The 105386-nt window shown below is 37.4% G+C and overlaps 6 protein-coding genes across 6 annotated transcripts; 4 read left to right on the top strand and 2 right to left on the bottom strand.

The window, feature by feature from the left end:
• The first annotated feature begins 1850 nt into the window (after positions 1 to 1850).
• LOC134796798 (uncharacterized) lies at positions 1851 to 14103 on the top strand. The gene is made up of 9 exons (XM_063769021.1): positions 1851 to 2062; positions 3848 to 3955; positions 4096 to 4198; positions 5685 to 6041; positions 6444 to 6629; positions 6839 to 6957; positions 7652 to 7816; positions 11940 to 12107; positions 13506 to 14103. Exons 1-9 carry the CDS (start codon positions 1862 to 1864, stop codon positions 13794 to 13796), a joined length of 1698 nt encoding a protein of 565 aa, XP_063625091.1. The 5' UTR covers positions 1851 to 1861; the 3' UTR covers positions 13797 to 14103.
• A 6165-nt stretch (positions 14104 to 20268) lies between these two features.
• On the bottom strand, positions 20269 to 25506 carry LOC134797006 (uncharacterized). Its single transcript, XM_063769202.1, has 2 exons — positions 24796 to 25506; positions 20269 to 24417 (listed from the first exon to the last, which is right to left on the bottom strand). Exons 1-2 carry the CDS (start codon positions 25504 to 25506, stop codon positions 20269 to 20271), a joined length of 4860 nt encoding a protein of 1619 aa, XP_063625272.1.
• Positions 25507 to 29076: 3570 nt separating this feature from the next.
• Positions 29077 to 56516, top strand: LOC134796709 (uncharacterized). The gene is made up of 8 exons (XM_063768886.1): positions 29077 to 29324; positions 48030 to 48240; positions 50380 to 50745; positions 51735 to 51920; positions 52401 to 52522; positions 53229 to 53396; positions 54252 to 54422; positions 55583 to 56516. Exons 1-8 carry the CDS (start codon positions 29124 to 29126, stop codon positions 55871 to 55873), a joined length of 1716 nt encoding a protein of 571 aa, XP_063624956.1. The 5' UTR covers positions 29077 to 29123; the 3' UTR covers positions 55874 to 56516.
• A 2282-nt stretch (positions 56517 to 58798) lies between these two features.
• LOC134796708 (uncharacterized) lies at positions 58799 to 65726 on the bottom strand. Its single transcript, XM_063768885.1, has 9 exons — positions 65607 to 65726; positions 64438 to 64661; positions 62984 to 63194; positions 61815 to 62177; positions 61120 to 61305; positions 60735 to 60856; positions 60156 to 60317; positions 59770 to 59940; positions 58799 to 59266 (listed from the first exon to the last, which is right to left on the bottom strand). The coding sequence occupies exons 2-9, from the start codon at positions 64648 to 64650 to the stop codon at positions 58976 to 58978; spliced, it is 1719 nt and encodes a 572-aa protein (XP_063624955.1). The 5' UTR covers positions 64651 to 64661; positions 65607 to 65726; the 3' UTR covers positions 58799 to 58975.
• Positions 65727 to 69268: 3542 nt separating this feature from the next.
• Positions 69269 to 77554, top strand: LOC134796710 (uncharacterized). The gene is made up of 8 exons (XM_063768887.1): positions 69269 to 69485; positions 71577 to 71787; positions 71878 to 72240; positions 72444 to 72629; positions 72872 to 72993; positions 73610 to 73771; positions 76670 to 76840; positions 77256 to 77554. The coding sequence occupies exons 1-8, from the start codon at positions 69276 to 69278 to the stop codon at positions 77544 to 77546; spliced, it is 1716 nt and encodes a 571-aa protein (XP_063624957.1). The 5' UTR covers positions 69269 to 69275; the 3' UTR covers positions 77547 to 77554.
• Positions 77555 to 78858: 1304 nt separating this feature from the next.
• Positions 78859 to 88592, top strand: LOC134796713 (uncharacterized). Its single transcript, XM_063768899.1, has 8 exons — positions 78859 to 79072; positions 82241 to 82451; positions 83438 to 83791; positions 84147 to 84332; positions 85248 to 85369; positions 85902 to 86063; positions 87188 to 87358; positions 88290 to 88592. Exons 1-8 carry the CDS (start codon positions 78896 to 78898, stop codon positions 88584 to 88586), a joined length of 1680 nt encoding a protein of 559 aa, XP_063624969.1. The 5' UTR covers positions 78859 to 78895; the 3' UTR covers positions 88587 to 88592.
• Positions 88593 to 105386: the final 16794 nt, after the last annotated feature.

The following is a 105386-nucleotide window of genomic DNA, read 5'->3' as shown; positions in this document are numbered from 1 at the left end:
GACCTACTATCCGGCCGGATACAGGATAGTAACATTGTTTGATTTCGGAGTAAACAAAATTGGATTTAAGAAACAGTCACGGTCATAATCGTAGGTACTCGTTTATTATTATAAAACAATTTAAACATTCCACTGACTTGCATTTCTAACCTAGAAATGAGTCCGCGCGAATGTTCACTAGGAAACAGGTCAAATTAAAATTTAAAATAAATTGAATATCAAAACCTGCACAATGCGCACCTGAAATACCGAAATGTAGGTATAGTTCCGCCGGCCGAATATTCGGCGGCCGGATACCGGATATTCGGCCGATCGGCAGGCCGGATATCCGGTATCCGGCCAAACAACTATCCGTTGCATCTCTAATATAGATACGATATTTTTCTTTTGATTGACAAAATAAGATACGAGTATTTTTCTATGTGCCCAAATAACAAATAGTACATTGTGCAACATGGGCCGTAAGTTGAATATTGCAAACGAGAGTAAGTTAAATCGCGACGGCTTGCCGGAGCGATTTATAGACTCGAGTTTGCAATATTATTACGCCCCGAAGTTACACACAATGTTTTTCATCACACTTGCGATACAAAAATTAAGTATAAAAACAAAAAAACTGTTAATTATGGTACTAGAAACTTCATAACTCCCTAGGGAGAACGATTTTTCTATAACTCCCGCTATACCTGCGTGCAATTCCACATTTACTGAGCGAGTGTGATGAAAATGATATTAAATTCCGAAAAACTCATAGGTAAGTACGAGCCGGGGGTTTGAACCCGCGACCTTCGGATACTTCGGAATGAATGTCGCACGCTCTTAAACCGCCAGCTCGCGCTAGGCCATCAGCGCTCTCTATTCCAGGAAGAACATTATACATATAGATGGTCAAGAAAATCTTGTCAGTAGAAAAAGGCGCGAAATTCAAATTTTCTATGGGACGATATCCTTTCGCGCCACCATTTTTCAAATTTGCCGCCTTTTTCTACTGACAAGATCTGCTTGACCCAGTATAAATAAAAAAAAAGTAAAATACGGAACCCTAAAAGCTAAATTACTGGTCTATCGCTCCATAAAATGGATCTCGACACAATCTTCGATAACGTCATAGTCATATCTTGACATGTAAGTTAACCGATAAAGATGCTGAAGCTGATAAGCTTGAGTTGGAACTAATCGGACTTCTCGTTCCTACTCACATATACAAGCGCATCACTAGCGCCACCTTGATGTGCGAGTTTGACAGATGTCAGATGCGTTTTATTTGGTCGTCGATTTGTTTGTTGTGAAAGGATTGTCACGGTACTGTGTGTACAAAAAATCGTAAACTCGTCGACCAGTTACAAAGTCCACCCGGATTATAGTATCACACACATTGCAATCATTCCAATACCAGTTTAGTTGAAACAAGACATTAGCAAATAGTGTTTTAGTTGTGGTAGGTACGAGAAAATTAGTGTTCCAAATTTAAATTTACTCAAGTGTTTTTGGTATTTACAGAGGTGGGTGTCTTGATTTGATTCTTAATTTCCTAATTTATCACGCATCAATTTAATACAAGCTGTCTAATTGTAGTTGCTAGTTATTGTTAATTAATGTTCATTATAATTAGTTAGAATGTGAAGTCCATTCAGTATTCTAATAGGTAATAAAATTCCAACTAGATTTACAACTAGGTACTCTGGCCTTCCATGGTGTTAAAGTTTATACTTTGTAGGTAATTTTATTACCTCTTAAACAGTAAACAAAACAAAATCGTTCCTACTATGTTACAATAAATACAAAACATGCTTAGACAGTTATTTTGGTTGTAAAGTATAACTACAGGACAACTTTTTTTTTCAGTTTTTTTTTTTGAAGTATGGCCAGCACATTGAGAAGGTCAGCCTACCATGCAGCAAGGAGGTTGAGCATTCCAGCTTTAAAGCTTGCTATTCGTAACAATAGCACTCTGGAGAAGAATATTTTAAAGTCAGTTTTCAAAGACATTCCTAAAGTGAATTATACCGTCCCCGAGTTTGTTTGGCAGAACTTGGACAGATGGCCAGATAAAACTGCAACTGTGAGTATGGTCTGATTTTGTGTCTGTTTCTGACTTCATATTTTTTACAAGCTTTTACTTAACTTGCAATGTTTGTATGTTCGGGTCAAATCTTGCAAGCTAAATTAGACCCACTTGCCATTATTCAATTGAGCTGGAACTTCACATACCTATGTAATTTTTGTGATAATGAAATATTATGGTACCTACCTACCATCAAGCTGATTGGATGATGGACACAGGATGTGGCTATAGGAACTCTGTGTTAAAACAAATGCAACGTAATTGTGTTTGAGTTTGTTAGAATTCTCTCAGTTGCCTGTTGAAAGAAAAGTACAGTCAGCAATAATCTGGGGCCAAAAAATCTTTCTAATTTATTTTATTAGAAATAGACTAATTCTACGCAGACGAAGTCATGGGCAGAAGCTATCTTTTATATTTTGGGAGCCGAGTGTGTAATATATTTGTTAATGTGTATAGTGCAAAATATTATTTATTATATATGGAACCATTTCTTCTAATTTAATTGATCCTTGCCTGAATTCTATTTCCGTTTGTTTCTCTATACTTCCACGCCTTTGATCCCAATAAATCAACAAGTTGGAAATTGTAGTTCAAGTTATATAGTTACCCTAAAGTGTAGTGTAGGTCATAGTATTCACTTTAATACATAAACAATACATTCACATTCCATTGTTCATGAATAAGTAGGTACTGCATTTTTACAAAGATTGCATTCACCCTTGTCTACCAAAGGTTAAACATACAAACAACTACAACAGAATTCACTGTTTATTCGATTTTGAACCATACTCTCTTGAAACAAAGATTTATTTGCAACAATACGAGTGGTATAATCAGTTTATCTAAGTAGAAATCTGTTATTGATTAGATTTTATTCGTAATTAACTGTCACATAGCAACTGATTATAAGTATTTAAGTAGGTAGATTTAAATAAAAACTTGATTTTAAAAGTTTTACTGTGAATAACAATTATTAACATAAAATGAGAGGTGCTGAAATGTCAAATGTCAAGGTACTTTTGAGCCTACGCCCACATTCAACAAAACAACATTGACTTACATAATACCAAAGACATATGTAACTCCGTATAAGATCAATAAAGTCTAAGAAAAAAACGTGCCTCGGAATTCAAGAAAAAGTCATTCTCGGATAGATGGCGCACACACCTTTGGCCTATGGTCGGCTAGATGGCGTTGACAACAGCGTTTCATATTTAACAATTTTAACACATAGGTATCAGTGAATGAACATGGGTCAAAATGATATAAAAATAATAAAATCATTTATCCATATATATAATTTTTTTCGATAGTTTTATACGTTTTCATTTTGAGTTTTAGTCGTGTGTCGATAGATGGCAGTAAATTTACTGTGACTACAAAATTTACTATGACAGGACCCCTCTAGGTATACTATCTATTCTCTTTGATAATACCTACCTACTAACTAACTACTAACTTTAAATGGCTTATTACATTATATGTCCTTAATTTCGACCTAGGGCTGTAATGTACGTACGAATTTAGGCATTTTTCTTATCTATTTCCCCTTTTTTTCCTCACAAGTGTGATGAAAAACATTGTGTGTGCCACGGGCGGTACAGGAATTACGAACTCGTATTAATTAAGCACTCGCCTTCGACTTCGGGCTTCAATTCGCAGTGAGTGACAAAATGAAACAGAGAAAAAATGGAGACTACGTTTGTATGGAGTCCCCTTTCCTCTTAAACATACCTACTATAAAATGTGCATGACCCTTATTGATAAGTGCGTTGTTTCCAGGTGTGTGCAGTGACAGGCCATGGCTACACGTACGCGCAAACACATAGGATGTCCGTCGCATTCGCGGCCTCACTCCGAACCAAGTTAAAGTTAAAGAATGATGACAAGGTTTGTTTCATTTGTTTTCAATACTTTTAGACACAAAATTGTAGTTTTCATACAGATTTTTATACTTTTTAATCAAGGACAAATGCCATAAAAAATGTACACGGTTTTATAATATTTTGTGTTGCTTGATTGATCTAAAGGTGGCCATAATCCTGCCCAATCTCCCCGAGTATCCCTGCGCGCTGCTCGGAACGTTAGAAGCAGGCTGCATAGCAAGTCTCATGAATCCTGCCTACACTGCTTGTGAGTATTATTGAACGCAGTTATCACAGTATAATGCCCAGCCCACCCTACCCGAGTGCCCTTGCCTGCTCGGAACGTTAGAAGCAGGCTGCATAGCAAGTCTCATGAATCCTGCCTACACTGCTTGTGAGTATTATTGAACGCAGTTATCACAGTATAATGCCCAGCCCGACCTACCCGAGTAGCCTTGCCTGCTCGGAACGTTAGAAGCAGGCTGCTTACCCAGTCTCATGAATCCTGCTTATACTGCTCGTAAGTATTGTTGAACGCGGTCATCAGTACGGTTACCAACAGTTTGTCACTGACATAAACGCCGTCGAGAACGTAATTTACTTTCTATACATCTCGCTCGAACTCGCATATTAGTGCAAACGGGATGTATAGAAAGTAAATTACGTTCTCGACGGCGTTTATGTCAGTGACAAACTGATGGTAACCGTACTGGTTATCACAGCTTAATCCTGTCACAATAATTCGATTATTGTTTTTTAAGAGGCTGTCAATATCGAGTACGGCACCTTTGAAATATAATGAATTTTTTTTTGCTTCACCAAAACAAATAAGTTTTCCTAATTTCAAGGACAGTGGGTGTTGACAAGTTGACAGCCTCTCAAGTTCCATTACGCATCGCGTTACCTAATATTTTTGCGCAAATATTGTTTTGCTAAAACGCTATCTTAGCGATATTGGCCATTATCTTATCATTTACGATTATATTATAACTTTCTATTTTTATGAATTGTAGACATATGTATATGTCTATTACATAAAAACCGGGCAAGTGCGAGTCGGACTCGCGCACGAAGGGTTCCGTACCATAATGCAAAAAACGGCAAAAAAAACGGTCACCCATCCAAGTACTGACACTGACCCCTCCCGACGTTGCTTAACTTCGGTCAAAAATCACGTTTGTTGTATGGGAGCCCCACTCAAATCTTTATTTTATTCTGTTTTTAGTATTTGTTGTTATAGCGGCAACAGAAATACATCATCTGTGAAAATTTCAACTGTCCAGCTATCACGGTTCGTGAGTTTCAGCCTGGTGACAGACGGACGGACGGATGGACAGCGGAGTCTTAGTAATAGGGTCCCGTTTTTACCCTTTGGGTACGGAACCCTAAAAAATGATTAACTCTGTTCAAAGCGGTATTGGAACCTAAAACTAATAGCACAGCAAGAAAACTTATTGCACGGCAAAACAGCATTCTACAATACAAATAAATATTAGGGGACAATCTTACACAGATCGACGTAGCCCCAAACTAAGCAAAGCTTGTATTATGGGTACTAGGCGACGATATACATACGTATATAGATAAATACTTACTTATATGTATAGGTACATAGAACCGCGACTACACAATACAATAATCTTTATTGCACACCTCACATAGTATAAAATAAACACTACTACTGTGTAAATCGGAAATTTTTGAAGGACGTTGTTTGTGAGGGACCATTAATAATATTTCTTTCATTATTTCAGACGAGCTGCAACACCAGCTAGCGAAAATCGACTGCCAAGCGATAATCGCCTCTAAACTCTCCTACGCCAGCATAAAAGAGGCCCTAAATACCCTAAAGAAAGACATTCCTGTAATCTTAGTGGACAACGATAACCTACCAGAAGGCACGATAAAATTCGCCGAATTCGCTGAAGATTTTAACCTGTGTACGGACTGTTTGAAGTCGGTGAAGAGGGGGGCAGATGATGTGGCGATTCTACCGTTTTCTAGCGGGACTACCGGGTTCCCCAAGGGTGTGGTGTTGAACCATAGGAGTGTGGTGGCCATGAACCAGCAGATAGCTGATCCAGAGATTGTTGTTATTGAGGAGACTTCTGGTAAGTAAGTTATATGGCTTGTAAGAAAAATATTTGTTGGGAAAAGACTGCTTTCTGAGCTTCCAACCCCGAGGGGAAATGCTTTATTAGGATTAGGCCGGATTCCTCACACTCTACTTATATGTATTTATACATTAAGGATAACTGATGAAAACCGGCTACATTGATGCGATTGACACTTGCTCGACCAATCAAATAGGTAATAATAGACGTGAAAAATTGAGTCTGTAAACTGAGTTCCTAAGTAAATTTTGCAGTTTTGAATTTGAACCCTTTTTTTATTCCATTATAGTTTGAAATTCGATTTGAATTTGTTCTTTTAAAAGGACATCGGGACTTCAGGTTCAAATTGAAGTACGCTTGCCCCAATTTATCCAACTGATCTTAAATTTCTGCTTTCAGAAACCCACCAGGCCGTGCTGCCAGCAATCCTGCCCTTCTTCCACATATTCGGCTTCAACGCGCTCATGGTGAACCAGATGTACCTCGGCGTGAAGCTGGTCACCATGCCGTACTTCAAGCCGGAGCTGTTCCTGCAGACCCTCGTCAAGTACCAGGCTAATGTGCTGTTCCTAGTGCCGCCCATGGGTAATTTGCATAATTGGGTACAGATAGCAGTGAACAATTTCTGAAACATTGATGTCTTCTTTTGTGTTTATGGTTCTTTATTGCTAAGAATCTTGACGATTTGATTTTGCAGCTCGGGTGATATGATACGACAATCGGGTACCCCTTTATCCGGGACATAAAACGCTAAGTCAGAATTCCCATGAGCAAAGCACGTTGTCGTATTGCAGTGGTGTTCCTGGGCAAGCACCCGGCGGTGCAGGCGGCGCACCTGCGCAGCGTGTACGGCGTCATCAGCGGCGCCGCGCCCGTGTCGGAGGCCGACGCCGCCGCCGTGCTCAAGAAAAACGTGAGATTCAGCTTCACGCCAATCAAACTTCACCATTAGTTTTCCTCATTTTGCAGTTGCTTTCTTAAAAAGCTTGAGTCCCGCTTTCGCAATCTAATCCTAAGAAGTAGAAGAAATCTAAAATATTATATACCGACGTAAAAAAGTGAATGTGTATTAGGTAGATTGATCGCGATTGATTAATGCGAAAGGCAAGATTTAACCTAAAATTCTAATCAATTGAACAAGTATCGTGAGTTCATAAAAAGTGTGCAATTTGTAAAATGTTAATTTACAGCTTTTTACTAACTTGAAAGCGTTAATTATATTCATTTTGTCATTTACGCCACCCAGGCTAATTCGAACGGACACTGACATCAGAATTATATTTAAATCATGTTATTTAGTTATCGTCCGGCTCACCCGCGCCGATAAATTTACGGATAAGTTGAAACGAAATGCACGATAATAGAACGACGTCAGTTAGATTTCATTCTAATATTAGTGTACGTTCGAATTGGCCTGACCAATTGACCATCTCACTAATTATATAGTAGGTATGTCGTTCGACACCCCCTTTTAAGGGGGTGTGAGTGGACTCTTCCGCTTCCCAGCTGCGGAGGCTGTGTGTAGTCGCGCCCCACCTTGTGGGGCGGTCTTTCGCGCGTCGTTTTGGGGACGGCTGTGTGTCAACTAATTACATACCTTGTTTCAGCCAAATATAAACTTCCGCCAAGGCTACGGTCTCACAGAGACCAACGGCGGCATCGCGATCGGCTTCAACACCGACGCCAACCACGCGTCGGTCGGCCACGTGTTCCCCAGCTCGCAAGTCAAGATCGCGGACATTCAGACACAAGAGGCGCTGCCTGCTGGAAAGGTAAAAAAATGGTCTTGATACTCGCTTCAGAAGAAGGTCTTACAGCGACAAGATGACTATAAAACCGCTAGATTATTGGTTGATAATAAATTTCCGCCAAAGCCAGGTCTAGTAAATAGTGAAGCCCTAAAATCTCCATATGGTGTGACACCGCTTTCGAGCAAATTGGTCTGCTCTTGTGTTGGAGCCCAAGACTCATTTTGAGTCATCGAGCCAGCCACTTAAGTAAGTAAAATCTCCATATAAGACCCCGTGTTCCGCTCCTCAACATTGTTGTAGTGGTGCATTTTAGCTTTGTGTAACTAAAATGTACAAATAATATTTAGCGCCAATACCACCTACATCAGTATCAAATCTCGCGGCGTTGAGTAGGGGTTGTCAGTCTTCTCGTGGTCTTCTCTATTCATTAAAATCTGGTCAAAGTGAGACAGACCAATAACATCACGTTTGGCTTCAACACCGACGCCAACCATGCGTCGGTCGGCCACGTGTTCCCCAGCTCGCAAATCAAGATCGCGGACATTCAGACACAAGAGGCGCTGCCTGCTGGAAAGGTACAAAAATGGTCTTGATACTCGCTTTAGAAAAAGGTCTTACAGCGACAAGATGACTATAAAACCGCTAGATTATTGGTTGATAATAAATTTCCGCCAAAGCCAGGTCTAGTAAATAGTGAAGCCCTAAAATCTCCATATGGCGTGACACCGCTTTCGAGCAAATTGGTGTGCTCTTGTGTTGGAGCCCAAGACTCATTTTGAGTCATCGAGCCAGCCATTTAAGTAAGTAAAATCTCCATATAAGACCCTGTGTTCCGCTCCTCAACATTGTTGTAGTGGTGCATTTTAGCTTTGTGTAACTAAAATGTACAAATAATATTTAGCGCCAATACCACCTACATCAGTATCAAATCTCGCGGCGTTGAGTAGGGGTTGTCAGTCTTCTCGTGGTCTTCTCTATTCATTAAACTCTGGTCAAAGTGAGACAGACCAATAACATCACGTTTGGCTTCAACACCGACGCCAACCATGCGTCGGTCGGCCACGTGTTCCCCAGCTCGCAAATCAAGATCGCGGACATTCAGACACAAGAGGCGCTGCCTGCTGGAAAGGTACAAAAATGGTCTTGATACTCGCTTTAGAGAAAGGTCTTACAACGACAAGACTACTATAAAACCGCTAGATTATTGGTTGATAATAAATTTCCGCCAAAGCCAGGTCTAGTAAATAGTGAAGCCCTAATAACATCTCCATATGGCGTGACACCGCTTTGGATCGAGCAAAGTGGCGTGCTCTTGTGTTGGAGCCCAAGACTCATTTAAGTAAAATCTCCATATAAGATCCCATGTTCCGCTTGTCAACATTGTTGTAGTGGTGCAGTTTAGCTTTGTGTAACTACCTAAAATATACAAATTATGTATATTTCCATCAGTATCAAATGTCGCTGCGTTGAGTAGGGGTTGTCAGTCTTCTCGTGGTCTTCTCTATTTATTAAACTCTGCTCAAAGTGAGACAGACCAACAATAACATCACGTTTGGTTTTAACACCGACATTTTGCATTTCAGTTTTAGCTAAAGATGGTTTATTATTCAAGTAGGTAGGCATACATATTATAATGCGCTTATGAACGTCAAATAAAAGTACACCGGCTCCAACCTCTGCCTCGAGAAGATTTAAGTCCCCCCTCAGTTGGAGGAGGGTATCCCAATATGGGACCTCTTTTCACACATCTGTTCAAAACAATACATCTTATAATTAACATGCATTACGAGTAAATAAGAAAAAATACAACTTAAATTACTATAGAATTCATGCAGTTACATACAGTGGGTATTTTTTTTTATGAAATTTGATTTGAAAATATGTAATACACATATTTTCAAATCATACAAATACGTAGCTCGTTTCAAAAATCAAAATCAAAATATACTTTATTCATGTAGGCCTAGCAACAAGCTCTTATGAATCGTAATTAATCTTAATCTAATTATCAGAGCAATTTATTTATGTTAATATTATTCCATAATAAAATTGGATTATTATACATATCAAATTTAACACTAAGAATTTCACAAAAGGATCGTCAAATATTAAAAAGATTGTATAAAAAAATACTAGTCTAGAATTTCTAGAATAAAATCTAAATGTCAAAAAAAAGCATAAGTAACAAAAGAAGTAGATAGTATTACATCGGAATATCCATTTCCTCATCAATAATCAAACATACCTACTAATTAATAATCATTTCGAATAACAATTAATCCCACGTTGTAATATCATTCATGTAGTCTTGTGTGGTATAATAAGCTTTAGAAATAAGTTTACGCTTTACATAATTCTTAAATTTATTAATAGATAATTCAGTAATATGGTTTGGAAGTTTATTATAAAATCTTACACAATTACCCATGAATGATTTTTTAATTTTATGGAGCCGAGTGAAGGGCACTGCGAGCTTATGTTTATTTCTAGTATTAATATTATGAATTTCACAATTTTTCCTAAAATTTACAATATTTTTATGTACATACAGAATATTCTCATAAATGTATTGACAGTGATGCACTGTCATTATGTCAATTTCCTTAAATTTATCTCTAAGTGAGTCTCTATGGTTCATTTTGTATATTGCTCGAATAGCCCTCTTCTGCAGAACAAAAATGGTATTTATCTCTGAAGCACCGCCCCACAGTAAAATACCATATTTCATAATGCTATGGAAGTAACTAAAATATACTAATCGAGCTGTTTTCACATCAGTTAACTGACGGATTTTGCTCACTGCAAAAGCTGCAGAGCTCAGTCTATTCGAAAGAGTAGCAATATGGGGACCCCACTGGAGTTTAGAATCTAAAGTTATACCAAGAAAAACTGTACTATCAACTAATTCCAATTCCTCATCCTTCACAATGACACTTGTTGGCACATGCCTTACGTTACTACTAGTGACAAACTTAATACATTTAGTCTTTTTCTCATTTAACAATAAATTATTAACATTGAACCAATTTACTACTTTTGAAATGGCATTGTTTACATCATTGTAAGCTTGTTGCTGTCGTTTGACTTTGAAAATAAGTGAGGTGTCGTCTGCAAACAATACTATATCATGGTGGGTCTTAACAAGGAATGGCAAGTCATTTATGTAGATAAGGAACAGGAAAGGCCCCAATATTGACCCCTGTGGTACACCCATAGAGACCAATGACCCAGGTGATCGCTGTCCATTCACATCGACCCTTTGTATTCTACCATTTAAGTAGGAACTAAGTAAATTCAGTGCCGATCCTCTAACTCCGTAATAATGAAGTTTCCTGATTAATGTTTCATGACAAACACAGTCGAAGGCCTTAGATAAATCACAGAAGACACCTAAAGCATCTTGTGACTCCTCCCAGGCATCGAAAATATGCTTAATTAGCTCAACACCAGCATCGGTTGTTGAGCGACCCCGTGTAAAACCAAACTGCTTATTATGCATCAAATTATTCACGTTAAAATGTCGTACTAATTGAGAAAGAACTAATTTTTCAAAAATCTTGCTAAATGTTGGTAGCACAGATATCGGTCTAAAGTTAGTGGGGTCAGAGCTGCTACCAGATTTAAATAAAGGAATTACTTTACTATGTTTCATTAGATCAGGAAACTCGCCGCAATCAACACTGTTGTTAAATATAACTACCAAGTCAGGCGCTACAATTTCTACTAAGGATTTGACAGCATGGACAGAGACTCCCCAGAGGTCATTAGTTTTTTTGACATTAATTGATTTAAACGCCTTTATTACATCTGAGGTACAAACATGTTCAAAATGAAGGTCTCCACAACACTCTGGAGCGTTACCTATGTTTTAATAATGTAACAGCCGATGACAGACAGAGCCTATGGCAACGCAAATCCAAAGATGTTACATGCGCGTTGTCGATCCTTTAAAAACCTGTACAAACTTTTTTTGTGTAACTAAAATTTACATAATAATATTTAGCGTTATTATGCCATCTACGACAGTAGTAATTCTCGCGACGTGGCTTAGGTGACAATCTCGCCTGGCTGGCGGGACAGAATAACAACAAAAAAAGTTGATCCACCCTTTAAAAATTACTAAATTACCATATACCTATTCCAGGAAGGTGAAATTTGGTACCGCGGGCCCAACCTGATGCAGGGCTACTACCGAGACGAGGAGGCTACCAACGAGGTGTTCCAAGACGGCTGGTACAAGACCGGCGACATCGGCAAGTACGACGACAAGAAATACCTGTATGTCACCGATAGGATGAAGGAGCTTATTAAGGTGAGTGAAAATAAATAATAAGATTTATATAAGCAAATTGAGTAAATTGCGACCCATTGGAAAAAGTCGATCCTACTCATTAAAATTTGCAAATTAATAGGTTCTCTCAAGAAGATCAGACCAAATACCAGTTCTTATTTTTTTATACTAAGTAAACAAACAACAAACAAGCAGACGGTCCGCCTGATGGTAAGCAGTAACCGTTGCCTATGGCAACGCAAATCCAGAGATGTTACATGCGCGTTGTCGATCCTTTAAAAACCTGTACAAACTTTTTTGAAGAACTCTTTACTGTAGCCCCTTGAGAAAACCTCAGCAGGGACAGCCTAGTTCTGATAGCAGCTAGCAACGCATATAGATGGAGGCGTGTAGAACTCGATATCCGCCTGCTTGCCTAATTTTAAATAATTAAAAACCTTATTCTCCAAGATAAAGTGGGCTTAATAAAATTCAGGTTTGCTTGTCCTATCCACCCTTTGCCTACGTCCAAAAATGGACAAACCCACATGAAAATACTTAGTAATACTTAGTAGTTTTTAAATTCTTTTCTTTGTAACTTTATTTCAAAATAATACTCAAACTCTAAATTTAATTGTAACATTTATATTTGGGAAATAAAAGGCTTTTATTATCCACCCTTTGAGCAGCACCGGCTTCCGACACATCGGAAGGGAGGGGCCCAAGCGATATCTTACCGTACAAATCTTTCTGCCATTTTTTGCGGGGGGAAAGGTGCACACAGTCGCACTTCTCACACACTTACATACAAAATCCAATTTGTAATGACGACACAAATACATAGAAAATGACACCCTACACAGACAAATCTTGCACACCTCGATCTGTTTTTGTGTACTGACGTGTCAGAAGTGTCACAACACGCACACTAACACATTTTCGTCGAAGAATTTTATTGTTTTCTGAGAGATGAGAAGTCGGATTTGTCGCTCGACCGATCCGCAATTTGTATTGGGCGAGCAAAATCGATAAATCCAACAATTACATGAGACTAAAATATAATAATTGAGTTTAAATGTAATTAAACGTATGATATGTAAAAAAAATATTACATGTGAAATGTAACACTTTTTTTTTGTAAATTTGATGTCTCTTTTTACAACAAAATCCGAGCAATTAGGCATTTTTTCTGCTGCTGTGTTCACTCGCGCGACTGGACTCAGTCTAGTTACCATTAATTACCCGCGCTAGATCAGTTGATCTTGTACCTAGGCAGAGGGGAAATAGTGCGAATGCCGCCTCCCTTCCATGTTGCTCGAAGTATCCACCTAATGATATTATACACACGTTAAACTTAAAACACTCCTTAGACCTTTGAGGTTCCAGCCATAAATACAGAAGACGTAGAGAAACATTTAACATAACTATTTTTCATTCCAGGTAAAAGGCTTCCAAGTAGCTCCCGCCGAACTGGAAGCCATCATCCGAACTAATCCCAAAATCGCGGACTGCGCCGTCCTAGGCATCCCCGATCCCGTCACAGGCGAAGTGCCAAAAGCTTTCATAGTGACCCAACCGAATCAGACCATCTCACCTGAGGAACTAAAGGAATACGTGAATAGTAAGCTAGTATCGTTCAAACATATTAAGGAGGTTCAGAGCATTGATGCTATACCTAAGAATGCGGCTGGTAAGATCTTGAGAAAAGATTTGAAGGCTAAGTACTGTTAAAGTATGAAACGTTGGTGTGAGATGTTGTGTGGAGTCTAAGACAATTTCGTAAATCGAATTTGATAGTTTAATATCACAAAGAAGCGTCACAATTTTAGATTCTAGTTATGCTTTTAGATATTTACAAATGAGATTGTCACCTCGAGAGTGATGTGTTTACACTTAAGCAAGGAAATGATGCAATTTATATATAATTTTTACAACGTGTTACATATCCGCTTTCCTTTTCTTAACACATTCACTTACGCGCTTTTCGCTACATAGCGGAAAATACGTGTTATCTGTTTCGCTCGCAGCGCGTAGTTCGCGCTGGCAGTGAAAGTGTTAAATGTACCAGTACCATAGAGCATAAAGACAAAAATGTACAGATATTTTATACATTCGATTTAAAATTGTTTAATAATGCTAAAATGTTATTACATTCGTATTATTTTAAAGTATTGACATAAGTATGGGTGTTGGGAAAAGTATAGTATTAAGAATCCTAGTATTTTAAGACTGATACGTATTTACACGAATATTTCTATTTATAATAAATGACATAAATTGTTAAATTTTTTTTTTACTGAATTGTTAGTTGCAAACCGAATTTGACTGTAAAAAGTATTTTGACCAAGTTTTGTATGACGTTTTTATTTATTTGTGTAGTATTTATAAAGTTGATGCTATTATCTCGTTCTCATTCTTAATTCAAATTAATTAATTTATACTGTATTATTATCTACTAAGCCAATAAGGTCAAGGGTCCAATCCAATGGTGTGACCCAGGGGTTCCCAAAACTATGCGCCGCGGCGCCCTGCAGGCGTATTATGGATGGCTTTATCCACGTGATAAAATAACTGTCACTTTTTAACACCACTAGATAGAAAGTGACGGATACCGTTTTATCACGCTGTCACGTAGACAAAAACGACCATCATATCCGTGCTGGGGCTCGTTTCTCAAAAGCTTGTAACTTATAATACAAGCGCATGCCAATTTTTGACAGCTTTTGTTAGAAAGGGACTTCAACTTGTATTACAAGTTACAAGGTTTTGAGAAACGGGCCTCTGGGGCGCCGTGGACAGCATAGAGGGGCGGCGCGAGGCAGTCCTCGTCATGTTACCTACAAGTCCTACAACTACATATCTATCTCGAATAGCCTAGCTAGGTTAGGGCGCCGATAAAAACTTTAGACAACGATATAAAAAAAATTAAAGCGCCGCGGATTTTAAAAGATTTAGAACCCCTGGTGTAACCAAAATTGTTATGAAGTATTATTTTTGATAAATATTCATTGGAAAGTGTTCACAGTTTTATAAATTGTTATGTATTGACTTAAGATGTAAATAATATCATATGAAAACGAGGCCAATTTTAATCTATTTTATATTTTATCAATGTCATCAAAATGTTTATGTTGTAATTATGATTTTTTTGACTTTTGCAATTATTTTTATTTATCTATTAATATGTTTGATATTAAATAGTTTCATATATTATGTGATTATGAATTGTAAAATTAGCATTTTCCTTTTTTTGTAGGAACATTTTTAGCAAACTTGTGCAACATTTTTTTAATTCGCATTGAACTCTCCATATTTTGTATTATTAGAGAAACTGCTTGTTAGTCATATAAACAATAAAATAAGCTAGTCTACTACTGTTATTTACTATTTTATAAACTTTTTATGTAAATGTACTTTAAGACGATTCAAATATCTATTAAAATATTTTGAAATATGTTATACTTACTTATTATTTTTAATTTCGTGTAAATGACACCTTTGAATTAAGTCTGCCAATAACTGGTTTGTTAAATTATAAAATAAATTGGTATCACATGTACGGTTGAGTACACAATAGTACATTACGATACAAGTGCGAAAAGTAGGAAATTCGCAACGAGTGGCGATAAATTGAAACACGACCGAAGTTGCGAAACCCTTTTCGCACGTGTACAGTCCGACCGTACAACGTTTTGCAGTACATATCGATACCTTTGGGTTCAATTGGCGTAAAGGACAAAATGCTACTTCTCAGGAGACGCGAAAAACTGCGAAACGGCGGGGCGCCACAAGCCTTCAGTAGGAAGTGCATATACTTGGAAAAATTTGACTAATGTCGCTGTGGCCCGGTGGCCGAGTGGTTCAGGCACCTGCCGCGATAGCAGAGGACGCTGGTTCGATTCCAGCCTGGGGCACTGGAGGCCTTGGTCACTTTTTCTTAGTATATGACATTTATTTCAGTTTACAATATTTTTAATCAATTATTTAATAAAAAATAATTAAATGCTCAAAAATTAGCTAATATTCGGGAATGAAGGTAAAGTAAATGTCCCAGTGCTTAACACTAGCCGCCTTATATTATAGAAATCATAACATAACAGCTTTTAATCATAACAAGGGAAGTATAAGATCGGCTAACTATGATTAGAATTAGCATATCAAGCATTTGGACGTTTACTTAGTAAATAAACGTCCAAAGACAATAAGTTATAATAGGTACTGTTTCAATATTTCAAGATCTCTTATTTCAAAATACGATACATCAAAATATTTAATCGAAAAACACTATTAATTCCTATTCATGTTACTCAAGTAGTGATTTCTGTGTTATTTAGTCCCCGTTACCTATAGCTGCATTAATTTATGATTTCAAACACTTAAAAATATATTTTGTTAGAACGATTATGAAATAATTAAGTAAACGAATTGATTAAAACCGATTCGGTTATTAAGTATTAATTACTACTTTCTTCAGATACGCTTCAAACTTTCTAAAGTGCTTGAAACGATTTTTTTTTTCAACGAGTTATTGTAGCCGAGCTCAAGCAATGACACAAATAATTAAATTACGCACAAACAACCACTTCCACCGCTCAGGGACGGATAATAAACAGTCATAACATAACCCTGCGCTGGTCAAGCTGCATGCCCAATGAGAATCGGGATAGCGAGGCGATGGGCAGTCGCTGATACACCTGTTTCGTTCTCCTAATCGACAAGAAATGCGAGTCGGAAAGGTACAGAGTGTATTATGCACAGGCTAGTACGTTGTTGCAGGACTATAATAGATTTCACTGCGAGTAAAACAATGATAGTTGCGGAAAAAATACTGAGCTGAGGTTTCTAATTTGAAGGGCAAACATTACATTTTAGTAGTAAAGGACCCATAAAACGATTTATATATTTGGCATTATAGACCTTTACGCCCATGAACAAAGATAACAGCGGAAAAATCTCTTAGCGTAAATGCTTTCAAATTTAAGGGCAAATATTACATTATAGTAATAAAGGTCCCATAAAACGATTTATTGGTATTATTCACCGCTACGTCCATGTTATTTGTTTTAAATTTAGAGTTTAGAAACTAATTTGACGTAGTAAAAGACACAAGTATTAGATAAGTCCTTTACAACCTTGTTCGCTTCTTATACTTATAAAAAATATTTTTAGAGCGGGTCGTAAAGGGCAAGTACAATAATACCAATAGTAAAATATGTCCTTTACGACCATCTTGACCATACGATATGAAAAATCGTTAAGACAAATGAAGGGCTTTATATTTAGCGGTAACCTTTACGATAATATCATTGAACATCTAATTTGTAACTGGTCATTTACGCCCCTTGAGCTAAGCTGTTTTTGCAAGTTCATGGTGTAAAAATTGGGTCGTAAAGGACACTTTTTAAGAGATATCGAATACAGAACGATAGCGCTTGGAATTCTGAACAAAACTGTATATATAACTCATTTGCGCCAAAATGAACTTTACGCCAATTGAACCCAAAGGTATCGATATGGCCCTTTAAATTTTGGACATAGGCACGTATTGTCCTTTATCCCGCCCTAGGGCGGTGAAGTAGCACCATATATAATGTAGGTACTGTAAACATCTTTACCTATACAAAGTGTCCATTGAATTAGATTTTGATTTCTAATTACCTTCAAAATGTTCACATTTTTCCCGGATCGTCCAATCGTCGCAATGAGTTCCTCGACCACGCACTTCGCACAAAGTATCAAATACAAAATGTATGTAAGTACAACAGTAATTACACTAATTACAGAAACATTTTGGTATTATTGGAATTTACGTAAGGTAATTATTTGTAGAGAATACTATAAAGTAGGTAGGTATACCTACATGTTTTTACTTATACACATTATTAATACAAAACAATTGTACCGAAACCGAAACATGAATAGTTTACTTACATTATCATAAGAAGATAAAAAACCGGACAAGTGCGAGTCGGACTCGCCCACCGAGGGTTCCGTACTTTTTAGTATTTGTTGTTATAGCGGCAACAGAAATACATCATCTGTGAAAATTCCAACTGTCTAGCTATCATGGTTCGTGAGATACAGCCTGGTGACAGACGGACGGACGGACAGCGGAGTCTTAGTAATAGGGTCCCGTTTTTCCCTTTGGGTACCTACGGAACCCTAAAAACAACGGTGGTAATAATTTTTTTATGACTTAAGTACCAACTGTTAGCACACGAAGCAAAAGATATGAAAAGGTACAATATAAACCCTTTGAACGCCACGCCTATCGTACGCGGCGCGTCATTGTAAACCTTATCGTAACGCACGAAGGTTGATATTGGGCTGTAGCCGCGCGCGTCATATGACGTCTTTAGCGGTCGAAGGATTAAAATCGAGTAAACTATATTAAGATTACTGTATTTACGATTGTCATGCTTTGCTACTTAAATATTTTAGATTTCACAAACATTTTAAAACAACATTCGGATGACGATTATACCGACAAATGCCACAGATCTACAATAAAGTCTACATCTACAATGTACAAGATTGCAACCTTACTGCTTCAATAAGGGGCATAGCTATTCAATACCTGTAGGTAGGTACCTACATCAAATTGTGTGCTAAGACATAACCCATCGAGTCCCAGCACTTTGAAGTGTCATCAAAAAAACTTACCTTTAATTATTTACAATAACATATAAGTATTGGTAGACTAAACCATTAGCACTTTTTCTTTTTATGCTTTATATAGGTAGGTACTACACCGCCAGTCTCACCACATATTTATACCTATGTATTTTAATATGACAGCATCTACCTTATATCATATGTTAGATAAAACATTTATTAGAATGCTGTAAAAACTCTCAAGATAATAATTAAAAATATGATATGACCTATTACTTACTAAAGTATGATACGGGTACTTTGACTATCTTTCACAAAAACAATGCGACCATACTGCGCGATATAAGAAAGTGTATATTTCGACATGGTTTATTGCCTTATTATCACTGTATTACGTAGGTAAGCACACAATGTAATAAAGACTGCAAAGTGGCGAATAAAAGTTACGGGTCTATTGATGGACACTATGACAGTTCTTTTTTATAGGTATGAAGTAGCTGTCACGTAACATGTTTGTAGACATTTTTTTGGAAGTTTAGCACATTAATGTAACATAAGTAGGTAAGTAATATATATAGATATGGCAAAAACATATTTCTTCAGTTATATTTTTAAATTAAGCCCATTCAAAAGAGAATTGAAGAAACTGTCGTAGGGACTGTCGTCCCTCCTCTACAATATATGTATGAAATACTAATTGCTGGGTTCACATATACATATGGACGGCATGAATATATATAATTTACACATTTATATCATTAGAATGGAAAGATGAGTCGACCAACTTTATTCCACTCTACTCAATTGTGTGAATACTGATAAAATGAGGTCTTGCCTCTCTCATGTGGCTATGCCACTCACATACATGAATCAGTTTTACCTGGTGCCCTTCCATGTCCTTTAGCTCTGTGTGGTAGCTAATCCACATTCACTGCATGAGGAATTCTCATGCTGCTAAATGGCTATGCACCTCAAGTTGGGCATCGGTCGACTTGCTCCGGTCTAGACAGGGGCAGATCCCTGGTGACTCTTATCAGATTTGCACATTAGTCACTTAGCCGGACGGGGGGGCTATGCCCCCCCGGAGACCTCCACCTTCCCCATAGTCTCGCCACGGTTGCTCCAACTTAGTCGACCGTGCCCGTGTGTTTCCGGACACACCTCAAATGCATGTCCAATTTCCTTGACTACCAAGTGTGCTGTGCACTGCAAGATTGGACTACTACTAACGGAAAGAACGATATGCTATAACCGTCTCCTCATCTTTCCATCTTATGATGCATGTTTAGGTCGACATAACAATATGGCAAAGCAAACACTCACCTGATGTGTTTCTGATGGGGCCTTGGGCCTCCTAGAAGCTCATGGCTCCTAACTTTCTTACTACCACGATCTCTGCTCACAACTTTTGCCTCGTGTTCGTGACACTACTTTCCCGCCATCTTTTACATCATACCAACAAAAGTTAGTCAAAACGAATGGTGTTACCACACAACAAAATATAGATTGACAGTACTAATGTTGATACATACCGACTTTTACATGGCGAATCGCGCAGTGCGCGACACTCCCCCAAACAAAGGGAGTCTTATTGCAGTAGTGTGAGCAGGTGACGCGTCCACTCCAGGATTTTCTCTCTGGCTCGAATAGCAGCGTCTCTCTTAGTTCTAGTTTCCGGTAGCATACTGTCAGGGTTGGAAGTAACTTCCTCAGAAGCAACTACCTCGTCACGATTCTCAGATACTGGATTGGTTTGTGGTGGCTGTATGCTCTCACTTCCACTTGGGGCAGCATCCAGGTCCAAATATTCAATCGGCGTGTCCAGAGGTGGTGCAGTTTGTTCCTCCTCTGTCGCTCCAGATTGTGGAGAGTCAGTTGCTTCAGTCTCCAGTGGGTAGAGATGACCTACAGATCGAGTCATCATGGAGTCTCCAACCTTAACCTTAGCGACCCTATGTTTGCCATCTGCACTCTTTATAAGCTCCGCTACCTTCCCGACTTTCCATAACTCTCGGTTTTTAATATCTGATTTTATTTGAACGATGTCCCCCAGTTTAGGATCGCAATTAGAGACAATTCTAGGTTGTTTAGGAGAGTTTTGGTATCTTTCCCTCAGACTCGTCAGGTACTGTACTAAGAATATCTTCTTAAATTCTTCCAGGATTATCAGACCCTTTTTCCAGCTTTCTATTAGGTTAACTTGAAGTTTGGAACTGTCCACCGTACATACACTGTTCGTTGCCGGGGTCAAAGTTAAACACTTCCCAAGACTTAGGAAATCGACTGGTCTTAATATGTGGATCACTTCGGTTCCAATTTTAGTAAGCGGTCTTGAGTTGACCACAGCTTCTACCTCTTTCAGCACGGTTAACAGCTTGCTGTCTCCAAGAAGGTGCTTTTCGAGAGTGCGCTTTAGAGAATGCTTCACTACACCTATTAGTCGTTCATAGAATCCACCATGCCACGGAGCCAGCTGAGGTATAAACCTCCATTCAATTCCTCTTTCAATGCAATATGGCTTACTAACGACTTCCGATGTTAGTTTGAAACATGTGGCATTGTCTGAATACAGTCTTTGTGGTGTGTTTCTAGTAGCAGCAAATCTTCTAAGTGCCAAGAGACATTCTTCTGCTGTCAAGTTGTTAACAATCTCAAGGTGAATGGCTCGAACAGCTAAACAAGTGAATAGGGCAACCCATCTCTTTTGTTTGCCAGTTTCTGTGTTCACATAAAGTGGTCCAAAATAATCTACGCCACAGTACGTGAATGGTGTGCTATAGTTCACTCTTTCAGTAGGTAGATCAGGCGCAGTTGGCAAGCGATAAGGACCACCGCCGTGTTTGACACACCGCTGACATCTCGAGATCACTCGTTCCACCTGACGTTTACCTTGTGGTATCCAGTACTTCTCTCTAATGAGACTAAGGGTATGTGTAGTGCCAACATGATAATTGTTTTCGTGAGTTTCCTTGATTATCTTTTTTGTAAATTCACAGTCTCTGGGAAGCAATATAGGATGTTTCATATCATAATTCCACGTGGTGTTGACCATTCGTCCCTGGCATCTCAGTACACCATCCACATCTAGAAATAGTCCAAGATTTCTAGTCAGATGTGTTACCTTTCCTGCAATCTCGTTGGCGAAATGAAGTTTTTGCAGTTTCTTTATTTCTGCTATGGTGTTATCTGCAGAGTTCAATGAAGGTGGTGTGTCCTGTACTGAGAACTGTACTGGTATGTCATTACTTAAATTATTGTTTGTCAACTGGTCGATCTGGTCTTCAATTTCCATCTGTTGGTTATCATCTGCTTCAACAGTTCTTGGTTCATTTCCTGGACCATCATTAGTTTCCGGTATGCTACTGTGTCCACTCTGGTCCAGGCCCTCCCCAACAGAAAGGACCGTCATATGGTTCATATAGTGTCTATCTGTGGGCCACATTGTCTCATCCTCTTTTAAGAATGTGGGACCATTGAACCAAAGTTCCTTGGATTGACTCCATCTGTCGGGCCTTGTGGCAACATCAGCTGGGTTCATTTTGGTGTTAATATAGTACAACTCTGCTCCCATTTGGTTTTTTCTGATCTCTTCTACCCTGTTTGAGACAAAGGGCGGTAACAATTTGTCTGACCGCATCCATCCATGTACGACCAAACTATCGGTCCACAACATTTCCTTACTTATTGGAAGAGATAGGTTCTCCCTTACATATTTCAAGAGTCTACTTGCTATGAGTAAACCCAGTAGCTCTAATTTCGGGATATGGAGTTCACTTTTGTCTTCACCTTTGGCTATCCTAGACTTTCCCATTAAGAATGAGATTGATGTGCCTTGGTCACTTCTTGTTGTTAGATAAATAACAGCAGCATATCCAACCTTTGAGGCATCAGAAAATCCATGTAACTGGTATGTTGTCGCTAGTTCTGGATTGACATTTGTTACACATCTTGGCAATTCCAGATTTACTGCTGTTTTTATTACCATCAATATTTCCTGCATGGACCGCACCAAGTCATCCGGTAGGTTGGTGTCCCATTTATGTTTTTGTTCGCAGATGCTCCGAAACAACACCTTCAATGGTAAGGTTAGTGGACAAATGAAACCACATGGGTCATAAATTCGGGCTAAAGTACGAAGTACCTTCCTCTTAGTGTTGATTGGTGCATCTTTGTCAAAGTGTTCATCAGTAATTTTCAGTTGTAAGGTGTCCTTTTTCACATTCCACGACAATCCAAGAATTTTTACTGTATCTTCATGTTTTGCTTGCTGTTCTGAAGGTACAAGATCAAGAAATTCCTTATTATTCGATAACCAATCTCTGATGTTCATAGATATTTGCCCAAAGGATCTTCTCGTCTTTTCATAAATTTCTTGCGCTTCTTTCACAGAGTTCGCTCCAGTTACTAGATTGTCTACATAGCAGTTGTTAGCTATATCCTTCAGTAAGCTTCCATCTGTCTGTGACATGTGATATCTAATGGTCGCTGTCAGGAGAAATGGACTTGAAATTATGCCGAATGGGACTCGACAAAACCGAAGATATAGCAGGTTGTCGTCCGTTAGGTCCTTTGTAATGTCTTTAGCCCACAGAAATCTTGTCACATCACGGTCCTTCTCTTGAAGTCCTACCTGCAAAAATGCCTTTTCTACATCGGCGACGATTGCTATTTTCTTCGTCCTAAACTTCAGAAGAAGGGCTGTGAGATCCTCAAGCATGGAGGGCCCACTATACAGGCATTCGTTCAGGCTTTTCTTGTCCATACTTCTCATTGAAGCATCGTAAACAATCCTCCCACGTTTTCCTTCATTTTTTACAATGTGGTGGGCAAGATAGTGCACAGGGTGTTCTGTGTCATTCCTATGTGGTTCGGCTACTTCAATTACATTTCCGTTTAGTTGCTCCTTCAGAATATCATCATATTCTTGCAGCGTTGCTGAATCCAATCTATTGACCAAGCTCTTCAGTCTTCCTAACGCCATGCCGAAATTTACAGGAAGCTGAGGTGGATATTCAATCCATGGCCACGTTACTTCATAACGTCCATTGTTGTATTGTATGGTATCATTGAAATGTTTTACAGCTTCATCTTGTCTAGTGGCTTTTGGAGAGTCATTTATGCCAATACACTCAAGAGACCATAGAAATTTAATGTCAATGTTCCTGAGGGGTAAGTCCGGTTCGGTAAAATAAGGGCAGCTTGAATTATGACAGTGGCAGTAAGTAGTCACAGTTAAAATATTTTCTGGGACGGCAGTGCGTTTACGATTTTCATCTCCAGAGTACAGCCAACCAAAGTCAGTATTGATCAAGTACAGATTTTCATTAAGTTGTATCTTCTCTTGACGTCTGAAACCTTCATAATAATTGTTCCCTATTAAGAGGTTTACATTTTCACCAATAGAGTCATCATCGGCCGCTAGATCCACCACTGAGTGATCAAATTTAGCTATTGGCAACTTCTCAGTAATATGTGGAACAATATTTACTCTTACTTGTTTTTTGGTGCCACGTTTGGTTTCTAACACAATGTCCACTGAAGGGCTCGGCATTTCCTTTGGAATAGTTTCTCCAAACGTGAACACTAAGAGTCGGTCTTCATTATCTGGTAATAGCTGTAGTTTGGCAGCAGCCCGTGCAGTTATGTAACTCCTCTGTGAGCCACAGTCTAATACAAGTCTGCACCTATGTTTGCTTATTTTGTTGTTGTTGGGGTTGCTGATTTGTGCCACTGCTGTCTGTAAAAAATTGTATTTATTTATATTTGCTATATAACACTTTACCATTGCAGGCCAACTGACAGGTAAATCTTCCTCACCCTTTGGCTTTGGACACAGAAGCTGGAGGTGTCCATCACCACATCGGTAGCATTTTATTTTTCTATAGCACTGGTCTGTATTATGGTTCCGTTTCAAACACTTGTGACATCTGCCAGATAGCTGCTTTTTCCTAGATTCAATGTCACTGTACTTCCTGCAGTCCACACTATTATGATTTTGCAGCTTACAAAAAACGCAAGGCATCCGGCTCTTCTTTTGAGGTATGTTATTTTTAGCATAATTTTCTGCCTTTCGTTTTAAGTTCCGTCGTGGTCTATATTTTGATACATTTTGTACTGAATCAGATTTAGTTTGAAGGACTTCCGTAGTTATAACATCCGGTTTTGTTTCCAACCCTTTCGGTATTGGTTGTGTCTGGGCCTTTTCCATGGCGATCACAATGTCTAGTAAAGTCTGTCTTACTGTGGAGGTTGAATTACTCTTCGATTGCTGTGGCATAAGGTGATATTGGTGTAACACTTGCTCCGGAAACTTTGCAAGCATGGTGGCCCGTAGGTGGTTGCCCGCTGTGTTTTCACCTAGCTTCTCCAAACCTCGCAAATGGCGCTCGATCTCGTCCAGAGTATGCCTACAACTGGAAGCCGAATATTCTGCTCGACCCAAGTTGGTAAGCGCAGTGTAGTGCACATCTATCAAAGCATCATTCGACCCATACCTTGACTTGAGAGCCTCTACGGCAATGGCATAATTGTGATTAGTTATACTGATGCCTGCTACAGCTTCCATTGCCTTGCCCTCCAGACTACTTAACAAATAATTAAGTTTATCAGCCTCGGCCATGGGCTGGTTGTCTATATTGGACACAAACCGGTCCCAAAATTCCGACCACCGTAGCTGATCCCCGTCAAACTTAGGTAGTTGCAGTTTTGGAAGTTTGATATTCATTTGTCGTTCCGTTGTTGTTGTTGTATCATGCGAATCAGCTACAACTGTCATGGATGTCTCTATATTCACGATTAAATCCTCGGCCTGCAGTTGCAGATCCATTGCATTTTCAACAATGGTAAAAACAGGGTTTGACGAAGTAGTCGTGTAATGACGAATTTCATTCTGCAATTTGTTAATCAGGTTTTTTAAATGACCTATTGTATTTGATGCGCTTTCGATTATGAGATTGCCGGCATCGTTCGACTGTATGTTTTCAATGTAAATTTTCAGTTTGTTCTTTCGCATTTCGACCATATTAGCTAATATGTCTTCCATCGTGAATAGGTCTAATATTATCCCTATCACCCCGAAATCGACTCGCAAAACACTAATGGATAACTCTGATTAAAAGTTTCTCTTAAAAATACTACTAGACAGCAAATTTTTTCACTTTGACACTTGACAACCGAAAAAGCGGCAAATCGAGGTAGTTCCATAGTAGTGTTGTCACGCCGAGATGACATAATACCGATTTTGACTATTCATTCAATTTGTAAAACCAAGAGTTTACTCAACAAATATTTATCGTTTACATATTTTTGCAAACTAAACCCAGATTAAAACTTGTAAATACTAACATTTGTATTAATATTACAGTGAATATTACCTAAAACATTATATTAGTTTCAAGTATCGCTCACTTCAATCGAATCGATTAAAATCGATTACTTGGGAACGCACTAGAACCATAGACATTCGGATGAAACGAATGAATGGTGAATTTTGTTAAAATAATTTCATTTAAGTGCACTTTACACGATGTTCTACTAAAATTAAACCCACCTTAAGCCTTACATACACCTGTTCTATCTTTTTTCAACCGACGAAAAAAAAAAACGGAGGAGGTTCTCAAGTCGACGCGTATATTTCTTTTTTTTTTTATTTTTTTTTATGTATGACCACGCATAACTTTTTACAGAGATGTTCGATTTTGATAATTATTTTTTTATTGGAAAGGGTATACCCCGAAGTTGGTCCCATATAAATTTGGAAAAAAAAATCCAACCTTAAGGGTAGGAAAATAGGGGATGATTGATTTTTTCACTCACCGATTGTAACATATGACCACGCATAACCTTTTACAGAGTAGTCGTAATAATAATAAAAAATTGGAAAAAAATCCTACCCTAAGGGTGGGAAAATAGGGGTAATTTATTTATATTACAGAACAAAATAATAGTTAAATAAAGTAGGATTATTAATATAACAGTTAATAGCTAAAGCAAGGTAGGTAGCTATTTTAAAAGTAATCAAAAATTAAGCATGTAATAATTTGTATAAATTATAGCCACAGAAAATTATAAAATAAAAACATTTTAACAAAAAAAATAACCGCCGAAAAAAAACTAAAAGGAAATAAAAAAACCGGCACTAACACGAAACGAGTAGACCAACAAAAACAATAGCACACTGAAAAGAAAAAAATAATTATTTTGTCTTCAATAACGCAAGTGAATACCTATGAACTATGTATATACATACTTCTGAAATCAATCACACAAATCTGCGTATTTATATATTTACAATCTGTTATTTTTGGAGTCGGTGCCAGCCTCAAACAAACTTGAGCACCTTAGTGAAGCACCTGCACCGACTCCAAAAATAACAGATTGTAAATATATAAATACGCAGATTTGTGTGATTGATTTCAGAAGTATGTATATACATAGTTCATAGGTATTCACTTGCGTTATTGAAGACAAAATAATTATTTTTTTCTTTTCAGTGTGCTATTGTTTTTGTTGGTCTACTCGTTTCGTGTTAGTGCCGGTTTTTTTATTTCCTTTTAGTTTTAATTATTTGCAGTTGGAATTTTTTTTCAAACTTTCAAGAAATTATCCTTTTACTATTGAACTGTGTGCCTTTCAGTTCTCCCCATTTAGAGACTGACAATCACTCAGTATAATCCTTTTATGATCTAAAATAGTACAATATCAAAAACACAAACTCACATATTTTCCTTAATACTAAAATAAATGGTACTCAGACTAATTTCTTTATTATTATACACTAATATATAACATAGTTGCAACAAAGAATCATGATGAATAAAATAAGTAATCACAATATCTGCTTCAATAAAGAACCAGGATGTCAATATCCAGCGGTTCAATTTTTATTCGAGTGAATTTTGATAAAAAAAATAAGCCTTGCTTAACTGGCTCATTTATTTCATATCCAAGCACGCTCCACCAAAATGTCGTCCCTCCTCTACAATATATGTATGAAATACTAATTGCTGGGTTCACATATACATATGGACGGCATGAATATATATAATTTACACATTTATATCATTAGAATGGAAAGATGAGTCGACCAACTTTATTCCACTCTACTCAATTGTGTGAATACTGATAAAATGAGGTCTTGCCTCTCTCATGTGGCTATGCCACTCACATACATGAATCAGTTTTACCTGGTGCCCTTCCATGTCCTTTAGCTCTGTGTGGTAGCTAATCCACATTCACTGCATGAGGAATTCTCATGCTGCTAAATGGCTATGCACCTCAAGTTGGGCATCGGTCGACTTGCTCCGGTCTAGACAGGGGCAGATCCCTGGTGACTCTTATCAGATTTGCACATTAGTCACTTAGCCGGACGGGGGGGCTATGCCCCCCCCGGAGACCTCCACCTTCCCCATAGTCTCGCCACGGTTGCTCCAACTTAGTCGACCGTGCCCGTGTGTTTCCGGACACACCTCAAATGCATGTCCAATTTCCTTGACTACCAAGTGTGCTGTGCACTGCAAGATTGGACTACTACTAACGGAAAGAACGATATGCTATAACCGTCTCCTCATCTTTCCATCTTATGATGCATGTTTAGGTCGACATAACAATATGGCAAAGCAAACACTCACCTGATGTGTTTCTGATGGGGCCTTGGGCCTCCTAGAAGCTCATGGCTCCTAACTTTCTTACTACCACGATCTCTGCTCACAACTTTTGCCTCGTGTTCGTGACACTACTTTCCCGCCATCTTTTACATCATACCAACAAAAGTTAGTCAAAACGAATGGTGTTACCACACAACAAAATATAGATTGACAGTACTAATGTTGATACATACCGACTTTTACATGGCGAATCGCGCAGTGCGCGACAGGGACCATCATACGATGCGAGAGGTAGAATCATTTTTGTACGTCACTTCAAAACTTTTCTCATATATTTTAGAAGGCGTTTTTACCACTGCTGAACATCATAAGATTCATAAGGATAAAATAGGCAAAAAAATGTTAGGGTACGGGCCTTATTTCTGGATGCGACTCATATCCCCAAATCAGAATCAAGTGTAGTTTTTAATTTATGCAATTGCGAGCATACGCTAACAGAGAAGACAGAAACAAAGTGAAAATGACCCATAACATGACACAAAATAGTGTACGAATGACAGTCATTATGCCAAATGTCTTTAATCTAATCAATCAAGGTCCAAATAGGTGCTCATAAAATGTCCACTGCCAAGAACACGCTAGATGTGTTCATTTTGTATTGGGGCACTTGGCACTAATAGTGTTAATACTCGTAATGTTATTTGATAGTTGTTAGAGATTGACAGTCTTTCCTATTCACAAGTAACTCACAACAACAAAGCAAAATAGAATCGATTCATTTCGAAACACGCTCATTCAGATCAGTCGTACGCGAACCTTAAAGAAACTCGCGCGCACAATGAACAGCCTAGCGCGTAAACTTATTACGAGTGAATTAAAAAAAATAAAATGGCAAAGGAAACTGTCTGTCAGTGCGTCTTCGAGGAAAGACGAGGATTTCATCATAAAGTCTTTTCTGCCGGAAAAGAAAATCCCTGATATGAAACTGTTGGACAGAGTTTGGATGGAATCCGCGGGATTTAAAAAGTTAATTGCATTGGTGAGTTTATTTGTCGCATTAAATTTTTATTAAAACAAATAAACACTCAGTGCAGTGGAAGGAAACTTGTAAACAGGTTTTAAAAAACTTTAAAAGGGTCGTCACTATTTAGTAGGGTAATCTATGCAGAGTACTATAGATGTTATGTGTATGTTATGTTCAGCGAAATTTCTAGTACGAACTCTGCTGAATTATTCAATTAGAGTTTGGGTTAGAACTAATTTGTAAATAAATTAGTTATTTACCTAAATGTTTATCGTGTACTAATAATAGACAACATGCATTCAATCCCTCACCTACAATTGAACAATTTTGAATAATTATGTTGGCATTAATGAGTAAGAAGTACTTAGTTACCATACAACATTAAGCCTTACAAGGTATAATAAATTAGTTAAATTACACCTAAATACGCATGTATCACCTATTATTAGGTACCTATCTCTGTCGTCAAGTGATGGTGGCTATTACTACAGTAAATATCATAATTTAAAATAAGGTTAAACATATTAATTCATTTTTTTTATTAATTACATCCAAAAGATACTAAACTTAAAGGAACTGTCTATCCATAGGCTACAAGTATCTTCATACAGTATCTCATTGGCCATCGTCGTTATCTTTATGTGCACATGTAATACGTTACTATATTTTCCATAGAAATGACAGGAAATACTTACTTAAACCAATCATCATATCATCATATAATCCTAGCATTAGCATTCCCAGTAGATTTCGATAACTGGCGAAAACTGGCTCACAAATACAATAAAATAGGCTCGGTCAATCATCTGGGGGCCTAGTCAAAATGAAAATCGTTCACAGAAAACGAAATGAAACGCTAACTGTCTTTATCGCACTTATATAGAAGAGTGATAGAGAGACAATAGCGTTTCGTTTTCCTGCAAACGATTGTGTAGGCAAGGCCTCTAAGCTGTTACCATGGTCTAATAAAACATGGTCTTCCATTCCCAGAGTGACACGCGATTACGTCACAATAACATTGCCACTTTATTTCAACATAACATGTTACATGGGTACATTATACCTATGGTTAATAAGTTAAAATATTTCTTTATAATTTTATAATTTTCATTTATATGTATTTTAGCTTAAATTTTACAATAACACGTCATTTTTAATTACTCGTTAGCAATATCTTCCGATTCACGAAAGAAATTTCAGACTTTCGGGTAATTCTGTTTATACTACTGGCAACACAGGATAGCGCTGTGGACATTTGACAATTCGGATCTATATAACTTCATGCCCTGACCGTCATCCTTGTCGAACGCGTGTTAATTGTTATTTCCTTCTCGCTCAGTGTCAGCAGTCGCAGTGTTTTCCAAACTTTTCACGTCGTAAGCTTGGTAATTAATGTGTAACTGTGAATTAGTTTTTTAAACGTTTGTCTTGTATAGATAAATAAAGTTTAATTTAATACATTAGATTTGTTTTATTTTACTATGTTTCTACATAAATAACTTAAAATTAATGCCGTTAAAATAATTTTCACCGTTGGTTAAAATTCTCCCACATTTCAAAGTTTGAGAACCTGTAAACAGCATGATGACGTAGGCGCGTGTCAGTTAGGTCATACGCGAATCTCGGAATGGAGTACCAGGCGGAGTATATTATTATACCATGGCTGTTACGAGAAGATTAAAATATACGATGCTATGATGGCGCCATCTATGTAAACCTTTGGCAGTTATGTATATATAGTTGGTCAAGCAGATCTTGTCAGTAAAAATGTAGGCGCGAAGGGATATTGTCTCATAGAAAATTTGAATTTCGCGCCTTTTTCTACTGACGAGATTTGCTTGACCCCATTAAGTATGAGTAGAGAATGGAACAGGTGGGTTAATGTACGATAATCCTCGTGTTAACCGTCCTTTCTTTTAAGTACCTAAATTCATAAATGCGCTACAAACCTCAATTAGCTAATAATCGTTTGTGCAATTAGCTAATAATTGTCTGTCATTTTGACTTATGTATTTGTAAGAAAGGGATAAAATATAACTTAACTAAATCAGGCCCGTAAAGTTTTATGAATAAGTACTTAATCCACCTATTGAATATAAATTACTTTAATCGTCCATTGTTTATCGTAGATTAGTAATCAATACCAACTGAAATATATTATGTTTCTAAGTATTATTGTGAAGAGAGAGGTAAGAGTTAAGTACTTAAATAATAAGAGTAACTAAAATATATATGATGTCAACTTTACTAATATGACGTTTTTTTTACACATGGACGAATACTGAACAACACACCGAAAGCATAGAGTAAATAATAGTACTACCGTACAGAAAGGAAACTTTTCCTACAAAACCGAAGTTTGACAGCGGTTCAGGATCGAAAAATGCTGTCCTTTTCTAATATATCCACCACCATCCCTTTCGGCTATTTAGGGTTGTCAAAATTCAAGCCATTATCTCAATTTATCTGTGGTGGTGCACGCAAAGGGACGTCAAGTTGTGTCAACCCTAATAATTGCTCGGAGCAATGCTGAGCTGAACGGAGCCGAAGTTTGCACGAAGGGAGGAGTTTCGTACCCCTGACTATACTCTGTATCTTAAAGGGGCCCACTGATTAACAGTCCGCCGGACGGTATCGGCCTGTCACCTAGAATAAAATTTTGACAGTTCCGAACAACTGACAGGCCGATACCGTCCGGCGGACTGTTAATCAGTGGGCCCCTTTAGGTATTTAAAGAAAAGTAACCATACAATTTGTACATTTTCGGGTAGTTATGACATTTATTGGTTAACCAACCAACCAAATACAAATCCGCTTGGATCTGTCACTGAACAACCTGACTATTAACAGCTACATTATTTGATCATGTAATGTTTTCATCTACCCTCAACTGGCTTAAGGAGCCATTTGAGGGTAGATTTGGTTTACTTTTATTTAAATACCTAAAGATACAGAGTATAAACAACACAGCGAAACAACACAACAAGACACATTTATTATTGAAAGATGGCGCCACTAATGCAGCGGGAGGCCAATTAAAACTTACATTTTGACATCAAAACGATATCTAAATGACGTCATTTTATTCCCATTTGCCAGTGTTCTTCTCATCTTAACCAAGGATCGTTTAACGTCACTTTTATCTATAGCTGCTTTAGATTTTAAGTAAACATCATTTTAACAAGGAAGTTGACATTGAGATTAGCATCCACGGGCTTGACCTCTGGCCGAATCGTGACGAATGTCAATGTTAATTACCGTCAAGTGGGGTAACAGGTGACCATTAGACAAAGGAAATTAAAAAAAAAAAAAAAACAGCCTATATTACGTCCCACTGCTGGGCACAGGCCTCCTCTCATGTGCGAGAGGGAATGGGCTATAGCCCACTATAGTGCCCACGCTAGCCCAAATGCGGATTGGGGACTTCACAAAAAATAAATAATAAATAAATAAAAAAATATTATAGGACAATTTTACACAGATCGACCTAGTCCCACAGTAAACTCAACGACGATATATATAATATACACATATATATAAATACTTATATACATAGAAAACATCCATAACTCAGGAACAAATATTTGTGGTGAACACACAAATAAATGTCCTTAGGTACCAGGATTCGAACCCAGGAGCTCCTGCTTCGTAGGCAGGGTCACTACCGACTAACGCAAGAACGCAACTCATGCTAGCAGGTCTGGAGTTGCAGGCGTCCATAGGCTATGGTGACGGCTTACCATCAGGAGGGCCGTATTATAAGCTTGTTTGCCACGATTGTGATATAAAAAAAAAGATTCTTTATGTAAAAAATCTGTAAAAAATATATAAAAACAAATCAATTTGGTAACACCTCTGTCATCAAAATCGACACAGTAGTTTCAACGTTTACGGTGCAAGATGTCCATAATAACAGAAATGTAATGGAATGGAACGAACTGTACGGTTACCATCAGTTTGTCACTGACATAAACGCCGTCGAGAACGTAATTTACTTTCTATACATCTCGCTCGCACTCGCATATTAGTGCAAACGGGATGTATAGAAAGTAAATTACGTTCTCGACGGCGTTTATGTCAGTGACAAACTGATGGTAACCGTACTGATGTCGCCTGCGGCATTTCCGTACCAAAAAGCATAGGTACCTACTCCCATCGGATCTATATCTGAATCCCTAAAGTCTTTTCTCCTATATTTGCATTATCTAATATTGTTTGTCATAATGATCTGTTGTCCTAACACTAAACCTAACCTAACCTACTTTTCTGGTAGCGGTTCGTTTTTGCGAGGGTCGCAGTTCTAACCTAACCTAACCCACTTTTCTGGCAGCAGTTCGTTTTCGCGAGGGTCGCAGTACTAATCTAAATTGATCGTTAGGGCATGTGCCCATTAGGACAAACCAGTTAGGGCAATTAAGTTAATTTAGGACAAACGTTGTTAGGGATTCAGAAGGACATGAATGGGAGTGGGGTCCATATTGGGTTGCATACAAGTTTAAGACGAAACGGGAGCTGAGCTAAAAGTCAATTTTGAGATTTCAAGCTGAATATACCCGTCGCTCTGACGGGGCGTGAGAGACTGTATTTGTGTGTGTAATGCACGCACACAGATGCGTACGCTTGCACCCACCCGCGCGCGCCTCATTGCCGACAATTTGCAATGTCATTTTCCGTGCGTTACTGCCACGAGGCGTTCACTTATTACTTACTGTGTTGCGATTGAATTTTTTGACCCGGCTTACGTTTACGGAACTCGATAATCTTTCTACTACTGTGACTTGGCTTTGTTTACTTGACTTTGCTGATCAGCTTATTGTTTTGGACTCCGTGAGTTGTGGTTACCTATTGGACCGCACGCAATTCATCTACCTTTATTCAAGTATACCTATACCTTTTATTATACCTACGTGTTGTTTACAAAACTTCTGGTTATAATATTACAATAATTATGACATTTGTGTTGTACGTAGGGTAGATATGAGCGCCGCGCCGGCGCGCCGCCGCCGCCGACAAAATTTTCGCGCCGCCGCCGCCGACGCTGCGCTATCGGCGTGGCATCGGCGTGACCTTGTTAGATACTACTACTTTCAGAATCAGATAATATAGATTTTATCTAGTTTAGATCTTTAACGGGGCCAGTCTGAATAGCTTATAGACATTCAAAAGGTATTTTAGGTCCGTATAATTCAAAAATATCGATGGTAAATTCAAACTTTTCTGTTTGGTAACCGCGCTACTAGTGTTAGGGCAACGAAATTTTGCCAGCTGGCTAGTACATTCGTCATACACCGCTAATTTAACCATTGCAAGCATGGTTGAATGCTTTTAAAAGGTGTAAAAGGGGGTTAATTTCAGATATTAAGTGCTTTCACGCCCAAAGGTGGCTGTTGGCTTTGCACGGAAGGCATCGGAAACGGAATCGGGTCTCATTTAAACTTGGCCATTGTTCAAATTTCAAGCTTTGCTCTCTCGCAGCCCAATCTTTGGCCTCGCATCGCTCGCATAGAAGTAAGCCGCTATCTGAACCTCCAAGTTTTCGGCCCTGTTTGGATCCTAACTTTCGGTCTCGCTTTTAAAATGCTTGGTCATTGGTTCTTCTCCGATCTTAGCTCCACTGCAGCACGGCCTTTGGCCTCGCACAAATGCACCTGCAGGAAAGCTCAAGGTCTTTAACACTATGGCCTCGGTCTTTATCGGCCTTCGGACTTACTGAATAGTTCAATTCCAAGCTCTGCTCTCTTGCAGCTTGGAATTCGACCTTGCATAGAAGCACGCCGTAGTCGGCGCTCCGCGCATTCGGCCGTCAGCTAAGCTCACACTTGGCGTTCGATTTTAAGCTGTAAGATTAGCTGCAGCTCAGCATTTGGCCTCGCATGCCTCGCGCTCGATATTAGTTAATGACGGAGCTTGATTTTCCTCACTTCGGCTCTTTGGACTGTCGACCACACGTTTCCCTGATACAGTCAATCCGCTACTTTTTACTTAGCACATTAAAAAAAAGGGCCACGCAAAGATCTTCCGGCGAGGGCCTCGCCAAGATTAAGACCGCCTCTGATGCTGCGCGATATCGTTTATATTATATAAAAAAATCGTACCTTTATTCAATAAATTTTGCTTGAAATTGAAAAATGCACTTATTTTATAACTTTCTTACAGCAAAAACATGTATTTTCGGTAAAATTTTGGTTGGAATTCTTTTTTCATTAATCAAAGGTGTTTCAAGGCCACGCCGCCGATTCGCCGCCGCCGCCGACCGATTTTGACCGGCGCGCCGCCGCCGGCTAATTGCCTATCGGCGCTCATATCTAACGTAGGGTACCTACTTATGATACTTACTTATAAAGAATTCATGATAACGTCAAATAATGAGTCAAAAGGGTAGGGAAAATAAATCGTGTACTTACTTATATATACTCTTACACTCAACAGCCAACTTTAACATTAGAAAAAGGCACTAAATTTAATTTATAATGGGAGGTCGATCATTGTCGATTACATTTTTTTTAAGTTTGCTGCATTTTTCTAATGCCAAAGATGACTTGCCGAAGTATAGGTAGGTACCTACATACATATAGGTAAATCGTGTTTATTAGTTACACACATAATATTTAATGAATATGGCAATAGAGTTTGGAATTCATACTTACCTACTATTCTAAACAACTTTCCTAATAGAGTTTTACTAGAAATAAGTAATAAGCCTAATAAGATTAAGTATATAATAAAAAAGAACTGAATACCATAGTACAAGAATAATTATTAGTTAAGTAAGCACATAAATATAATACATATACCTACACATAAATATACATTATGTATTTATAATGATAAGTAATAAATATATTAGAACTTAAGATTAGGGAATAAATTTAATATGTCCCCCTCATCCTAGTTACTAAAATCTTAAATATTAAAGATTATAACTAGGTTAAGAACGTGTAATAGTATTATTTTTTGTGAATTAAAAACAGATTTCATTAAACAAAATTTAATGTAAAATGCCTATGTACGTTTATATAAACCTACTTCGATTTATGAAGCACATAATTCTTATAAGCACCATATACCTACTGTATTCTCATAAGGCCCAGGTACTCAAGAAATATGACCAATATTTGCCAGTATCATATTAGTTTTATTTTATTTGAAAATTTAAGGCACTAAAACATCTCTATTCCGATTGAAAGTAATTTATTTAAGTATCTAAATTTCAACGAACTTAACCTCTAAGTATTATACTATAAAGGTACCTGAGGGTATTATTATTATACGAAACATTATTTTAAGAATACGAGTATTCATTACTTTAGAAGGTACCTACTTATAGATTTTATTGCGTGATGCACATATGCGTAATTAGCCGAAACCTTTATAAGAGTGTAATTCATAAGAAGTACATAAGATATAATTTATGTACTGGTTTGCTGTTAGCTTTTAATTGTATCACTTTACATATATGTTACTCAAATAACTAACACGGTTACACTGTTGTAAGAACATTATTTTTCAGGTAGGCCTTATTATACCTACTATAGGCCTTATTACCTCCTAGTACCTTAGTAGTAGTAGTACTACTACGGAAATTGATTCAAAGACTCAAGACTGACTTAAGTGGCAGTAGGGTGTAGGGTTTTTTCTAGGCTTAATGAGTTCGCTGTTGTTCGAGTTCGAATTTTTTATACTTAGCGCACAGAACCACTAGTTTAACAGTATCAGCTCTAACCACATGTCACCATTTTGTCCTTTACGTAACAAACTCAGGGGCCCAGAATATCCGATGTACCTATCAAATCAAGGTTCTGTACCAAATAAGGCCCGGTTATTATAGTTCGTTATTTTTTAGCATTAGAAAGAAGGTAAACAATCATGACGTGTCTTTTTATTAATAATTATTGAAAAACGCTTTCAAAAATTAGTTTATATTACTTATGAAAGCAAAAGAATATAAAAAAGTATATGATGAATACATACATACATAGATACATACAATCACGCCTATTTCCCGGAGGGGTAGGCAGAGACCACGGATTTCCACTTGATACGATCCTGACATACCACTTTCGCTTCCTTCACATTCATAAAATTCCTCATACACGCTCGCCGGTTTAGGGTGCTCTTGCTCATTAATATGATTAATATGATTTATAATTCTAACATATTTGCTATGACTTATTTTTCAATGGTAATTTTTAATAAGACATGTCAAAATCTGTTACCTTAATGCAAAAAAACGAATTCAATAGTCATATCAAACGTCGATTATGCAGTTGATGATGAGCTTGCATTTTCTACCATTGGTGCTGCAAATGCATCAACCGGTGGCGATAAACTTTGCCCTCTTGTAAAACAAATTACTATTGTGATTGTGTCCAGCAAAAGGCCAAAATTCGGTTTACTTTCCTGTTTAAAATATTACTAATTTATTCATATTTCAGATTAGGTACATAGGTAACTGTCTGAATGTTACAATGCCAGCTGGCAAATTCTATCACATTTGTTTGTTTGGTAGTCATGGTAACATTCACTTACATTGATATCCTTATTAAGATCTGTATCTTATTATCCAGACCTTAAAATATTGCCACCGTTGCCCTTTAAAAAAATACTGTTTAAATAATTGGCTACTCAAACAATGCTTCTATAGTATAAATAATGACTACACAAAAATGGGTAGTATTGTATATAATGCACGAAATAAGGCCCGATTCTTAAGCGGGTTTAAATTTTGAGGCCATGTCCGCTAATACTATAGACAAAATATCAAGTTTAATAAACACAAAAAAAAAACATTGATGGGCCTTATTTTATAATTTAGGCCTTACTTTGTAATTTAAAGTAGAGTTAGGCCAAGAAAAATCTATAGCGATTTTGATAGAACACGCAGTGCAAGTATTATTTCAAACGTCGCTTCTATGAAATTATGACATATAAATAACACTTGCACTGCGTGTGCTATCAAAATTGCTGTAGACTTTTCTTGGTCTGACTCTAAAATATTCTTTATTACACCACAAACATAAAAACAAATTAAAAAAAAAACCGGCGAAGTGCAAGTCGGACTCGCACACGAAGGGTTCCGTACCATTATTTATAAAAACGGTCACCCATCCAAGTACTGACCCCGCCCGACGTTGCTTAACTTCGGTCAAAAATCACGTTTGTTGTATGGGAGGCCCCACTAAAATTTTTATTTTATCCTGTTTTTAGTATTTGTTGTTATAGCGGCAACAGAAATAAATCATCTGTGAAAATTTCAACTGTCTAGCTATCACGGTTCGTGAGATACAGCCTGGTGACAGACGGACGGACGGACAGCGGAATCTTAGTAATAGGGTCCCGTGTTTTACCCTTTGGGTACGGAACCCTAAAACCGATTTACAATGTAGATAAAGGTAGCAACAGGCGGTCTTATCGCTGTTAGTTCTTATTCTTCGTTTGTTTAGCATTAGAGTGAAGGTGACGTGTCTTTTTTAAGCATGCAATCGTATAATTATTTAGCTTTTTTTGTAATAGTTATGTACTTAGTGGTTAATATTAGTATTTACTATTTTTTTTCAATAATGCTTAAAAACGAAGTATAGACATGACAACCAAATATTAACGCCATTGTAGGGCAGGATATACAGAACATGAATCATTTGTACTGTCACGCTCCGTGATTGTTGAGCCATTTAGGGTTCTAGCTAAATTGGACATTCCATAGAGCACGAGTAAGTATGGAACAACCAATTCAGCTAGGACCCTAAATTGCTCGACAATTACGAAGCGTGCCTGTAGGTACCTAAAAATTGTGTTAACCCATTTTAACCATGCAATAAAATATTTTTGATTTTGATTTCTAATTTGAAATATTAGAATCAAAAAGTTCATAATAGATTGTATATCATAACTACAAAAATGTGTTCCCTACTCTCAACCCAAAACCCCTTGTATCTTAGGATCTAGATATTTTCACACAAGACGGTTTATCGATAACTTCTTACATCACTAGATTATCGACATTAAATGTCGACTATTGCCCATCACTTTTCTGGCTGTGTACGTATTTAGAAACTTGACTCCGCCCCTAAAATTAGTGCGATAGGGACAACTGCAGCTGAGGCGAAAAATCCTGCGTAAAAATGACAAAAATCGAGGTTTCGTAGTCCTCTTTTTCCTCCCCCAAAACTTAACCAATCGTAACCAAATTTGGAAATCTAAATGATTATGAAATTATCTGTGTCGGACCGTTTTGCTTTTTTGGCTAATTGATATCAGTTTTGAATACCACGCCTCTCATTGCGGCATAGTCTATTAGGCCATTTTGGCCGTTTTTGAAGGGCTCTAGCGCCTTAAAAAACAAAAATATCAAAAAAAGCAAAACGGTCCGACACAGATATTGACAATATTAATCTGTGTTGAAAAAATCATTGCTCTAGCTTCAAAAACCACGGAGGAAAACGAGGACTACGTTTGTATGGAGGAATGACCACTCCTGTTGGCTCTTAAGCCATACCTTTGATGCGCATAACAACTTCTGTCATAATCATCGTTGCGCATAAAAATGAAAAGTCATATTATATTGACTCATTCATTTTTAACCGTAATATTTGATGACATACTCAGCAGTTGTGATATATTTTTGTGCATATAGGTTTTGATTATAATGAATCAAATGTCATACCAGCTAAAAGCATATTTATCGATACTTATAATGTTTTTACGTATAACGTTTTGTAGCATAATAATTTTCAACCATAATGGTTTACATAAATAATTTAAGAAACTAATTTTAGCCTCTCAACAACTCCTTGAAAAAACCTTTTCACTAATCTTCGTCCAAACACTTGATTCGACGGAGCCCCGCTAACGCGGGGCTCCTATTTCTGCGTAGTTTGCCCTTCGGGCATCTAAAGAAACCTAACGAACCTAACCTACCTACTATGATTAGTTTCTTTTATAAAACCGTTTCAGGAGAAACGGTCCTACTGGAGGGGGCTCCTCTTCTTCGATCTCCTCTTTTGTACGGTCTTTGTGTGGTTATGATTATGACTAAAGTAATAGTTGCTTCATAGGTTGTTCACAACCATATATATTTTATTATGCATGGTTTGTAACATTTATGACAAAAACATATTATGACCACTAAATATATGACTTATTTTTTTATGTCTATATTAATACTATGCACTGCAATACTTCGAACGAAAAACAATTATGGATTTCAAGCAAATGACTTAAAATTTTATGCGAATTAAATTAATGACTATAAAAATTATGACATAACTCATTTATAACAAAACCCCAGTTATGCTGAGGAATAATTCTGACTAAAGATTTTCATGACTTACAATTTTATGCAGTGTTATGACAATTAAAAATATGACAAAAGTTGTTATGCGACCAGAGGGAGTCCCATGGGACTGGGCCCATCAGGCCGGCAACGCACTTACAACCTCTCTGGTGTTACGGCCCATACAACCATTTCCAGTCGCCGTTACGACGCGGTGTTGACACATCTTGTGTCGACACCGTCTGTTTCGGTCACAATTCCAGTCGCAGAGTCGTCGCCGTGTCGACACAGTTACCAGAAATGGGGAAGGGTCGACACATGACACAAAGTGACATAAAGTGTGGTCGCCGTGTGCACACATTGTTTCGGGCCTTTGCGACTACTTTATGCCAAAATCATTCGTTCATTCGTTCATTTTGTTCCTGTCAAATGGAAACTGTCAGATGGAATAATACTTAAATAAAAATAAGTGACATTAATACGCCATCTCTAAAACGGATTACAAGACGTAATTATATATTCTTTGCATTTATATTACAATATGACTTAAATTATTATGGGGAATTAAACTGCTCGAGTGATTTGATAAACTAAGTGTAATATAATCAACGCGCCACCACATTGTTTTAGTTTAGCCGGAAATGAAATTGTTTACTTCTCAGTGCCTGTGTTCATAACTATATTATTTGAAGCATTTTTAGTACTTCGATGCGTATACTATACTTAAATAACAGAAATAACGCTTTACATACTACGAAACTTGTTAATTATGATGTATAAATATGGTTTAAGGCTGAGAAATATTGCAGTCACAAAGTAGTTGCAATGTTTCGACTTTGTGTCGACTCTGTGTTGACACATGACACGCGCTGTCAAAAGTAATAACAAAGTTACTGGTATGTTACTGGATTTGCAAAATGGCTCCTTGTGTTGATTTGTTTTCAGATATTCTCAAAGTGTAAAAATGCCGTGGTCAGAGATGGGCATTAATCGATTAACTGTTTATTCGACTAATTAATGGAATAAAAAAAGTTAATTCTCAAATTTTAATCGCGATTAGTTTAGTCGACCTAACATAGATTGAAATTGAATTAATCTGAATATTAATCGAATAAATTATCGATTAAATCTCGATTGAAAGTTGACAGGGGGCCATTTTTGTACGTAAAAATAATAGCATGCATGCAGATGGTAGCAAAACACTTTGTCATAAAAGTCGAGATGGGTGTCGATATATAGGTTTTAGGGAGTGCCGATTTCGAAAATAATGACCATTTTGGAATCCGAAATGGCGGCCATGCACTGTGTCATAAAAGTCGTCATGGGTGTCGTTTTATACGTTTTAGGGGGCCCCAATTTTGAAAATGATGACCATTTTGGAATCCAAAATGGCGGCCATGCACTATGCCATAAAAGTCGTCATGGGTGTCGTTTTATAGGTTTTAGGGGGCGCAGATTTCGAAAATGATAACCATTTTGGATTCCAAGATGGCGGCCATGCACTATGTCATAAAAGTCGTCATGGATGTCGTTTTATAGGTTTTAGGGGGCCCCGATTTAGAAAATGATGACTATTTTGAAATCCAAAATGGCGGCCATGCACTATGTCATAAAAGTCGTCATGGGTGTCGTTTTATAGGTTTTGGGGGGCGCAGATTTAGAAAATGATAACCATTTTGGATTCCAAAATGGCGGCCATGCACTATGTCATAAAAGTCGTCATGGGTGTCGTTTTATAGGTTTTAGGGGGCGCAGACTTCGAAAATGATGACCATTTTGGATTCCAAGATGGCGGCCATGCACTATGTCATAAAAGTCGTCATGTATGTCATTTTATAGGTTTTAGGGGGCCCCGTTTTCGAAAATGATGACCATTTTGGAATCCAAAATGGCGGCCATGCACTATGTCATAAAAGTCGTCATGGGTGTAGTTTTATAGGTTTTGGGGGGCGCAGATTTCGAAAATGATAACATTTTCAATTTAAAAATGGCGGCAATGCACTATGTCATAAAAGTCGTCATGGATATCGTTTTATAGGTTTTAGGGGGCGCAGATTTCGAAAATGATGACTATTTTGGATTCCAAGATGGCGGCCATGCACTATGTCATAAAAGTCGTCATGGATGTCGTTTTATAGGTTTTAGGGGGCGCAGATTTCGAAAATAATGACTATTTTGGATTCCACTTTTATGACAAAATACGTAGCCGCCATCTTGGATTATAAAATGATCATCGTTTTCGAATTCTGCACTCCCTAAAACCTATAAATCGACATCCGTGACGACGCAAGTTATCTTTATTTTCAGATCTAACAAATTGCTACAGAATACAAAGGACAAAAAAGAAGCGAGGAGGTAATGAAACAAGCAAAAATACAGATGATTCCTCGACGCAATTGGGTGATTCTTAAATTGTGTCCAGATTTTTTTTGTCATAAAAGTTTATATTTTTCACATATTACTCTCACAAGTTCCGTGACATTTCGACCTTGTAATTTTTTAAGTAAATGTTTTTGTTTATCTATGAGGATCTCACTAGAATAGTATAATCAAGGTATGTTTATATTTGATGAATGAAATAGTAACGCAAAAAAAATATATATTTGTGTCTTATATTCCTGCCGAAGACTTTTATTTTACCTTTTCCTTCTACACAAGTTTGGCCAAGTAATAAGAATTTAGGGCTCTCAATTTTATTTTGACTTCTACAACAGTAAAGCTACGAGGCCATGTTTTGGTATCGTTTTCGTATAAATTCGCAGTACCAAATTTAGTTAAGGTATCACATTGACACCATTCCGAAGTAAAAACATATAAACTTATTAAAATACTTTCTTTTAAACTCCTCTTCACGCTTAAACTGCTGAACAGTTTTAATTTAAATTTGGTACACATATATTTTGAGTCCCGAGACAGGATATAATAAGTTATCTCAAAAATCATCCTTTAAAGGTGTGAAATGAGGTGTAGGGGGGAATTCAGAATTGACTTCTTGAAGTTAATACTGTTTAAGTTTAGGTTTGAAGTCATGTTTTTTCATCATTTTTAACTAAATCAAAGATGTAGACCATCCCAAATTTCATATAAATCGGTTCAGCGGTTATTGATTTCCCGTACAAATTTCCACGCCACTTTTCACACCTTCAAAAGATGATTTTGGTTATAAGATCTATCCTATGTCCTGTTCCGGGACGCAAACTATTTCTATACCAAATTTCAACGAAATCGGTTCAGCGGTTAAGCGTCAAGAAGAGTTTCAAAAAAACCGGCCAAGTGCGAGTCGAACTCGCGTATTAAGGGTTCCGTACATTAAGTCCGACTCGCGCTTGACTGCACATTTCTAATAGGTTTTCCTGTCATCTATAGGTAAAGAACTATTTTGTGTATTCAGACGGACATACATACAGACGCACGAGTGATCCTATAAGGGTTCCGTTTTTTCCTTTTGAGGTACGGAACCCTAAAAAGATTTATTTTTATTTTGTGGAATGGTGTCAATGTGATATCTTAAATGGATTCAGCACCCCAGATTTATACGAAAACGATACCAAACACGGCCTAGCACCTTCACTGATATAGATATATCAAGATAAAATTGAGAGCCCTAAATAAACTTTCAAGAGCGGATATCTCAAAAACTATTCAACATATAGAAAAAATTGACTGAATAAACTTGTAACAAATTAAATTAACTTTCATTTTGTATAAGTGGCCATGTCGCTGAGATGCATAGTTTCCGAGATATAATCGAAAAACGGGAAAATGGGACCTTCAAAGCCCCCTCTCTCCCCCCCGCTCAAGGGCTACGGCCGGGGACTTTTGATATGTTCACCTCCTAACTTGTCAAACCGAGTTACGGAGTCAAAAATTGTGTTCCGAGCATTTCCCTCTACAACTTTTGGAGCATTCGTTGCCTGACCTAAGTAGCTTATTGAATTTCTTTAAAAACTTTTCTGTAAAAGGTTGACGGGTGTTGGGTGTTTATATGGTTTCGGTCGATTATTATCATTTGCATTGCCCATGATGACTTACTAGAATTACGAGCACACGAGACACTAATAGTAGTTTGACAAACCTTGGTTTTCAAGAGGTATTTTATATTGACATTTGCTGTCACAAATTTGCTGTCAGATTTAGTCGCAAACCGCACGCAAAGTGCACACAAATGTGTCGACACCTTGTTACGGAAAAGTGTAGACACGGCGACGACACTTTGTTTCGAAACAATTCTAGACACATTGTGTGGACTCTGTTACGACACATCTGACATTTAGTTACCACTTTGTGATTCTGCGACTGGAATGGTTATATGGGGGGAGTCCATAGGCAACGGTATTAGCTTATCATCAGGCGATTCGTCTGCTCGTTTGCCTTCTATCTGCCCGAACTTTAACCTTTTGAACGCCAAACGGCGCATCCATTTGCCGTGCCACTGACGCCACGGGGGTAAAATTTAGTTTTGTGAATAAATAATGCCAACCTAAAAGTGGGGTGTTTTTCAGTACATTTTCATCAAAAAACGATCGACGTTAAATGCCGTCTTTGGCGTCGTTGTCACGATTTTGCGTTGACGTCAATTGCCGTCTGCGGCGTTCAAAAGGTTAAGATACGTCAATTAATAGATCTAGAAACGATATGGATTAGATGTGTCAGTGTCAAAAGTGACGTTTCTTCAAACAAAAACGTCACTTTTGACACTGACACATCTAATCCATATCGTTTCTAGATCTATTAACTGACGTATCTTAAAGTTCGAATCGGGCCGTATATCATAATATATTTAGGTACTGCTAAATTCCCATAGTCAGGTCGTAAACATCCTAGGTCAGGACAAGTCAAGGAAAAACTCTGATTACGCGTGTTTAGATGTTAGATAACATAACGTTTGCTGTTAACCTTGGCAGTACCTACCTAAACAAACAAGGCAAAGGCCTGTGCAAGCAGGTTTTACTCATAAAAATGTTTTTTAAGAAAAAAAAGATAACATATTGCGACTGCGAGCTGCGTCTAGAGGTACCGGCCGCGTAGCCAACATGCCAATCGCTTCGTAGCGATCGCAACCCAACTGTCACTGTCGCACTAATATGGAAGAGTGATAGAGAGACAAAGCGTTTCGTTGTCAAAGCGATAGCGATGGTCACCTTGGCTAGGCCAGCCGTTCGGATACAGACTACACCAGCAGTAAGGCCGACCACTGACTAACAGTCCGCCGGACGACATCGGCCGGTCAGTTGTTCGGAACTGTCAAATTTTAGTTCTAACTGACAGGCCGATTTCGTCCGGCGGCCTGTTAGTCAGTGGTCAGCTTAAAGGCTCGGCCACGACATTACGCGACTGGCGACGGCGGCAGCGACAACCATAGGTGGGAACGAAAGGTCCGATCGCTGTGTGCTCCAACCTATGGTTGTCACTGCCGCCGTCGCAAGTTGCTCAAGTCGCAGTTATGCTGCGCGACCTTACTGTCGACTGCATTGCTGCCGCAAATGTCAAAAATCCGGCCAGCAGCATCGATTCTGACGGGGGGCTCCGACATGGCTAAATTTATCGGAAGCGACTTTCCGATATCGGATGTCGGAAGGCGCCTATGACAAAAACAGCTGCAGGAGAGTGCCATTGGCATTAAGTCCGCCTTTTTTGTGTTGTCTATCGTATTTTAGTACTAATGATTTATAAAATGTTTAAATAAATATAGAGAAACATATATTTTTTATATTTTACTTCCATCCGATATCGGATCGGACAATCGTGAAAACGCTCTAATGCATCCGACTGCGTCGTTATAGAAAACGTAAAAAGGTCATTTAATCAAGGCATTTTTAATAAATTTGGCGTTGGTTGACGTGAGCATTACTGCAGCAGTATTTCAGTGCAAATTTTTCAAAATTTCACACTTTTATACACCACACACACAGACACACACCACACACCACACGCCACAGTCTCCCTGGCCGTCGTGGCTGACAGATAGGACAGTGGCCTGATAAGGCACTGGTCCTCTCTGCATTTACCTATCTTTAGTACGTAAGATAGTTATTTAAGTTTATTTTAAGTTAACCTTAGTTATAAGTTTTAAATTGTTAAGATGTACCTACCTAGTAACAAAATATGGACCATGTTTGTAGATAAATGCATTTTATTTTATTTTAAATAGTACTGACAAAGAAGACCCCATGATGAAAATATAAGAATAATGCTGCCTGGAACTACCTACTTAAATTATTTAAACTCGAGGACGAACATTAGAGTAACCAATAAGTCAAAAGTTATAATTCTGTCTTATTCGAATGTCAATCTTAAGAAGATTCCATACGGTAGAAAAAAAATTGAATTCAGCCTCAATAGGAATCATTTAGCGAACGATTGTCCACTTTTCTGTTGAATGTACACGCCATTGTAATTTATGTAAATCCGAACTAAAATTGCAACATTTTTATTAGAGCTGTTTCCATCTTTGTGAGGACTTAGGCCATAGATGATAGGCTCCTGCTTCCAATCACAAAAACTGCGTAACAATCACAGACATACACTATCGGGCCAATTCGTTTTAGTTATGCGATCCGATTTGGAAGCAGATCGCACAACTAAAACTTGAATTGGCCCGTATGCCAGCCCATTACAACATTATTCCAATACATAATATTTACATTTGTAGGTACATTTATATGTATATTATCGCGAAGGTCAAGAAGAGGGTTTCAGATGTAGGTTGCAGGTATCAATACCGTCTGAACAATTAACAGTGTTTGAATCTAATTAATGTGCAAATACTAAAAATTACGTAAACATCTACCTACAACTTGCCTGATAATTGATGATACACTGCTTAAAAGGCGACATTTCATCTCCCAATGTGGTAGTGCTATGCTGACAATATTATGCCAGGCATCAATCCTTCTATTTTGGCATTAACCTTTCTTCTTCTGTCTTTTGAATAACAATCAACACAACACAATAATCAAATGTAAAAATATACAAAGGCACTTTTTGCTTCTTTGTATAAATTGAAATAAATGTCATGTACTAAGAAAAAGTGACCAAGACCTCCAGTGCCCAAGGCTGGTTGGCTGCTTGTTTGTAGTCGTATCCGACATCCAATATCGGATCTGACAGTGTGAAAACGCTCTAAGACAACAATAGCAGGTGCGGTGTCTGAATGTTATGTAATACATATTCAAGTAAAAACAGGCGTAGCTCACTCCGCGATTTTCTCGCGTTGCTACAAGTAGGTACATGCGGCCCACACCAATTTTGGTGTGTACTTATAGCAGTAGTAGTTGCCGCGCACCGCTACGGACCGGACGCCTGGTCGCGCTTGCGCCACCTTGCGGTCATATCTGTCGTAAAAGACGCGTTTTGTTAGAGAGTGAACCTTCTCTACTTAGTAAATAATATTATTTATTCTGTGGTAAAACTAAATTCATTATTGTTTACAACGTAACTTGTTTCAGGAATGCGCCGAGACCAAAAAATCGTACACATACGAGCAACTTCAGCACAACACGGGCATCTTTGCAACATCTCTTCTAAAGAAGTTCGGCCTGAAGCAAGGTGACATCGTGGCTATCATGCTACCCAACTGCCCGGAGTTTGTGGTGACCGCTTTAGGGATTGTACAGGCTGGGTGCACGATGACCACTATCAATCCTATTTATAAAGAATGTAAGGGTAATTTTTAATCATAGTGGAATATGTGTATAGGTAAGGTTTTTGAGATGTGATGTTGGCGCAAGATGTTGGGTATTCCTTGGATGGCGTGCCGCACTAATGCGTCAATCCTGACGGAATTGAAAATCCAGTGCCGTTTATCAGCCATTTGCCTCCAGCGGATCCTTAATTACTTTGGACACGTGGCCAGACGGGAGCCGGACAACTTTGAAAAGCGCATTATGGTTGGCATGGTGGATGGAAGACGGGGTAGTGGACATCCAGCAACCCGCTGGGTGGACACTGTAAAAAAGGCCTGCCAGGGATCTACACAGGCGCCTATTATTAGGAAAGCGGAAAATCGTGCAGTATGGAGAGCCTTGGTGCACAAAATAACGACCTCATGTGGTCGCGGCCCTCAGTCATGAGGAATCGAGGAAGAAGAAGAAGAAGAGAAGGTATAGGTAGTAGCTACCTAATCGAACCACTTAAGCACCTGTATCTGATCTACTTAGTTCAATTGGTACGAGTATTAAAGCGCCAAACGTATATAGACGAATGTTATGTAGTTGCGTTTGCACACGACATAATTATAGATAATATATCAAGGTTAAGTTTAGAGCCCCCAAAAAAATCAAGATAAAATGGAGAGTCTCCCTTAAAAATGTACATCAAAAATCTTGGTGGCTCCACTTCTCAAATCAATCCTTGGGTCCTAAGGACCAATCCTGCCAAGGGAAACTAACCCAGAAGGACAAATCCTGGAACTAATTCCAGTAGCAGTTTTTTTTTATCGATTTAGAACTAACTGGTCTTTCAATGAAAGTTCAGCATAAAATTGTGTAGAATATTTTGTACATAGAGCCTTACACTGGTGCTAAATGTAAATTAATGGTTGTTGTCAAAGTTTAGGAATTCAATGGTGTCGGGTTAATAATTTTGACAAGGCAAATATTAAATTAGTGGGACAGGAAAACAATATCTTGAATCTTGTGTACCTAAATTTATTATTTATATATGTAATCATATTGTAAACTCTTCAAAAGACGTAGAGAGAGTAGATTAAACAGATATACGGGTCAATAAAGTCGGGGAAACAGATATACATTTTACATATTATATAAATATCAGTGTAGTCTGAACCGATCGATTTGGATAACCCAAACAATAACATCTCAGTAAAAGACCAATCAGTGACTAGTTATAGACATTATTGTTATTTATCGGCTATAAATGAAAGCGGTGAACGAGGTTGTCAGTCAGGAAAAAAATCTAGCAATTAAGCAATTTCAATCGTGAAGCAATGAGTTTAATGATTTAGTAGTAGTAAAACACTTTATTGCATAAAACAAGTACATAACAAAGAGACTAAAGAGAGAGTAGGTACACTAAATGCAAAGGTGAACTTATCACATCAAGGGACCTCTTCCAGTTACTTTTCGCATGATTTAGACGTAGGTAAGTACCTACTTCTCATTATCATTATCTTAAATTACAAAGAAAAGAGACTAAAGAGAGAATAGGTACAATAAATGCAAAGGCGAACTTATCACTTCAAGGGATCTCTTTCAGCTACTTTTCGCATGATTTAGTAGGTACTAGGTAGGTAGTTACCTACTTCTGATTATCACAAATTACAAAGAAAAGAAAAACCGTCACAATAAAACTGTTCTAAAGACCAATAATCCTGAATGACAGGAGAAAGGAGTAGATAATCTTTATTGTTTTATATCGACGTTTTATTACCGGCTTACATTTGTTTATTAAAAGTCATCAAGTTGCCACACAAGGATGGCGTTTATTCCAATTTGAAAATCTGTAGTTACCTAATACATATTATAAATCCGAAAGTAACTCTGTCGGTATGTTTTCCTTTTCATGCTTAAACAGCTGAACCGACTTAGATGAAATTTGGTATGGAGATGGTTTGAGGACTGGGGAAGAATAAAGGGTAGTTTTTGTCAATCAATATCATCATTCATCATTCTTCCATACAGACGAAGTCGTGGCAGAAGCTAGTAATGTATAATAATTGATTTGGGTATCTAGATCACAGCTGGTATACATGGTTTTAGAAAGATTACAATTTCAATGCTGACATAATTTTAGACTGTTTTGAAATTACTAATAATTATGGTTTATTTTTTATTGCAGTAGAACTCACTCATCAATTATCCTTAACCAGACCAAAACTAATCGTGACGACATCAAAATGCTACGACACAATAAAACAAGCAATGTACAAAGCTAACCTTGATATGAAAATTATAATAAAAGATAGCACAGAAACACCAATACCAAATGGAACAGTCAGATTCACAGAAGTAGCAGAAAATGGTGAAATAGATAATGCCCTTTTGGAAAAGGTAGAAAAGAGCAAGCCTGATGATATAGCAGTTATTCCATTTTCGAGCGGGACAACTGGTATGCCGAAAGGAGTGGAGATTACTCACAGGAACGCCATTGCGGCTATTGAAATTATGTTTGAGGAAAGAAATTGCTATCCTATACTTGCGACTGGTGAGTTTGTAGATTATATTTATTTCAAAGAGATAGTATTATGGTTACGAGAAATAATTGGGTTAATAGGGATATAAAAGCTAAAGACTTTATGTTGTACCTATTTATTAAGTTGAAACTTACAATGAGCATAATAAAATTATTACAAAAACACATGTAAGTATACTATTTAATTTCAATACTTACTTCAAAATAACATTACGAGTAAGTACCTAGTTGCTATGTCATGATGGGTGACGACATATTCTGTTTTTTTACGTTGTGACTCTTTTGTCTGTTATAATTATCTCTGACTACAGCAATTCTGTTTTTAATCATTCTTAGCAACTGCCATTCTTTGTACAAATCTTCTTATTATTTATTTTATTTAAAACATCTTAATAATGATTCTCATGATACTTCTGTCTACAATCTTCGGTCTATTTAATGTGACGCTTACTCAAACTTCTGTACCTACGTGGTCCCTATTTCAGTATGTCCCTCATATCCTCTAGGTCGCTCTATATAAGTAGGTACATATTACGGGTATTAGTGCTCAAAGCTGGCCAAATCTGAAAAACCTCAAACCAGTGAACTTAAACTATTAAAATATTATAATTAAACTGAATTGCACAGTAAATTTTACAGTTACAATTCTGAGTTAGATAAAAATAATCTGTTACCTACTTTGGCGTTTACACAGTTCCATTTCCATCAGTAGAAAAGAGCGGCAAATTTAAAAAGATTTAGGCGCGAAGGGTTATCGTCCCATAGAAAACTTGAATTACGTGTTTTTTTCCTATTGACAAAGTTGTTTGACCGGCTATGCATTAGGAGCCGTAGTACCACGAGTTGACACTTGACGTTTACTTGACGCGCGGCGCAATGTATTGGTGCAATAGGGAGGGAATGCGATCGAGTTCATGCAGTCGCTAACGTAAATGTCATATGCCAACTCGTGGTAGCCGTGAAGTACATGAGTGAAACCAGTATTCTGTTCCTGCTTCCAGATTCGTTCCAAGATGTAGTGCCGTGTATTTTGCCATTCTTCCACATCTATGGGCTAGTGGTTAATCTACTTGGCCACCTGGCACACGGATGCAAACTTATAACCATGTCGACGTTCTCAACTGGATTGTTCTTAGATATTTTGAAAAATCAAAAGGCTAGCCTTCTCTACATAGTACCTCCTATTGGTAAGTAAAGAAAAAAACTTAGGTTTGTTTGAAGCTCTTACAAAAAAGTGGCTGCTGTTGAATAAGTCAGGTTTAGGAGTGTCATTTATCGCTAAGAAAGAATCCCAAGTCCTGATTTCAAAACTGTATTATTTTATTAGCCAATTAGTGTGTCCCAATGTCCCACTCTGCTGGGCAAAGGCCACCCCTCTTTTCCGCCACTTGGCTCTGTCCAATGCACACTCCCGCCACTCCACACAGAATGTATCGAGGTTGCGCCGCCACCATCTCCGTTTCGGTCTTTCTCTGCCCCGAAATTCATCCTGTGGTATCCAGTCCGTTGCTAATTTGGCCCAGCGTTCTGGGTGCATTCGGCAGATATGCCCTGCCCAGTCCCATTTCAGCTGATTTTATGTGTTTGTATTTTTAACGTTAGTCACACAGCTTCAATTAGATAAGATCACACTAAGATCTAAACTTAAATAACACTACTGTTTCCAGCTGTGTTACTAGGTAAGCATCCAGACGTGACCAAAGATCATTTGAAAAATGTAAGACGAATCTCAAGCGGCGCCGCTCCGTTATCCGCTACTGATGTTCAATTGGTGATGGAAAAAAGTAACGTAAGTCCTGTCTTAGGAATAAATTTTCACCTGTTATATACAAGATCATATAAAAAAATCAAAAGTGAAGAAAACATTACTACTTGTTTCTAACCAATTTAAATTTTTATTTGGTACCATAAAATGGGATGAGTAGGGACAAAACTGACATTCAAACCTCGATAACATTTTATTTTTACATTTTATGCAAACTTAATTGGCCGTTTGTATTTTAGTTTTTTTATGATTTTAGGTAGTTCCATTTCATAACTTTAACGATAAACACAAAATCCCTCCTCATCCCGTAGTCCCTCGTAGTTGGGGTGAGATGGGATTTCATACAAAAGGTGATTTTGAAACGTTGTTGAATCGATTTTTTTTATTATGAATATTACTATAGCTGCATTTGTAATAGGAATACATTATTTAGGTAGCAGTAGCCTTTAAAAACCATCTCACCCCCCTGTCATTCCTTCTCTCCCCATTCATAACCCGACTCTCCTCGCAATCCCTACTCACCCCATTTTACGGTATCAACTTTTTTCTCTCTTTCCCTATTAGCAGATATCCGCGTTAGATATTGGCAAGAATTTCAGGCTCAGGTTGATGGTCCAATGGTCAACGCTGCTTTTCAAGAACAATTTAAAAAATAATATTGTGGGACCTCTTTAAGTTTCTCTGCCACATAGTTTGCTTTGCTTAAACGACTTCAACTATTGGTTGACAGGGTAACCTAGCATTCGGCCAGGGATACGGCGCGACGGAGACGACATCATTGACTACAGGAACGCTGATCGGTACTACTCCGGACTTGGCTGCCAGCGGGGTGCTTATGTCCAACATAGAGCTGAAGTTTGTTGATCCCTCGACTGGGAACCCTGTGCCTTGCGGAGAAGTGAGTTTATCATTAACAATGCAGATTTGAATAGGTTTGAAGAGATTATCACTATCTTCCCTGAATAAAGTATTTATTATCGAACTGGTAGTGCATATTTGACACAAAATACCTAGTTGTATTATTTTACTCGTATCTCAATTGATGATCGGCTCAAATAACGGCTTTGTATAAGCAATGTCTGAAGATATTGTTCAAAACACACTATCTCTTGCTGCGTTTTATCCACAATATCCGTATGGACAGATGGTGATTAACTATAAAGTTCGATCAGAATTTTATAAATCATCGGATGTATTTACTACCAGCTGCCGTTGTTCGCGATTTCATTCGCAGTATTTTATTCGAGTTCTGGTAGGACTAGGTAGTACTACTTAGTAAATTATACAAATTTCTACCACTAGAGGGACTGGCTCCATAAAAAACCGGCGCCGTTGATCATGCTAGTCGTGTCAACAGGGCTATAGCCACGAAAATCGCAGTTCTCAAATTGCGGGCATCTTTCTCTGTGACTTTAATTACGCGTTAATTGGAGTAAAAGAGAAAGATCTCCGAAATTTGCAAATTTTGGCCTTCGCAGTGGGCCCTCTACATTGCTGAGTGGTGATCATTTTGGTGTCACCTCTCATCTTTTATTTTTATTTGTATTGGTGAGTTTGGAGGATTGGAAGTCTAGGGAGGCCTTTGCCAGTAGGACAGCTTATAGGCTTAAAAATAAAAAAAATGGTGTGTTGTCTGAATAAATGTAGCGTTCCGTGCATAAAGGGTCTTTATCCTCATACTCCATGTGCTAATTTAAGTTTAAGTATTCTATTCTAATTAAAAAATTGACGGTGTTTTAAATTTATTTTTTAGCAAGGAGAATTGTACGTCCGAGGACCGGTAGTCATGAAGGGTTACCACAAGAACGAACAAGCGACAGCAGATAGTTTGACAGAGGACGGCTTTTACAAAACCGGTGACTTGGGTTACTACGATAAGGATGTTGGGCTGTATGTCACAGACAGAATCAAGGAGCTTATTAAGGTAACATACTTCATTATGTTCTGGAAATGGTCTAGTGTCCAACTACGCATAAAAAGCACTAATTGGGTGCACATAAGATGAACTATCTTCGAGCTCAAGACGCTGTTATCGATGTGATAACGCAGTTATAGAGGAAATGTGTCGGATAAAGACGGCCGCTTTATGCCGTTATTATCGCTTCGATATCCGTACCATCATATTCCTAGGTAAAGGTTAGGTTAGGTTAGATTTTATGAGTGTGGCAAAATAATGTCACTGGTTGATATGCGTATCATGATGGTCAAAATGGCCTAAGTGGTTTATCGGAATATCTATCGTATCTTAATTGAACTAGACTTTGTTTTCTGCGTATCCATCGTTTAAGTGAACACCGACACGAAAGAAGAAGATGAAAAATACATTCCTTTAAATAAAATATCTATATGTATGTACCTATACAATGCTAAGTAAAACAAAGAAATATATTATATTATCAGGCGACAAAGGCCCCGAGTTATATTATACTTTAGGAGACATGCCCATAGATACATACCTACAGACTAACATACATACAATAAAAATAATTTTTGAAACCAAAAACCACCTAGGTGACAACAGATTTTTGCTGGGTCACCTATTCTGGTGTAGAATTCTCATGTTTAAAGTACCTTAGTACCCAAGTCACGTCACGCGCCGCCGTGTCTCCTAGAAAGCAATTCTACCTATACCTACTAATTAAAAACCATAATCACGCAAATCATTAACCAGTGAACCTTTGCCCAGCCATATAAATAAGTTTTCCTCCATAAAACAACGTAGACCAAACATGGTTTTCTTAGCAACAGTTTTCAAGGTCTAAGTTAGTTATTAAAAACTGGTTTGACCTAAGTTGTTATTGTATTTTGGTAATAATTTAGCAATGTGTCAACATACGAGTACCTAGGTATTTTTATTTACGAAGTAGGTACTCGGACGAAGTAGATAACATATTGGCCAAATAACAGTACCTATGGGTGGGATGTACGATTTTGTCGGTTCATCGGGATATTCAGGACGGAAGTTTTGTTGTGAACTGTAACAGTTTTATTGATGATGATGTCTTTTGTTTAAATATTTCAAATTTTTCCCACATTGAAATGCCAGGATTAACAATTTAACCAACGAAATTGGTCATACTACAGGTTAAAGGTCTCCAAGTAATGCCAGCAGAACTAGAAGGCATCCTTCGATCCCATCCAGCTGTCGCCGATGCAGCAGTCATCGGCATGCCACACGAATACCACGGAGAAGCACCCAGGGCCTTTGTCATAGCTAAAAATGGATTCAAACTCTCAGAAGAAGAACTACAGAGCTTCGTAGCAGAGAAGGTAGCGCCGTACAAGAAGATAGAAGAAGTAGTGTTTGTGAATGATATACCTAAGACGAATACCGGGAAGATTTTGAGAAGGGAGTTGAAGAAAATGTACGCGTGAGGCGTGATGAGATTTTATTACTGTATGAGATTGAGATAACATAAGTGCTAGCTAAAATTGTAACGTTTATTTAAAGATAAAAGGTTGATGCCTGTCATATAATAGGTTATTAACACATTCACTACCAAGAACCCTATATGTAAGTAGGTGTGTTAATTTTGTATTGGAAATGGGGCGATTGGCACTGAAAGTGTTAAACTTGTCGTGTGTATACTGTATAACAGCGTTTTTCACATTGTCCGATCCGATATCGGATATTGGATATGACTACAAAGAAGCAATAGCCGCGGCCGGCTCCTGATACAACCATAATGTGATTTGTAGTGTTTAGTTTGAAAATATATTTTTATAGTAATGCTAGTTTTAATCTATGGGCTATAGTTGTCTGAAATAAAGATTTTTATATTTTTGATTAATTTAAATATTGTTTTTTGTTAAAAGCAGCTATTTTTGTAATTTGCCTGTGAAGGTTCGAATCCCGGTAAGAGCATTAATTTGTGCGATGAACGCAAATATTTCTTCCCGAGTCATGGGTGTTTTCTATGTATATAAGTATGTATATCGTCGCCTAACACCCATACAAGCTTTGCTAAGTTTGGGCTAAGTTGATCTGTGTAAGATGTCCCCTAATATTTATATATTTATTTACTTCTATTTGACTTAAAAAGTAAATAGTTTGTTTGTATATTCAATGAATAAATATATGTTCCTGAGAAATAACTTCTCGTCGTTATCATTTTAAGAATTTAAGATTTTATAGGAGCAACATTATTTATTGGTTAATAAAGTTTGCTCTCATTTAAGGCCACATATTTTATCAACGGCTAAGTAGAATATTATACAAAAGATTGTATAATCTTAATTTATGTAAAAAAAAATTATTTTAATTCAATGAGTGAATGTTCACTCACTGAATTATCACTGTAATTAATGGGAATAATTTAAAATGACTTTTTAAAATATCGTCTGTGATCTAATGCCTGTTTTAGTTGAGTTTTTTTATAAGTTATCTTATTAAGTTTGGTGTTGTTTATTTAACTTTATTATACGTTTTTATGCGAATTTTATTTTATTTTCTTTTAATCTAAATAATGAATTATCTTAATTCGGCTGATGATTATATTTATTTTGTGAATGCCTTTGCTCAGCAGGAGTGGAACGTATATAGGCTCAATTATTGACTGAAAATAACCATAATGTAATTAATTTATAATTGTATATATTCGGTTAGAATGGTAAGTATTTAAGTAACTTGAGGTGCGATGAACTTTGTACTGATAACATAAGTAGGTAATATATAGTATAAGCACTTGATAACATGTTGTATACACTTCAACATGATGATAACAGTTAATCCCATTATAAAGTGGCCCCGCTTGGGGTGATAAAGATATAATAGATATATACCATTATATACCTACATAAAAATACCTAAGTGGATGAATTCAAGTATTATACCTTATATTTTATGCTATGTTTAATTTAATTAATTAAATATTTATTTATTTAAACTTTATTTCACAACATACAAATAAAATGTAGGGGAGCGGAGGGCTTGTCATAACAGTTTTAGGAAAAAGGCTTGTATTGTCTAAAATATGTATAATTTTATGATTCTGAGTATGAGGGTTTGTAAAGTATTTATCTAAGCTCTAATTCCGATAACAAAATAATTTTAAATGTTTACGCATCTTTTACACCAGACACTTTTTGAAAAACTTGGAGTTGTTACAACTTACCCCGTAATTGGGGCTTGTTGTAACAGTTTTAGGAAAAAGGCCTGTATTGTCTAAAATATGTATAATTTTATGATTCTGAGTATGAGGATTTGTAATCTAAGCACTAATTCCGATTACAAAATAATTTTAAATGTTTACGCATCTTTTACACTCCAGACACTTTAATAAACTGGGAGTTGTTACAACTTACCCCGTCATTTTTTTTCAATACCTGATCGAAACAGAGCTCGTATGCACATCCACTCGCTTCAATGTCTGGCGGGGCAATGGCGATGTTTACGTTATTTCTCGAGTTATAAGAAAGTCATTCAGCAAAAAAAAATGTTTTTAATTCCCCGTCAAAATTGATTGTTACTACTTACCCCTGTTACATTAAGCCCCCGGCTCCCCTACAAATGGCGGATTTATTTAATAAATTTATAATTAATTAAATGTAGAACAATTAGACTGCTACATAACGCGAATTTTAGAGATATATATAATCATATATATCTATATTTAGTGAAGTTATAGGGTTGGTTCATTCGCTAATACTATTGATGCAGACGGTATATATGTCGGCGGCCGATCGTAAGATCAGGCATATCGTGAAATTCCTAGGCATATCGTGAAACGTGAAAATCTTTGACTCCGTGCCTGAGTCGACGGAGCCCCGCTACGCGGGGCTCCTATTTCTGGGCAGTTTGCCCTTCGGGCATCTGAAGCAACCTAACGAACCTATCCTTACCTATCTATTGAGTTAATGTGACTATCGTCAAAACATTACACAGGAACATTACGATCTGCCTGATCTTACGATCGGCCGCCGACAGATACACCAGGATGCTTTTTAGATGACATGATGATAATGAAATCAAAATACTGTATTGTAAAACAAAAATACATTTATTATCCTTACCCATAACATAAGTACAGTACTTTACAATTTTTACATAGTCTTTTTGGACGAATACAATATTATATCTTATACTAATTAATTACCTACATTATTAGTAGTTAGGTTGATATAAGTCTTTAGTATTTAACAAATCAATTAATAATAACACAACTCATTCTTTCTACACATTACTATGGTTAAATTTAAAAGTGGAAAAATTACTGTCTTGGGTGAGACTTGAACTCACGGCCTCTGGATCGATACTCCAGCGATCTGCCATCTGAGCCACCAAGACCTCATCCATAGCCAGCAAAGAGAGCCCGTGAGGCCGTGAGTTCATGTCTCACCCAAGACAGTAATTTTTCCACTTTTAAATGTATTCTAAGCTTAGTAGCATCGTTAGCAGACGTTTCTGCTTGTTAAAAATTAAAAAAAATATTATGGTTCTTCTGCAAGGATCACATTTTCATGTGGATAATTGAAAATTTACGTATATTTCTCCTTTAACTCCCTCCTTAATATCTTCCCAGTGGAGTTCTTTGGTAACTCATCCAAAAATATCACATCACTTATCCTTTTATATTCAGCCACTCTCTCCTTCACAAAATCGCATATATTTGACGGAGCTACATTGTGTCCCTTCTTCAGCACTATGAACGCTTTGGGTGCTTCACCGTTGGTCTCGTGAGGAACCCCGATAACTGCAGCGTCGTCTACTGATGGGTGATCGCGAAGGACACCTTCTAATTCGGCAGGCGGAACTTGGAATCCTTTGACCTGGATATGAATAAAATAACTAGACATCATATTTCAACCAAGTTTAATTATACTGGGCCTAACGTCTTAGAAAATAAGCTGCTTATTGAGAAAAACACTACCAGAAACTCTCATGCATCCCTCCTTTTGAGCATATTTTCACATTCAATTAGATTTCCACGTAATGTATTATTTAGCCTTAAGCAAGCGAGAACTATCAAGGGAAGGGATACAGGCTCATCAAAGATAGTGTGAGAGCTTGTATGCGAGTTTCGGTACAGATACAGTCAAGGAATTATTTCAATACCATTTCGTACCTTGTCACATTGACACTAGTACGAGGTCCCTAGCGACTTTCATATTGAGTGTCAATGTGACAAGGTACGAAATTGTACATTGCAGTATATCCTCTATCAAATTAATTAGTCATACCTATAACCAGCAATGTAATGAAACCTGCATGCGTGTTTTCGTATCGCCTTAAATCTAAATTATCATAAAATCGCCACTAAATCGAAAAGTACCTTAATAAGTTCTTTTAATCTATCAGCTATAGAAATGATGCCGTGCTCGTCTCCAATGGCCAAATCTCCACTTCTGAACCATCCATCGTCAGTAAAGGCTTCTTTATTTGCTGTTTCGTTATTTTTATATCCCTTCATGACTTGTGGGCCACGAATCAACAGTTCTCCTTTCTGTAAATAAGTTAAATGGCATGTAATTATTATGTTATAACTCCCCAAATTAACTTTTTTGTTTTTATTGGTGTTGATTAGTCCATATATTACGTTAACCGAGCTTGTAGTTGTTCTTGTCATTGGTTTTTAATTAGCTACATCATCTTGGAGTTGTCTCTTGAAGTGGTAGAAGTTTATAAATAATCTTTAGATAATACATTAATTAAATTTACCTCATTAGGTCCAAGAGTTTTTAGATTTTCATCGACAATCTTAAGTTCAGTATTTGGGACAGGAAGACCAACACATCCATAGTTGTCATTCCCTCTTGGAGTTACAGTTACCACCGGTGACGTTTCTGTTAGACCGTAGCCTTGCCTGAAGTCAAATTTTCTCTGAAAAGATCAAAATATTAGAGTACGAGTATATAAAATGAATTCACATATCTTATATTGAATAGTATTGTGAGGTTTTCATAGCAGTCTTGGTAATGTTTTAACTCATATTTAGCAGTCGTGACAGCACAAAATAATTATAATTATAATTCTCTAAAATTAATTATTAATAATAATTGTAACATACAAATGGGCTTTTAAAGATTCTCCGCTCTGTGAGTGTGGTAGACCAGCTAAAGATTTTGACTCACGTCACGCCTGAGTTGCTTACCTAACTTTAGCGACCTCAAAAAGCTATACTCTGAGTATCCTATGCATAGAGATGCCATAAGATTATTAATATGAATAAGTACAGTATTTTTAGACGATATCCTATTTGAATGCGTATTGGTTTCTATATTTAAGTGGTGAATTTACCTTGGCTCTTTCGATGAATCTGTCAGCATCTGCGGTTGTTAGGGGAGCAGATCCATTGATGATCACCTCCAGATATTGGAATGTTTTGGGAGTTGCTTCTGGATGTGAAGCCATGAGTAACACTGGAATTTATTAGTTTTTTTTTCTCAATACATATGAATAATAATAACAAATTAAGTATCAGCCAAAAAGAAAAGCCACATTAAACACACATTAGCCACATTATGTCAGCTATTGGATCTTCGAATAAATAAAACTTTTACAGGAAAGTTACTATTTCAAGGGATGAGATGATAGTTAATGTTTAGAAAAACGAAATTCGAATAAAATGAAAATTAACTCGTATTTAATAGAGAGAACCCAGAGACACTGAAAATTTTCGTACCAATAGGAGGAACAGCATACAAAACATTGGTCTTATACTTTTCCAAGGTTCGCAGGAACAGTTGAGGCTGGAACTTCGGCAAGGTCACCAATTTGATTCCCTGGGATAGCTTGTGGAACATCATCACCTCTGCGCCGTATATGTGGAAAAATGGCAGCACTGCCATCACGGCGTCTTGGTGAGTCGCTGGAAATAAATTTTATGATTTGAAATATCAGACAATAGAATACTAATACCTCAATTCTTTGATGAATCTTTGATGCTCATAATGAGTTGCTTACAAAACTTCTGTTAATTGCCAGTTGCAACCGAGCACAACGCTTTGATACTTCTCTTCATATATTTATCACACTGCAGTCTTCATAATATCCTCTATCTAGCTCTGCATCAAGTATGGCGGTCCTATGGGATATGTAGGTATACATTGTTAATTACTGCCAAGTTTGTGCAAAATTAGCGTCATCAGAGATTTTAATGATTTTCACGGCTTACAACAAGTCTTCTAGAATTAAAAGTTTAGGTATACAGTCACCTGCAGAGAAAAGTAGCCCTCTTTATTTTGGAACTTTGTAAAATAATTTGTATGTCGCAGGGTTTACTTTCCACAGCAGAGAATTGTGCATCCAGTTTAGGTAATTGTCATATAGAGGATACATAAGTCTGACTGATTATATTGAAGTAACTAACATAACTACCTGTTGTAGCATTATGTGTTTTGATAATAGGCTCGTTCATTTGTTCACAATTAGCTACTAAATTCCTATTCGTCAACTCTACTCCTTTCGGCACTCCTGTTGTACCGCTTGAGTAAGGCAAGAAACACACATCTTCAGCAGTTCGTCTGACTTCTTTTAACGGCGACAGATCAACATTGATGTCAACGCTTAGTTCTTTGAACCGTATTGTGCCAACTGGCACTTCTGTATCTTCAGTTCTAACTACAATGATGGGAATGTCTAATTTTGCCATTTTAAGAGCGGCTTTGACGACGTCAGCTGTCTCTCGTACTGTGACTATTACTTTTGCGCCTGACAGCACGAGTTGCCGTTGAACTTCATCTGGAACGAAAATAAACGCTTAATTAGAAACTGTCTTTATAGTGGCGAGAGACCGATGGGTGAGCGATTGGAGCGAGGACAACAAAGCAGTGACGAATTCTGCTAGTGATCCTTGAGTCTTCTAGCCTTGCATCAAAGCATTCTTGCATCGAAGTAAACTCTCGCGTAGTAGACAGTATGTAAATGAATGAAAAACATTTACTCAAACCCGTCAATGTGCAGGTCACACTGGGCAACTTTTACTATGGCACCAACCCTGAAACCCCCTTTCCGCCAACTTTCGGGGTTGGTGCCATAGTAAAAGTAAAAGTTGCTCAGACGGGAGATAGGATTGAAGTGATGACGACAACGGGGTAGTCGAACAAATTGGCCGTTCATTGAATCTATAGGTACGGCATCAAGCACAAGTTAATAGTGACGCAAATAAAGATAAACCCACGCGGAGTGTAAATAGGGTAGACATTAGTGAAGACTGCACCGTCTGCACCAGCGCCCAATACTTTTAAGGCATGGTATAATAAATAATAATATACTCCGCCTGGTACTCTCTTCCCGTCTTTTCGTGGTCACGTGACTGACACAAGCCTACGTCATCATGCGACAGTGCTATATGATAATATGCGATAGCGCTATATAAAATGGCAATGTTATTGTGACGTAGGCTTGTGTCACTCTGGGAAGAGAAGACCATGTTTTATTAGACTATGCTTTTAAGGCTACGAAGGGGTAGTTTGGCACATTGGACAGCCATATTTAATCCTTAGTGCACCAACTCCGATTAACAACGCAAACGAAAATAAACTCACGTGCAGTGTAAATAGGGTTGATACTGGTGATGACAGCGCCAGCTTCCAATATTCCCAAGGCCACAACGGGATAGTCAGGCACGTTGGGCAGCATGACAGCCACGGCGTCGCCGTCGCGCACGCGCAGCTTGCCGCGCAGGTTCGCCGCGAAAGTGGACGATAGCTTGAAGCCCTGCGAATACGTGTAGCCTCGCCCTGTAGAGCCGCACACCTGGAAATAACCATATCACCATCGTTATTCAAACTTCAATCACCTTAAAGCAAGACACATCTTCTTAAGCAGCTTCTGACCCGCTTAAGTCGCCGCACACCTGGAAATTAAATGTGTGTTGTTAATGTATTGGCATGTAATTTACACCATTAGGGCTCAATTTACATAGAGTGTGGATAATAAAATTAAAGCAAACAAAACCAAAGATAGATGTCGCTTTTACTCAGGGCTCAGAGGGCCTAACCAAGATCAGCAAACGAAACGGTAACCTCTCTCTATCACCCTTTCATATTAGTGCGGTAGAGAGACATTAGCTTATTCGTTCGCTACGGAGCAAACGATTGTCATCTTGGCTAGCCACCCTGGGCGTTGACTGGCAGGTCATGACGCAACAATACGTTTCTACTTTTGTAATTTATGGAAGGTGACGAGTTGAATAAATTATAGGTACACTTAACACAAAAATGCGGTAAAAATAGGCCAATTGTCGGAATGTGGAGAGTGGTTATGACATTTGGTGTGTATGCTAATTGGAGGTCCCGTTTTCATTTCCGGGCTAGCTAAAAATATGTGTGCCTACGGTATGTTGACTAGATTAACCTTAGTCGTAATCATTAAGATGACATTCGGATGTCAACTGCAGTTACTTATTAGATTACTGTTGCGGGGTCGTTGTTGCTGTCGCTGATAAAATAAGTGATGGAATAAACGTCATAATCGGCAGTAATGTGGCGGCGAACCTCACTCATTTTATTATGGGAATCGACAGATACAGCGGTGACTTCAAAAGTAATGCCGTAGGTAACGGTAATGCAGCTGCAGTTGACATCCGAATGTCACCTAAGAATCTTGTTAAAATACGCTACTTCAAATACTCGACACAATTTGATATTGGCTTGCAGCCTTACATCATCCAGAAAGCGAAAATTCTCTCTAGATGACCATAATATGGGTAAAACAAATAGCCCCATGTGCAGTGCAAAGCGTGCATGGAAGAAGAGAAAACAACAAAACATAATTATTATCCTAGACTGTAAGCAGGTAAAAGTATACAGAAACAAATACCTAGGGACTCCGTGAACACTAAAGCAGGTAGTTAGGAACCCGAAGACATTGCTAGGTCTCGTGAAGGACCTCTAGGACCACGCTTTTCACGCAAAATGGACGCAATGGTGGTCGATTTGCGGAAAATGCCCAGCAAAACTAACTAATTAACTAACAGGGAAATATAAGAAATACTTGCCGCCATAGTCCGATCCGGCCATTTCTCCAAATTCTGCCACACGTACTCATACAACGTACACGTCGGCACTTCAATGTCTTTGAAAGGCGATTTTATAATTCCTTCTTGAGTCCAAGGTGTTTCAGAAAACTTCCGCACGCTGCTAAGGCATTTCAGACTCTTTTTTGTTAGCGCTACAGTTCGATTTGCAGCGAATAATGACTTCGACGCCATTTTTGTGACCGCTGAAACGATGTAAGTAGGTAATTAAATAGCTAAAATTTTAAAATGAATTACAAGATATAACAAGAAGAGCATGCATTGAAGATTATTTAAAACATTGCACAGATCTTGAAAAGAAAAAAAAAACGGATTTGAACCAAGAAATAGGTATATTCATTGGTTGAAGATGTTTTAGAATTTTGATGTATAAGGAAACTCGAAAATATCATGAGATGATCAATGTGCCTATATTTGTACCCCACATAGTGAAAATCTTGGTTTACTTTGTGTGTTCATAGCACATAAACGTGACATAGTCACTGAGATATTTTAACGACTTTGATAATGTTAATTATACATCTTATTATCTTCGTCAAGTAACTTAATATAATTTATAATACATTAGATCTAAGGCTCTTTACATGAGAAATATTCGTTTTAAGAACTTATAGCTAGTGAATTTATATAGAAATTAAAACCATATTTGTATCTGAACGGTTGGAGTGTCAAAGTTAAATTGTTTGTTTGAAAACTTTAAAATGTTTGTAAGGCATCAATGACAAATGTCTCTTAATGTTGCTCATTTCTTTATCTTCTTTTATTAACTTGATTAACACTGAAATAACAATGCAATCTTTCGGAAAACATGCCAAATTCTAAAAACATCGCCATTTTTCAAAGTTAAATTGAAAGTTATTTGATAAATACCACTCAAAAACATCATAGAAGATAACTTCAAAACAAATAATAACAACAACATAAATGTATATACATATTTGGGTGATCTCAACCATATACTAAAGAAATGCTCGTATTATTTTCCTTAGATGTACATTTTAAAAATATCAGTTACTTATTTAACTTTTTAGGAATACTGGAAGAAATCCTTACCTATCACCAGTTATCTGGCCACTATTAGCGTCTAGGGAATACAAGTTTAGGTACTTTCCTGCCTTTTAAATACTTACGCCTGTTATAATCACGTTAATATGATACTTTTTATCACTTTGCCACCAAGTTTTTTATAACAACATTGTATGATCTTACACTATCCTACTTTAAATACGTATTGCCCGCACGCCGGCCCGGCAAACACTGATATTACGTTGTGTTTATTTGTTATACGTGTTTATTCACATAAAGATATCAACTATGAGCACGTAGCAAGCTTAACTTGATCCCAAGATTCATAGGAACTGTGTGTAATGATGTCTGGCGTGTATTGGCATATGTACGGTAATACTAGTAAACAATTAACAACACCACAGTTTGTTTGTATTGGATCATTGACATTGAGGTCGTATTGTGGCGTATGTTATGTATAATGTATAGTCCTCAATGACCTTGCATGTCATTTTAATCGCCTAATCGTACATGGGTTAGTAGAGCCAAGTTGTGTAAAGGCGAGACCGGAATCAATAACCGATTTTTAAAATTTGGTGTCCGCTCAGTACCTACGGATATGATGGTCGTTCTTGTTTACGTGACAGCGTAATAAAACGGTATCCGTCACTATCAGTCGCGCTCTGTTAAAAAGTGACAGATATTTTGTCACGTGGATAAACCCATCCTTTAGGGCCGCTGGTTTGATAACAAACGAAATTAAATACAAAATGTTTAGTACGTTATCAACTGGCGTAGAGGACAGACGTGCTGGTACAAAAGTTGAAGTGTTTATGTTCACAAATATTGGTGCAAAATTACTGTGATTATAATTTTCAACTATTGGTACAAATTATGGTTATTGGTTACAAATATTGGTGCAAAATAACTGTGATTATAATTTTCTAATTGAATATTCAGAAGGTAAATATACCTACTAGGTATTTATAAAGCATTTAGAATTAAAAATAGTAAAGTGGAGTTTACGTATTTGTATATTTTATACAATTACCGAGTTAATATGTTAATCTTATAACGGATAGACCGATTTCGATTCGGTTTTTATACATGAGATACTAAAAGATAAACTTAAAGCATTATCTACTTACGTATCTACATTTTATAACACACATAAATTATATACTTACTCATTACTCACATAATCATACAGCAAATAAATAAACCTCTTTGGTTGTCGAGAAATGCCGCATTTTTAACCGACTTCAATTTCATAGAAGGTGGAGGTTCTGTATTCGGTTGTGGCTATTTTCTTTTTTTTTTTTTTTTATTAAGTACAGTCCTTCTAACTCTCAGAATGACCTTTGGATTTTAGAAAGATACATCGGGTAGGTATCGGCGGTAACACGCGAAGTTGATACTGCTATACGTCTACCATCAGTTTTGACATTGACATATACGCTCACGTCTACGTAAGTTACTTTCTATGCATCTCGCTCGTACTCGCATATTAGTGCAAGCGAGATGTACAGAAAGTAAATTACGTAGACGTGAGCGTTATGTCAATGTTAAAACTGATGGTAGACGTACTGTTCTGCTTTCTTATTAACTCACAAAAAGTTTTAAACTTACTGCAAAAAGTTAAGGATAGGTACCTATTGTGTCAATGTAAAATAAGCCCTAATTTAATGACATCATGCTTAATATTCGGTGGATGACTATATTGCGATATGACTTTTTGTCATAATCTAAATAAAATAGAATCAGAATTTGAAATTCGTCCGGAGGTAATTTGAAAACAGAACGTCACACCGTCATTTACTACTTCTGGCGGAAATTATATAGAGTTGATACCTAATACTTGATAATACCAGTCACATATTTCAATTCATATGGTAAAATTATACATTTTTATGTATGAAATTATATATTTACCTACTAGTTATGGTGGTATTAACTCTCTATTATAGTTTAAGGCTGAAAAGACAAGAGAAAAGAAAAAACTGCACTCTTTGGATGTTGGATTGCAACTAAATCAGTAAGACCCTGTCATTTTCTATTTCGCGATTAGGTACGTCCGATTTTACCCGAAAAACGAAGGTCATTCTGAGAGTTAACGGACTGTAGGTACCTACCTTAAAATATGCCTGCTTTGATAAAAAATGTGCTCCAAAATAGTAATAATTTTAATAATTTTTAAAAGTAGCCTATGCAGAGATTTAAAATAGACCAGTGGGTAATGACCCACTACTATCATGTTGTAACACTAAAGGCCTGTGCACACTACCGGCTGCGTGTGCGTGACGTGCACATGCGCGTGTGGCGTTGTAGTATACAGATCCTTATGAGAGACGGCACACCGCTTGCGTGACGTGTGCGTGTGCAGCTCCAACATTTTAGTGCCCGCACACGTGCACGTCACGCACACGCAAGCCGGTGTGCACAGGCCTTTAAAATATGAGGCTGTGATAATATATTATAGTTTCCATATATTAAAACTCTTGAAGCACAACAACTGGGAAGCAAAATAGGCATATATTACGGTAGGTACCTATAATAAATGAAATGAAAATAAATGAAAAACGAGTATATAACCACTATAAGCAGAATCTTTGCAATAAGCATAAGTAAAAAAAATAAGTAATAATCTTTAATAGAAAAAAACCGACTTCTCAACCGAACCGGGTCAAGGTCCGTTGTTCTGGGTTCGAGTCCAGACCCGGACCCGAACTCGGACCCGGACTCGAACACGTTTAGTGGAAACCAGGTCCAGGACCAGGTCCAGGTCGAGGTCCAGGTCTAGGTCCTGGTCCAAGTCCAGGTCCAGGTCTAGGACTAGGTCCGAGTTCGGGTTTGAGTCTAGGTCCGGGTCCTAGTCCAAGTCCGGGTCCGTGTCCGGGCCCTAGTCTGGGTCCGGATCCGGGTCCCATCCCCAATCCCAGTCCAAATCCAAATCGGAATCGCCAAACGTGTACTATGCGTCGTTGAAGAGTTCTGTTCTGATCATCATCAGCAGTTCCACTTCATCAAATGCGACAGTTTTTAACGAAAACGCTTGATTTTCTGATGAAAATACAAAAAACTCTATATGCATGCCTTTAAGATTTGAGGAGTTCCCTCATGGATCCCATCATCAGAACTCGAGCTTGACAAAAATGTGGCTTAAAAACTTAACTTGCTTAACAAACATAACGAAGAGGACAAATCGCCAAACGGGAACTATGCATCGTTAAAGAGTCCCGTTCTGATCATCATCACCAGTTCCACTTCATCAAATGTTACTTTATTGAATGTATATGCTTGAGTTGTAAATAAAAACAAAAAATCACTATATGTATGCCTTTAAGATTTGAGGAGTTCCTGCAATTCCTCATGGATCCCATCATCAAATCTGGGTTTTGACAAAAACGGGACCTATCTGTATGTATATACATACAAACAAAAAAAGAATTTTCAAAATCGGTGCAGTAATGACGGAGATATGGAGTAACAAACATAAAAAAACATACAACCGAATTGATAACCTCCTCCTTTTGAGATTTGGAAGTCGGTTTAAAAGTTTGTAAAAAACTTCTTACTGCCAGCTTCTTAGAGTAGGGACTTACGAAACAAATTTATGATAATCGAAAAAATCAAAACTTAAAGAAATTATAATCGGAATGGGGTAACATGCAAGTAAATTCTGTACCATGACAAGTAACTAAAACCTCCTACAGCATGTAATTTTCCCTATCTATGAAAGTTTGTTTTAACTTGAAACTCCTTCCAGATAATCAATTTCGAACTCTACATCAACCATGGGGTCGAAATCTTTCCTCATGGCAAATCGGACTCTTACCGCAACTAAAATTTTTCCCTCCGGCATAAGTTCGAGAAAACTCAGCGGAAGCCCGTGGACACAGGAACGCATTATAAAGTCGCCTTTGAAACCCATAGAAGTGCCAAATGTTACTGTATATGAGTATTTGTGGCAGAATTTGGAGAAATGGTCGGAAAAAACAATGGCGGTGAGTATGGCCACGTCTTCAAAACGACAGTGAAAAAATAGAAATAGCATATATGTATAATGCCCGTTCTGTATAGTCTAAAGAAGAAGTCACTAAGGTCGATGTGGGGAATAGCAACACATACAATTTTTGGTTAGGAAGACCGTTATAGGGCAAGAACGGTTATTGTATTTAAATATGTACTCGCTCAGGCACATGTCTGAAAGGAAGAGCTTGGCTTCTTCTGCTCTACCGAGTCTACCAACCTTCTATAAGTGGAGTATGAAGACAGAAACAATGAAAGTGCTTGTATACTACTACTACCGATAGATACAATACAAACACTTTTTATTGCACACCTCAAAAAAGAAACCAATGCAGTAATACAGAAAATCAAGCAGAGGTGATCAATAGGCGGTGTATAGATCCTAGGTCTTCTTTAACATCTCAATAATTTTATTTTTTATTTTATTAATAGGTCTGCCAACAGCGGTTACAATGATACATTGTTGGGTATAGGTACATTCGATAGGTGTCTTAAGTTTAATGCACAGCTAATTATAGGTACACACCACATGTGTAGACTTAAAATTAAATTAATAAAATTAAGAAACTAAATAAAATGGGAAACGGAAATACGTTGTAATTCTACGGTTCCATCGAGGTGGATGGTGATCGAGAAGATGCTGTGGTTGGCCACAAAGCGGCTGAATGCTTGGCTGGGTGGAGCTGATTTATAAATCAAATGTGTAGATATTTTAAAATTAGGTTTTAGTCCAAGAATTCAGCTACTCTCCACCAGAGAGTCACCACGCAAGTTCCTTGCCAACTTATGTGTTGAGTGATAGGTATTTATATGATCTTACATGTTATTTAATTATACTAATATATAGTAGTACAGAAATTAAGAGGAAGAATGCAGAAAAAAGCAAAATATCACGATAACATACAGTGATTCTTGGGTGTTAGTCCGGAATTTACTCAAAGAGTCGAAGTAAATAATCTACTTAGGCGGGGAATAGGGGAGTTTTTACCGAGAATAGTTTTACGAAAAGGAGTGTTTAGGGGTTTTATTGGAGTGCGTGGATATCTATGCGGAGCTCTGAAATGAATTTTCTCTAATAGTTGGGGGCAATCCATTTGATTTCTCAATAGCTTGTATAAAAATGATAGGTCTAAACTATCTTGGCGTTGAGATAACGATGGTAATTTAAAGTGTTTTAAGCGTTTCTGGTAGGACCTAATTTTCTTTGCCATCCCGGTTGTTCTTGCTAAATGCCATACAAAGCGTTTTTGTATCCTTTCCATTCTCAAGTTATGGGTCGCAAAGTGTGGTCGCCAAACTACGCTACAGTATTCTAAAATGCTTCGTACTAAGGTATAATATAAAAGTTTCTTAGTTGTGATCTTACGGAAGGTCTTACTATTTCGAATCACGAAACCCAGCATTTTAGAAGCTTTTTTTGTAATGGCATCTACATGAGGGATAAACGAGAGCTTTTGGTCAAATATTACACCAAGATCTTTAACGTGGGTGACTTCCTCTATTATTTCGTCGTCTATGTAATAAGATGATTGCCGAATGTTAATATTACGCGTAAATTTGAGATGATAGCATTTATTACTATTCAAATTCATGCCATTGACAGTGCACCAATTGACCAGTCTATTGATATCTTCTTGAAGCAATACAGTGTCTTGTGTTGAATTTACAACTTTGATGAATTTGAGATCGTCTGCAAATAGGAATGGTGTCGCGTTTATTATAAATAAAATTGTGCGATGTCGTTTATAAATATGTTGAAAAGAAAAGGTGCTAGATGTGAGCCTTGGGGGACTCCCGATGTTATAGATTTTAGATTAGAGTCGAAACCATTGACAACTACATAAAAAGATCTATTGGTAAGATAAGAACGTAACCAAGACGAAAAAAAAACCTAAAAACCATAAGCTGATAGTTTCCGTAACAACACGTTATGGGATTAGCAAACACTTTAGTCGTTTCCGAGCTAGGAAACGACAAGCTTAAACTGGGCAAACGGCTAGCTCAGGAGATATGTCTCGCTTTAAGGTGGTTGAAGTCTGAACAACGACCGTGATAATTATTTCCAGGTGTGCGGCTCTACAGGGCGAGACTACACGTACTCACAGGGCTTCAAGCTATCTTCCACCTTCGCGGCGAACCTGCGCGGCAAGCTGCGCGTGCGCGACGGTGACGCCGTGGCCGTCATGCTGCCCAACGTGCCTGACTATCCCCTCGTGGCCTTGGGAATACTGGGCGCTGGTGCTGTCATTACCAGTATCAACCCTATTTATACAGCCCGTAAGTTTAGTTTACGTCGTTAATCGGACTTGATGGACTATGAATTCAATATGGCTGCCATAAAATTTAAAAGTTGTAATATTTTTTCAGATGAAGTCCAGCGACAACTGCTACTTTCCGGCGCCAAAATCATAGTCACATTAGCGGAAACAGTAGACGTAGTGAAGAATGCTTTAAAAATGGCCAAATTAGATTTACCTATCATTGTAGTAAAGACTGACAGTACTGCAACGCCAGATTACACTATAGTTTTCAATGACCTAAGTGAAGATGTCCATGCGGATTTATCATGCTTGAAAGGAGTGAAAAGGACAGCTAAAGACGTATGTTTTCTGCCATATTCTAGTGGTACTACGGGAGTACCTAAAGGAGTAGAGCTGACGAATGCCAATTTAGTGGCCAATATGGAGCAACTTAATGACCCTCTAACAAGGGCGTATAATGATACAACAGGTAATTGTATGATTATGGTGATAAAAATGTAACTATTATAAAAGCTAATTTTATTTTAATATTTTATTATGCATATTTATCGTAAGTTGCTATTTACGAACTGTTTTGGTCAGAGTTTAATTTCAGAGTTAATTTATGTAAATTTTAATATCATGGCATTTACACCACATCTTAAAAATACAATTTATGTTTTTATTTTCCAGCGACGCATCAGGACACTGTGATGGCTGTACTTCCATTCTTCCACATCTACGGGGCGGAGGTGATAATGTTCCATAAGCTTTCCCAGGGCACCAAGTTGGTGACTCTGCCTAAGTTTGAGCCTCAAGTGTTTCTTAAGGCTTTGGAAAACTACAAGGCGAATATCTTGTTTGCAGCTCCTCCTATAAGTAAATATATAATCTTTTATAGATTTAAATATGCCATAAATGAGAGAAAAAGGCTGACATCACCAACTCTTAAACCATCTGGCCATGGCAGAAATGGTAACAAGAGTAAACCTTAGGAAGGCTGGTTGATTCTCTGAAGACTAAATAATAACGTGAAGATGTAGAGAATCATGATGACGATTCAAACCTTTGAATGCCTTGACATTTTTGTTGTCTTAAATTGAGTGTTTATCTTATTTCAGTATTGATGATGACTTCGCATCCAGCCGGGTCTTCAAAGACATTCCAAAACCTGGAGATAATCGTCAACGGAGCGGCGCCACTAGCAGCCTCTGATGCAGAAAGGTTCATTGAGAAAGCCAAGGTAAAATTTATATCAAGGCAGGCGAAGATAAAGATAAGATTGATTCATGGTTAAGGCCTCCTATATGGCTCCACTAAAATCGAATTGTAACAGTAGCAATGTCAGAATCAGAATCTCATTAGCAGGTAAATGCTGCGAAGTTGTACGAGATGGTAGTCAGTGATTTATTATTGATTGAGAGACAAAGAAATTATTATAGAAGCAAATAACCGGTTATGACAAAATCTTATATCGGTTATTATCTCATACCTGCCTCCAATTATTTCTTCTACGTGTGTCTGTGTTTAAGACACCTAACCTAACAAATAAGATGTCTTTTAAATATTTATGTCCAATTATTAAAGTCAGATAACCTTGTATATATAAATAAATAAATAAATATTATAGGACAATTTTTACACAGATCGACCTAGTCCCACAGTAAGCTCAATAAGGCTTGTGTTGTGGGTACTAGATGACGATATAATATAATATACACATAGATATAAATAAATACTTATATACATAGAAAACATCCATAACTCAGGAACAAATATTTGTGATGAACACACATCCTATACGGCTCCACGGCCTCCTAGGCTAGGAGGCCGTTATTCATATCTTATCTTGTTTTCAGAGAAAAATGGATCTCAGACAAGGTTATGGACTCACAGAGACATCACCCGTGGTCACGATGACCCCTAAGGGTCTGGAAAACTTTTCCTGCGTAGGGCTTCCTCTTCCTAACACGGACCTTATGATCGTGGATCAGAATCTTCAGTGTCTGGGCCCAAACGAGGTAAGATTGAAGAATTGTACATTTGTAGAGTTTCTGAGTTAAGTAACATGGAATTCTTATAGATTCGCCATGTCTGTCTGTCCATCCGTCTGACATTCATCTGAAATAAGTCTGACACATATATAACTTCTCAAAATTTGTCCCATAATTCTTAAATTGCTGACAAAAGCTAGCAAAGGTACATTAGTTACATACTATAAAGAGGGCTTAGATGTCTCTTGAATCTTGATCTGACTTTTACTAAACAATATTTAAGCACATCTAAAGAATGTAACTTTGGACACGGGAAATTGTGTAAAATTTTGGGAATGTTGTTAATAATACTAACGTTTATAATTTTTTGCACCTTCCACCAGTGTCCACCAGTCGTCCATCCATTATTTAACTACCTGTACAAGATCATACTTAATATATATATATATATAGTTATCCATGCCGTAATCGGCAACGGCGACCCTAGCTAATTACGAGCGTGAGCTCTGATATGGCTGGCAAAGCCGAACTTACTTTTAAAAAGTCTGTCGCAGGTGGGGCAGTAAAGTTGACCAGAATTATTGTAAGTATAATTATAGGAGGGTTTCGGCCGGGATTTACGTATTTGACGTTTCGCATCAAGATCAGTGAGACGAGCGTCTTCAAAGTTCTTTACGCTCATCTTAACGCGAGAACGCCATTCTGGCCGCTGAGAAGCAAGCTCCTCCCATTTGTCAGGTGGTATACCGCAGGCAGTTAGGTGGCGCTTAAGCACATCCTTGTAACGTAGGTGCTGCCCACCCTGCTTCCGTTTACCAGCAGATAGCTGGGAGTAGAAAACGGCTTTCGGTAGTCTGCAATCACACATACGCCAAACATGCCCACACCATCTTAGCTGACCCTTCATCAAGAGTGCCTCTATGCCAGGCATCTTGCAACGACGAAGTACTTCAGTGTTGGGAACGCGATCTTGCCATTTTATACGCAGAATGGAACGTAGACAACGTAAGTGGAACGTGTCTAGCAAGCGAATGTCGCCTTTGTACAAACACCATGTTTCCGAAGCATACAAAAGAATCGGAAGAACCATGGCTTTGTACACCGACAACTTCGTCTGCAGCTTTAGATCATGCGATCCCCAGACACGATGCGTTAACCGACCGAAAGTGGACGCAGCCTTAGCAATCCTAGATGGGATCTCGGAGGCTAGTCTGTTATCCTTTCTGATCTGGCTCCCAAGATACTTGAAAGAGGACACTTCGGTTAGGGGTTTCCCTTCTATAGTTAGGTTGGAAGTGTCCGCTTCACAATTACGAGCTGGTTGTTTAAGCACTTGAGTCTTGGATATGCTTATTACTAAGCCAAATCTAAGGCACGACCTTTGCAGAGCATCCATGTAGGACTGAAGCGCTTCCATGCTATCGGCCATCAAGCAAACGTCGTCGGCATAGAGAATCTCGAGAACGGAGAGCTTTGTGGTTTTCGTTTTAGACTTAAATCGAGACAGGTCGAATACACTTTTGTCAGAACGAACGCTAAGTTGTATTTGTCCAGAGCACGCAAGAAGTGAGTCCTCAAGCACTGTGGAGAAATACAACGCAAAAAGAGTTGGAGCCATCACACAACCTTGTTTGACTCCGCTGGTGACTGGAAAATGTTCCGAAAACTCTCTTTCATGTCGAACTGTAGCCATCATATTTTCATGAAACTGTTTGACTAAGTTAACGAACTTCTCGGGACACCCAGTTTTTTGCAAAACAAGCCAGAGAGCCTCGCGCGGCACGCGGTCGAAAGCCTTTTCAAGGTCTACAAAGCACATATCTAGGGGACAATTTTGTTCTAAGCTTTTTTCTTGGATTTGTTTTAGAACAAATATAGCATCAATAGTGCCCCTATAAGGTCGAAAACCGCACTGGCTCTCCGGCAAGAGCTGTTCTGCTAGGCAACCTAGGCGGGTGTTAAGTATATGCGCTAAGATTTTACCGGCAGTGGATAGAAGGGAGATGCCTCTATAAGAACCGCAGTCAGAAATCTGACCCTTTCCCTTGTACAGTTTACAAATAGAGGCATCTCTCCAATCTTGAGGAACAGTTTCTGATTCCCAAATCCTCAGTAACAGTTCAAACAACCTGTTGTTAACGTTTGGTCCGGTGTACTTAAAGATCTCTGCGGGAAGGCTGTCTGATCCTGGTGTCTTATTATTTTTAAGTTTCCTCACTGCCGCAACGTACTCGTTGTAATCCGGAGGTAGAGCAAGGTTATCTGATAAAGGCTGGTTCTTCAAGGTACGTATGTAGGCTAAATCAACGCTTTGGGTGACAGGGTTTAAGACGTCTTTAAAGTGTTCTGCCCAACGAGCTAGCACCTCGTGCTTGTCTGTGAGACGTCTTTCCTTGTCACGCGAATAAATAGGTGCTATTTTCCTACATTTCGGGCCGAAAACCGCTTGAATACCCTGAAAGAATCTGCCCGTTTGATTTGTATCAGCAAGGTGTTGCAATTCATTCGCTTGCTCATTCCACCATTTATCTTTTTGCTCGCGCACTTTCGCTTTTAAAAGTCGTTGAGCAGCCCTTATAACCTGTGTATTTGTTGTAGATTTGAGTGCAAGCCTATATTCTTCTACAAGACACATAATTTCAGGGTCAGAGTTATCGAACCAGTCCTTATGTTGTTTGGGCGGTTTTCCAATCGTCTCGGAGGAGATTTCGTACAGCTTTGTGGCAAAGGCACGCCACTGTACGTCTACTGACTCTGGCTCAGATGACGATGGTTGACTACCAAAGGCTACATCAATGTCTTTTCCCAGTTGCCTGTCATGAACAAGTTTGTTGGTGTCCATACACCAACAAACTTGTTCATACTTAATAAAAAGTAACTGTCTACCACCCAAAAACCCTAGTAATTCATTACGGGGACTTGCAGAAAGGTGAGCTCCTAGTTCGAGGTCCTCAAGTGATGAAGGGCTACAAAGACAACGACAAAGCCAATAGCGAGTCATTCACCGAAGACGGATGGTTCAGAACCGGGGATCTGGCGGTTGCCGACGAGCAAGGAATAGTTACCATTGCTGACAGATTGAAGGAACTCATTAAGGTAACAATATAATACAATGTGAGTTTATTGTACCATGACGATGCAATTATAATCGCCCTTATACGCGATCAACAATGTGATGACAATTTAGCTCTAAATCGTAATATTTTTTTTTCACAACCATTATTTATTTTCTGGAAACAGAAAAGAGCCAGTCGTTCCTAAGGTCAAAAGGAAATCTTACGTCGATGTGACGTGTTGCCATTATTCATCTTAAAAAATGCCCTTTAAGCGAAAGGAAAAGCGGTCCAATCGCGACACCCGGCAATGGCGGCAACGGAATCGTTTCAATAATCGTTCTCTCGTACTAACTAACCCACAGTCACGCAAAGTGGCCTGAAGACGCCTCTGAGAGGCTTTTATCTAACAATATACTGATAAATTCCTCACCGACCCATCAATTTCTTTCCTCCAGGTTAAAGGTTTCCAAGTACCCCCAGCGGAGCTAGAAGCAGTCCTACGGGACCACCCATCCGTCGCCGACGCTGCCGTCATCGGGGTTCCGCACAAAACGAACGGGGAAGAACCAAAAGCCTTTATCGTCCTTAAGAAAGGACATGAAGTCCTTCCTACAGACATCTGCGGCTTTGTGAAGGAGAGAGTAGCTTCATATAAAAGGATTAATGATGTTAAGTTTGTGGATAGTTTGCCGAAAAGTGCTACAGGGAAAATATTGAGGAGAGAATTGAAGGAGAAATATACGTGATTTTGAAAATTTTATTTTGTTTGTTTTTTTTTTCAATCAGGCCAAATTTAATCAGAGCAGAATAATAAATTTGTAATATATCTTGAGGTAACTTTCGCTGAACGAATTGGGGTGACAAGTTTCTTATTTATGTAATCTGGAGATACTTTTATTTACCACATGGCGACAGAATGGACATTATTTCACAAATCAATTTCATTGCTAATCGTAAAATAATAATAAAAAAATACTTGGAAAGTAGGTAAAACTCCCAAGAGTCGAAGCGTATCACTTTCAAACCACTTCTTACATAAATTTCATTTCTAGAAATTTCAATTTTTGTCAGAAAGAATATAAAATTATTTGAATATTGTAAAAGCGCACGTAGAAATAATAAGCTCGTCCCTCCGGAACCAATTTTAGACATCTACATAAAAGGCCCTTATTTCAGGGCCATCCAGATCTACAATAAACTGCCTAATAATATCAGAAACATAGAAAACCTAAATTCATTCACATCAAAATTAAAATTATTATTAATAGAGAAGGCATACTATTCCGTCCAAGAGTTCATGGAAGATAGCTTCTTTTTGTAATTACGAGTACCAGGTACTAATACTAATCCCCTGTGTAAATAATAATAGAGGTACAACTATTTAATTGTTAGTAGAAATAAGTTAAGAAAATGTTTCAATTAATTTTAAAATTAGGCTTAGTTCTAATGTTCATAAACTACCTAGAAGTAAGATTTATTTGCAATGCCCTAACAGGGTGCCATGTGTTCTCACAACCTTTTACTGTAACAACTAAATGTACCATGGTTTCGCAATAAAGAATTCTATTCTATTCTATTCTATTCTAAAGAACACTAGTCCCTTACAGAGTATACCTACCAGTAATGAAAAAAATAGTTAAGTAAGTACTACAGGATTTAATAATATACAAACAAATCTGCGGATAATTCTATAATTATATTGACCTTACTTAATGTTAGTACCAAAACTATTAATTACGTAATGACAATAAAATTATCTCACAAATAGATAAATGTGTATTTGTATAGTAGGCCTAATATAATACGTTACGCTATTTTTTATTTTGCACCTTATCCCATTACAATAAAGCTAAAAACGCATCAATACAATTGAAGTCGTCGGTACAGTGACCACAAATACGCTATCATTATGACATTATACGTTGTTTGTGCCTGTCACTCCATAGAACGATAGGTATTTGATTACTCCGCTACCAATTATGTGTTACTCAATAGTGTACCTTCTTACATGGTGATAAAGTCTACTAAAGATTTGTTTAGTAGGTAAGTTAGTTCAGAACAAGCCTCTCGACGCATTCATTATTTAGTCGTAGTCATGACCGCTCGCGTGTTCATTCGCAACTCGTTTCCCGCGATTATTTTAAGAAAAAAACATGTTTGGTCTAATGAAAAAGTAGTCAGATCGCCTTGTAAAGATATTGTTATACCGGAGTGTACTGTGAACGAGTTTGTATGGCGTAATTTGGATAAATGGGCGAAGAAAACTGCTACGGTAAAGTAAATTAAAGTTGGTTAAACATGTATACTTAAATAGAATAATCAATTTGGAATATTATTACAAGATTTTATTAGGTAAATTACATGTGTATGTATAATATATGCTTTATTGTACATAGAAAAAAGAAACACAAAAGACACAGTAAGTAACAGAGTTTATTAAATACAAGAAGGGCTAACTTATCCCTTTAAGGGATCTCTTCCAGTTAACCTTTGAGGAAATGAGTTGAAAAGTACTAAGGTGTATTCGGGTATTACCGAATGTCGGATAATTCCGAAATTCAGATGAAAATCACCCTTAATTCCATCATAATAAAAGTCTCTTTCGGAATTATCCGACAGTTTTCGACATTCGGAATTACCCGAGTAAACCTTACGTATATAAAGTAGTACATACAGAAACTTTCATTTTCGTGCAAATGTATGATTCTTTTTGTATAGATAGCACACATTAAATACATTATGTAGCAAATATCATCTTGTTTAAGAATATTTCATTAATTTACTAATTCTAATGAAGAGTTTTTGATAGGGATTTTCTATTTACCAAAAATGTATTATGGACAGACTAGAGCTCGGGAAATTAATTTGTACCTTTAGATATTTTTTTGTGTTATAATAGTTATTTGTTTTACTCGTACTCGTCTTGATACTCGAGCAAGCGAAAGATTCCAAAATTGAACCACGAGCGTAGCGAGTGGTTCGAAAAATTGAATCTTGAGCGTTGCGAGGGTTTCAAAGCACGAGGGTTAAACAAAATTTGCCCCCGAGTAAAACACAAAATTTTTCACCACACCAACCCGAAGCAAAAATTAAATGTAAAATATCAAACAAAATCAAACCAAATCAAATCCAAATGAACGTTATTAAATATTTATCATCCAAAATCATCATTTAAAAGTCAATTCTACCAGCAAACATAAGAAATTAAACAACTCAAAATTTGCATTTGATTACTTTGCCTCACATGTGAATAAAATGCAACTTTGCTATCAGTTTTTGAAGTGCAAAGTAAGCCTTTCCGAGCTGGTGTGGTGAAATAGTTATTTGTTTTACAAGGGGGCAAAGTTGTTGTTTAACCGCTCGTGCTAATTGATACCCGAGCTAGCGAAAGATTCCAAAATTGAACCACGAGCGTAGCGAGTGGTTCGAAAAATTGAATCTTGAGCGTTGCGAGGGTTTCAAAGCACGAGGGTTAAACAAAATTTTCCCCCGAGTGAAACACAAAATTTTTCACCACACCAACCCGAAGTCAATATTAAATGTAAAATATCAAAAAAAATCAAACCAAATCAAATTCAAATGAATGTTATTAAATATTATCATCCAAAATCATCATTTAAAAGTAAATTCTACCAGCAAACATAAGAAAACAACTCAAAATTTGCATTTGATTACTTTGCCTCACATGTGAATTACTGATAGCAAAGTGCAACTTTGCTGTCCGTTTTTGAAGTGCAAAGTAAGCCTTTCCGAGCTGGTGTGGTGAAAAACAAATTACTTAGTGAGCAGTGTCCTGACCGAGAAACATGAATAGGTACTTCAAAAAAATGGTAAGAGTTTTTTTGAGCCTACCCTACGGTTTACATCACGGACACGAAAAAATTCAAGTTTAGAAATTGACCCAGTTATCGACAAATTTGATATCTTGTGCTATTTCGTTATCTGCCGAATATGCAAGAGCGATAGAATAGGTACCTAGGTTAAGTAATAAAATAAGTACCTATCTGATACGGTTGATACTTTTTTAAATACGTTTACCAACCTGATAACATAATTGCAGACTTATATTGATACAATCGTAAAAATAATAGTAGATTGTACAACAAGGGCATAAAGTGACCCATTTTCACCCGAGGCAATTTTTTGGTCTGAGCGAAGCGAAGACCAAAATAGTAGACGAGGATAAAAATGGACATTTATGCCCTTGTTGTACACTCTGCTTTTCACTTCGATTGCGAGGAAAATAAACACATTTTCACGGTAATTTACACCACGAAATTGTCGTAAAGCGAAAGAACATAATTCCCGCCAACTAACTTTTTAATTATTATTTTTTTAATTTTCAACATGTGATCAGAGTTTCAGACGCTTGGTTTTCTGCCAAGTCAAACATTTCGGAGCATTTTTGAACGATAATCGACTCCTATTTTATGTGATTTACTAAATTTAATGACAGAAAATACGGATTTCTAATAAATTGTACCAAAAATAAAATAATATAACAAGTTTTGTCATCTACACAATTTTATTGCTCAGTAAAATTGTGCAATATGTTTTAACTGTTTGGCTGTTGAGACCGATTACCTTAGTCTTAGAAGAAAATTTTACTTTTATGCGTCTACGCACGACATAAAGGTACACTTTTTGAGTATGAGAAGTGAAAAGTAAATTTAATTTACGACTTCATAAGACAGCTTAATGTATAATAAACAGACAAGATCTGAAACATTTGTATGATATGACTAGAAAGTACGTTCCCATTTATTTTTATTGTTGGCTCTATTTACCTACTTGCAGTTTAAGCTTCCATGTTAAATTTACACTATAAGATAATATAATATATGATGGTTGTCTGACAAAGGAGTCATAATATAAAATAAAAAAACGTTATAAAATGTAGACAGACTTTCCTTTTTTCCCAGTCGACTTTCCACGAGTAAACTGTTTGGAAAACTAAGACTACAATTTCTTTCTTTTTATAAGTAAATTAAAATGATTACATTGACATCACAAGCAATCCACTAGCAATTGTGTCGCTTAACTTCAAACTCGGGTAAATCCATTCGACCCTCTCAGCAAATATCTACCTCATTACCTTTTCTTAATACCAAAATCGCATAATTTGACAGATGGATTTACCCGAGTTTGAAGTTAAGCGACTCAATTTGGCTTTGTAATACGTACCACACACTATTATGAGTAATAAATTAATAACATTACCTACTTTAGAAAAACTACATTACTAGTGATATTGTTGTGATTGGAATGAAGAAATTTAATGATGGCAAGTAATAAAGTTAGTTTAAATATCATGCGTCAGTATTGGTGTTATGTCAATGTAATGACACTGGAAATGGCATTACAATTGACAGTGTAATGATTGGAGTGATGGGATTACGAATGTAATAAAAAAAAAAAAATGACAAACATTTTATTCAAGGAATGCGCCATTACGAATAGAAGTTACACGTACGGCCAGCTACACAAGTTTAGCCGAATACTAGCCGCCACCCTAAGGAAGAAGTTCGGGATAAACGACAGAGATACGGTGGGCATCATATCTCCTAATTCACCTGAATACCCTATAGTTGCGTTAGGAGCCTTGGATGCTGGAGCGACGCTTACTACTTTCAATCCTATTTACACGCCATGTAAGTAATTAAGTATCATGCTTGGTGACAGTATCTTTGGAACGATGACAAATAAAGCTAAATAAACAAAAGAGATATCATTTCTTTTAATAAACATTTTATGAACGCTAAGAAAACACCACAGATTATATTAAAAAACATGAGAAGCTGCATTTGTGGTTACATAATTATGCCTTAGAATATTATGTTACAAACATAACAAACGATATAGGCTCAACCAGAAGATTGTACGTATTAACGACGGACAGTATTGATTTAGATTATTGCCACTTTGACAGTAAAAATACCGGTTCAATGTTGGCACCGCTCTCATTAAATATTTTATTACCGTAAAATGTCTTTGCTCAAAATTCGAAATTTAATTTAATTTTTTAAATTATTATATGTAGGTATTGTGATAGCAAAGATATATGTAACTCCGTATAAGATAAATAAAGTCTAAGAAAAAAACGTGCCTCGGAAATCAAGAAAAAGTCATTCTCGAATAGATGGCGCCATACCTTTGGCCTATTCTCGGCTAGATGGCGTTGACCACCGTTTGATATTTAACAATTTTAACACATATCAGTGAAAGAACATGGGTCAGTATGGAACAATAAAAAATAAAAATCATTTATCCGTAAACATATTTGGATTAATTTATACATTTTCAATTTTACTTTAAGTTTTAATCGGGTGTCGATAGATGGCAGTAAATGTACCGTGACTACAAAATTTACTTTGGCAATAGCCCTCTATACTATCGATTCTCTTTGGTGATAGGTATGTTGAATGTATTGAGTAGCTATAAGCCGATTTAAAGTACCTAGTTCATCGCTACTATCATGTTTTAACATTTAAATGAGGTTGTGATATTGTTTAAATAAATAAAAAAACTGTTCGAGCATAATCAATGGAGAGCAAAGTAGGCACATGTTACGGTACGCTATTCAATCAACAATGCATTTTCTTATAAATCAATAAATATTATAGGACATTATTTACAGACGAAATACAAACTCAAATCCAGCAATCGGGATTAAAAGTAATCTTTGCTCACCCCGACACAATATCAACTGTACAAGAAGCGTTAATACTCAGTAAGAAGCAAATACCAATCGTCTGCTTAGATTCAGTAGCTACTAGAGTTGAGGGCACAGTATCGTTCAAAGAGCTTATAGAAGATAATCATGTGGATTTAGACATTTTGAAGAAGGTTAAAGTCAAGACAAGTGATGTTGCGTTCTTGCCGTATTCGAGTGGGACTACGGGTCTGCCTAAAGGAGTGGAGTTGACTCATAGGAATATTGTGGCAAACTGTGCGCAGCAGAATACAGAATTGAAGCATTATATTCCTGATGGTAAGACAATATTTTAAATACACAAAATCTGAAACGAATAGTGTTAGTTTCACCTTTCACCACTGGTAACTAATGGGAAAATTAATTCCCAGTAGTTACCACTGGTAAACGGTGGGAATTTTTTCCCAGTAGTTACCACCAAAATTGAACGCCAACAAAATTTTACTAACTACTGGGAAAAAAAAATCCACCTTTTACCAGTGGTAACTACTGGGAAAAAAATCCCAGTAGTGACCACTGGTAACAACTTGGTGGTAACTAGTGGGATTAACCCTAATTATTTGTATGATCTAATAGTTTAAGTGTTTTTATTTATTATTGAACATGTATTGACTTGTGTTTCGTTCAACTTCAGCTCCATACCAAGAGAACCAGCTAGTGGTGTTACCGATGTACCATAGCTACGGCCTGAGCATCGCCATGGTGCACAAGCTGTGTGTGGGGATCAAGCTGCATGTGCTACCAAAGTTCCAGCCCGATACCTTCCTGAAGGCTATGCGGAATAACAGAATTAACATTTTGTATGTGGCACCTCCTATGGGTAAGTTTCATTTCTTATAATCTTGAATTTATTGCCGAGACTTCGATATTACTCAATATATTTTTTCTTAATTCATTTGAGGCGGTGATTTTATTCCTGCATTTACAAAATTAAAAGTGTGTTTTGTATATAAGATATTGAATATCTGGGAGACCGAGCTTTGCTCGGAAAACATATAAAAACTCAAAAATGAGCGTTTTCCCAGAGATAAGATAGCTATACTAGCTAAATCGATTTATCGCCCCCGAAAACCCCCATATAGCGTTTAAAGGTATTAGATTAGATAGATAAGATGTAATATGATATACCTAGGTAAACTGCATACCTACCTGATTTATAGACGCATTTTTGGCCGTAGTAAGCCGTAGTCAGGGTCGAGGAGTTTGTTTAAATATTCTCATTGAATATTAAACAACTACTTAAGTTGATGTTAATTATCAAACAATGTTCTAAACGCTGATGCTTCGAAGCATTGTCTTTAGGCAAAAAAAACATTTACCACTGCTTTCATTTGAATTCCCGTTCAATGTTTCTGAGAATAATAACAGCCACGCAAAAAACATGAAATTATTTTACATAGGTACTTTGTTTCATTATTAAATTTGCAGACCAAACGCTATCAGTAATAATGACATTAATATTGACAAAAACAGGAACGATGTAAATTAATATGAATAATATGAACCAAAAAATTATGCAATTATTTTAACCCCCGACGCAAAAAGGGGTGTTACAAGTTTGACCTCTTTGTGTTTGTGACACCTTAGCTCTTAAACGGGTAAACCGATTTGGATGCTGGTTTTGCCGGTTCTCAGGCATGGTTTATCACCCATTTCATTGCGTTGGGAGTTTTTTGTTATATGAAGTTTTACAGTGTCTGGACCACATTTAATTTAATTTGTATATATTTTCCAGTGCTTTTCCTCGGGTCACATCCCCAAGTAACTCCCGAGATATTCGACCACATCACTTGCATGATGTGTGGCGCCGCGCCATTGGCCCGGGCTGATATCGACAAGATGTTCGCCAAAGCTAAGGTAGGTGTAGTAAACACCCCTATAATGGACGTGGCAGTTCAATAATGAGAAGTATACCATATGTAAAATAATTGTAAATCAGTTTTTAAACACTGGCAACATTTTGCTATAAACAAGTCGTTGAGCTGCTTAAGTTTCACATTTTGTTAATACCTTTTTTCTAACTACTAGTTATTTATTCATGAAGACTTATTTATTCATAAAAACAAAGAAATAGTCAAACCTACAGATAAATAAATTAGCCCGGATCGCGGCAACGGGCAAGGTGTCCAGAAGGCTGGTCGTATTTCCTCGACGTATGGCGATACTAATACGCTGGGTGAAATATTGGCCAGCCCTCTGGTCACCAGAAGCCTCTATAGGCGCCACGACAAGTCTTTGTATAGTCGACGCACACTTGGCCCCCATGGCCCCGAAGTTTAAACACCTCACTCTATTGAAGTTGGTGAAAAGTTATGACGGAGTTTAGTTGTTTGGTAGAATAAGTAACTTTTTTATCTGCTGAGAACTATAATTATATTTTTGATTTCAGCGGGAGGTGGAACTCTCTCAGGGCTATGGTTTGACGGAGACCTCACCGTTGGCTACAGCGAATCCCCTCGGAACTAGGGACTACACGACTGTAGGCTGTGCTCTGCCTAACGTGGAGTTACGGATCGTGGATGGAGAAATGAGAAACTTGGGCCCTAATGAGGTAAGTGGATTTTATGGTCCATACCAGGGATGTTGCGAACATCCGCATCCGCATCCGCAAATGCGGAACTTCCGCATTATTTTCAACATCCGCATTCGCATAAAATCGATGCGGAGCTTATGCGGATGCGGATGTCGAACAAGTCGGTACAGGAAGGCCTTAGCGGCGGCGTAAGTGCTAGGTAATTTCGTCATTAATACCTATAATGAAATCGTCTAGATTCAGAAAAGTCGGCCAAGTTACTGTTTATTAAATATAACGCACATTCTTGCTCAAATAGTAAACGTTTCGTTTTTTCTTATAAAAAAATCTAAAATAAATATATATATTTTTTTAGATTTAAGCTAGTTATTAATTTTGTTTAGTAGTACCACTGTATATATATTGTATGTAAATAAATGATTTTTCATAAAAAATACAAAAAATGTAACATTTGACGTTTCTAAGTACCTAAACTTGACATCCGCATCCGCGGATGTGAGCCTTTAAATATCCGCATCCGCATCCGCATCCGCATCCGCATCCGCATCCGCATCCGCATCCGCATCCGCATCCGCATCCGCATCCGCATCCGCATCCGCACCCGCATCCGCATCCGCATCCGCATTCGCATCCGCATCCGCATCCGCATCCGCATCCCCATCCGCATCCGCAACCGCATCCACATCCGCATCCGTGGATGTCAAAAAATCTGCATCCGCAACATCCCTGGTCCATACTTATTGGACGACAGATTTGATCTTTTGAACTATTCGACTTGAGGATTTGGATGCATTAGCATACTGTTGCGACATTACTGCTGCAGTGTTGATTCAAGCGCAGAACGGTGTAATTTCCTTGATAAATTGCGTTGTTAATCGTTGTCGTATTAATGCACCGGTTAAGACGAAAGTGGACCACCGCGCTAAAACCGCGTTTCCATACAAACATAGTCCCCATTTACCTCTCTGTATTATGAAGAACATTTTTACGCAATTTGATGTATATCAACTACAGCTGACTTTTTGAAATTTCTAATTATTATAAGAATTAGGCTTAGATACTTAATGTCAATTTTTCAAAGGACCGCCACTTGAATCATAAAATTGAAGCTTAACACCCGTCACCTAAAAACTTAATTCCAGGTAGGCGAGCTATTGATCAAGGGACCAAACGTCATGCAGGGCTACAAGGACAATCCTGAGGGCAACAGGCAGGTGTTTGCGGAGGACGGCTGGCTGCGGTCTGGAGATCTTGCTTCCATTGACGAGAAGGGCCGAGTCATCATCGCTGATAGATTAAAAGAACTGATCAAGGTACCTAATAAAAATCGAACAAACTGATTTGTGACCCGCCATAGAACGTTTTCATTTCACAGAAATTGTCATAAAAAAATACTTTTTAAATCAATAGGTATAATGCCAATGATGAAGTAAATTCGAAAAGACTTCACAGTGGATCAAAAATCACGTTGTTCGATAGTTAGGTCACCACCAATTCAATAGTAGCGTATGAAACAACGCTCGCTCCAAGTTTGGGGTCTCAAGTACCTTTCTGTCAAAATGTTCTACAAACTGGGACATGTCTTTTTGTTATGTTATCAAAGAATGGTTATCATATATAATTTTGACGCGTAGTCTGATCCGTTATTTTTGATGCTGAGTGCACTTACATAGTACACATATACATACATAAAAGCCGGTAGGAACCTCATTTTATTGTCAATGTGACAGGGTACGAAGTACATAGCACAGAAACTTAAATTCCTACGCCCATAGAGTCTATGCGGAAAGAGAAGAGTCGTAGAATTTATTAGATCCCATATATTTCACGACTCTTCTCCTTCCGCACAGACTCTACATAGTAACTAGTTCCAGTGCATTACTATGAAATCAGTAGATTCCGAGGCCGAGTAAGCAGGATTGTTGGGTCCTCCGTGGCTGGACATTATTCAGGAGACCGATAACCGAGGGCAGTACCTACAAGTGTATTTAATATCAGGGCAGTTATTTAATAAGGACCTTGGCCCATTAGCGCGTTGCGTCCCGTTGTTTTGTCGCAGCGTCGTTGCAGCGTCAATAAAGATAAATATAGTTTATTATTCAAGTAGGCATATAGGTACAATGCGCTTATGAACGTCAAATAAAGCTACACCAATGCTGCGTGGTTTTACATATATTTTTTATGATATGCCGTGCCGTGCCGATAAGTAAGCGTGATGATCATATATTCTGTTGTATATTCCAGGTAAAAGGATACCAAGTACCACCAGCGGAGCTAGAAAATGTGATCAAACAGCACCCTGCAGTTTTCGACGCATCGGTTATCGGTATTCCTGATGCTTACTCAGGAGAGAGGCCTAAAGCCTTCTTAATGTTGAAAGAAGGCGTAAATGTGACTGATACTGAAATAATGGACTTTGTAAATAAAAGAGTAGCGCCTTATAAGAAGATAAAAGATTTGTCGTTTATCGAGAGCATACCGAAAAGTCCGTCTGGCAAAGTGTTGCGGCGCGTGCTGAAAGATATTCATAGTAAAAAATAATAGATAAAATAAACCCCTTTATTCATAAAACTTTACAAGCTTCAATAAAAATAAATACACTAAGTCCAAATGACGATTCATGATTAAGATAAACGATCTAATTGAAGCTTGTAACGCGTTTATGATTAACGTCAAAAGTAATAAGTAGAGATAGGTAGGAGAATAGGTAAATATAGATTAAGATAGGAGCGTGAACTAAATAATATTAAAAAAAAGATGATTTATAAAATCAGAACAACATACCTAAATTAATCACTTCGACTGTCTGGAAGAGATGCCTTATATGGATAAGTTCGCCTGTACATTGTATATATTTTGTTGGCTATTATTATAAGTTTGACTGCTATGTTTGTGTGTCTGTCTGTGACCTGTGACACCGTAGCTCTTAAACGGGTAAACCAATTTGGATGCGATTTATTTATTACGTATACAGTCATTAGTAGAGACAAAGAGAATAGATAGTATAGAGGGGTCCTGTCGTAGTAAATTTTGTAGTCACAGTAAATTTATTGCCATCTATCGACACACGACCAAAACTCAAAATGAAAACGTATAAAACTATCAAAAAATTAATATATATGGATAAATGATTTTATTATTTTTATATCATTTTGACCCATGTTCATTCACTGATACGTATGTGTTAAAATTGTTAAATATGAAACGGTGTCATCACGGCCATCTAGCCGAGGATAGGCCAAAGGTGTATGCGCCATCTGTCCGAGAATGACTTTTTCTTGACTTCCGAGGCACGTTTTTTCCTTAGACTTTATTCATCTTATACGGAGTTACATATGTCTTTGGTAGAGATGCCACGAATATTCGGCAACTTGTTGGTATTCGGAAACTATTCGGTATTCGGCCTATTCGGCCACTTCTGAAGAAAGTGCATCCTGTAACTACTTTTAAAAGTTATTTTAAAGGGCAAAGTTTTATACTTTTACGGCAATAATATTTATAATACGTTTCTTCAAACAAAAACGTCACCTTTGACACATATCTGACCATAATCGTAACTAGACGTAATATTTAACGTATCTTAAAGTTCGAATCGGGGCGTCAGTTCAACAAAAAATATATCTTTGCCATATATATCGTACGTTGTTGTGCGTTGTTGGCAAACAGGGCTATAACCGCGAAAATCGAAGTTCGCAAATTGCATGCATCTTTCTCTGTCACTCTAAGTAAAAGAGAAAGATCCCCGCAATTTGCGAATTTCTGTTTTCGCTGTAGCCCCCCAGTTTTCATAATAATAAAATTGTAAGTTGTAACTCAAATGTGTTCGCATGTCATGCCGAATATTCGGTCGCCGAACTCACTGAGTTGGCTTTTGGGTTTAAATAATTGTACAACGCATAAAGTGTTTCAAATCAAAACTTTAGTAGTTAGGTACGTATGGTCACATTATTTTTTATCGAGAAATAATTTAAAGATCATCATCATTAAGTGATAGGTTTGTCATAAATGATGTTCCGTGTTATTCGACTACTTATACTATTTTGAAATTATTTGGCGTTCTATGAAATAATACTATTCAAATTGACGTTAGGTAAAAACATCAATTACCTATAGGCCAATTCGAACGTGCTCCTAACATCAAATCGATATTGAAATATCCTCCTTGCTTCGTTTTTTAGATTAGAAATAAGCACAATGTAGTTTCACGTAATGCATCATGGCCTATAATAATACATGTACTGAATTTGAGAGAATAGATAAATATTTTTTTTAAACGTACTGAACCCCTTCAGAACCCCTAGTATATCTATAGCGTGATGACGTCGTGTTTGCGTTGTCTTGTCTTTTTTTGTATGGGATTCTGACCAGCACGCCAAGCGGGATGCTTTGGAAACTCTAAATCCCATACAAAATGACACTTAACGCTAACGCGTACCTCACGTTATGCTATCGAATGAAAATTACACTAGACTGACATTATCGTCATTTACAATTTTCAGTGCTATGCCTGTACACAGTAAAATACATAATACATGTACGGACAAGTCAGCGAAATGAACGCACAAATATCTTACTAGTGTAGTAAATGAAGCAAGTTGTTGTATGGAGACCCATGCATTAATTTCTCAGTCGATGAAATTTTGCTTGGTTATTGTATAGTTAAGCCGAAACTAACATATAAATATCCAACAAAAAACACTCCTAAGTTAGGTATTTATACGTAAAAATACAAATCTGTTTATATATTGAACCGAGTAATTCCTCTGTCCATGATTATTTTACCAAATAAGTTATTTGTATCAGTATGTGATACTAGAAAAAAATCTAAAACTTTTGTCAAACATGAGAATATTTTTTTATGATAATTCCTTTTTTGACGCTTTCGTCGGAAAATTGCTCTGCCATTTTTTCCTTCTTATATGAACTTAGAATATAATTTGGCGTAGTGGGTAAGAAAATCCAAAAAAAAATGCATACCCAAGTTTATGTATTTTAGAACTATTAAAAACTGAGAGTGGATAATTTCTCAGCCTGATTTCTTTTTAAATATACTAAGTAGTCAGGTATATACCTAAATCCAAAATATCCAAAAGAAATATCATCCCTTGTACACCCCGCTCCCTATACACTGCTCCCGATATGTTTAGTTTTTAATACGCTCTTTATTTTTTTGCATGTTTTTATAGTTGAATGGAAAGAAAACTGTGAACTTAATTTAATAAATAAAATGGATAGAGAAATTTTCCACAGCGAGTAAAAAGGCAATTTCTGAAAAAAGTATAGTTACATGGTAACTTTTTTAGATTTTCAATTTGTAGGTATAAATCGGCAATAAAATGGCATTCCAGTGAAAAAATTAGACTGAGAAATTTTCCGTTCCAAGACACGCCAAAAAATTATATTTTGTTGATATTGGTATTTCTACGGGGATATTTTTTTTTTTGATTATTCATATATTGTTGCAATATACGTTACATGAATATGTCCGGAGGAGAAAGTTTAAACGGAGTATTTTTCCGTAAAAAGATATTAACGATTTAAGCCTTTAGGTATTTACTTAAATACCTTTACCTATATTATGTATAGTTCTAAGTGAGAGCGTTTTAGGAGGTAGGTGCACATCTTTTGAACTATATAACTTACCATTAACTATTATGTACTTACTTCTGTTGTTTCTCCAATAAAGAAAATGAAAATGAAAATAAATCCAATTATTATTATTCTTTGGAAATTTATACAATACTTTTTATTTATTGATACTTTATCATACTGTAAGTTTTTTCTGGCTGAGGAATTACTGCGGGGTCCACTACCTTTATTTACTACACTATACAGCTAACTGATATAGATTCTAAATCAAATATCGGTTAGATGGCGGGTGCACGTTCGAATTGGACTGCTATTCTTAATGACTGTATTAATGTCTACCTATTTAAAAGTCGCGTATCTGATTTTCATGTTAAAATACCTGGATGCTATAGATTCGGCGTTTCCTTCAATGAGTCGGGTATTAGGCGAATATGTTTGTAAAGTAGCAATATTTTCTAAAAATAACACATTTGTTTGTTTTCAGAGTCATTTTAGGATATCGGCGATAAGGATAAGTAAAGGCTAGATTTGAAATTGGAATTTTATTTAAATATGGGATTCCCGGGGTAATATTACGGCCGTCCCTTTTAAAGTCTGTCACCGTAACTGTAACGTTCTAACAAGTATACAATAATTATGTACAAGAAGGTAACGTTAGTCACGGCCCCAGGGTTTTAACCCCAAACGCCGCAAATATATAGGTACTACCAAGGGAGACAATGGTGACATACTTGTGACGTTTGAGGTTTTCGGCCGTGGATGCGGCCGCTCCAGGGCCAACTTTGGTGCCTGCAATATGTGCCTGGAATATGAACAGTGTGCCTACCACCAGTTTGGAACTGACATAAACGCTATCGAGAACGTAAGTGTACGCATTGTGTCCGAACAAGTCAGAGCGAAATGAACGCGCTAATAACAGAATTGATATTATGATTCCAAATCAAATATCGGTTTGATGGTAGGTGCACGTTCGAATTGGATTGCTATTTTTAATGAATTTAATGACTGTATTAATGTCTATTTAAAAGTCGCGTATCTGATTTTCATGTTAAATTACCGGAGATAATCTATATCAATTCTAAAAGTTATTTATTACTCTACATTTCCCTTCATACTGTGATATAGTACTTAATAGTGTAGAGCGTCAGTAAAATGAAATCTTTACCATTTGTTATAATTTTACCGATTTTGCTGTGCTACTGTGGCAAACCATACCGTGTGAATGTCCTCAGTATACAAAACTGCTCAAATCTACAACCTCCATTTATAAAACCAGTGCCCTATAAATCGAATATAGAACTGCACAACGTCGAAGGTCATTCTATCTTTAGAGGAAATCTTACAGTGGAAAAAGATATACCAGGATTTGACAAAGAAATGGCAATTACAAGCGGAAAGCAAACTCCACAGGGCGTTAAGTGGCTTCATAATATAAAAAGTCTTAAATGTACGAATACTATAGTTAAGAAAGCGTTTCAAATTCTAGGTGTGCCCATAACAGGGTGTAAACTTAAGAAAGGGACGTATTTCGTGAAAGATATCGACATTGATGCTATTGATTCGGCGTTTCCTACAATAAGTCGGGTATTCGGCGAATATGTTTGTAAAGTAGCAATATTTTCTAAAAATAACACATTTGCTTGTTTTCAGAGTCAGATTAAGATATCGGCAATAAAGATAAATAAAGGCTAGATTTGAAATTGGAATTTTATTTAAATAGGAATTCCCGGGGCTATTACGGCCGTTGCTTTTAAAGTCTGTCACCGTGACTGTCACGTTCTAACAAGTATACATAATTATGTATAAGTAAGTAACGTTCACGGCCCCAGGGTTTCAACCCCAAACGCCGCAAATATATAGGCACTACCAAGGGTGACAATGGTGACATACTTGTCATAGCTCTCCATAGAATTGAAATTCTCCAACTTACAGTTAAAGAGCTCTCGCTGTATGTATCCACATACGTCTGCCCCAACCTTTATCTTCATAGGCGTTCTTCAGGTTGTTCCAGGCTTCTTTGGCAGTCTTCGCATTGTAGACGTTGGTAAAGCTCTCTGGCTCCAACAACAGGCAAATAGTTGTTCGTGCTTTCCTATGTCAGCATTTACTACATCTTTCGATATTACCTCCCACCAGTTTTTATTTTCAAGGTAATTACGTAACAGGAACTTCCAATTAGGGTACTCCGACGATCCCTTCAACTTTTTTATACCACATATGATATGCTAAATGATATGCTAGTGTGTGAACTTAGCATATCATTTTGTGAAATTCTATAGTATTGGTTTTCACGGTAAAAATGCCAGAACTATTGCTAAAAAGTATCAGGAACTCTAGAACTACGGTGCATGCTAATAGAACTCCAATAAAAACGTGAGCTGCTAGACTTTGATATGCCAACTTCACAGACATGTGGATGCGGCCGCACCAGCGCCAACTTTGGTGCCTGGAATATGAACAGTGTGCCTACCACGAGTTTGGAACTGACATACAGCCGTATTCGAACAATGAGATACGTCAAATACTAGATATTGAAACGATATGGATTGGATATGTCAGTGTCAAACAAGTGTCAAAAGTGACGTTTTTGTTTGAAGAAACGTGTATTTTGACACTCGTTTGACACTGACATATCCAATCCATATCATTTCAATATCTAGTATTTGACGTATCTCATTGTTCGAATACGGCTGTTCAACGCTATCGAGAACGTAAGTTTACGCATATTAGTGTACGAACAATTCAGAGCGAAATGAACGCGCAAATAACAGAATTGATATTATGATTCCAAATCAAATATCGGTTTGATGGTAGGTGCACGTTCGAATTGGATTGCTATTTTTAATGAATTTAATGACTGTATTAATGTCTATTTAAAAGTCGCGTATCTGATTTTCATGTTAAATTACCGGAGATAATCTATATAAATTCTAAAAGTTATTTATCACTCTACATTTCCCTTCATACTGTGATATAGTCCTCAATAGTGTAGAGCGTCAGTAAAATGAAATCTTTACCATTTGTTATAATTTTACCGATTTTGCTGTGCTACTGTGGCAAACCATACCGTGTGAATGTCCTCAGTATACAAAACTGCTCAAATCTACAACCTCCATTTATAAAACCAGTGCCCTATAAATCGAATATAGAACTGGACAACATCGGAGGTCATTCTATCTTTAGAGGAAATGTAACAGTGGATAAGGATATACCAGGATTTGACAAGGAAATGTCAATTTTCGCCGGAAAGCAAACTCCAGAACAGGGCGTTAAGTGGCTTTATAATATAAAAAGTCTTAAATGTACGAATGCTATGGTTAAGAATGCGTTTCAAATCTTAGGCGTGCCCATAACAGGCTGTAAGGTCAAGAAAGGGACGTATTTCGTGAAAGATATCGATATTGATGCTATTGATTCGGCGTTTCCTACAATGAGTCGGGTATTCGGCGAATATGTTTGTAAAGTAGCAATATTTTCTAAAAATAACACATTTGCTTGTTTTCAGAATCAGTTTAGGATATCGGCGATAAAGATAAATAAAGGCTAGATTTGAAATTGGAATTTTATTTAATACATTGACAAAAAGAGATGAGAGGCTATTTATAGTAGGGTCAGTTGTTCTACATTGAAACAAACGGACACAGTGAAACTTTGCGATATCTCGGAAACTAAGAGTTACCAACTAGTGCCGTCTGTCAAGCAAGGGAAGGCTTAGGGACCCCCAGCACCTCGCCAATACTCGAGTGCGCCTCGGAGAAGGAGCACGTTGCTACGAGCGTTATTGTGAATTCGTGCGGCAAAAGTAATTTTTTTCATTTATGTTTCGCAATTTTTAACCAAGATATAGAATCGAGTTTGACGATATTTAATTTTTTGTTGTGTTAAATATTTTTAAATTTGGTTCACTCTTTGGTGCTGTTTTTTTTAATTGTTTTAAAAAACACCCCCTTGTCTCACAATGAAACATTTGTATGTAGTATACAATGAAACAGGTCTCATGTTTAATGAAACATGATGTTAACTGAACACCATTTACCAGTACACAATGAAACAAACTCATTATTTTTTTAAATAATTAAAGAATATGTGCGAAATTTGTGAAAGTAAAACACCGTGAAAATTGATAATAATGTGTCTATCATATGGCAAAATATAAGATACTTAACTTTAGAAACGGCTAAGATAGGATGGTTTATATGTTGAATGTTTCATTGATAGCAAGGTTATAGGTCACTTGTCGAACAATGAAACAGTCGTTTATAAAACACTATGTTGCCAAAAAGTGTATGATATCAAGCATACAGGTGCTCAAAACCCTCCCGCGTCCACCTAGTTGGCAATCATGCTCGTGGACATAAAAGGCGTGCCTTTCTCGCAGCATGCCGTACGTGCCGACCAGATTCTCAATTCACAATGAAACTCAAGTTGTATACAATGAAACAAGTCTTTCGCTTTTATATATTTCAGCAATCTTATAATCATTACATTTCATCGGAAACCTTTTAAATAACCAATTTCAGCCTACCACTATTTTCTCCTTTCCTTTCTCATTAATTGATTGAAAGCATATATGTATTAATGTCACTTATTTATAACACCGTTTCAATGTTTATTAACGATGTTTCATGGTAGACTAAAATTATTACATCTGTTTCACTATAAAAATTTGAGTGTTTCATTGAAAACATGCACAAGTACACAATGAAACAAAACTCATTTTTTTTAAAAAGGTTCATAATACAAAAACTGTTAAAGATAATTAGAAACCAAGAATGCCATACGATAGCCAACTAAATTGTATATCTTCATACGAAATGAAACACTAAAGGTTTGAACTTTTAGTGTTTCATTGATCAACAAGTTACCCTACCTATATGTAGAACAATTAGACTGGTTAATATTTTTGAACGCAAACTGTAGAGATACATCACTATTTATTTCTTTATTTTTAAACTTTATTGCACACAAAAAGTACAGCAGGCGGACTTAATGCCGTTATCTTAGGCATTCTCTACCAGTCAACCACTAGCCACTATTCATATTGTTTCGTCCGCTACTTTTGACCCTGACTGTATAACCTTATTATTAATCTTGTATAACAAAGTTATGCATAATGCAATATAAATTATTTATTAAAAAAAAATAAGAAGTTCGTGCTTTATGATTTGCCTTTTGGTTTTAAATTGTACAAAGTGTTTTAAATTAAAACTTTTGTATGTATGGTCACATTATTTTTTATCGAGGTTTTATCGAGGAGATTATTTTTTATCCTAATTTAAAGATCATCATCATAAAGTGAAAAGTACTATAATCTATGTCTCATGAATGACGTTCTGTGTTATTCAACTATATTTATTTGGCGTTCTATTGAAATAGTACTTAATGTAAAATTGACGTTAGGTAAAACATCAATTACCTACAGTGTTTAATACAAAACATATAGAGTGTAAACTTAGCTTAAGTATTTTTTTATATAGCAATACATTTTGTAGTTGCCTTAAAATTTGTATGTGGCAACTCTCTCTCTTCTTACTCGATCCGAACTAACCGTCACGTCCCGCGATCATTTTTGTAATTTTAATTAATTTAGAACTCAATAAAAGTTCATTCAAACTTAAAAGCGCATTTTGTATTCTCCATGCGCAAGTGGTCCTTCGAGGGAAAAGTATCAGTGTCCGATGTTTCGTCGAAATAGTGTTCGCGGCAAGTGCGTGCGCGAGCTGGCTGGCCGTCTATACCGGCTGGTGTCTCGTCGTGGCAGTGCCTAGGCTGGCGCTGCTTGCCTGCAACTTCGTTCTATCTATCATAGAACGAAAAGCATACATACAGGGCAATTCGAACGTGCTCCTAATATCAAACCGATATTGAAATTATCCTCCTTGCTTCGTCTTTTAGATTAGAAATAAACACAATGTTGTAGTTCCACGTAAAGCATATTACTTAATGGCCTATAAAGACTCACGATAGACCGGGTCGTGCTCGGGCCGGAGCTCCCCGGTGCTTACTTTTCTATGACATGACAGGCGGTCACGTGATGCTTTTCATAGAAAACGATGCGCCGCGCGCCGGAAGCGGCGGATCGAACACGGCCCGGTCTAACGCGAGTCATCCTTAAGTCCTACTGAATTTGAGAGAATACAAAAAGAAAGCATTAAAAACGTATTGACATGTCACATTACCATCATTTACAATTTTCAGTGCTACGCTACGCCTGTACAGTGTACACAAAGTAATTCATTCAATATAATACATGTACGGACAAGTCAGAGCGAAATGAACCCGCGAATAACAGTTAACTGATAGTATGATACCAATTCCAAATCAAATCAAATATCGGTTTGATGGCAGGTGTACGTTCGAATTGGACTGCTATTATATTTAATGAGTTTAATGACTGTATTAATGTCTATTTAAAAGTCGCGTATCTGATTTACATGTTAAATTACCGGAGATAATCTATATAAATTCCAAAACTATTTATTACATACTCTATGTACATTTTTATTCATACTGTGATATAGTCCTCAACAGTGAAGAGCGTCAGTAAAATGAAATCTTTACCATTAGTTATAATTTTACCGATTTTGCTGTGCTACTGCGGCAAGCCATACCGTGTAAATGTCCTCAGTGTACAAAGCTGCTCAAATCTACAACCTCCGTTTATAAAAACAGTGCCCTATAAATGGAATTTAGAACTGAACACCATCAACGGTCATTCTATCATTATAGGAAATCTTACAGTGGAAAAAGATATATTATACCAGGATTTTGACAAAGAAATGGCAATTGCAAGCGGAAAGCAAACTCCACAGGGCGTTAAGTGGTTTCATAATATAAAAAGTTTTAAATGTACGAATACTATAGTTAAGAAAGCGTTTCAAATTTTAGGTGTGTCCATAAAAGGGTGTAAACTTAAGAAAGGGACGTATTTCGTGAAAGATATCGACATTGATTCTATAGATTCGGCGTTTCCTTCAATTAGTCGGGTGTTAGGCGAATATGTTTGTAAAGTAGCAATATTTTCTAAAAATGACACATTTGTTTGTTTTCAGAGTCATTTTAGGATATCGGCGATAAGGATAAGTAAAGGCTAGATTTGAAATTGGAATTTTATTTAAATAGGGATTCCCGGGGTAATATTACGTCCGTCCCTTTTAAAGTCTGCCACCGTGACCGTCGCGTTCTAACAAGTATACATAATTACGTATAAGTAAGTAGGTAACGTTAGTCACGGCCCCAGACACCGCAAATATATAGGTACTACCAAGGGTGACAATGGTGACATACTTGTGACGTTTGAGGTTTTCGGCCGTGGATGCGGCCGCACTAGCGCCAACTTTGGTGCCTGGATTATGAACAGTGTGTCTACCACCAGTTTAGAACTGACATAAACGCTATCGAGAACGTAAGTGTACGCATATTAGTGTACGAACAAGTCAGAGCGAAATGAACGCGCAAATAACAGAATTGATTATTATGATTCAAAATCAAATATCGGTTTGATGGTAGGTGCACGTTCGAATTGGATTGCTATTTTTAATGAATTTAATGACTGTATTAATGTGTATTTAAAAGTCGCGTATCTGATTTTCATGTTAAATTACCGGAGATAATCTATATAAATTCTAAAATTATTTATTACTCTACATTTCCCTTCATACTGTGATATAGTCTAATAGTGTAGAGCGTCAGTAAAATGAAATCTTTACCATTTGTTATAATTTTACCGATTTTGCTGTGCTACTGTGGCAAACCATACCGTGTGAATGTCCTCAGTATACAAAACTGCTCAAATCTACAACCTCCATTTATAAAACCAGTGCCCTATAAATCGAATATAGAACTGGACAACATCGGAGGTCACTCTATCTTTAGAGGAAATGTAACAGTGGATAAGGATATACCAGGATTTGACAAGGAAATGACAATTTTCGCCGGAAAGCAAAGTCCAGAACAGGGCGTTAAGTGGCTTTATAATATTAAAAGTCTTAAATGTACGAATACTATGCTTAAGAATGCGTTTCAAATCTTAGGTGTGCCCATAACAGGGTGTAAGGTCAAGAAAGGGACGTATTTCGTGAAAGATATCGACATTGATGCTATTGATTCTGCGTTTTCTTTCATGAATCGATTGTACGGCGAGTATGCTTGTAAAGTAGCAATATTTACAAAAAATAACACATTTGCTTGTTTTCAGAGTGTGTTTAAAATATCGGCGATAAAGATAAATAAAGGCTAGATTTGAAATTTGAATTTTATTTAAATAGGGATTCCCGGGGTAATATTACGGCCGTCCCTTTTAAAGTCTGTCACCGTGACTGTCGCGTTCTAACAAGTATACATAATTATGTATAAGTAAGTAACGTTAGTCACAGCCCCAGGGTTTCAACCCCAAACGCCGCAAATATATAGGTACTACCAAGGGTAACAATGGTGACATACTTGTGACGTTTGAGGTTTTCGGCCGTGGATGTGGCCGCACTAGCGCCAACTTTGGTGCCTGGAATATGTGCCTGGATTATGAACAGTGTGCCTACCACCAGTTCGGAACTGACATAAACACTATCGAGAACGTAAGTGTACGCATATTAGTGTACGAACAAGTCAGAGCGAAATGAACGCGCAAATAACAGAATTAATATTATGATTCCAAATCAAATATCGGTTTGATGGTAGGTGCATGTTCGAATTGGATTGCTATTTTTAATGAATTTAATGACTGTATTAATGTCTATTTAAAAGTCGCGTATCTGATTTTCATGTTAAATTACCGGAGATAATCTATGTAAATTCTAAAAGTTATTCATTACTCTACATTTCCCTTCATACTGTGATATAGTCCTTTATAGTGTAGAGCGTCTGTAAAATGAAATCTTTACCATTTGTTATAATTTTACCGATTTTGCTGTGCTACTGTGGCAAACCATACCGTGTGAATGTCCTCAGTATACAAAACTGCTCAAATCTACAACCTCCATTTATAAAACCAGTGCCCTATAAATCTAATATAGAACTGGACAACATCGGAGGTCATTCTATCTTTAGAGGAAATGTAACAGTGGATAAGGATATACCAGGATTTGACAAGGAAATGACAATTTTCGCCGGAAAGCAAAGTCCAGAACAGGGCGTTAAGTGGCTTTATAATATAAAAAGTCTTAAATGTACGAATACTATGCTTAAGAATGCGTTTCAAATTTTAGGTGTGCCCATAACAGGGTGTAAGGTCAAGAAAGGGACGTATTTCGTGAAAGATATCGACATTGATGCTATTGATTCTGCGTTTTCTTTCATGAATCGATTGTACGGCGAATATGCTTGTAAATTAGCAATATTTACAAAAAATAACACATTTGCTTGTTTTCAGAGTGTGTTTAAAATATCGGCGATAAAGATAAATAAAGGCTAGATTTGAAATTTGAATTTTATTGAAATAGGGATTCCCAGGGTAATATTACGTCCGTCCCTTTTAAGGTCTGTCACCGTGACTGTCGCGTTCTAACAAGTATACATAATTATGTTTAAGTAAGTAACGTTAGTCACGGCCCCAGGGTTTCAACCCCAAACGCCGCAAATATATAGGTACTACCAAGGGTGACAATGGTGACATACTTGTGACGTTTGAGGTTTTCGGCCGTGGATGTGGCCGCACTAGCGCCAACTTTGGTGCCTGGAATATGTGCCTGGATTATGAACAGTGTGCCTACCACCAGTTTGGAACTGACATAAACACTATCGAGAACGTAAGTGTACGCATATTAGTGTACGAACAAGTCAGAGCGAAATGAACGCGCAAATAAGAGAATTGATATTATAATTCCAAATCAAATATTGGTTTGATGGTAGGTGCACGTTCGAATTGGATTGCTATTTTTAATGAATTTAATGACTGTATTAATGTCTATTTAAAAGTCGCGTATCTGATTTTCATGTTAAAATACCGGAGATAATCTATATAAATTCTAAAAGTTATTTATTACTGTACATTTCCCTTCATACTGTGATATAGTCCTTAATAGTGTAGAGCGTCAGTAAAATGAAATCTTTACCATTTGTTATAATTTTACCGATTTTGCTGTGCTACTGTGGCAAACCATACCGTGTGAATGTCCTCAGTATAAAAAACTGCTCAAATCTACAACCTCCATTTATAAAACCAGTGCCCTTTAAATCGAATATAGAACTGGACAACATCGGAGGTCATTCTATCTTTAGAGGAAATGTAACAGTGGATAAGGATATACCAGGATTTGACAAGGAAATGACAATTTTCGCCGGAAAGCAAACTCCAGAACAGGGAGTTAAGTGGCTTTATAATATAAAAAGTCTTAAATGTACGAATACTATGGTTAAGAATGCGTTTCAAATCTTAGGTGTGCCCATAACAGGGTGTAAGGTCAAGAAAGGGACGTATTTCGTGAAAGATATCGACATTGATGCTATTGATTCTGCGTTTTCTTTCATGAATCGATTGTACGGCGAATATGCTTGTAAAGTAGCAATATTTACTAAAAATAACACATTTGCTTGTTTTCAGAGTGTGTTTAAAATATCGGCTATAAAGATAAATAAAGGCTAGATTTGAAATTGGAATTTTATTGAAATAGGGATTCCCAGGGTAATATTACGGCCGTCCCTTTTAAAGCCTGTCACCGTGAATGTCACGTTCTAACAAGTAACGTATTAGTCACGGCCCCAGGGGTTCAACCCCAAACGCCGCAAATATATTGGTACTACCAAGGGTGACATACTTGTGACGTTTGAGGTTTTCGGCCTTGGAAGCGGCCGCAACAGCGCCAACTTCGGTGCCTGGAATATGGGACGGCGCCAGGGCATCTACGTAGGTAGCGTCCCAGACAAGCGGGCGACCCATAATTCATGGCACCTGCGTCATTCCGAGAGGCACTAACGTAAACGCTATCGAGAACGTAAGCTTACGCATATTAGTGTACGAACAAGTTAGAGGGGCTACCGCGAAAACCGAAATTTTGCAAATTGCGGGTATCTTTCTCTTTTACTCCAATGAAGGCGTAATTAGAGTGACAGAGAAAAATGCCCGCAATTTGCGAAATTCGATTTTCGCGGTTATAGCCCTCAGCGAAATGAATGCGCAAATAACAGAATTGATGTTATGATTCCAAATCAAATCAAATATTGGTTTGATGCAAGTGCACGTTCGAATTGGACTGCTATTTTTAATGAGTTTAATGACTGCATTAATGTCTATTCAAAAGTCGCGTATCTGATTTTCATGTTCAATTACCGGAAATAATCTATATAAATTCTAAAAGCTATTTATTGCTCTATATTTCCCTTCATACTGTGATATAGTCCTCAATAGTGTAGAGCGTCAGTAAAATGAAATCTTTACCATTTGTTATAATATTACCGATTTTGCTGTGCTACTGTGGCAAACCATACCGTGTGAATGTCCTCAGTATACAAAACTGCTCAAATCTACAACCTCCATTTATAAAACCAGTGCCCTATAAATCGAATATAGAACTGCACAACGTCGAAGGTCATTCTATCTTTAGAGGAAATGTAACAGTGGATAAGGATATACCAGGATTTGACAAGGAAATGTCAATTTTCGCCGGAAAGCAAACTCCAGAACAGGGCGTTAAGTGGCTTTATAATATAAAAAGTCTTAAATGTACGAATGCTATGGTTAAGAATGCGTTTCAAATCTTAGGAGTGCCCATAACAGGCTGTAAGGTCAAGAAAGGGACGTATTTCGTGAAAGATATCGACATTGATGCTATTGATTCTGCATTTTCTTTCATGAATCGATTGTACGGCGAATATGCTTGTAAAGTAGCAATATTTACTAAAAATAACACATTTGCTTGTTTTCAGAGTGTGTTTAAAATATCGGCGATAAAGACAAATAAAGGCTAGATTTGAAATTGGAATTTTATTGAAATAGGGATTCCCGGGGTAATATTACGGCCGTCCCTTTTAAAGTCTGTCACCGTGACTGTCACGTTCTAACAGGTATATAAGTAACCTAAATCACGGCCCCAGGGCTTCAACCCCAAAGGCCGCAAATATATACTACAGAGGGTGACGTACATACTTGTGACATTTGAGTGTTCGGCCACGGACTGGAATATGTGACGGCGCCAGGGTATCTATTCAAGTAGCGTCCCAGACAAGCGGCCGACCCAGCGTCATTCCGAGAGGCCTCTTGCCATCGACACTGGCCAGACCATTGACCATTGGTCGTATATGGTGACGACGAATCATAAATATTCATTACCTTATATTAGATCGAAATTGTGGAATCCCAGTTCATTGCGCGCAAGTATTTACGCCCCGTAGAAAGCATAAAACGTGTTTTGGCAAAAACAAGATTAAATATGTAGAAATTTAAATGGGAATTCCACAATTCGGACACATAAACAAGGTTGTTTACCAACAATATTCTGATTGGCTCATCGGATTAGACTGTGAACGGTATTCAAATTTTAAAATCCTTATAGGTATAAGGTAATATATATAGCTTACACTCGATATATTTTTTTTTTCGAAGAGTTCCCTTGGTTACCTTTCGACTGCGTCGTCATATCAGGGGGCAATCGGCCCCCAGCTCCATTTGGCACAAAACTAACTACTTACATTAAATTAATTAAAAAACTACGTTTTTATGTTATTTACATACGCAATGACCAATTTTCATTACCCTCGAGTGTAGAATGGAAGTCCGCTTTTTATGAGCTGGTTAAAAAAAATAACGGCAATGTTATTCTCACAAAGCAGGATGTTATTAACACGCAGTACCCTGGATTCAAATACAAAGTTGAAAAACTTGTATCATACGTTTAATGACCCTGTTTTTTTCGCATCGTCAAAAAAACTTAGGGTAATTCCAAAGCTTTTTTTTGTTAAAGGCTGTCTTCTGCGACTTAACAAATTTTGCGTTTTCTGTATTAAATATCAAAACTTAAACGGACTTGCTCAATCTAAAGAGAGTAGGTACCTAAGTACCTACCTAACAAAAATCCATAAACTATGACGTAATGATGGTCCCTATTACAAGTACGAGTATTTTCAAGTCTCTTGGTTCGGCTTAATTTAAAACATAATAAGAAATAATGTTTTTACCGTAGATATTTTTATTACTTAAATGTTACATTTCTGAATAAATTATTGTGCTAATCTTCCGAAAATAGTCTACAAACATTTTAATAGTGGGACCAGCCAGCTTTTTTTATAATTATATAACAAAATTAATTAAACATCTAACACGTAATTAAAACCCATAAAATTATTGGAATAATTATTTATTTAGATTATCTAACGGCTCAGTTGATCATGAGCAGATCAGTTGAATAGGTTTGCTCCACTAAGTTCTTGTCTTTTAGATTCTTACTTTGTAAAAACTTGAAGACTTGCCCAGAAGGCTGGCCGCATTGCCCCGCTGGATGGGAATGCTGATCCGTTGGGCAAAATATTGGCCAGCCCTCTGGTCACCGGAAGCCTCTATGAGGCGTTTTGATGGGTCCCCACGGCCCCAAGGTTTCCACACCAAACGCCGCAAATATGTAGCTACTACCTAGTGTGACATATTTGCGGCGTTTGAGGCTTTCGGCCGAGGAAGCGGCCGCACCAGCGCCAACTTTGGTGCCTGGAATATGGGACGGCGCCAGGGTATCTACGCGCGTAGCGTCCCAGATAAATAAGTACATACTCGTATTTATATTTTCGTTAGTTAAACTAAATTAATATTTGTTGTCGAATATTATCATA

The sequence above is a fragment of the Cydia splendana genome, chromosome 14, assembly GCF_910591565.1.
Source record: "Cydia splendana chromosome 14, ilCydSple1.2, whole genome shotgun sequence".
Lineage (NCBI taxonomy): Eukaryota > Metazoa > Arthropoda > Insecta > Lepidoptera > Tortricidae > Cydia > Cydia splendana.
Note: the sequence above shows the minus strand (reverse complement) of the source record. Positions and strands in the feature narration are given on the sequence as shown.

Bases quoted from the DNA above. Each gene is read 5' to 3' on its own strand.
- LOC134796798 (XM_063769021.1), top strand. From the start codon at position 1,862: ATGGCCAGCACATTGAGAAGGTCAGCCTACCATGCAGCAAGGAGGTTG. The intron at 6,042-6,443 runs GTAAGTAAGTTA...TTCTGCTTTCAG, and splicing joins TGTTATTGAGGAGACTTCTG to AAACCCACCAGGCCGTGCTG. The intron at 7,817-11,939 runs GTAAAAAAATGG...TACCTATTCCAG, and splicing joins AGGCGCTGCCTGCTGGAAAG to GAAGGTGAAATTTGGTACCG.
- LOC134797006 (XM_063769202.1), bottom strand. From the start codon at position 25,506: ATGGATCTGCAACTGCAGGCCGAGGATTTAATCGTGAATATAGAGACA. The intron at 24,418-24,795 runs GTACAAAATGTA...AATTTTTTACAG, and splicing joins TTCAAACTAAATCTGATTCA to ACAGCAGTGGCACAAATCAG.
- LOC134796709 (XM_063768886.1), top strand. From the start codon at position 29,124: ATGAACAGCCTAGCGCGTAAACTTATTACGAGTGAATTAAAAAAAATA. The intron at 29,325-48,029 runs GTGAGTTTATTT...AACTTGTTTCAG, and splicing joins TTAAAAAGTTAATTGCATTG to GAATGCGCCGAGACCAAAAA. The intron at 50,746-51,734 runs GTGAGTTTGTAG...TCCTGCTTCCAG, and splicing joins CTATCCTATACTTGCGACTG to ATTCGTTCCAAGATGTAGTG.
- LOC134796708 (XM_063768885.1), bottom strand. From the start codon at position 64,650: ATGGCGTCGAAGTCATTATTCGCTGCAAATCGAACTGTAGCGCTAACA. The intron at 63,195-64,437 runs GCAAGTATTTCT...GGTTATTTCCAG, and splicing joins GGCCGGATCGGACTATGGCG to GTGTGCGGCTCTACAGGGCG. The intron at 61,306-61,814 runs GTAGTTATGTTA...ATTTATTTCCAG, and splicing joins AACACATAATGCTACAACAG to CGACTCACCAAGACGCCGTG.
- LOC134796710 (XM_063768887.1), top strand. From the start codon at position 69,276: ATGGGGTCGAAATCTTTCCTCATGGCAAATCGGACTCTTACCGCAACT. The intron at 71,788-71,877 runs GTAAGTTTAGTT...ATATTTTTTCAG, and splicing joins CAACCCTATTTATACAGCCC to ATGAAGTCCAGCGACAACTG. The intron at 73,772-76,669 runs GTAAGATTGAAG...GGGGACTTGCAG, and splicing joins AGTGTCTGGGCCCAAACGAG to AAAGGTGAGCTCCTAGTTCG.
- LOC134796713 (XM_063768899.1), top strand. From the start codon at position 78,896: ATGACCGCTCGCGTGTTCATTCGCAACTCGTTTCCCGCGATTATTTTA. The intron at 86,064-87,187 runs GTAAGTGGATTT...ACTTAATTCCAG, and splicing joins GAAACTTGGGCCCTAATGAG to GTAGGCGAGCTATTGATCAA. The intron at 87,359-88,289 runs GTACCTAATAAA...TGTATATTCCAG, and splicing joins GATTAAAAGAACTGATCAAG to GTAAAAGGATACCAAGTACC.